A 144179-nucleotide genomic window follows, 5' to 3' on the forward strand; every position below is an offset into this window, starting at 1 on the left:
AGATTTGATATGAGTGACCTGGGACTTTTGTCACACTACCTGGGCATCGAGGTAAAGCAGAACAAAGGTCACATCGAGTTGAAGCAGCAGGCATACGCGAAAAAGATACTAGAAAAGGCTGGGTTGGCAGAGTGCAATCCAGTTAAGCATCCAATGGATCCAAAAGAAGTCATCACCAAAGATCAGGGAGGAAAGGAGGTTGATGCAACGTTTTACAAAAGTTTGATTGGTGGTTTACCCTATTTGGTTCACACTAGGCCTGATATCGCCTACTCGGTAGGTATTATGAGTAGATTCATGGAGAAACCTACCTCTATGCATCTGAATGCTGCAAAGCGCGTGTTACGTTACGTAAAAAAACTCTGAACTATGGGCTGGTGTACACGAAGGATAGTGGAAATGACATACTAACGGGATACACAGACAGCGACTTGGTGGGGAATGTTGTGGATCGTAAGAGTACAGGAGGAATGGCTTTCTATCTAAACGATAGTCTGGTAACATGGGTCTCTCAAAAACAGAAATGCGTAGCTCTTAGTTCGTGTGAGGCTGAGTTTATGGCAGTGACTGCTGCAGCGTGTCAGGCTATTTGGTTGAAGAATCTATTATCAAAAATACAGGCGAGCTTCTTGGTCCAGTAACAATCTATATAAATAATAAATCAGCCATTGATCTAGCCAAGATCCGGTTTTTCACGGTAGGAGCAAGCATATAGATATACGCTATCATTTTATTAGAGAGTGTGTTGAGAAGGGAGAAATCGAAGTGAAGCATATCTGTTCAGAGAAGCAACGTGCAGATGTTTTGACAAAGTCTCTTGCAGCGTTCAAATTCGAGAAAATGCGGAACCTTGGTGTGAAGAATCTATCTTAACAAGTTTAGATTACGGGGGAATATGTTGGAACTTTTAATCTAAACTTGTATTTATTTGTTGGTGTTTAGGTTTATTACCGTTTGCAATTTGTTTGTGGACTCAGTCTTGCAACAGTAGCATAAGTTTAGGAGAGGTAGGGGAAATAAATGGTTAGTGGTTCATCTATTTTAGGAGCGTAGTTGTTGAGGAGCCTTGTTTTTAACTCTCACGTTTGTTTGCTTTCTATTTAGTCTGCATTATTCATTTGGCATAATAGAAGTAGTTCCAGCATCTTTTTGATTTTACTCAGTTCACATTACAATATTCATAAGAACACCTTTATTTTGCAACAAAATTGTTATTATTATTATTATTAATAATATTATTATTATTATTGCTATTATTATTAAATTAATACCCATATATGCAAAAACTACAAAGATAAAGAGAGGTTACTTTATATATTTTCATAAGAAAATAATCAATAAGACAAAATAACTTGGCAAGAAATTTAAAAAACAAGATTCGTAATTATTCATCAAAAACAACAGAGGCACGTTAATTATTCCGCTCAACATACTACCTTCTTAATCTCATTGTTTTTCATATACCAAGAGGGCAAAATCCTGTCAAATCACAGGGTTAAAATTATTTTTACTATGTTTTTGTAATATTATATATTTACATGACAGTTAAACTTTTGGAGCCATTTAATTGTATTTTAAAAATAATCATATAAGTAATATATGTCACTTGTCGACTACATGCTCAAACCATATTAACTTGTTCCTTTTAAATATTTTACCATATATATTCTATATAGATCTAGATAAATTTATAAAGAAACATAATTTTGATATTGGTAGCCAAGGGTGGATTAACAATTTTCGTATAGCGCTTACGAACGAAACAAATGCTACCAATTAGGTATTTTTAGATTATAATCAAATTCAGGACTAAACATAAAAAGATTGAAATCAAAAAATTGTATATGTAGAAATTTAGAAACGATCTAGTATTTACATTTTAACGTAATACGCTGTTGACGGAATTCGAACCCTCAACCTATCAGAGCAATTTAAATATTAATATAATATTATTTTATTATTATATTCAACTGTTCCCATCTATATGTCTTTATGTCTTTAGATCTGACGGTTGTTATTTACCGTACCAAACAACTGTACCAAACAACCAACCAACTACAAAATAGAGGGTGTTCTGCCTATAATACGAGTATAGTATAGATAGATATATATATATTGGTGAATACATGTGGCAGAGCTAGATATCTACTTAGAAGGCCTAGGAACCTATTTGGAAGCAATATAAAAGGTTCTTAAAATCCAACATTTACATTATTTACTTTATTAGGATAACATATAATTAATGGAGTCAACAAGTTATTATTGTCTATTTATACTAAAGTTATATTATTTGAGTTGTGTGAGATTGTTTTTTGGAAATATTGTTCAGAACCCTAGCAAGTAGCACTCATCTAAGTGGTATCAATCAAACAAATGTGTTAAATCGATCACCAATCAAAAACACATCCCAATCAAACCTTATATCTAACACTTTATTGGCACAAGAAAAATAAACTAGGGTAATTCTACACAAGTGTTTGTTCTAAAACTGAGAAAAACAAAATGCATTCAGATGATAACTCTTACAGAATGGAAATACAACGTTTAATACTCAAACTAACTACCAGGGACATGGCAAGAAAATAGCAACTACTACTTCTAATAACCACCCACTACTACTACTTCAAACAGACTCCTAAAACTACTCTACTGCTGCATGACTGGGTCATGTATTTAATTAAAAGAAAACTACATAAATACTTTATTTAAATAAATATGTTTAGATTAATATCCAACATATTCCCTCTTAATCTAAACATTCTTCTGTAGATTCTTCACACCCAACAAAGTCCGCATCTTCTCAAACTTAATTACTGGAAATGCCTTTGTAAGTATATCAGCTCTCTGCTCCTCTGATGCTACATGTCGAATAACAATCTCACCACGTTCAATACATTCGCGAATAAAGTGATAGCGTATATCTATATGCTTGCTTCTACCATGAAAGACATGATTTTTAGCTAAGTCGATAGCTGACTTATTGTCCACATAGATTACTACTGGTCCAGGCTTCTTATCAGTTATCTCCCCAAGCAAATTACGCAGCCATATGCCTTGACAAGCAGCCCCGGTAGCTTCCATGAACTCAGCTTCGCATGATAAGAGAGCAACACATCTTTGTTTCTGTGATACCCAAGTAATCAAGCTTTGATTTAAATAGAAAACAACCCCTCCTGTGCTCTTTCGATCATCTTAGTTACCATTTAGGTCGTTATCCGAGTATCCTGCAAGCAAATAATTCCCAGTCCCTCGACAATATTCAATCCCATAATCCAACGTACCTTGCACATAACGGAGTATTCTCTTCACAGCTCCTTGATGCATAACAGTTGGCATTTCCATGTAGCGACTCACCACTCCAACAGCAAATGAGATGTCTGGTCGGGTGTGTATCAGGTATCTCAATCCTCCTATCACGCTTCTGTATGCTGCAGACTCTACAGCCCTCCCTTTTGCATCTTTATCAATCTGGATTCTGGGCTCCACAGGGTATTTGACAGGGTTGCAATCCCTCATACCAGCCTTCTCCAACAATCGTTTTACATATGTTGTCTGTCATAGCTCGATACAATCACCTTCTTGCTTAACTTCGATCCCCAAGTAATGTGACAGCTTTCCCAAGTCTATCATGTCAAAGATTCTGCTCATCTCCTTTGACTTGCTAGTTCCAGTGATAAGCAAATCGTCAACATAAACTCCAACTATCAACGACTCACTTTATCCACGCCTTACGTAAACTGCATGTTCATAAGGGCATTTCAAAAAATCCAGGCTAGTAAGACACTTATTCAAGCGTGAGTACCAAGCTCGAGGTGCTTGACGAAGGCCATACAATGCCTTACACAGTTTATACACTTCATGTTCCTCACCTTTATTTTCGAACCCCTGTGGCTGTGTGACGTACACCTCCTCCTGAATTTCTCCATTGAGAAATGCCGATTTCACGTCTAAATGGTGTACTCCCCAACCATTCTTTGCAGCAAGAGCAAGGAGCAACCGTACTGTCTCTAAACATGTAACCGGAGTGAATACTTCTTCAAAATCAACCCCATATTTCTGCACATAGCCCTTTGCTACAAGTCGTGCCTTATGCTTCAAGATTTCCCCATTTGTATCTTTCTTTAAAGTTGACATATCCCAAACGGGAGTGCCAAAGCCAAGAATCTTCCTCCACCTTAGCGCTCAAACACACACGTGCATTGTCCTCTGGCAACACCTTGTATAAACGATTTGCAGACCTTTGTAGTATCATCAACAATCTTTCTTTCACATCATACACCCATAAATATTCACCGTTGAGAACCACCTTATTTCCCTCCTCTGAGAGTTGTGCCAAGCTTATAATATTGCTGCAAAGTGACGGAATGTAGTAAACTTCGCGTAATATATGTTTCTCTCCGTTCTTGCACTTAAAAGCCATTGAGCCCTTCCCTTTTATGTGTACAACTGACTCATCTCCAAATTTTACACGTCTTGTCACTGCTTCATCCAACTCATAGAACTTGGAGCGTAACCCCGTCATGTGGTTACTTGCTCCATTATCCAGATACCAGAGGCTGGATTCTGCTTTCTTCTAAGTTTCTGGCTTGAGCTGTGGCGTTATACTCCCTTCATTAAGCAACACTACATTATTCTCTTCCTCTCTTCCTCTCTACATTCAGTTAAGAGTAATGCAGGTTCATCTCCCTCATATTGCGTCAAGTTTGCCTCTGATTTCTGTTCATTTTTCTGCTCCTTGTCACGGCGAGGTTTTCGACACTCATATGCAAAGTGTCCAAGTATATTGCAATTGAAAGACCTCATTTTACTACGATCGCGTCCCCCACGAATGCCACCACTTGACTCTCGTCTGAATCTCTGATCACTACCTCCCCTATTTGCTCGCTTCACCCATTCTTCACGGGTTAACAACAACTTTCCATCAGGTGACTCACTCCTTAGCCACTCGTCTTCCGTCATCAACAATTTGCCCCCTTTGTCTTCAACTACTCCTGTTGTTCTCTCATCGTGAGCCTTCAATCGAGCTACGATGTCTTCCACCATCATCTCTTCCATATTTCCAAACTGTTCAATTGTGCTTGCAATTGTCACATACTTCGAATGGACGGCTCTCAACAATTTCTTGACCACACTTGTCTCATCCACGGTTTCTCCCAACACTCGAATGTTGGTTACCAATCCATACAACTTCATACAAAAGTCATTTAATAATTTTGTCTCCCCCATAGATAACAGATCCAACTCAGCTCTCAAATTTTGCACTTTGGCTTGCTTCACTCGGTCAGCACCAATGCTCATAGTTTTGATGGCTTCTCATGCCTCCTTGGCGATCCTTTTTTCGGCCACCGTCAACAGCATATCCTCAGGTATTCCCTGATATATGGCTGCAAGTGCTATCTTGTCCAGGCATGGTTCTAATTTTTCACCTTTCTCCTTCACATCATCTGCTTCAATGGCCCCCCATACTCCTTGTGCTTCCATAAAGGCTTTCATTTTTACCGACCAGGCAGTGTAGTTGGTCCGTGTCAACATTGGATAACTGAGTCCTAGTGATCCTTCTTTCAATTTGGGTGTGTCCATGCTTGTGTGTTCTATAGGTTTTGAGGTCGCAGACTTGGACATGTACTTGGTCATGTACTGGTGATATCGCTCTGATACCAAATGTTGGCACAAGAAAAATAAACTAGGGTAATTCTACACAAGTGTTTGTTCTAAAACTGAGAAAAACAAAATGCATTCAGATGATAACTCTTACAGAATGGAAATACAACGTTTAATACTCAAACTAATTGCCAGGGACATGGCAAGAAAATAGCAACTACTACTTCTAATAATGGTTGTCGCAGTATCCAAAATGTTTATTCGATCCAGTCCACTGGTCAAGGATGTGTACAAAATAATTTTTCTTTATTAGAATCTGAATATTTGACAAAAATAAGAAAAATGAAAAAGCTTATTGTTCAAAAAATGAGAAGCAAACAATAAAGAAAAAAAAAGGAAGTGGTTATGTTGGATATTATTATTAATTTTTATTATAAGATTAAATGTAATACTTATTATTAATCAATAAAATGATGGGAATAATAAAATGCAAAGAGAAGAAATTTGTTCTCTAGAATTTCTTAATATGATTGAGTAATTGTATATTACAATTTATAGGATTACATAGATATAGATTCACCGAACTAGTACATAGAACACTTAATTATCTAGGAATATGTAAACTAAGGTTCATGCACCAGAATCATGTATCTGTGACTTCACATTCATGTAAGGAATTAAATAATTTTTCTGGAATGTTCTAGCTTATATTCCAACATAAAATACAATGTTTTCATTTTCCTTGTTCAAAACTAAAGTAAAAAACAATCCTCTGCATCTGGTTTTTAAAATTGTGAATCCCAAAACTAGTAATGTCCAACACTTGTATTTGCTAAGGGTCCATTTGTTTACTGAAGAATGATTCCTCCTGAACTGGACGAATTAATATTTTACTATTCTGATTGTTTGGTTAAATTTTCATGTAGCTGGACGATTCTCATTAATCTGAACAATCACTGGACCAGTCACTGAAAAAAATTTAGCTGAACCATTCCCACGCTTCTTTCACTGATAACAATGTCTCCTCTCTCTTATGTTTAGCAGTTAACGCCCTCGGAAAAAAAAAGTGATAATATGCGCAATCAAAATTCATTGTAGCCTCCTTATGTGGTTATTACTTTACTAAGTTTCTGATGTGAATTCCTAGGGGTTTCCCCACCGACCCAGTGACACACCGACCACGCAACTCTTATTCTATAGCCGAAAGGGAGCTAGGAGCATAAATAAGCTACTTAGAGCATACAAGACTCTGACAACCACTTTGCAATAAATAGGTAGGGCACCTAGGTTCTTCGGATAGATAGCGAATTAAAGTATTTATCTGTCCAGGTTCTACTGCACTAGATTCCGATCCTCTAAAGAATGAAAGGCGCCACCAAATCAAAAATGCTTTAATGAGATTTGGGAATTCAGTACCGCCATGTCTGGAGAAACATCAGAATCCCACTCGGTAAACAATGTGTGGTAATGCTTACAAGGAAGAGTAAAAAGTACGTGTGGGTTCTTCTAGCACATCTCTGTCTAGCCTTCTTTCACACGAGAGAACTGAACTCCTGAATCTAGGAGTAAAACGGAGAATTTAAAAAAACACCACATACTGATGAATATGAATGCCTAACCATTTTTTAGCTTTTGCGTGGTAAAAATTTTCTATAAATTAATCGTTCCTTTCGAAATTGACGAAATTTATTGTGAGAACACATGTTTACATGAAATGATGATAACATGAATGATTTTTAAATGTTCCCTTCGCTGACTTAATTAAGTGCTTAATTAAGTGTTTCCATCCCCTTCTTTATTTTTTGAGCTGCTTTTCCAATTCAGAATAACAAACACGCCGATGTTGCAAAAAACATGTCATCGTTCTATTGGCACCGCCTATATATATCCCCTTAGCTACTGAATATATCCGTGGAAAAGTACAACGAAAGAAATTTGTAGGAAAGCACAAACCAAAGAACGAGCGTCAAAATGCATATAAGCAAAGAACAGGCTTCAATATGCATACCAAAATGTGCAGCACAGCAGAACACAGCCACAGAACATATTATAAGTGAACTCAGAACCTTCAGCTTCATTTATATCACTTTTGGTGCTAGTAGTTTTTGAAATATTATGCTTAGCTAGGTCATGATTAGTAGCAGCATGATGTAAAAAGGATTAAAATTAAATCACAAAAACAGGCAAGCTATATGATGCAAAAATACAAACCACTGTAACCACAAAAAACAAATACCGTCTTAATATTGAACCTCCAGCTGAACAGAAGATGCTTTCACATAGGAATAGGGGAACAGGGAAAAAACTATTAAAAAGTACTTTGATGTTTTTTAACATAAACACCAAGTCAAATTGCTGAGTATGATGGAATCCGAGATGAAGAACATGCACAAGTTATGCCCCGATTCGGTGCTAAATTTACGGTTATCTTCTAGAATGCACCAGTAGGCTACTCCACTCTGTGTGCATATTAGGCCTCCCCATCTTCACTGCTCGAACTACCATACCAAGTATGGCCGGACTAGCTGAAACACAAGAACAGATGTGAAAGTCATTGACCAAAAACAGGGTGAAGTAACAAGATGCCTTCTCCTTTTTACTTCTCTTTTCATTTTGCGCCTACCAGTATAGCTACCGATCATAACATTTATCCAATATTTATCAATTTTTATTTGAAATAACCCTCTTATAATCTGATTATTATTTGTTTTCCTTTTCATTACTTAGGTAATATAATATTCTTATTATTATGATTCAAATGCAACTTCAGAGCACCTATTGAAATTAATACAAAAATCATTAGGGTTGCTAGGAAGTACACAACAAACCTACATGCCTCAAGTATAGAGAATTCGAGCTAGAACTCCAAAATACATTAGAATTTTTTTTCCAAACTTATTTTTACTTTAATATTTAATAAGAGCATATTTCATGGAATTTAAACTTTGAAAAGTCCAACTTGACATATATCTAAAATAATTCTATTAATATCTCTGATATCTAATTAATATCTAGCATAACTACATATGTACATATTTATTTGTGAAAAAAGTTCCTCAGACAATGTTTCTAAAGGGAAATTAATATGGTCTGTAACGGAAATCTAAATAATAGTTGAGGAAACCTGTTACCGCATATAGTTTCTAGGAAGGCATATCAATAGCCAGCATCGGCTAAAAATGATTTCTCGAAAACTTGTCTAATAAACTGTATCAGTGAACTGAATATGAAAAAAGAGGTATAAATTCATATTACAATTTTCAAACTTTTACAAATAAAAAAATAAGCATATATCCATCAAGCCTGACAAACACGTAACTTTAATTTTTTCAGATATGGGCCAGTAGTTTATCAAAATGTAGTAGGTTATATAATACCGTTTTTCCGTGGTGTGCCCATGAGCATATAATAAGCCTAAATGTCATCAAGCCTTGTTCCATAATTCTTTTATAAGGTTTTTTCTTTCCTATGTAAGCACAAGGGTATATTATATAAGACTTGATTACTCGAATATCTTTGAATCCTAAATTGGGTCTCTTCTCCATTTTGTTTTTCGGAAACCCTTGGGATAACGACTATTATGCTGTTCATCCGCCTAAATTGTATCATCGTTATCATTTTTAGTTTATTAATCCATCATGACTAGAGTTGTCCTACATCATTTTATTAAAAAAATTAAATCAACAAGTTTAGCTCTATTTGTGAAAACTTGAAACATCTTTCATATACATATCACTGATTAAAATATTATTCGTACGTCATTTGTTTAAAGTTGTTACAGATTATGTTAAATGTTGGTTGTGAGCATGTGACCATGTGTGCGTCGTACACAAATAGCTTCAGAAAAAATTTGCAAGCAGGACAGACCATCGTAGATGAATGCTTAGTTTCTTCACTTAATATTATATATTAATTCCCAAGGAATGGCTGTAATAAACAACCTGCCTTGATTATTTTTTGAATATTATTAAAACCTTAACCAATAAACCTCTAAGGATTCGTCCATCTACAGATCCATACACATGTGCATCCCAGTCAACTATGTCAATACTCAATAGGCACAAATATAGAACAACGGACTTGCAACAGTTATCGTCTAGCTACTGAATCAGATTAAGGAATTAGTTTGGTTCCGTGATAAATATGTCCAGTTTTTCATTATAAATAGAATTTGAAGGTTTAAAACAAAACCTGAAGAAGAAAGCTCAAAAGCAAGGTAACAAAAGATAAAGAAAAATAAATAATGAATTAAACTTACTTCTTGAATTTATCCCTGCTGCACAATTGTGATCAATCAAGTCCCACCTTAAGTTGACCACTTCTGACATCTATACAATGGAGAAAGATAACAAGGATTAACAATTATGTAAATACATTCCTCCAATTCACCATCAACATGTTTGCAACAATTTAGCAATACATACTAAGAAGACCTTGCCAGTTGTTTCTTAGTTTAATCTTTAGCCTACGGAGGTATTTTTTTGTATTTATTTGATAATACCACAATAACATTTAGGTACCCACTATGTTATAAACACACAAGTTATAACGTATAAAACTTTTTTAATGCAAAGTGCTTGCATAAAAATTAACATGATTTCAAAAGTGAAGTATTGCAAACAAACTGAAATAGATTATATATTTTAAAGTAAACTGAATATAGTACTTCAAAGCATCACCAGTTTTGCAGTCTGTTCATTTGATGCATTTATAAATTCAGATAAAGAGCCGAGATTGATTTGATCAGATAAATAATTGAGGGTTTTCAGAGAAACAAATATAAAGACTATTTGTACAAAAAAAAGTATTTTTGTTAAATAAGCTGCAAAAAGAAAAAGTTCTTGTAAAAACTTAATTATCCCAAATATCATAATACCTCCATATATCGCACGTATCTTCTTGTAAAGCCTACATCAGTAACTTGAGGCAAGTTCAAGGCGCTTTCAAATTTGTAAGCTTCTTCTGCTAACCTGAAAATTTGAGGGCAGATAAAGTGTTTGGTGTGAAATTCTTCTATACATGCAAATGGATTTCATCAACTGTTCCTGTATTTAAATACATGACACCTGTGATGGACTTTAGTTAGCATGAAAGAATAGAGCTTTGTACTTCTCGGTGAAACCAAAGATTACAGAAAAGAACATTTGGTTGGACAAAGTAGTCAGAGATTGTAAGGTCCTGCTCTCATGATGATGGAGTCCCTTTCTTACAAGCCATCATCCATATAAAACACACTTGTTAGAATTATGATACGTCATTTAATTCAAATATATATTTTAATAATTGATTGTTGTTGACCAAATCTTTAGAAAATTTTTGGATTACAGTTGTAGTGCTTTTAGGAGAAAAGATATGTATGTTATGTATTGGCTTATATAAAGGCCACACTATTACACTAATTCGCAAGTCCGGTCACTTTGTGAAAAAATTGCACTAAACATTTATAGCACGATCTTATTGACTACATATCAACCTTAGAATGGAGCTAAGGATGTAATCCATCTAATTCCAGGTGACATAATGATACTGTGTTCTTTGCTCAAAGGTGGATCTTCTTTTTTCCTTTGGGGGGGGGAGGCGGGGGCTGGGGGGAGTTTCCATGCCCGCCAGAAATAAACGATTTATATATCTTGAGGTGTTTCTTTGTTTAGGTTGAGTACTTCAGGTGTTCAACTAAAGTTAAGGTGGTTAATAGTCACATCATAGCTCTATGTTATTACTAATTTAATAGAATCGGACTCGACATATTTTGAAAAATATACATTTTTTATTTTAAAATAAGTGTCCTAATCCGAGTGTCCGTGTCCGAGTGTCGAGTGTCCGACACGGGTACTTGAAGGTAAGATGAAGAGTCCGAGTAACATACACAATCCTGTTGGCTGTAATTACAGAGATTGAAATACAAGATTCGAACAAGTTCAGATCGTAAAGAAAAAATTATTCATTCCTACACTGCGGTTCATAAACATTAGGACACATTATATATAAGCCATCTAGGAATATTAATCTGGAGTTTTGGATCTGAGTGTTCATCCCTGTACTCCGATTCATAAATGTTAAGACACAACTTATAAGAACCAGCTGGGAAGATCATATTATAATGATCAGGAGTTTTGGGATGGTGAATGTAACTAGTGATTCATACATTACGTTGACTTGGAAAGTAACACTGCCTCACATGAAACTATACAAACAGAAAAAAAAAAAATCAATTGTAACAGAATAAAAAAGCTCGGTGCATAGACCAAATTTCTGCTTTATTTGGATTGTGTACCTAAATTCACATCCAATTATATATGTATATATAACAATTATTGATAATTAACATAGAAGACCAAGATGGCTGAATGGCCACTATAAAGTAGATTGAGCTAACTATACAATGATGACTGTAGGAAATATGAAGAATACTTACGCATCAGAATATCTTTTCAATGTACTAGATTGCAAGTAGGATGAATCATTTTCAGCAGCATGCTTATATTCGCAGGACAAAAACCGAAGCTTGTCAACCTGGAAAGGATAAAATAGAGTTTCCTTTTTTATTATATAAAAATATATTGTGCACTCATAAAACAATATACTTTGAGGCACGATGTTATTAAGTACGGTCAGTATAGTATATTACCTGAGGTAGCAAGGTATTTCCAGATATAAATTGCTCAATATTGCGAATACAAAAGTCCCACGACGAGATCTAGCCCATTAAATTGTAAAAGTTTTAGCCTGACTGCAGCAAAATCTTGCCACAAATTATATTACCATCAGATTTGTAAGCCTAACCTTAAGATCTGGAGTAAAAACAACGCAAAGCTGACCATCGTGAACTACACGCAAATTTTGATACACAGCCTCCACCGTTGCATTGTAGGAATGAACAACAATTTCACCAGACAATGTCTGGTGTTCGCTAGGCATGTCAAAGCTGAAAAACTCTTTCAGGATACCAGTTTCAAAACCAATTTTGGATAGTGCAGGCAGCGTTTCAGCTGTAACTTCTGAAAGTACACAAATAAAAAAATTACGTAGCTGGAAAAAAATGAGCTAAGGTTTATAATAATTTGTAAACAAGAAATGAAATACAAATGGAAAACAGGCTATTCATAAAACTGATAGCATCTAATAATCTGTTATAAACTTCTAGATACACTAATATATCATAGAATAATATAACAAAATATAGGTAGAATCTTCCAATTTAACATCTCAAAGAATAAAAAGTCGAAACACAGGACAAAAGAAAAAAGATCTGAAACAACAGAGAAATAAATTAGATGACATACCATAACCACAACCTGGCTTGTGCTTGCATACTTGACACTGCCACGCCCTCTGTTAATGAAGTAAAAACAATGTATTAAGACAAAAGACATAAACAACACAGGATCGCCTAGTTAGAACTGTAGTGAGACTCATTACATGTCGTATTCTAGCTATTTTAAGAGTCCAGGATTGTAAACATTTGAACTCCACTCCAACAATCATGGTAAAATATAATTAGCAATATAGATTTTCCAGAGGCTTTTTTAAGAATAACTAGTCAATAAATATATATGCCAGAGAGTGCCTTTTTAAGATGAACTAGTCACACAAGAAGAATATTGAAAAATATACTTGCAACAAAATTTATCAAATAATCTAAAATGTTGTCCAGTCAACATCGAATGTTATGTATAACAATTCTTAATTTCTTTTACCATTTTTACTTTAATTAATATACAGGTAAAATTTAATAGCACCAACCTGAGCAAAAGGAGCAGCCTGTTTAGGGCGATTCTTGCATCGTGAGAAGCACCATCTCCTTTTGGCACTGGGTGCAAAAAAATCTGAAACAACTTCCCTCTGGGACGCTATGCTAGCCTGTAATAAATAAAATCATGAATACAATGAGTAAATATGACCTATGCTGATGAAGACCAACTCAAAAAAAAGAAGTTTTACATTAGCACTAAGATGCAACTGGTGATACTGGATCAACCGCTTCGCACAATTTCCTGGAACAAAATTGAGGGGTCCATTGTTTAAACCTTTTCCCATCAAATTCTGGCATCCAGAACACAGGGCGCTTGATGTGCTGAAAAGAAAACATACACAAATTAATCTTCCAGCCTGGAGTTTCAGATTAGCAATACTGATTTGGTACTCCAAAACATGTATATGCTTACAAAACATTCATACTGCTCAGAATCTTTCTCCAAGTAAATACCAGATACCTTAATAATGTTAGTATCCAACTCTGAACATTAAAAAGGGAATTCTCCGATCAAGCTTGAAAGAACAAGCTAAACCTTATATTTTGAGTTAGATTTTTGCAGTTACTGATATTTTGGTAGTTCGTATTAAATGTCTATAAAAATATACATGATAAACTAGTAACTAGTAAGGAGGTTGTCACTACTATATATTGAATTCTAGCCCTAACAACCACGAAATGATTCTTGCATCACACCTGTAGCAGTAAATATTAATATTAATATAATAATACAAATAAATTAAAATTGTTATTATTATTATTATTATTGCTATTATTATTAAATTAATACACATATATGCAAAAACTACAAAGATAAAGAGAGGTTACTTTATATATTTTCGTAAGAAAATAATCAATAAGACAAAATAATTCGGCAAGAAATTCGAAAAACAAGATTCGTAATTATTCATCAAAAACAACATAGGCACGTTAATTATTTCCCTCAACGTACTACCTTCTTAATCTCATTGTTTTTCATATATCAAGAGGGCAAAATCCTGTCAAATCACAGGGTTAAAATTATTTTTGCTATGTTTTTGTAATATTATATATTTACATGACAGTTAAACTTTTGGAGCAATTTAATTGTATTTTAACAATAATCATATAAGTAATATATGTCAATTGTCGACTACATGCTCAAACCATATTAACTTGTTCCTTTTAAACATTTTACCATATATATTCTATATAGATCTAGATAAATTTATAAAGAAACATAATTTGGATATTGGTAGCCAAGGGTGGATTAACAATTTTCGTACAGCGCTTATGAACGAAACAAATGCTACCAATTAGGTATTTTTAGATTATAATCAATTCAGGACTAAACATAAAAAGATTGAAATCAAAAAATTGTATATGTAGAAATTTAGAAACGATCTAGTCTTTACATTTCAACGTAATTCTATGGTGTCACATAAACAAACAGGCACCATTCAGAGAAATAAGTCATCGAATATCAAAAAGAACATAAAACAAAGTGAAACATTACTCACCAAAGACATTTTGAAGACATGGCCACAGAAAAATCGACTCACTTTGTTGTGCGGAAGAGTAGAAATGAAGGGAATGAAGAAAGGAACACTAACTTTTGTGCAATTGAGGATGCAGTATTATTAGGTATTATTTTGAGGTCATCTTGCTTTGTCAATTTATTATTTAAAAGTTGGTGAGAGGTAAAAGATATAACTGTATCCTAAACAGTATTAGAATTTTATGTAGTTATGTTTTGAAAGTCTATGCTATTAAATGCCAAAAAAGGATTAAAAATTGAACATGGAAAAAATAACAAAAAAGAAGGTTCGCGTGAAAACAGGTGCTGAACAACTAAACCAAGGATTTTCCTAATGCACAACGAACATTGTTTGGATAACAATTCATTTTAGCGAAAAATTTAATTTAAAGAGTTGATCAAAGTCTAAAAATTATTAAGATTACATTTCATTTTATATATGAAATCCTTGATTCTAATCATAATTATTAAAAAAAATACTTTTAATCAATTTATAGTTCTTGATACTAACAAGCTACCACAATTAAATGATAAAAATCTTCAATATTAAACAACTACCAGAGTTAACACATTCTCAATCACCCACTAACTTTATTCGCAAAAAAGGTAAAAAGTAAAACTTTTAATATTTTCATCCACAACATTGTCGTTTTCTATAAAAAACAGTTGTCAACAAGTTTCATATAAAATTAAGAATCAACAAAAAGGTGATTTACAAATATAAGTTGAGTAGAGCTGCCAGTGAACATCTCTGAACATCTCGGGACCGGTTGGCAGGGGTGCTACTTATCATCTTGTGATTTTAAAAATCATCTTTTGAAGTAAAAGTTAAATTAATTTATTCAAATTCAATTTGGAGCTTTTTATTATTGTAATTCTTTAAAATTTTATTTTTATGAAAAAATATTGATTTAAATGGAAAAAAACCTTGCGAAAGTTTTAATATCATAAATCATATTTTCTATAAATCAGCATCCCCGTCAATTGGTATCAGAGCCACTATTTTTGCTACATAATCAATGGTGAATCCATTACTTCGCTGAGAGTTACCTCACCTTTATTCCCATGTAACTACCTCTCCCGAAAAAGTTGTTACCTTCACAAAATATATTTTCCAACCCTGCCAAAAACCTTATTGTTAGCCGAAATTAAGTTATTCGAAAATTTTTCAAGCACTTATCAAGCATCCTATAATTTATTTTTATTTTTTTATCTTAGGTAACCCGCAGTCGCTACCCTTCGGGTGCGCACTGGATAAACCCTACGGGTTCACGTAATAGCCTGCAAACCACGTGAACCAAGGTAACCGCATTTAAGCGACAGGCTCGGGTTTAGGAGGGATAATCATAAATTCTTCTCCCGTGGATTTATTTTTGCTAAGCAAGAATCCTATACTTAGACCTCAACAAATAAGAAGTTAAGGATTGGGGATTGAGACCACAAGAAAACTAAAAATAAAAGTAGATGTTTCTTATAAAGTATTTTATCCATATTGCACATATAGTTAAGCATGATATGAAGAGGATAAATATTAAAGTAATCAGTTCAAGGAATGAAGTGTTTTTTGTACCATGTACAAAACAATCAAGTACTCACAATATTATTGTTAGACATAATATTTAATTGTCATGTTCCTCAACCAAAGTATTCTTTCAAAGAGACCTATAGTGGTAGAAACTATGTATATCCACCATGGATGATTGAAGATAAATTATCTTGGGGTTATGCAATAAACAAGTTAAGCTACATGTATTTCATATGTCCTATACCAATAAAGTCAATGATATTGCTAAAAAATGGTTTATTGATAAATTTCTCCTTGGTTGCATTTTTTAGTTCGAAAGATTACTAACATGGTCATATATGATATTCACCCCATAAAACTTGGTCGTATCATTTTGGGGAGTCCATAGCTTTTCCATCAAGATGCGCCTCATTTTGTAAGTGTCGACACATTTATTCGTCAAAATATGTAATAAATATACTCCTACTAGTACTAGACATATGTGTAAAGTCTCGAAGAAACTATTTGGAAGCAAAACAATAGACTCGTATACTCCTACTAGTACTAGACATATTTCTAAAATTCTTGAAACTATTTGGAAGCAAAACAAAAGCATCTGTATACTCCTACTAATACTAGACATATTTCTAAAATTCTTGAAACTATTTGGAAGCAAAACAAAAGACTCTGCGAGCCTAATATTTAGAAGTTTTCTAAAACAAATTATCTATTTTATTATAATATTACCAGATTACGATATTAGAAAAAATTTGTATTATTTGATAAGGAAGTGCTAATATTATTATATATAGGATCCAAAAGATTATAATTATTGATATAGAAATTACATTATATGTTCTGTGTGAGGTTATTACACGCACGTGTGATATTCACTCCAAAAAAACTTGGTCGTATCATTTTAGGGAGTTCATGGGTTACCAATCGGAAATCAGTGTTATTTTATAAGTGTAAGCACACACATATATATAATAGGCAAATGATCAATTAGAAGCTAAACTTAAAATAGAAATTAGAAACTAATCTAAGCCATTAGATCAATCTAACCTAATGGCCCCCTAAAAGCACCACACCCAACTAATCTACACCCTGCCACACACAATCTCAGCCTTTTTTCTCCATTTTTAATTTGATTTTTCACGTCAAACGGTAATTTGTTTTAAAATCCGACTTCACTGTATTTTTCTTCATCTCTCAATGATCGATTTGCATACCATTTGTGATATATTTCAAAATAATTTAAAATAAAATATTATTTGATTTCTAGTTTCTATTCCAAAATTGGTTTCTATTAGAGTAACTCTTATATATATACTAGTCTCTAACCCGTGCGATACACAGATTGCTTTTAACACTCGAGTAATTTTTAATAATATGTTTTATCTTAAAATTATTGATATATTAATATAAATTTTCAATAGTTGAAAAATAAATTGAAGAACATAATACGTTATAATAATATATGTTTTATGATAATTTGAGACTTGACTAAAAATAAATAATATAATATATAATATGTTATTTACGGGACTCGAACCTTGAACCTTGAACCTGTAGAAATTGTTAAAAATAAAGATATAAAGCTTAAATTTAATACGCTGTTGACGGAATTCGAACCCTATGAGAACAGTTTAAATATTAATATAATATTATTTTATTATTATATCCAACGGTTCCCATCTATATGTCTTTAGATCTGACGGTTGTTATTTATCGTACCAAACAACTGTACCAAACAACCAACCAACTACCAAATAGAGGGTGTCCTGCCTATAATTGTATAGTATAGATAGATATATTGGTGAATACATGTAGCAGACCTAGATATCTACTTAGAAGGCCTAGGAACCTATTTGGAAGCAATATAAAAGGTTGTGAAAACCCAACATTTACATTATTTATTTTATTAGGATAACATATAATTATATTATCTTCTTCAAGTTTTGTTTAATTTTATTATATAATGGAGTCAACAAGTTATTACGGTCTATTTATACTAAAGTTATATCATTTGAGTTGTGTGAGATTGTTTTTTGAAGATATTGTTCAGAACCCTAGCAAATAGTACTCATCTGAGTGGTATCAATCAAACAAATGTGTTAAATCGGTCACTAATCAAAAACCCATCTCAATCAAACCTTATATCTAACACTTAACATGTTTAAAAAAAATCAAACCCTTGATTATGGCATTTGAGCCACATCACTAATATATAAACAAGTAATCCTAAATGACAATCATAGAAAAGATATACATACAGATCAGGGGAGAAGCCGAGTTGTTATGCTTCGGTGCGACAAGTGATAAGCCTCCTCCCATAATTTCCTCATTGTTATCATCCATCTCTTCAAAACCTTTAGGCCCTGTCACCCTGATATAACATGATATATATAGAGGTTCATGATCATGGGTTGAGCAGACATGGAAGACAGAAGAGTAGCTGTATTACCTGGTTTTCGCCGTATCCAAAATGTTTTTACTAGGTTTACTAGGTCCACGATGTGTGTAAAATAATTTGATACCGAATTTTTCTTTAATAGAATCTGAATATTTGACAAAAATAAGAAAAATGAAAAAGCTTATTGTTCAAACAAAGAGAAGCAAACAATACAGAAAAAAAAGGAAGTGGTTATGTTGGATATTATTGTTAATTTTGACTATAAGATTAAATGTAATACTAATTATTAATCAATAAAATACATGTTTTCATTTGCCTTGTTCAAAAATAAAAAAGTAAAAAACAATCCTCTGCATCTGGTTTTTAAAATTGTGAATCCAGCAACTAGTAGTGTCCAATACTTGTATTTGCTAAGTTTCTGATGTGGATTTGGCGGGTGGTCCCCCCTTCTAGGGGTTTCCCCACCGACCCAGTGACACACCAACCACCCAACTCTCATTCTGTAGCCGAAATAAATAGGTAGGGCACCTAGGTTCTTCGGATAGATAGCGACTTAAAGTGTTTATCTGTCCAGGTTGAAGTGATTACGGGGGTTCTTTTGGGGGCCATATGGTTCACCCGGTAATTGACTTTCTTCTTTTATAGCACATTTTATCTTTTAGCCTTAGGCTGAGCAGTCTACAAGATACAAGAAAGAAGGCAATGTCAATGCAGACAAGGTAAACCGGACTCGGCCACCTCATCTCGAGATCATTGGGATTAGAAAATCTCATAGGAGAGGGCGATCCAGGACCTAAAAAGGGGAGAGTTAGCCACTAAGGAAGAGTTATGAATCCATATCTGCTATCTACCCACTGCCTTGGACTTCGTCGAGCTACAGCTTAATCCCAGCAATAACTTGATTACATTTGTTCAGAATGAATAATCTCACCTAATGCTCTCTCCTGCACCTGCAGATGATACATATTATATTGATTATAAACATTCAAAGTACACATAATCAAAAGAAAATCAACCCTTCTTCTAAGTTGTCCTGCTTCCAAAGAAATGATGTGTCGGCTCAGAGATATTTTAACCGGGTAAAACTTCAACATATCTACTAATCTCTCTTTAACTTCTATGGTAGGTTCCAGATTGATATCAAATAAACTACATTGTAATATTACACACTGAACTAGAATTAGAAAATCACCACAACCATCACCTGGACTCAACTGCACTAGATTCCGATCCTCTAAAGAATGAAAGGCGCCACCAAATCCAAAATGCTTTACTGAGATTTGGGAATTCAGTACCGCCATGTCTGGAGAAACATCAGAATCCCACTCCGTAAACAATGTGTGGTAATGCTTACAAGGAAGAGTAAGGAGTACGTGTGGGTTCTTCTAGCACATCTGTGTCTAGCCTTCTTTCACACTTTCGTAGCCACGAGAGAACTGAACTCCTGAATCTAGGAGTAAAACCGAGAATTTAAAAAAACACCACATACTGATGAAATATAAATGCCTAACAATTTTTTAGCTTTTGCGTGGTAAAAATTTTTTATAAATTACCCGTTCCTTTCGAAATGGACGAAATTTATTGTGAGAACACATGTTTACGTTAAATAATGATAACATGAATGATTTTGAAATATTCCCTTCGCTGACTTAATTAAGTGTTTCCATCCCCTTCTTTATTTTTTGAGCTGCTTTCTGAGTTCCAATTCAGAATAACAAACACGCCGGAAATGCCATGATGGCGCAAAAAAACATGTCATCGTTCTATTGGCACCGCCTACATATATCCCCTTAGCTAGTGTATATATCCGTGGAAAAGTACAACAAAAGAAATTTGTAGGAAAGCACAAACCAAAGAACGAGCGTCAAAATGCATATAAGCAAAGAACAAGCTTTAATATGCATACCAAAATGTGCAGCACAGCAGCCAGCAGCCACAGAACATATTATAAGTGAACTCGGAACCTTCGGCTTCATTTATTTCACTTTTGGTGCTAGTAGTTTTTGAAATATTATGCTTAGCTAGGTCATGATTAGTAGCAGCATGATGTAAAAAGGATTAAAATTAAATCACAAAAACAGGCAAGCTATATGATGCAAAAATACAAACCACTGTAACCACAAAAAACAAATATCCTCTTTATATTGAACCTCCAGCTGAACAGAAGATGCTTTCACATAGGAATAGGGGAACAGGGGAAAAAACTATTAAAAAGTACTTTGATATTTTTTAACATAAACACCAAGTCAAATTGCTGAGTATGATGGAATCCGAGATGAAGAACATGCACAAGTTATGCCCTAATTTGGTGCTAAATTTACGGTTATCTTCTAGACCAGTGCGCTACTCCACTCTGTGTGCATATTAGGCCTCCCCATCTTCACTGCTCGAACTACCAAGTATGGCCGGACTAGCTGAAACACAAGAACAGATGTGAAAGTCATTGACCAAAAACTGGGTGAAGTAACAAGATGCCTTCTCCTTTTTACTTCTCTTTTCATTGTACGCCTACCAGTATAGCTACCGATCATAACATTTCTCCAATATTTATCAATTTTTATTTGAAATAACCCTCTGATAATCTGATTATTATTTATTTTCCTTTTCATTACTTAAGTAATATAATATTCTTATTATTATGATTCAAATGCAACTTCAGAGCACCTATTGAAATTAATACAAAAATCATTAGGGTTGCTAGGAAGTACACAACAAACCAACATGCCTCAAGTATAGAGAATTCGAGCTAGAACTCCAAAATACATTAGAAATCTTTTTCCACACTTATTTTTACTTTAATATTTAATAAGAGCATATTTCATGGAATTTAAACTTTGAAAAGTCCAACTTGACATATATCCAAAATAATCCTATTAATATCTCCGATATCTAATTAATATCTAGCATAACTACATATGTACATATTTATTTGTGAAAAAAAATCCTTAGACAATGTTTCTAAAGGAAAATCAATATGGTCTGTAACGGAAGTCTAAATAATAGTTGAGGAAACCTGTTACCGCATATAGTTTCTAGGAAGGCATATCAATAGCCAGCATTGGCTAAAAATGACTTCTCGGAAACTTGTCTAATAAACTGTATCAGTGAACTGAGCATGAAAAAAGAGGTATAAATTCATATTACAATTTTCAAACTTTTACAAATAAAAAAATAAGCATATATCCATCAAGCCTGACAAACACGTAACTTTAATTTTTATCAGCATAAAGTTTGATAATATATAGTAAAGAAATAAGTGTATTTATTTATTTGTTTCAGATGTGGGCCACTAGTTTATCAAAATGTAGTAGGTTATATAATACGGTTTTTCCGCGGTGTGCCCATGGGCATATAATAAGCCTAAATGTCATGAAGCCTTGTTCCATAATTCTTTTATTAGGTTTTTTCTTCCCTATTTAAGCACAAGGGTATATTATATAAGACTTGATTACTCGAATATCTTTGAATCCTAAATTGGGTCTCTTCTCCATTTTGTTGTTCGGAAACCCTTGCGATAACGGCTGTTATGATGTTCATCCGCCTAAATTGTATCATCGTTTTCATTTTTAGTTTATAAATCCATCATAACTAGAGTTGTCCTACATCATTTTTATAAAAAAATTAAATCAATAAGTTTAGCTCTATTTGTGAAAACTTGACACATCTTTCATATACATATCACTGATTAAAATATTATTCGTACGTCATTTGTTTAAAGTAGTTACAGATTATGGTAAATGTTGGTTGTGAGCATGTGACCATGTGTGTGTCGTACACAAATAGCTTCAGAAAAAATTTGCAAGCAGGACAGACCTTCGTAGATGAATGCTTAGTTTCTTCACTTAATATAATATATTAATTCCTAAGGAATGGTTGTGATAAACAACCTGCCTTGATTATTTTTTGAATATTATTAAAACCTTAACCAATAAACCTCTAAGGATTAGTCCATCTACAGATCCATACACATGTGCATCCCAGTCAACTATGTCAATACTCAATAGGCACAAATATAGAACAACGGACTTGCAACAGTTATCGTCTAGCTACCGAATCAGATTAAGGAATTAGTTTGGTTCCGTGATAAATATGTCCAGTTTTTCATTATAAATAGAATTTGAAGGCTTAAAACAAAACCTGAAGAAGAAAGCTCAAAAGCAAGGTAACAAAAGATAAAGAAAAATAAATAATGAATTAAACTTACTTCTTGAATTTATCCCTGCTGCACGATTGTGATCAATCAAGTCCCACCTTAAGTTGACCACTTCTGACATCTATACAATGGAGAAAGATAACAAGGATTAACAATTATGTAAATACATTCCTCCAATTCACCATCAACATGTTTGCAACAATTTAGCAATACATACTAAGAAGACCTTGCCAGTTGTTTCTTAGTTTAATCTTTAGCCTACGGAGGTATTTTTTTGTATTTATTTGATAATACCACAATAACATTTAGGTACCCACTATGTTATAAACACACAAGTTATAACGTATAAAACTTTTTTAATGCAAAGTGCTGCAGAAAAATTAACATGATTTCAAAAGTGAAGTATTGCAAACAAACTGGAATAGATTATATATTTTAAAGTAAACTGAACATAGTACTTCAAAGCATCACCAGTTTTGCAGTCTGTTCATTTGATGCATTTATAAATTCAGATAAAGAGCCGAGATTGATTTGATCAGATAAATAATTGAGGGTTTTCAGAAAACAAATATAAAGACTATTTGTACAAAAAAAGTATTTTTGTTAAATAAGCTGCAAAAAGAAAAAGTTCTTGTAAAAACTTAATTATCCCAAAAATCATAATACCTCCATATATCGCACGTATCTTCTTGTAAAGCCTACATCAGTAACTTGAGGCAAGTTCAAGGCGCTTTCAAATTTGTAAGCTTCTTCTGCTAACCTGAAAATTTGAGGGCAGATAAAGTGTTTGGTGTGAAATTCTTCTATACATGCAAATGGATTTCATCAACTGTTCCTGTATTTAAATACATGACACCTGTGATGGACTTTAGTTAGCATGAAAGAATAGAGCTTTGTACTTCTCGGTGAAACCAAAAATTACAGAAAAGAACATTTGGTTGGACAAAGTAGTCAGGATAATTATGATTTAACAAAATTTTGATCTGGCCACAGTGAAGGTGCTGCTCATGATGATGGAGTCCCTTTCTTACAAGCCATCAAGCCATCATCCATATAAAACACACTTGTTAGAATTATGATACGTCATTTAATTCAAATATATATTTTAATAATTGATTGTTGTTGACCAAATCTTTAGAAAATTTTTGGATTACAGTTGTAGTGCTTTTAGGAGAAAAGATATGTCTGTTATGTATTGGCTTATTTAAAGGCCACATTATTACACTAATTCGCAAGTCCAGCCACTTTGTGAAAAAATTGCACTAAACATTTATAGCACGATCTTATTGACTACATATCAACCTTAGAATGGAGCTAAGGATGTAATCCATCTAATTCCAGGTGACATAATGATACTGTGTTCTTTGCTCAAAGGTGGATCTTTTTTCCTTTGGGGGGGGGGGAGGCGGGGGCCGGGGGGAGTTTCCAAGCCCGCCAGAAATAAACGATTTATATATCTTGAGGTGTTTCTTTGTTTAGGTTGAGTACTTCAGGTGTTCAACTAAAGTTAAGGTGGTTAATAGGCACATCATAGCTCTATGTTATTACTAATTTAATAGAAGTGTCCGACCTGGATACGTGTCCAAGTATCGGACTCGACATATTTTGAAAAATATACATTTTTTTATTCTAAAATAAGTGTCCAAATCCGAGTGTCCATGTCCGAGTGTCGAGTGTCCGACACGGGTACTTGAAGGTAAGATGAAGAGTCCGAGTAACATACACAATCCTGTTGGCTGTAATTACAGAGATTGAAATACAAGATTCGAACAAGTTCAGATCGTAAAGAAAAAATTATTCATTCCTACACTGCTGTTCATAAACGTTAGGACACATTATATATAAGCCATCTAGGAATATTAATCTGGAGTTTTGGATCTGAGTGTTCATCCCTGTACTCCGATTCATAAATGTTAAGACACAACTTATAAAAACCAGCTGGGAAGATCATATTATAATGATCAGGAGTTTTGGGATGGTGAATGTAACTAGTGATTCATACATTACGTTGACTTGGAAAGTAACACTGCCTCACATGAAATTATACAAACAGAAAAAAAAAACAATTCAATTGTAACAGAATAAAAAAGCTCGGTGCACAGACCAAATTTCTGCTTTATTTGGATTGTGTACCTAAATTCACATCCAATTATATATGTATATATAACAATTATTGATAATTAACATAGAAGACCAAGATGGCTGAATGGCCACTATAAAGTAGATTGAGCTAACTATACAATGATGACTGTAGGAAATATGAAGAATACTTACGCATCAGAATATCTTTTCAATGTACTAGATTGCAAGTAGGATGAATCATTTTCAGCAGCATGCTTATATTCGCAGGACAAAAACCGAAGCTTGTCAACCTGGAAAGGATAAAATAGAGTTTCCTTTTTTATTATATATAAATATATTGTGCACTCATAAAACAATATACTTTGAGGCATGATGTTATTAAGTACGGTCAGTATATCACCTGAGGTAGCAAGGTATTTCCAGATATAAATTGCTCAATATTGCGAATACAAAAGTCCCACGACGAGATCTAGCCCATTAAATTGTAAAAGTTTTAGCCTGACTGCAGCAAAATCTTGCCACAAATTATATTACCATCAGATTTGTAAGCCTAACCTTAAGATCTGGAGTAAAAACAACGCAAAGCTGACCATCGTGAACTACACGCAAATTTTGATACACAGCCTCCACCGGTGCATTGTAGGAATGAACAACAATTTCACCAGACAATGTCTGGTGTTCGCTAGGCATGTCAAAGCTGAAAAACTCTTTCAGGATACCAGTTTCAAAACCAATTTTGGATAATGCAGGCAGCGTTTCAGCTGTAACTTCTGAAAGTACACAAATAAAAAAATTACGTAGCTGGAAAAAAATGAGCTAAGGTTTATAGTAATTTGTAAACAAGAAATGAAATACAAATGGAAAACAGGCTATTCATAAAACTGATAGCATCTAATAATCTGTTATAAACTTCTAGATACACTAATATATCATAGAATAATATAACAAAATATAGGTAGAATCTTCCAATTTAACATCTCAAAGAATAAAAAGTCGAAACACAGGACAAAAGAAAAAAGATCTGAAACGGCAGAGGAATAAATTAGATGACATACCATAACCACAACCTGGCTTGTGCTTACATACTTGACACTGCCACGCCCTCTGTTAATGAAGTAAAAACAATGTATTAAGACAAAAGACATAAACAACACAGGATCGCCTAGTTAGAACTGTAGTGAGACTCATTACATGCCGTATTCCAGCTATTTTAAGAGTCCAGGATTGTAAACATTTGAACTCCACTTCCAACAATCATGGTAAATATAATTAGCAATATAGATTTTCCAGAGGCTTTTTTAAGAATAACTAGTCAATAAATATATATGCCAGAGTGCCTTTTTAAGATGAACTAGTCACACAAGAAGAATATTGCAAAATATACTTGCAACAAAATTTATCAAATAATCTAAAATGTTGTCCAGTCAACATCGAATGTTATGTATAACAATTCTTAATTTCTTTTACCATTTTTACTTTAATCAATATACAGGTAAAATTTAATAGCACCAACCTGAGCAAAAGGAGCAGCCTGTTTAGGGTGATTCTTGCATTGTGAGAAGCACCATCTCCTTTTGGCACTGGGTGCAAAAAAATCTGAAACAAGTTCCCTCTGGGACGCTATGCTAGCCTGTAATAAATAAAATCATGAATACAATGAGTAAATATGACCTATGCTGATGAAGACCAACTCAAAAAAAAGAAGTTTTACATTAGCACTAAGATGCAACTGGTGATACTGGATCAACCGCTTCGCACAATTTCCTGGAACAAAATTCAGGGGTCCATTGTTTAAACCTTTTCCCATCAAATTCTGGCATCCAGAACACAGGGCGCTTGACGTGCTGAAAAGAAAACACATACAAATTAATCTTCCAGCCTGGACTTTCAAATTAGCAATACTGATTTGGTACTCCAAAACATGTATATGCTTACAAAACATTCATACTGCTCAGAATCTTTCTCCAAGTAATTACCAGATACCTTAATAATGTTAGTATCCAACTCTGAACATTAAAAAGGGAATTCTCCGATCAAACTTGAAAGAACAAGCTAAACCTTATATTTTGAGTTAGATTTTTGCAGTTACTGATATTTCTACCGAGAAAATCTATAAAAGAGTTTTAGCTTATACACCAGTCCATACCGAGGAACATAAATTACCAACAAAACCAAAACCAATAAACCATTCTCCTACATAAAAACAGTTAACAATATAATAACTATATACAATAAGAGCTGAGAGGGTTTCTTTATAAGATAATTAGCAAATATAGACGACGGTTTTTTGGTTGTTTGCATTAAATGTCTAGAAAAATATACATGATAACCTAGTAACTAGTAAGGAGATTGTCACTACTATATATTGAATTCTAGCCCTAACAACTACGAAATGATCCTTGCATCACACCTGTAGCAATAAATATTAATATTAATATAATAATGCAAATAAATTAAAATTAAAATTATTATTATTATTAAAGTAACACTAATATATGCAAAAACTACATAGATAAAGAGAGGTTACTTTATATATCTTCGTAAGAAAATAATCCATAAGACAAAATAACTTGGCAAGAAATTTAAAAAACAAAATCCGTAATTATTCATCAAAAACAACAGAGGCACGTAATTTATTTCCCTCAACGCTACCTTCTTAATCTCATTGTTTTTCATATACCAAGAGGGCAAAATCCTGTCAAATCACAAGGTTAAAATAATTTTTGCTTTGTTTTTGTAATATTATATATTTACATGACAGTTAAACTTTTGGAGCCATTTAAATTGCATTTTAACAATAATTATAGAAGTAATATATGACAATTGTCGACTACATGCTCAAACCATATTAGCTTGTTCCTCTTAACATTTTACCATATATATTCTATATAGATCTGGATAAATTTATAAAAAACATAGATTGGGTATTAATAACCAAGGGTGGATTAACAATTTTTATACAGCGCTTACGAACGAAACAAATGCTACCAATTAGGTATTTTTAGATTATAATCACTTCAGGACTAAACATAAAATGATTGAAATTAAAAAATTGTATATGTAGAACTTTAGAAACAATCTAGTCTTTACATTTCAACGTAATTCCATGGTGTCACATAAACAAACAAGCACCATTCAGAGAAATAAGTCATCGAATATCAAAAAGAACATAAAAAAAGGTGAAACATTACTCACCAAAGACATTTTGAAGACATGGCCACAGAAAAATCGACTCACTTTGTTATGCGGAAGAGTAGAAATGAAGAGAATGAAAAAAGGAATACTAATTTTTGTGCAATGGAGGATGCAGTATTATAGGTATTATTTTGAGGTCATCTTGTTTTGTCAATTTATTATTTAAAAGTTGGTGAGACGTAAAAGATATAACTTTATCCCAAAAAGTATTTGGATTTTTATGTAGTTATGTTTTGAAAGTCTACGCTATTAAATGCCAAAAAAGAATTAAAAAATTAAACAAGGAAAAAATAACAAAAAAGAATGTTCGGGTGAAAACAGGTGCTGAACAGCTAAACCAAGGATTTCCCAAATGCACGCCAAACATTGTTTAGATAACAATTCATTTTTGCGAAAAACTTAATTTAAATATTTATAAAAAGTCTAAAATTTATTAAGAATACATTTCATTTTATATATGAAATCCTTAATACTAATCCTAATTATTAAAAAAATACTTTTAATCAATTTGTAGTTCTTGATACTAACACGCTACCACAATTTAATACAAAAAAAACTCGTATATTAAACTACTACTATAATTAACACATTCTCAATCATCCGTTATCTTTATTCGCAAAAAAATGTATAAAGTAAAACTTTTAATATTTTCATCCACAACATTTTCCTTTTTCTAAAAAAAAGTTTTCAGCAAGTTTCATATAAAATTAAGAATCAATAAAAACGTTATGTACAAATATCAGTTGAGTAGAGCTGCCCGTGAATATCTCGGGACCTAATTGCAAGGATGCTACTTATCATCTTGTGATTTTAAAAATCATCTTTTAAAGTATAAGTTAAATTACTTAATTCAAATTGTATTAGGAGCTTTTTATTATTATAATTCTTTAAAATTGTATTTTTAAGAAAAAATATTGATTTAAATCGAAAACAAACTTGCGAGAGTTTTAATATCATAAATCCTAGTTTCTCTAAATCGGCATCCCCGTCAATTGGTATCAGGGCGACTATTTTTGCTACATAATCAACGGTGAATCAACTACTTCGCTGATAGTTACCTTACCTTTATTCCCCTGTAACTACCTCCCGAAAAAGTTACCTTCACAAAAAATATTTTCCAACGCACTAATAATTATTCGAAACTTTTTCGAGGCACTAATCAAGCATCCTATAATTGGACCTCAACAAATAAAAAGTTAAGGATCGGTGATCGAGACCACAAGAAAACTAAAAATAAAAATATATGTTTCGTATGAAGTATTTTATCCATATTACACATATAATTAAACATGATATGCAGAGGATAAATATTAGAGTAATTAGTTCAAGGAGTGAAGTGTTTTTGTACCATGTTCAAGGCCAACAATCAAGTACTAACAATATTGTCATTCTCCAGTTTCCTCTACTTTAAATGTCAAGATATTAGACATAATATTTAATTGTCATGTTCCTCAACCACAATATTCTTTAAAAGAGTCACATAGTGGTAGAAAATAATAAGTAGTTGAAAGAGGTAATTTATTAGTTATTGGTGGTTATAATATTATTATTATATTTTATTAAATACACGTGTCTGTCATATTTAGAGAAGTTACTTTAATTGAGAGAAATAAAAAGGTAAAGTTTTATAGTTGGTAACGACTTTTATTTATTTTTCTATTATAACTCGATTACTAAGGGTGTGATATTTAAAAAAATTGTTTTAATTTAGAAAAATAAAAAAGGTAACGTGTTATAACTGAAAACGATTTTTATTTCTTTTTCTATTATAATTCGATTCCTAAGGCTAATAAAACTTTTAAGTAAAATAAGGATAATTCAGTAAATTCAGCGTGTACCAAAAAACATGCACCGTAACGTACAAAAATTTTCAATGTTTCGTCTTTTATATAATAGTTAATTTTGTTAAATAAACTTGTATGTGATATTTAGAGAAGTTGTTTTAATTGACAGAAATAAAAAGGTAACGTTTTATAGTTGGTAACGACTTTTATTTCTTTTTCTATTATAATTCGATTACTAAGGGTGTGATATTTAAAAAAATTGTTTTAATTTAGAAAAATAAAAAAGGTAACGTGTTATAATTGAAAACAATTTTATTTTTTTTCTATTATAATTCGATTCCCAAGGCTAATAAAAATTTTAAGTAAAATAAGGATAATTCAGTAAATTCAGCGTGTACCAAAAAACAGGTACCGTACCGTACCAAAACTTTCAATATTTCGTCTTTTATATAATAGTAATAGATATAAAAGACGAAATATTAAAAATTTTGGTACGATACCTGTTTTTTTGGTACACGCTTTCTAATTTAAAAGTTTTATTCACACTTATTAAAATCAATTTTTCATCTGAAATATCAAATATAGGCAATTTAATTCTTTCCTACTATAGCGTTTTTCACCTAGCACCCCGACACAACGACACCCTAATTCTCTTGCCTCTCTGTTTTATATCTGACCCAGTCTCGTAACTCCTTTTTTCACCATTTTTTTTATTAAGTCTGACTATTATCGCTTAATTATGTCATTATCTTATTTAATTATGTTTGTTTGGTACTCTCCGGAGTATCTTAATCTATTTTAAATTTTTATACTTACTATATTAAATATTAAAATATAATTAATTATATTCGTATCTATACTTACTATATTATAATAGACGAAATTTTAAAAGTTTGATTGGTCAGTTGGTCATCCTAATTCTAATTGATATTGAGTTAACTTTTTCTACTAATATAAAGTCAAATTCGTATTAAATTATGTATTATAATATTTGATATTAAAGTCAAGTATTCTACAAATTTAAATAATAATTCATATTCATGGTTATATTATTCTAGTTGATAAAGTCTATTTATTCTACTAATTTAATTTAATTTAATTAATTTCTATAACAATCTTTACTATAACTAACAATTTAATTATTATATAGATATTGTAGACAACTATATCTATACTATCAAAAGTTAAGTTATCAAAATATATTGCGATTAGCTAAAATACAATCATATATACTATTTATCTGATTTAAAATAAAATTATTATATTGAATCGGGTTTAAAAATGTAAAGTCAAACTAAAAATAAGCAGTTGAATTTTGTTGGTATAATTAGCCTTCGGTTAAAACACAATAATATAAATTATTGATTCGGGATAAAATCATTTTAATTTCAGACTAATCATAATACATATATTATTGATCCAAACTAAAATTTAACTTTTAATTAGAATATACTATTTTTTTGTAAAAACACGTATGTTTATATCATTTAAAATTTTAAATGACCAAATTTAAGATTTCAATTCAATTTATTTTTTTTGAAAACTTATATAATATTAAGAAAAATATTCGTGCATCGCACAGGTTTTAAGTTAATTTAGAGTAATTTGCACATCGGACAAACTATGCCCAACTTACGTATTTGATTATTTCTCTCTAGAATTATGGGTCCGTTTGGGTTCCTTACAAGATGTAACTTAGGAATTAAAATTGAAAAGTGTAAATTGAAAAGTGTTATAAGTGATATGAATATCGTATTTATAAGTTATTTAGTTGTTGGGATATTTTTACGTTTTAGATACTTATAATTTGATAATGTGTTTGGTAAATCATAAATTATAAGTTATAATTTTTTTTGAAAGAAAATAAAGTGTAAATTACAAATTACACCAATTAATAATTTTGATACAAGAATATGAAGATAAAATGAAATTTAAAAATAAGGATTTATGATCGGAATAAAACTATATAATATACAGTATTCAACCTGATGAAAATAAAATTATAATATTGATCCGGGTTAAAAAACAAAACTAAACATAATTAGATATATTTAGCTTAACTAGTATAATATTGTTCTCGAGTTAAAACAAAATGATATATACTATAACACCCCAGTTCTATATCGATAAAATTTGGGAATTCTGTTCACTTTATAAGTTAAAGTACCACTATTATGTAGACCAACATATCATGATATTTTGGGTGGCTTATTTTTTAGGGATTTTTTCATAAATATACTAAACAATGAAAAGGTTTGCAAAATTAATTAAGGATTTTAAAAATATATGCAATTGTACCTTATAGTTGCATTTTAGTTGCAAAACTACGCATCAAAAAAAGAAGAAACAGAGAAATAGCCTTGTTTAAGGTTTTGTACACTTCGTTGCGTTGCCCAGTTTCTTCTCCATCAACAATCTGCAACTATTTTTCCTTTCTTATCAGCAAATATCATTGTTCCCTTCAATACATACAGATTTATTAAAGACAAATATAAAATTCAATTGACAATTGATTCGTGCTTATCATCGAAATCGAAAGTCAAACTACTTCTACATTTTTTATTTAAATCGCAGAAAAGGTAATTTCTAATCACTGATTTTATATAGAACTTGTAGATCTGCTTCTTTTGTATTACGAAACTTTGATTATGAAGTTTATGATTAAGTTTGAGCAATTTTTAATTTAAGTTTTATAACAGGTTGCAGAATTTCATATGATTGAGTTATTATGTTGCATAACTTTGAAAATATGTAAAATTCTTATTCGATTAGATTATGTTTTCAAACGTGGAAGGCACACGAGGTTTCATATTAACTTTTCTGGTTGCGATTGATGTGTCGAAGCTATGTCATAATAGTAGATTAATTATGATTTCTAAAGTTAAAGTTAGTTTTGGTTTCATTTAAGGCTTTGGCAGCTGTTGATGTATCGAAACATGTTGTGATTTAGTTGTTAAGTTACATAATTTTTAAAGTTATGTCAAAATGAGGGATTAAGTATGATTGCGAAAGTATAAGTTATGTGTGTTTTCATCTTAGACATTTCTCATTACAATTGATGTGTCTAAGGATGTTGCCATTTAGATGTTAGATTGCATAAATTTGTAAAGTTTTATCAAAGTAAAAGATTGATAACATATTTTTTGCATGCATGAATTCAATTTTAAACTCATTGCACATTAGAAGGCTTAATTTGCAATTCAAAGCATTTGTGTAATCAGTCATTAGGTTGTACAATTTCAAAAACTGACTAATAAAAGGGCATTAGTTATGTTTGTAAAAGTAACATGAAAATTCAGTTTATGGTTTCCCTACTGTAATTAAGTTCAGCAAAAATGTTATGCATTAAGTTGCATATATTTTTTTAATAGTGTACTAGTTACTCTGTTCTGCATTTTAGAAAATTGGGATTGATATTGATATTTATAACTGTGTCATGTAGGATATTAGAAAATCCTCAAGACTGTGTCACATTGCATGTTCTTTAATTTCAACCATAATCAACTTTAGTAATAATTCAATATCAAGGAAATAGACACATTCAACCATATAAACTTGATATTTTGACCTGCTTTTATTTTACTACTTTCAAGTTGCAATAAAAATATCCAGCAATGTAATACTTGCAAGGTTGCACATAATTTAAAAGTGATGTAGAAGTCATATATTTGTTTATGTTTCTAAAATGTATACATAATCCTGTCTTGTAGTTTACAACTTCCCTGATGCAATTGAGTTCTGGAACCATGTTGTATTTCGATTGCTAGGTTGCATAATTGAGTTCTGGAAGCATGTTATAGGTTTGTCAATATTTCTCTATTTCGTAACTGGTTTAATTGATCTAGATATCATGTTAAGCATAAATCTGGATTTTCAGGTTTCAATTGGATCAAATTCCATGTGCTCATGCAATTGTTATTTTCCAAATATTAAATCTAGATCCTTATAATTATTGTTCAGAATATTACCAAACAGAAACAATGATGGCTGCTTAGAAGGTAATTATTTTGTTTTTTGTAAATAAATATACTTGGGAAATACCAGAACACATTAAAAATGTGATAGTATACCCACAACAAGGAAGAATCAGAGTTGGGAGACTGAAGATGATGTAAAGCTTCTTGGGAGAGAAATAAAAAATCATTTAAACAAAACAAATGTGGAAAATGTGGCAAAAATGGACATAATTGGAGAACTTGTAGAAACTCAAAGAAATATATTTACTTGTTTATACGTAATGAATTTTTTATAATCGCTAAATTTGAGTTTAATTGTGTATGGAGATTAAACAAATAAGGTTGTAGTTAAAATAAATAACAAAATTATCAGAAAGTAAGAATGTGCAAAAAAGTATAATTAAAAGAAACTAGAACTGCAACTCAAAGAAACCCAAAATGCAACTGTAGGTGTAACTCAAATAAATTCTAAACTCTAAATCTTATGAGCAACTATAAGCAACTGCATGTGCAACGTAAATAACTCTCAAATTCAACTAGAAACGGTAACTGCAACTATATTTGCAACTCAAAGAAACCCAAAATACAACTACCGGTGCAACTCAAATAAATACCAAACTATAAACTCAATATTCAACTGCAAATGCAACTCAAAAAAACTCTACTAAAATTATACTCAATTACATTTTCAACTCAAAGAAATCCAAAATGCTACAATGGGTGCAACTCAAATAAATCCAAATTGAAAATTTAAACCTCAAAAACCTTTCAAATGCTTATGATACATATTCATATTATGATGTCATAAAAACCAATATGCAATGTTGTTTGTAACTTTTTATGAAATTACTTAGGCAATTCTAAATGTAACATGTATAATGCAACTTTATATATATGTTTTAAACCTAGAATGAAACCACATATGCAACTATAAAAATTACAAAATAATTAATATTTAATACAACCGTTATGTAACTCTAAATGTAACCACACCACAAATCAAAAACAACTTTATATAAATCATTTAAACCTAGATTGCAACATATTTAACTATAAAAAAATATCTAATATATTTATTATGAAACTTATAATGTAACCTCAAATGTTACAGTCTTACTCAAGCTTCCAAAATCCAAATACAGAATTTGTGAAGAAACAAATTTAAGGTAATTTACCAAAAATACTAATTTTTATGAAAATATTTGCAAAAATACGGACGCAAGTTGCATATGTGGTTGCATATGAGGTTGAAACGGTTGCATATGTGGTTGCATATGAGGTTGATCTGTATTTTTACAAATATTTTCTGCAACTTGGGTATTTATACAAAAATCCTTAAATTTAATTCTCGGTAATCAATAATATAACCTCTTATGCGATATCTATCACCTAAACCTAAAGAAAAAAATACAAAATCCTTAAAAACCTACACAACTCCTTATTCAACCATTTTTTTGTCACAAATGGAAACATTTTATTAAACTTTCAGATCATCCAACAATACATGTAAAAAATCAGGGTGTGTATCCCCCTGCTCCAAATACAATCAACTATAGAACTAGAATGCCTCGATAAATATGCTCTTATTAAATATTAAAGTAAAAATAAGTTTGGAAAAAAATTTCTAATGTATTTTGGAGTTCTAGCTCGAATTCTCTATACTTGAGACATGTTGGTTTGTTGTGTACTTCCTAGCAACCCTAATGATTTTTGTATTAATTTCAATAGGTGCTCTGAAGTTGCATTTGAATCATAATAATAAGAATATTATATTACTTAAGTAATGAAAAGGAAAATAAATAATAATCAGATTATCAGAGGGTTATTTCAAATAAAAATTGATAAATATTGGAGAAATGTTATGATCGGTAGCTATACTGGTAGGCGCACAATGAAAAGAGAAGTAAAAAGGAGAAGGCATCTTGTTACTTCACCCTGTTTTTGGTCAATGACTTTCACATCTGTTCTTGTGTTTCAGCTAGTCCGGCCATACTTGGTAGTTCGAGCAGTGAAGATGGGGAGGCCTAATATGCACACAGAGGGGAGTAGCCCACTGGTCTAGAAGATAACCGTAAATTTAGCACCAAATTGGGGCATAACTTGTGCATGCTCTTCATCTCGGATTCCATCATACTCAGCAATTTGACTTGGTGTTTATGTTAAAAAACATCAAAGTACTTTTTAATAGTTTTTTCCCCTGTTCCCCTATTCCTATGTGTAAGCATCTTCTGTTCAGCTGGAGGTTCAATATAAAGACGATATTTGTTTTTTGTGGTTACAGTGGTTTGTATTTTTGCATCATATAGCTTGCATGTTTTTGTGATTTAATTTTAATCCTTTTTACATCATGCTGCTACTAATCATGACCTAGCTAAGCATAATATTTCAAAAACTACTAGCACCAAAAGTGATATAAATGAAGCTGAAGGTTCTGAGTTCACTTATAATATGTTCTGTGGCTGTGTTCTGCTGTGCTGCACATTTTGGTATGCATATTAAAGCCTGTTCTTTGCTTATATGCATTTTGACGCTCGTTCTTTGGTTTGTGCTTTCCTACAAATTTCTTTTGTTGTACTTTTCCACGGATATATACACTAGCTAAGGGGATATATGTAGGCGGTGCCAATAGAACGATGACATGTTTTTTTGCGCCATCATGGCATTTCCGGCGTGTTTGTTATTCTGAATTGGAACTCAGAAAGCAGCTCAAAAAATAAGGGGATGGAAACACTTAATTAAGTCAGCGAAGGGAATATTTCAAAATCATTCATGTTATCATTATTTAACGTAAACATGTGTTCTCACAATAAATTTCGTCCATTTCGAAAGGAACGGGTAATTTATAAAAAAATTTTACCACGCAAAAGCTAAAAAATTGTTAGGCATTTATATTTCATCAGTATTTGGTGTTTTTTTGAATTCTCGGTTTTACTCCTAGATTCAGGAGTTCAGTTCTCTCGTGGCTACGAACGTGTGAAAGAAGGCTAGACACAGATGTGCTAGAAGAACCCACACGTACTCCTTACTCTTCCTTGTAAGCATTACCACACATTGTTTACGGAGTGGGATTCTGATGTTTCTCCAGACATGGCGGTACTGAATTCCCAAATCTCAGTAAAGCATTTTGGATTTGGTGGCGCCTTTCATTCTTTAGAGGATCGGAATCTAGTGCAGTTGAGTCCAGGTGATGGTTGTGGTGATTTTCTAATTTTAGTTCAGTGTGTAATATTACAATGTAGTTTATTTGATATCAATCTGGAACCTCCCATAGAAGTTAAAGAGAGATTAGTAGATATGTTGAAGTTTTACCCGGTTAAAATATCTCTGAGCCGACACATCATTTCTTTGGAAGCAGGACAACTTAGAAGAAGGGTTGAATTTCTTTTGATTATGAGTACTTTGAATGTTTAAAATCAATATAATATGTATCATCTGCAGGTGCAGGAGAGAGCATTAGGTGAGATTATTCATTCTGAACAAATGTAATCAAGTTATTGCTGGGATTAAGCTGTAGCTCGACGAAGTCCAAGGCAGTGGGTAGATAGCAGATATAGATTCATAACTCTTCCTTAGTGGCTAACTCTCCCCTTTTTAGGTCCTGGATCGCCCTCTCCTATGAGATTTTCTAATCCCAATGATCTCGAGATGAGGTGGCCGAGTCCGGTTTACCTTGTCTGCATTGACATTGCCTTCTTTCTTGTATCTTGTAGACTGCTCAGCCTAAGGCTAAAAGATAAAATGTGTTATAAAAGAAGAAAGTCAATTACCGGGTGAACCATATGGCCCCCAAAAGAACCGCCGTAATCGCTTCAACCTGGACAGATAAATACTTTAAGTCGCTATCTATCAGAAGAACCTAGGTGCCCTACCTATTTATTGCAAAGTAGCTGTCAGAGTCTTGTATGCTCTAAGTAGCTTATTTATGCTCCTAGCTCCCTTTCGGCTACAGAATAAGAGTTGCGTGGTCGGTGTGTCACTGGGTCGGTGGGGAAACCCCTAGGAATTCACATCAGAAACTTAGTAAAGTAATAACCACACAAGGAGGCTACAATGAATTTTGATTGCACATATTATCACTTTTTTTTGCGAGGGTGTTAAGTGCTAAAAATAAGAGAGAGGAGACATTGTTATCGGTGAAAGAAGCGTGGGAATGGTTCAGCTAATTTTTTTTCAGTGACTGGTCCAGTGATTGTTCAGATAAATAAGAATCGTCCAGCTACATGAAAATTTAACCAAACAATCAGAATAGTAAAATCTTAATTCGTCCAGTTCAGGAGGAATCATTCTTCATAAACAAATGGACCCTTAGCAAATACAAGTGTTGGACACTACTAGTTGCGGGATTCACAATTTTAAAAACCGGATGCAGAGGATTGTTTTTTACTTTAGTTTTGAACAAGGAAAATGAAAACATTGTATTTTATTGATTAATAATAAGTATTACATTTAATCTTATAATAAAAATTAACAATAATATCCAAAATAATTACTTCCTTTTTCTTTCTTTATTGTTTGCTTCTCATTTTTTGAACAATAAGCTTTTTCATTTTTCTTATTTTTGTCAAATATTCAGATTCTAATAAAGAAAAATTATTTTGTACACATCCTTGACCAGTGGACTGGATCGAATAAACATTTTGGATATCGCGACAACCAGGTAATACACAGAATGCGCTATTCTTCTGTCTTCTATGTCTGCTCAACCCATGATCATGAACCTATATATATCATGTTATATCAGGGTGACGGGGCCTAAAGGTTTTGAAGAGAAGGATGATAACAATGAGGAAATTATGGGAGGAGGCTTATCACTTGTCGCATGCAAGCATAACAACTCGGCTTCTCCCCTGATCTGTATGTATATCTTTTCTATGATTGTCATTTAGGATTACTTGTTTATATATTAGTGATGTGGCTCAAATGCCATATTCAGGGTTTGATTTTTTTTTTTACGTATGTTAAGTGTGTTGGATATTAATCTAAACATTTTGGATACTGCGACAACCATTATTAGAAGTAGTAGTTGCTATTTTCTTGCCATGTCCCTGGCAATTAGTTTGAGTATTAAATGTTGTATTTCCATTCTGTAAGAGTTATCATCTGAATGCATTTTGTTTTTCTCAGTTTTAGAACAAACACTTGTGTAGAATTACCCTAGTTTATTTTGAAGAGATGGATGATAACAATGAGGAAATTATGGGAGGAGGCTTATCACTTGTCGCACGCAAGCATAACAACTCGGCTTCTCCCCTGATCTGTATGTGTATCTTTTCAATGATTGTCATTTAGGTTACTTGTTTATATATTAGTGATGTGGCTCAAATGCCATAATCAAGGGTTTGATTTTTTTTTAAGCATGTTAAGTGTTAGATATAAGGTTTGATTGAGATGGGTTTTTGATTAGTGATCGATTTAACACATTTGTTTGATTGATACCACTCAGATGAGTACTATTTGCTAGGCTTCTGAACAATATCTTCAAAAAACAATCTCACACAACTCAAATGATATAACTTTAGTATAAATAGACCGTAATAACTTGTTGACTCCATTATAGTCCATCTACAGATCCATACACATGTGCATCCCAGTCAACTATGTCAATACTCAATAGGCACAAATATAGAACAACGGACTTGCAACAGTTATCGTCTAGCTACTGAATCAGATTAAGGAATTAGTTTAGTTCCGTGATAAATATGTCCAGTTTTTCATTATAAATAGAATTTGAAGGCTTAAAACAAAACCTGAAGAAGAAACCTCAAAAGCAAGGTAACAAAAGATAAAGAAAAATAAATAATGAATTAAACTTACTTCTTGAATTTATCCCTGCTCCACGATTGTGATCAATCAAGTCCCACCTTAAGTTGACCACTTCTGACATCTATACAATGGAGAAAGATAACAAGGATTAACAATTATGTAAATACATTCCTCCAATTCACCATCAACATGTTTGCAACAATTTTAGCAATACATACTAAGAAGACCTTGCCAGTTGTTTCTTAGTTTAATCTTTAGCCTACGGAGGTATTTTTTTGTATTTATTTGATAATACCACAATAACATTTAGGTACCCACTATGTTATAAACACACAAGTTATAACGTATAAAACTTTTTTTAATGCAAAGTGCTGCAGAAAAATTAACATGATTTCAAAAGTGAAGTATTGCAAACAAACTGGAATAGATTATATATTTTAAAGTAAACTGAACATAGTACTTCAAAGCATCACAAGTTTTGCAGTCTGTTCATTTGATGCATTTATAAATTCAGATAAAGAGCCGAGATTGATTTGATCAGATAAATAATTGAGGGTTTTCAGAAAACAAATATAAAGACTATTTGTACAAAAAAAGTATTTTTGTTAAATAAGCTGCAAAAAGAAAAAGTTCTTGTAAAAACTTAATTATCCCAAAAATCATAATACCTCCATATATCGCACGTATCTTCTTGTAAAGCCTACATCAGTAACTTGAGGCAAGTTCAAGGCGCTTTCAAATTTGTAAGCTTCTTCTGCTAACCTGAAAATTTGAGGGCAGATAAAGTGTTTGGTGTGAAATTCTTCTATACATGCAAATGGATTTCATCAACTGTTCCTGTATTTAAATACATGACACCTGTGATGGACTTTAGTTAGCATGAAAGAATAGAGCTTTGTACTTCTCGGTGAAACCAAAAATTACAGAAAAGAACATTTGGTTGGACAAAGTAGTCAGAGATTGTAAGGTCCTGCTCTCATGATGATGGAGTCCCTTTCTTACAAGCCATCATCCATATAAAATACACTTGTTAGAATTATGATACGTCATTTAATTCAAATATATATTTTAATAATTGATTGCTGTTGACCAAATCTTTAGAAAATTTTTGGATTACAGTTGTAGTGCTTTTAGGAGAAAAGATATGTCTGTTATGTATTGGCTTATATAAAGGCCACATTATTACACTAATTCGCAAGTTCGGTCACTTTGTGAAAAAATTGCACTAAACATTTATAGCACGATCTTATTGACTACATATCAACCTTAGAATGGAGCTAAGGATGTAATCCATCTAATTCCAGGTGACATAATGATACTGTGTTCTTTGCTCAAAGGTGGATCTTCTTTTTTCCTTTGGGGGGGGAGGCGGGGGCTGGGGGAGTTTCCAAGCCCGCCAGAAATAAACGATTTATATATCTTGAGGTGTTTCTTTGTTTAGGTTGAGTACTTCAGGTGTTCAACTAAAGTTAAGGTGGTTAATAGGCACATCATAGCTCTATGTTATTACTAATTTAATAGAAGTGTCTGACCTGGATACGTGTCCAAGTATCGGACTCGACATATTTTGAAAAAATCAATTGTAACAGAATAAAAAAGCTCGGTGCATAGACCAAATTTCTGCTTTATTTGGATTGTGTACCTAAATTCACATCCAATTATATATGTATATATAACAATTATTGATAATTAACATAGAAGACCAAGATGGCTGAATGACCACTATAAAGTAGATTGAGCTAACTATACAATGATGACTGTAGGAAATATGAAGAATACTTACGCATCAGAATATCTTTATAATGTACTAGATTGCAAGTAGGATGAATCATTTTCAGCAGCATGCTTATATTTGCAGGACAAAAACCGAAGCTTGTCAACCTGGAAAGGATAAAATAGAGTTTCCTTTTTTATTATATAAAAATATATTGTGCACTCATAAAACAATATACTTTGAGGCACGATGTTATTAAGTACGGTCAGTATAGTATATCACCTGAGGTAGCAAGGTATTTCCAGATATAAATTGCTCAATATTGCGAATACAAAAGTCTCACGACGAGATCTAGCCCATTAAATTGTAAAAGTTTTAGCCTGACTGCAGCAAAATCTTGCCACAAATTATATTACCATCAGATTTGTAAGCCTAACCTTAAGATCTGGAGTAAAAACAACGCAAAGCTGACCATCGTGAACTACACGCAAATTTTGATACACAGCCTCCACCGTTGCATTGTAGGAATGAACAACAATTTCACCAGACAATGTCTGGTGTTCGCTAGGCATGTCAAAGCTGAAAAACTCTTTCAGGATACGAGTTTCAAAACCAATTTTGGATAGTGCAGGCAGCGTTTCAGCTGTAACTTCTGAAAGTACACAAATAAAAAAATTACGTAGCTGGAAAAAAATGAGCTAAGGTTTATAATAATTTGTAAACAAGAAATGAAATACAAATGGAAAACAGGCTATTCATAAAACTGATAGCATCTAATAATCTGTTATAAACTTCTAGATACACTAATATATCATAGAATAATATAACAAAATATAGGTAGAATCTTCCAATTTAACATCTCAAAGAATAAAAAGTCGAAACACAGGACAAAAGAAAAAAGATCTGAAACAGCAGAGAAATAAATTAGATGACATATCATAACCACAACCTGGCTTGTGCTTACATACTTGACACTGCCACGCCCTCTGTTAATGAAGTAAAAATAATGTATTAAGACAAAAGACATAAACAACACAGGATCGCCTAGTTAGAACTGTAGTGAGACTCATTACATGTCGTATTACAGCTATTTTAAGAGTCCGGGATTGTAAACATTTGAACTTCACTTCCAACAATCATGGTAAAATATAATTAGCAATATAGATTTTCCAGAGGCTTTTTTAAGAATAACTAGTCAATAAATATATATGCCAGAGAGTGCCTTTTTAAGATGAACTAGTCACACAAGAAGAATATTGCAAAATATACTTGCAACAAAATTTATCAAATAATCTAAAATGTTGTCCAGTCAACATCGAATGTTATGTATAACAATTCTTAATTTCTTTTACCATTTTTACTTTAATCGATATACAGGTAAAATTTAATAGCACCAACCTGAGCAAAAGGAGCAGCCTGTTTAGGGCGATTCTTGCATCGTAAGAAGCACCATCTCCTTTTGGCACTGGGTGCAAAAAAATCTGAAACAAGTTCCCTCTGGGACGCTATGCTAGCCTGTAATAAATAAAATCATGAATACAATGAGTAAATATGACCTATGCTGATGAAGACCAACTCAAAAAAAAGAAGTTTTACATTAGCACTAAGATGCAACTGGTGATACTGGATCAACCGCTTCGCACAATTTCCTGGAACAAAATTTAGGGGTCCATTGTTTAAACCTTTTCCCATCAAATTCTGGCATCCAGAACACAGGGCGCTTGATGTGCTGAAAAGAAGAAAAGAAAACATACACAAATTAATCTTCCAGCCTGGAGTTTCAGATTAGCAATACTGATTTGGTACTCCAAAACATGTATATGCTTACAAAACATTCATACTGCTCAGAATCTTTCTCCAAGTAAATACCAGATACCTTAATAATGTTAGTATCCAACTCTGAACATTAAAAAGGAAATTCTCCGATCAAGCTTGAAAGAACAAGCTAAACCTTATATTTTGAGTTAGATTTTTGCAGTTACTGATATTTTGGTAGTTCGTATTAAATGTCTATAAAAATATACATGATAAACTAGTAACTAGTAAGGAGGTTGTCACTACTATATATTGAATTCTAGCCCTAACAACCACGAAATGATTCTTGCATCACACCTGTAGCAGTAAATATTAATATTAATATAATAATACAAATAAATTAAAATTGTTATTATTATTATTATTATTGCTATTATTATTAAATTAATACACATATATGCAAAAACTACAAAGATAAAGAGAGGTTACTTTATATATTTTTGTAAGAAAATAATCAATAAGACAAAATAATTCGGCAAGAAATTCGAAAAACAAGATTCGTAATTATTCATCAAAAACAACATAGGCACGTTAATTATTTCCCTCAACGTACTACCTTCTTAATCTCATTGTTTTTCATATATCAAGAGGGCAAAATCCTGTCAAATCACAGGGTTAAAATTATTTTTGCTATGTTTTTGTAATATTATATATTTACATGACAGTTAAACTTTTGGAGCAATTTAATTGCATTTTAACAATAATCATATAAGTAATATATGTCAATTGTCGACTACATGCTCAAACCATATTAACTTGTTCCTTTTAAACATTTTACCATATATATTCTATATAGATCTAGATAAATTTATAAAGAAACATAATTTGGATATTGGTAGCCAAGGTTGGATTAACAATTTTCGTACAGCGCTTACGAACGAAACAAATGCTACCAATTAGGTATTTTTAGATTATAATCAATTCAGGACTAAACATAAAAAGATTGAAATCAAAAAATTGTATATGTAGAAATTTAGAAACGATCTAGTCTTTACATTTCAACGTAATTCTATGGTGTCACATAAACAAACAGGCACCATTCACAGAAATAAGTCATCGAATATCAAAAAGAACATAAAACAAAGTGAAACATTACTCACCAAAGACATTTTGAAGACATGGCCACAAAAAAATCGACTCACTTTGTTGTGCGGAAGAGTAGAAATGAAGGGAATGAAAAAAGGAACACTAACTTTTGTGCAATTGAGGATGCAGTATTATTAGGTATTATTTTGAGGTCATCTTGCTTTGTCAATTTATTATTTAAAAGTTCGTGAGAGGTAAAAGATATAACTGTATCCTAAACAGTATTAGAATTTTATGTAGTTATGTTTTGAAAGTCTATGCTATTAAATGCCAAAAAAGGATTAAAAATTGAACATGGAAAAAATAACAAAAAAGAAGGTTCGCGTGAAAACAGGTGCTGAACAACTAAACCAAGGATTTTCCTAATGCACGACGAACATTGTTTGGATAACAATTCATTTTAGCGAAAAATTTAATTTAAAGAGTTGATCAAAGTCTAAAAATTATTAAGATTACATTTCATTTTATATATGAAATCCTTGATTCTAATCATAATTATTAAAAAAAAATACTTTAAATCAATTTGTAGTTCTTGATACTAACAAGCTACCACAATTAAATGATAAAAATCTTCAATATTAAACAACTATCAGAGTTAACACATTCTCAATCACCCGCTAACTTTATTCGCAAAAAAGGTAAAAAGTAAAACTTTTAATATTTTCATCCACAACATTGTCGTTTTCCTTAAAAAAAAGTTGTCAACAAGTTTCATATAAAATTAAGAATCAACAAAAAGGTGATTTACAAATATAAGTTGAGTAGAGCTGCCAGTGAACATCTCGGGACCGGTTGGCAAGGGTGCTACTTATCATCTTGTGATTTTAAAAATCATCTTTTGAAGTAAAAGTTAAATTAATTTATTCAAATTCAATTTGGAGCTTTTTATTATTGTAATTCTATAAAATTTTATTTTTAAGAAAAAATATTGATTTAAATGGAAAAAAACCTTGCGAAAGTTTTAATATCATAAATCATATTTTCTATAAATCAGCATCCCCGTCAATTGGTATCAGAGCCACTATTTTTGCTACATAATCAATGGTGAATCCATTACTTCGCTGACAGTTACCTCACCTTTATTCCCATGTAACTACCTCTCCCGAAAAAGTTGTTACCTTCCCAAAATATATTTTCCAACCCTGCCAAAAACCTTATTGTCAGCCGAAATTAAGTTATTCGAAAATTTTTCAAGCACTTATCAAGCATCCTATAATTTATTTTTATTTTTTATCTTAGGTAACCCGCAGTCGCTACCCTTCGGGTGCGCACTGGATAAACCCTACGGGTTCACGTAATAGCCTGCAAACCACGTGAACCAAGGTAACCGCATTTAAGCGACAGGCTCGGGTTTAGGAGGGATAATCATAAATTCTTCTCCCGTGGATTTATTTTTGCTAAGCAAGAATCCTATACTTAGACCTCAACAAATAAGAAGTTAAGAATTGGGGATTGAGACCACAAGAAAACTAAAAATAAAAGTAGATGTTTCTTATAAAGTATTTTATCCATATTGCACATATAGTTAAGCATGATATGAAGAGGATAAATATTAAAGTAATCAGTTCAAGGAATGAAGTGTTTTTTGTACCATGTACAAAACAATCAAGTACTCACAATATTATTGTTAGACATAATATTTAATTGTCATGTTCCTCAACCAAAATATTCTTTCAAAGAGACATATAGTGGTAGAAACTATGTATATCCACCATGGATGATTGAAGATAAATTATCTTGGGGTTATGCAATAAACAAGTTAAGCTACATGTATTTCATATGTCCTATACCAATAAAGTCAATGATATTGCTAAAAAATGGTTTATTGATAAATTTCTCCTTGGTTGCATTTTTTAGTTCGAAAGATTACTAACATGGTCATATATGATATTCACCCCATAAAACTTGGTCGTATCATTTTGGGGAGTCCATAGCTTTTCCATCAAGATGCGCCTCATTTTGTAAGTGTCGACACATTTATTCGTCAAAATATGTAATAAATATACTCCTACTAGTACTAGACATATATGTAAAGTCTCGAAGAAACTATTTGGAAGCAAAACAATAGACTCGTATACTCCTACTAGTACTAGACATATTTCTAAAATTCTTGAAACTATTTGGAAGCAAAACAAAAGCATCTGTATACTCCTACTAATACTAGACATATTTCTAAAATTCTTGAAACTATTTGGAAGCAAAACAAAAGACTCTGCGAGCCTAATATTTAGAAGTTTTCTAAAACAAATTATCTATTTTATTATAATATTACCAGATTACGATATTAGAAAAAATTTGTATTATTTGATAAGGAAGTGCTAATATTATTATATATAGGATCCAAAAGATTATAATTATTGATATAGAAATTACATTATATGTTCTGTGTGAGGTTATTACACGCACGTGTGATATTCACTCCAAAAAAACTTGGTCGTATCATTTTAGGGAGTTCATGGGTTACCAATCGGAAATCAGTGTTATTTTATAAGTGTAAGCACACACATATATATAATAGGCAAATGATCAATTAGAAGCTAAACTTAAAATAGAAATTAGAAACTAATCTAAGCCATTAGATCAATCTAACCTAATGGCCCCCTAAAAGCACCACACCCAACTAATCTACACCCTGCCACACACAATCTCAGCCTTTTTTCTCCATTTTTAATTTGATTTTTCACGTCAAACGGTAATTTGTTTTAAAATCCGACTTCACTGTATTTTTCTTCATCTCTCAATGATCGATTTGCATACCATTTGTGATATATTTCAAAATAATTTAAAATAAAATATTATTTGATTTCTAGTTTCTATTCCAAAATTGGTTTCTATTAGAGTAACTCTTATATATATACTAGTCTCTAACCCGTGCGATGCACAGATTGCTTTTAACACTCGAGTAATTTTTAATAATATGTTTTATCTTAAAATTATTGATATATTAATATAAATTTTCAATAGTTGAAAAATAAATTGAAGAACATAATACGTTATAATAATATATGTTTTATGATAATTTGAGACTTGACTAAAAATAAATAATATAATATATAATATGTTATTTACGGGACTCGAACCTTGAACCTTGAACCTGTAGAAATTGTTAAAAATAAAGATATAAAGCTTAAATTTAATACGCTGTTGACGGAATTCGAACCCTATGAGAACAGTTTAAATATTAATATAATATTATTTTATTATTATATCCAACGGTTCCCATCTATATGTCTTTAGATCTGACGGTTGTTATTTACCGTACCAAACAACTATACCAAACAACCAACCAACTACCAAATAGAGGGTGTCCTGCCTATAATTGTATAGTATAGATAGATATATTGGTGAATACATGTAGCAGAGCTAGATATCTACTTAGAAGGCCTAGGAACCTATTTGGAAGCAATATAAAAGGTTGTGAAAACCCAACATTTACATTATTTATTTTATTAGGATAACATATAATTATATTATCTTCTTCAAGTTTTGTTTAATTTTATTATATAATGGAGTCAACAAGTTATTACGGTCTATTTATACTAAAGTTATATCATTTGAGTTGTGTGAGATTGTTTTTTGAAGATATTGTTCAGAACCCTAGCAAATAGTACTCATCTGAGTGGTATCAATCAAACAAATGTGTTAAATCGGTCACTAATCAAAAACCCATCTCAATCAAACCTTATATCTAACACTTAACATGCTTAAAAAAAACTCAAACCCTTGATTATGGCATTTGAGCCACATCACTAATATATAAACAAGTAATCCTAAATGACAATCATAGAAAAGATATACATACAGATCAGGGGAGAAGCCGAGTTGTTATGCTTCGGTGCGACAAGTGATAAGCCTCCTCCCATAATTTCCTCATTGTTATCATCCATCTCTTCAAAACCTTTAGGCCCTGTCACCCTGATATAACATGATATATATAGAGGTTCATGATCATGGGTTGAGCAGACATGGAAGACAGAAGAGTAGCTGTATTACGTGGTTTTCGCCGTATCCAAAATGTTTTTACTAGGTTTACTAGGTCCACGATGTGTGTAAAATAATTTGATACCGAATTTTTCTTTAATAGAATCTGAATATTTGACAAAAATAAGAAAAATGAACAAGCTTATTGTTCAAACAAAGAGAAGCAAACAATACAGAAAAAAAAGGAAGTGGTTATGTTGGATATTATTGTTAATTTTGACTATAAGATTAAATGTAATACTAATTATTAATCAATAAAATACATGTTTTCATTTGCTTTGTTCAAAAATAAAAAAGTAAAAAACAATCCTCTGCATCTGGTTTTTAAAATTGTGAATCCAGCAACTAGTAGTGTCCAATACTTGTATTTGCTAAGTTTCTGATGTGGATTTGGCGGGTGGTCCCCCCTTCTAGGGGTTTCCCCACCGACCCAGTGACACACCAACCACCCAACTCTCATTCTGTAGCCGAAATAAATAGGTAGGGCACCTAGGTTCTTCGGATAGATAGCGACTTAAAGTGTTTATCTGTCCAGGTTGAAGTGATTACGGGGGTTCTTTTGGGGGCCATATGGTTCACCCGGTAATTGACTTTCTTCTTTTATAGCACATTTTATCTTTTAGCCTTAGGCTGAGCAGTCTACAAGATACAAGAAAGAAGGCAATGTCAATGCAGACAAGGTAAACCGGACTCGGCCACCTCATCTCGAGATCATTGGGATTAGAAAATCTCATAGGAGAGGGCGATCCAGGACCTAAAAAGGGGAGAGTTAGCCACTAAGGAAGAGTTATGAATCCATATCTGCTATCTACCCACTGCCTTGGACTTCGTCGAGCTACAGCTTAATCCCAGCAATAACTTGATTACATTTGTTCAGAATGAATAATCTCACCTAATGCTCTCTCCTGCACCTGCAGATGATACATATTATATTGATTATAAACATTCAAAGTACACATAATCAAAAGAAAATCAACCCTTCTTCTAAGTTGTCCTGCTTCCAAAGAAATGATGTGTCGGCTCAGAGATATTTTAACCGGGTAAAACTTCAACATATCTACTAATCTCTCTTTAACTTCTATGGTAGGTTCCAGATTGATATCAAATAAACTACATTGTAATATTACACACTGAACTAGAATTAGAAAATCACCACAACCATCACCTGGACTCAACTGCACTAGATTCCGATCCTCTAAAGAATGAAAGGCGCCACCAAATCCAAAATGCTTTACTGAGATTTGGGAATTCAGTACCGCCATGTCTGGAGAAACATGAGAATCCCACTCCGTAAACAATGTGTGGTAATGCTTACAAGGAAGAGTAAGGAGTACGTGTGGGTTCTTCTAGCACATCTGTGTCTAGCCTTCTTTCACACGTTCGTAGCCACGAGAGAACTGAACTCCTGAATCTAGGAGTAAAACCGAGAATTTAAAAAAACACCACATACTGATGAAATATAAATGCCTAACAATTTTTTAGCTTTTGCGTGGTAAAAATTTTTTATAAATTACCCGTTCCTTTCGAAATGGACGAAATTTATTGTGAGAACACATGTTTACGTTAAATAATGATAACATGAATGATTTTGAAATATTCCCTTCGCTGACTTAATTAAGTGTTTCCATCCCCTTCTTTATTTTTTGAGCTGCTTTCTGAGTTCCAATTCAGAATAACAAACACGCCGGAAATGCCATGATGGCGCAAAAAAACATGTCATCGTTCTATTGGCACCGCCTACATATATCCCCTTAGCTACTGTATATATCCGTGGAAAAGTACAACAAAAGAAATTTGTAGGAAAGCACAAACCAAAGAACGAGCGTCAAAATGCATATAAGCAAAGAACAGGCTTTAATATGCATACCAAAATGTGCAGCACAGCAGCCACAGAACATATTATAAGTGAACTCAGAACCTTCGGCTTCATTTATATCACTTTTGGTGCTAGTAGTTTTTGAAATATTATGCTTAGCTAGGTCATGATTAGTAGCAGCATGATGTAAAAAGGATTAAAATTAAATCACAAAAACAGGCAAGCTATATGATGCAAAAATACAAACCACTGTAACCACAAAAAACAAATATCGTCTTTATATTGAACCTCCAGCTAAACAGAAGATGCTTTCACATAGGAATAGGGGAACAGGGGAAAAACTATTAAAAAGTACTTTGATGTTTTTTAACATAAACACCAAGTCAAATTGCTGAGTATGATGGAATCCGAGATGAAGAACATGCACAAGTTATGCCCCAATTTGGTGCTAAATTTACGGTTATCTTCTAGACCAGTGGGCTACTCCACTCTGTGTGCATATTAGGCCTCCCCATCTTCACTGCTCGAACTACCAAGTATGGCCGGACTAGCTGAAACACAAGAACAGATGTGAAAGTCATTGACCAAAAACAGGGTGAAGTAACAAGATGCCTTCTCCTTTTTACTTCTCTTTTCATTGTGCGCCTACCAGTATAGCTACCGATCATAACATTTCTCCAATATTTATCAATTTTTATTTGAAATAACCCTCTGATAATCTGATTATTATTTATTTTCCTTTTCATTACTTAAGTAATATAATATTCTTATTATTATGATTCAAATGCAACTTCAGAGCACCTATTGAAATTAATACAAAAATCATTAGGGTTGCTAGGAAGTACACAACAAACCAACATGCCTCAAGTATAGAGAATTCGAGCTAGAACTCCAAAATACATTAGAAATCTTTTTCCACACTTATTTTTACTTTAATATTTAATAAGAGCATATTTCATGGAATTTAAACTTTGAAAAGTCCAACTTGACATATATCCAAAATAATCCTATTAATATCTCCGATATCTAATTAATATCTAGCATAACTACATATGTACATATTTATTTGTGAAAAAAAATCCTTAGACAATGTTTCTAAAGGAAAATCAATATGGTCTGTAACGGAAGTCTAAATAATAGTTGAGGAAACCTGTTACCGCATATAGTTTCTAGGAAGGCATATCAATAGCCAGCATTGGCTAAAAATGACTTCTCGGAAACTTGTCTAATAAACTGTATCAGTGAACTGAGCATGAAAAAAGAGGTATAACTTCATATTACAATTTTCAAACTTTTACAAATAAAAAAATAAGCATATATCCATCAAGCCTGACAAACACGTAACTTTAATTTTTATCAGCATAAAGTTTGATAATATATAGTAAAGAAATAAGTGTATTTATTTATTTGTTTCAGATGTGGGCCAGTAGTTTATCAAAATGTAGTAGGTTATATAATACGGTTTTTCCGCGGTTTGCCCATGAGCATATAATAAGCCTAAATGTCATGAAGCCTTGTTCCATAATTCTTTTATTAGGTTTTTTCTTCCCTATGTAAGCACAAGGGTATATTATATAAGACTTGATTACTCGAATATCTTTGAATCCTAAATTGGGTCTCTTCTCCATTTTGTTGTTCGGAAACCCTTGCGATAACGGCTGTTATGCTGTTCATCCGCCTAAATTTTATCATCGTTATCATTTTTAGTTTATAAATCCATCATAACTAGAGTTGTCCTACATCATTTTATTAAAAAAATTAAATCAACAAGTTTAGCTCTATTTGTGAAAACTTGACACATCTTTCATATACATATCACTGATTAAAATATTATCCGTACGTCATTTGTTTAAAGTAGTTACAGATTATGTTAAATGTTGGTTCTGAGCATGTGACCATGTGTGCGTCGTACACAAATAGCTTCAGAAAAAATTTGCAAGCAGGACAGACCTTCGTAGATGAATGCTTAGTTTCTTCACTTAATATAATATATTAATTCCTAAGGAATGGTTGTGATAAACAACCTGCTTTGATTATTTTTTGAATATTATTAAAACCTTAACCAATAAACCTCTAAGGATTAGTCCATCTACAGATCCATACACATGTGCATCCCAGTCAACTATGTCAATACTCAATAGGCACAAATATAGAACAACGGACTTGCAACAGTTATCGTCTAGCTACTGAATCAGATTAAGGAATTAGTTTGGTTCCGTGATAAATATGTCTAGTTTTTCATTATAAATAGAATTTGAAGGCTTAAAACAAAACCTGAAGAAGAAAGCTCAAAAGCAAGGTAACAAAAGATAAAGAAAAATAAATAATGAATTAAACTTACTTCTTGAATTTATCCCTGCTGCACGATTGTTATCAATCAAGTCCCACCTTAAGTTGACCACTTCTGACATCTATACAATGGAGAAAGATAACAAGGATTAACAATTATGTAAATACATTCCTCCAATTCACCATCAACATGTTTGCAACAATTTAGCAATACATACTAAGAAGACCTTGCCAGTTGTTTCTTAGTTTAATCTTTAGCCTACGGAGGTATTTTTTTGTATTTATTTGATAATACCACAATAACATTTAGGTACCCACTATGTTATAAACACACAAGTTATAACGTATAAAACTTTTTTAATGCAAAGTGCTGCAGAAAAATTAACATGATTTCAAAAGTGAAGTATTGCAAACAAACTGGAATAGATTATATATTTTAAAGTAAACTGAACACAGTACTTCAAAGCATCACCAGTTTTGCAGTCTGTTCATTTGATGCATTTATAAATTCAGATAAAGAGCCGAGATTGATTTGATCAGATAAATAATTGAGGGTTTTCAGAAAACAAATATAAAGACTATTTGTACAAAAAAAAGTATTTTTGTTAAATAAGCTGCAAAAAGAAAAAGTTCTTGTAAAAACTTAATTATCCCAAAAATCATAATACCTCCATATATCGCACGTATCTTCTTGTAAAGCCTACATCAGTAACTTGAGGCAAGTTCAAGGCGCTTTCAAATTTGTAAGCTTCTTCTGCTAACCTGAAAATTTGAGGGCAGATAAAGTGTTTGGTGTGAAATTCTTCTATACATGCAAATGGATTTCATCAACTGTTCCTGTATTTAAATACATGACACCTGTGATGGACTTTAGTTAGCATGAAAGAATAGAGCTTTGTACTTCTCGGTGAAACCAAAGATTACAGAAAAGAATATTTGGTTGGACAAAGTAGTCAGAGATTGTAAGGTCCTGCTCTCATGATGATGGAGTCCCTTTCTTACAAGCCATCATCCATATAAAACACACTTGTTAGAATTATGATACGTCATTTAATTCAAATATATATTTTAATAATTGATTGCTGTTGACCAAATCTTTAGAAAATTTTTGGATTACAGTTGTAGTGCTTTTAGGAGAAAAGATATGTATGTTATGTATTGGCTTATATAAAGGCCACATTATTACACTAATTCGCAAGTCCGGTCACTTTGTGAAAAAATTGCACTAAACATTTATAGCACGATCTTATTGACTACATATCAACCTTAGAATGGAGCTAAGGATGTAATCCATCTAATTCCAGGTGACATAATGATACTGTGTTCTTTGCTCAAAGGTGGATCTTCTTTTTTCCTTTGGGGGGGGAGGCGGGGGCTGGGGGGAGTTTCCATGCCCGCCAGAAATAAACGATTTATATATCTTGAGGTGTTTCTTTGTTTAGGTTGAGTACTTCAGGTGTTCAACTAAAGTTAAGGTGGTTAATAGTCACATCATAGCTCTATGTTATTACTAATTTAATAGAATCGGACTCGACATATTTTGAAAAATATACATTTTTTTATTTTAAAATAAGTGTCCTAATCCGAGTGTCCGTGTCCGAGTGTCGAGTGTCCGACACGGGTACTTGAAGGTAAGATGAAGAGTCCGAGTAACATACACAATCCTGTTGGCTGTAATTGAAATACAAGATTCGAACAAGTTCAGATCGTAAAGAAAAAATTATTCATTCCTACACTGCGGTTCATAAACATTAGGACACATTATATATAAGCCATCTAGGAATATTAATCTGGAGTTTTGGATCTGAGTGTTCATCCCTGTACTCCGATTCATAAATGTTAAGACACAACTTATAAGAACCAGCTGGGAAGATCATATTATAATGATCAGGAGTTTTGGGATGGTGAATGTAACTAGTGATTCATACATTACGTTGACTTGGAAAGTAACACTGCCTCACATGAAACTATACAAACAGAAAAAAAAAAAATCAATTGTAACAGAATAAAAAAGCTCGGTGCATAGACCAAATTTCTGCTTTATTTGGATTGTGTACCTAAATTCACATCCAATTATATATGTATATATAACAATTATTGATAATTAACATAGAAGACCAAGATGGCTGAATGGCCACTATAAAGTAGATTGAGCTAACTATACAATGATGACTGTAGGAAATATGAAGAATACTTACGCATCAGAATATCTTTTCAATGTACTAGATTGCAAGTAGGATGAATCATTTTCAGCAGCATGCTTATATTCGCAGGACAAAAACCGAAGCTTGTCAACCTGGAAAGGATAAAATAGAGTTTCCTTTTTTATTATATAAAAATATATTGTGCACTCATAAAACAATATACTTTGAGGCACGATGTTATTAAGTACGGTCAGTATAGTATATTACCTGAGGTAGCAAGGTATTTCCAGATATAAATTGCTCAATATTGCGAATACAAAAGTCCCACGACGAGATCTAGCCCATTAAATTGTAAAAGTTTTAGCCTGACTGCAGCAAAATCTTGCCACAAATTATATTACCATCAGATTTGTAAGCCTAACCTTAAGATCTGGAGTAAAAACAACGCAAAGCTGACCATCGTGAACTACACGCAAATTTTGATACACAGCCTCCACCGTTGCATTGTAGGAATGAACAACAATTTCACCAGACAATGTCTGGTGTTCGCTAGGCATGTCAAAGCTGAAAAACTCTTTCAGGATACCAGTTTCAAAACCAATTTTGGATAGTGCAGGCAGCGTTTCAGCTGTAACTTCTGAAAGTACACAAATAAAAAAATTACGTAGCTGGAAAAAAATGAGCTAAGGTTTATAATAATTTGTAAACAAGAAATGAAATACAAATGGAAAACAGGCTATTCATAAAACTGATAGCATCTAATAATCTGTTATAAACTTCTAGATACACTAATATATCATAGAATAATATAACAAAATATAGGTAGAATCTTCCAATTTAACATCTCAAAGAATAAAAAGTCGAAACACAGGACAAAAGAAAAAAGATCTGAAACAGCAGAGAAATAAATTAGATGACATACCATAACCACAACCTGGCTTGTGCTTGCATACTTGACACTGCCACGCCCTCTGTTAATGAAGTAAAAACAATGTATTAAGACAAAAGACATAAACAACACAGGATCGCCTAGTTAGAACTGTAGTGAGACTCATTACATGTCGTATTCTAGCTATTTTAAGAGTCCAGGATTGTAAACATTTGAACTCCACTCCAACAATCATGGTAAAATATAATTAGCAATATAGATTTTCCAGAGGCTTTTTTAAGAATAACTAGTCAATAAATATATATGCCAGAGAGTGCCTTTTTAAGATGAACTAGTCACACAAGAAGAATATTGAAAAATATACTTGCAACAAAATTTATCAAATAATCTAAAATGTTGTCCAGTCAACATCGAATGTTATGTATAACAATTCTTAATTTCTTTTACCATTTTTACTTTAATTAATATACAGGTAAAATTTAATAGCACCAACCTGAGCAAAAGGAGCAGCCTGTTTAGGGCGATTCTTGCATCGTGAGAAGCACCATCTCCTTTTGGCACTGGGTGCAAAAAAATCTGAAACAACTTCCCTCTGGGACGCTATGCTAGCCTGTAATAAATAAAATCATGAATACAATGAGTAAATATGACCTATGCTGATGAAGACCAACTCAAAAAAAAGAAGTTTTACATTAGCACTAAGATGCAACTGGTGATACTGGATCAACCGCTTCGCACAATTTCCTGGAACAAAATTGAGGGGTCCATTGTTTAAACCTTTTCCCATCAAATTCTGGCATCCAGAACACAGGGCGCTTGATGTGCTGAAAAGAAAACATACACAAATTAATCTTCCAGCCTGGAGTTTCAGATTAGCAATACTGATTTGGTACTCCAAAACATGTATATGCTTACAAAACATTCATACTGCTCAGAATCTTTCTCCAAGTAAATACCAGATACCTTAATAATGTTAGTATCCAACTCTGAACATTAAAAAGGGAATTCTCCGATCAAGCTTGAAAGAACAAGCTAAACCTTATATTTTGAGTTAGATTTTTGCAGTTACTGATATTTTGGTAGTTCGTATTAAATGTCTATAAAAATATACATGATAAACTAGTAACTAGTAAGGAGGTTGTCACTACTATATATTGAATTCTAGCCCTAATAACCACGAAATGATTCTTGCATCACACCTGTAGCAGTAAATATTAATATTAATATAATAATACAAATAAATTAAAATTGTTATTATTATTATTATTATTGCTATTATTATTAAATTAATACACATATATGCAAAAACTACAAAGATAAAGAGAGGTTACTTTATATATTTTCGTAAGAAAATAATCAATAAGACAAAATAATTCGGCAAGAAATTCGAAAAACAAGATTCGTAATTATTCATCAAAAACAACATAGGCACGTTAATTATTTCCCTCAACGTACTACCTTCTTAATCTCATTGTTTTTCATATATCAAGAGGGCAAAATCCTGTCAAATCACAGGGTTAAAATTATTTTTGCTATGTTTTTGTAATATTATATATTTACATGACAGTTAAATTTTTGGAGCAATTTAATTGCATTTTAACAATAATCATATAAGTAATATATGTCAATTGTCGACTACATGCTCAAACCATATTAACTTGTTCCTTTTAAACATTTTACCATATATATTCTATATAGATCTAGATAAATTTATAAAGAAACATAATTTGGATATTGGTAGCCAAGGGTGGATTAACAATTTTCGTACAGCGCTTATGAACGAAACAAATGCTACCAATTAGGTATTTTTAGATTATAATCAATTCAGGACTAAACATAAAAAGATTGAAATCAAAAAATTGTATATGTAGAAATTTAGAAACGATCTAGTCTTTACATTTCAACGTAATTCTATGGTGTCACATAAACAAACAGGCACCATTCAGAGAAATAAGTCATCGAATATCAAAAAGAACATAAAACAAAGTGAAACATTACTCACCAAAGACATTTTGAAGACATGGCCACAGAAAAATCGACTCACTTTGTTGTGCGGAAGAGTAGAAATGAAGGGAATAAAAAAAGGAACACTAACTTTTGTGCAATTGAGGATGCAGTATTATTAGGTATTATTTTGAGGTCATCTTGCTTTGTCAATTTATTATTTAAAAGTTGGTGAGAGGTAAAAGATATAACTGTATCCTAAACAGTATTAGAATTTTATGTAGTTATGTTTTCAAAGTCTATGCTATTAAATGCCAAAAAAGGATTAAAAATTGAACATGGAAAAAATAACAAAAAAGAAGGTTCGCGTGAAAACAGGTGCTGAACAACTAAACCAAGGATTTTTCTAATGCACAACGAACATTGTTTGGATAACAATTCATTTTAGCGAAAAATTTAATTTAAAGAGTTGATCAAAGTCTAAAAATTATTAAGATTACATTTCATTTTATATATGAAATCCTTGATTCTAATCATAATTATTAAAAAAAATACTTTTAATCAATTTATAGTTCTTGATACTAACAAGCTACCACAATTAAATGATAAAAATCTTCAATATTAAACAACTACCAGAGTTAACACATTCTCAATCACCCGCTAACTTTATTCGCAAAAAAGGTAAAATGTAAAACTTTTAATATTTTCATCCACAACATTGTCGTTTTCTATAAAAAACAGTTGTCAACAAGTTTCATATAAAATTAAGAATCAACAAAAAGGTGATTTACAAATATAAGTTGAGTAGAGCTGCCAGTGAACATCTCGGGACCGGTTGGCAGGGGTGCTACTTATCATCTTGTGATTTTAAAAATCATCTTTTGAAGTAAAAGTTAAATTAATTTATTCAAATTCAATTTGGAGCTTTTTATTATTGTAATTCTTTAAAATTTTATTTTTAAGAAAAAATATTGATTTAAATGGAAAAAAACCTTGCGAAAGTTTTAATATCATAAATCATATTTTCTATAAATCAGCATCCCCGTCAATTGGTATCAGAGCCACTATTTTTGCTACATAATCAATGGTGAATCCATTACTTCGCTGACAGTTACCTCACCTTTATTCCCATGTAACTACCTCTCCCGAAAAAGTTGTTACCTTCACAAAATATATTTTCCAACCCTGCCAAAAACCTTATTGTTAGCCGAAATTAAGTTATTCGAAAATTTTTCAAGCACTTATCAAGCATCCTATAATTTATTTTTATTTTTTTATCTTAGGTAACCCGCAGTCGCTACCCTTCGGGTGCGCACTGGATAAACCCTACGGGTTCACGTAATAGCCTGCAAACCACGTGAACCAAGGTAACCGCATTTAAGCGACAGGCTCGGGTTTAGGAGGGATAATCATAAATTCTTCTCCCGTGGATTTAATTTTGCTAAGCAAGAATCCTATACTTAGACCTCAACAAATAAGAAGTTAAGGATTGGGGATTGAGACCACAAGAAAACTAAAAATAAAAGTAGATGTTTCTTATAAAGTATTTTATCCATATTGCACATATAGTTAAGCATGATATGAAGAGGATAAATATTAAAGTAATCAGTTCAAGGAATGAAGTGTTTTTTGTACCATGTACAAAACAATCAAGTACTCACAATATTATTGTTAGACATAATATTTAATTGTCATGTTCCTCAACCAAAGTATTCTTTCAAAGAGACATATAGTGGTAGAAACTATGTATATCCACCATGGATGATTGAAGATAAATTATCTTGGGGTTATGCAATAAACAAGTTAAGCTACATGTATTTCATATGTCCTATACCAATAAAGTCAATGATATTGCTAAAAAATGGTTTATTGATAAATTTCTCCTTGGTTGCATTTTTTAGTTCGAAAGATTACTAACATGGTCATATATGATATTCACCCCATAAAACTTGGTCGTATCATTTTGGGGAGTCCATAGCTTTTCCATCAAGATGCGCCTCATTTTGTAAGTGTCGACACATTTATTCGTCAAAATATGTAATAAATATACTCCTACTAGTACTAGACATATGTGTAAAGTCTCGAAGAAACTATTTGGAAGCAAAACAATAGACTCGTATACTCCTACTAGTACTAGACATATTTCTAAAATTCTTGAAACTATTTGGAAGCAAAACAAAAGCATCTGTATACTCCTACTAATACTAGACATATTTCTAAAATTCTTGAAACTATTTGGAAGCAAAACAAAAGACTCTGCGAGCCTAATATTTAGAAGTTTTCTAAAACAAATTATCTATTTTATTATAATATTACCAGATTACGATATTAGAAAAAATTTGTATTATTTGATAAGGAAGTGCTAATATTATTATATATAGGATCCAAAAGATTATAATTATTGATATAGAAATTACATTATATGTTCTGTGTGAGGTTATTACACGCACGTGTGATATTCACTCCAAAAAAACTTGGTCGTATCATTTTAGGGAGTTCATGGGTTACCAATCGGAAATCAGTGTTATTTTATAAGTGTAAGCACACACATATATATAATAGGCAAATGATCAATTAGAAGCTAAACTTAAAATAGAAATTAGAAACTAATCTAAGCCATTAGATCAATCTAACCTAATGGCCCCCTAAAAGCACCACACCCAACTAATCTACACCCTGCCACACACAATCTCAGCCTTTTTTCTCCATTTTTAATTTGATTTTTCACGTCAAACGGTAATTTGTTTTAAAATCCGACTTCACTGTATTTTTCTTCATCTCTCAATGATCGATTTGCATACCATTTGTGATATATTTCAAAATAATTTAAAATAAAATATTATTTGATTTCTAGTTTCTATTCCAAAATTGGTTTCTATTAGAGTAACTCTTATATATATACTAGTCTCTAACCCGTGCGATGCACAGATTGCTTTTAACACTAGAGTAATTTTTAATAATATGTTTTATCTTAAAATTATTGATATATTAATATAAATTTTCAATAGTTGAAATATAAATTGAAGAACATAATACGTTATAATAATATATGTTTTATGATAATTTGAGACTTGACTAAAAATAAATAATATAATATATAATATGTTATTTACGGGACTCGAACCTTGAACCTTGAACCTGTAGAAATTGTTAAAAATAAAGATATAAAGCTTAAATTTAATACGCTGTTGACGGAATTCGAACCCTATGAGAACAGTTTAAATATTAATATAATATTATTTTATTATTATATCCAACGGTTCCCATCTATATGTCTTTAGATCTGACGGTTGTTATTTACCGTACCAAACAACTATACCAAACAACCAACCAACTACCAAATAGAGGGTGTCATGCCTATAATTGTATAGTATAGATAGATATATTGGTGAATACATGTAGCAGACCTAGATATCTACTTAGAAGGCCTAGGAACCTATTTGGAAGCAATATAAAAGGTTGTGAAAACCCAACATTTACATTATTTATTTTATTAGGATAACATATAATTATATTATCTTCTTCAAGTTTTGTTTAATTTTATTATATAATGGAGTCAACAAGTTATTACGGTCTATTTATACTAAAGTTATATCATTTGAGTTGTGTGAGATTGTTTTTTGAAGATATTGTTCAGAACCCTAGCAAATAGTACTCATCTGAGTGGTATCAATCAAACAAATGTGTTAAATCGGTCACTAATCAAAAACCCATCTCAATCAAACCTTATATCTAACACTTAACATGTTTAAAAAAAATCAAACCCTTGATTATGGCATTTGAGCCACATCACTAATATATAAACAAGTAATCCTAAATGACAATCATAGAAAAGATATACATACAGATCAGGGGAGAAGCCGAGTTGTTATGCTTCGGTGCGACAAGTGATAAGCCTCCTCCCATAATTTCCTCATTGTTATCATCCATCTCTTCAAAACCTTTAGGCCCTGTCACCCTGATATAACATGATATATATAGAGGTTCATGATCATGGGTTGAGCAGACATGGAAGACAGAAGAGTAGCTGTATTACCTGGTTTTCGCCGTATCCAAAATGTTTTTACTAGGTTTACTAGGTCCACGATGTGTGTAAAATAATTTGATACCGAATTTTTCTTTAATAGAATCTGAATATTTGACAAAAATAAGAAAAATGAAAAAGCTTATTGTTCAAACAAAGAGAAGCAAACAATACAGAAAAAAAAGGAAGTGGTTATGTTGGATATTATTGTTAATTTTGACTATAAGATTAAATGTAATACTAATTATTAATCAATAAAATACATGTTTTCATTTGCCTTGTTCAAAAATAAAAAAGTAAAAAACAATCCTCTGCATCTGGTTTTTAAAATTGTGAATCCAGCAACTAGTAGTGTCCAATACTTGTATTTGCTAAGTTTCTGATGTGGATTTGGCGGGTGGTCCCCCCTTCTAGGGGTTTCCCCACCGACCCAGTGACACACCAACCACCCAACTCTCATTCTGTAGCCGAAATAAATAGGTAGGGCACCTAGGTTCTTCGGATAGATAGCGACTTAAAGTGTTTATCTGTCCAGGTTGAAGTGATTACGGGGGTTCTTTTGGGGGCCATATGGTTCACCCGGTAATTGACTTTCTTCTTTTATAGCACATTTTATCTTTTAGCCTTAGGCTGAGCAGTCTACAAGATACAAGAAAGAAGGCAATGTCAATGCAGACAAGGTAAACCGGACTCGGCCACCTCATCTCGAGATCATTGGGATTAGAAAATCTCATAGGAGAGGGCGATCCAGGACCTAAAAAGGGGAGAGTTAGCCACTAAGGAAGAGTTATGAATCCATATCTGCTATCTACCCACTGCCTTGGACTTCGTCGAGCTACAGCTTAATCCCAGCAATAACTTGATTACATTTGTTCAGAATGAATAATCTCACCTAATGCTCTCTCCTGCACCTGCAGATGATACATATTATATTGATTATAAACATTCAAAGTACACATAATCAAAAGAAAATCAACCCTTCTTCTAAGTTGTCCTGCTTCCAAAGAAATGATGTGTCGGCTCAGAGATATTTTAACCGGGTAAAACTTCAACATATCTACTAATCTCTCTTTAACTTCTATGGTAGGTTCCAGATTGATATCAAATAAACTACATTGTAATATTACACACTGAACTAGAATTAGAAAATCACCACAACCATCACCTGGACTCAACTGCACTAGATTCCGATCCTCTAAAGAATGAAAGGCGCCACCAAATCCAAAATGCTTTACTGAGATTTGGGAATTCAGTACCGCCATGTCTGGAGAAACATCAGAATCCCACTCCGTAAACAATGTGTGGTAATGCTTACAAGGAAGAGTAAGGAGTACGTGTGGGTTCTTCTAGCACATCTGTGTCTAGCCTTCTTTCACACTTTCGTAGCCACGAGAGAACTGAACTCCTGAATCTAGGAGTAAAACCGAGAATTTAAAAAAACACCACATACTGATGAAATATAAATGCCTAACAATTTTTTAGCTTTTGCGTGGTAAAAATTTTTTATAAATTACCCGTTCCTTTCGAAATGGACGAAATTTATTGTGAGAACACATGTTTACGTTAAATAATGATAACATGAATGATTTTGAAATATTCCCTTCGCTGACTTAATTAAGTGTTTCCATCCCCTTCTTTATTTTTTGAGCTGCTTTCTGAGTTCCAATTCAGAATAACAAACACGCCGGAAATGCCATGATGGCGCAAAAAAACATGTCATCGTTCTATTGGCACCGCCTACATATATCCCCTTAGCTACTGTATATATCCGTGGAAAAGTACAACAAAAGAAATTTGTAGGAAAGCACAAACCAAAGAACGAGCGTTAAAATGCATATAAGCAAAGAACATGCTTTAATATGCATACCAAAATGTGCAGCACAGCAGCCACAGAACATATTATAAGTGAACTCAGAACCTTCGGCTTCATTTATATCACTTTTGGTGCTAGTAGTTTTTGAAATATTATGCTTAGCTAGGTCATGATTAGTAGCAGCATGATGTAAAAAGGATTAAAATTAAATCACAAAAACAGGCAAGCTATATGATGCAAAAATACAAACCACTGTAACCACAAAAAACAAATATCGTCTTTATATTGAACCTCCAGCTGAACAGAAGATGCTTTCACATAGGAATAGGGGAACAGGGGAAAAAACTATTAAAAAGTACTTTGATGTTTTTTAACATAAACACCAAGTCAAATTGCTGAGTATGATGGAATCCGAGATGAAGAACATGCACAAGTTATGCCCCAATTTGGTGCTAAATTTACGGTTATCTTCTAGACCAGTGGGCTACTCCACTCTGTGTGCATATTAGGCCTCCCCATCTTCACTGCTCGAACTACCAAGTATGGCCGGACTAGCTGAAACACAAGAACAGATGTGAAAGTCATTGACCAAAAACAGGGTGAAGTAACAAGATGCCTTCTCCTTTTTACTTCTCTTTTCATTGTGCGCCTACCAGTATAGCTACCGATCATAACATTTCTCCAATATTTATCAATTTTTATTTGAAATAACCCTCTGATAATCTGATTATTATTTATTTTCCTTTTCATTACTTAAGTAATATAATATTCTTATTATTATGATTCAAATGCAACTTCAGAGCACCTATTGAAATTAATACAAAAATCATTAGGGTTGCTAGGAAGTACACAACAAACCAACATGCCTCAAGTATAGAGAATTCGAGCTAGAACTCCAAAATATATTAGAAATCTTTTTCCACACTTATTTTTACTTTAATATTTAATAAGAGCATATTTCATGGAATTTAAACTTTGAAAAGTCCAACTTGACATATATCCAAAATAATCCTATTAATATCTCCGATATCTAATTAATATCTAGCATAACTACATATGTACATATTTATTTGTGAAAAAAAATCCTTAGACAATGTTTCTAAAGGAAAATCAATATGGTCTGTAACGGAAGTCTAAATAATAGTTGAGGAAACCTGTTACCGCATATAGTTTCTAGGAAGGCATATCAATAGCCAGCATTGGCTAAAAATGACTTCTCGGAAACTTGTCTAATAAACTGTATCAGTGAACTGAGCATGAAAAAAGAGGTATAAATTCATATTACAATTTTCAAACTTTTACAAATAAAAAAATAAGCATATATCCATCAAGCCTGACAAACACGTAACTTTAATTTTTATCAGCATAAAGTTTGATAATATATAGTAAAGAAATAAGTGTATTTATTTATTTGTTTCAGATGTGGGCCAGTAGTTTATCAAAATGTAGTAGGTTATATAATACGGTTTTTCCGCGGTGTGCCCATGGGCATATAATAAGCCTAAATGTCATGAAGCCTTGTTCCATAATTCTTTTATTAGGTTTTTTCTTCCCTATTTAAGCACAAGGGTATATTATATAAGACTTGATTACTCGAATATCTTTGAATCCTAAATTGGGTCTCTTCTCCATTTTGTTGTTCGGAAACCCTTGCAATAACGGCTGTTATGATGTTCATCCGCCTAAATTGTATCATCGTTATCATTTTTAGTTTATAAATCCATCATAACTAGAGTTGTCCTACATCATTTTTATAAAAAAATTAAATCAATAAGTTTAGCTCTATTTGTGAAAACTTGACACATCTTTCATATACATATCACTGATTAAAATATTATTCGTACGTCATTTGTTTAAAGTAGTTACAGATTATGGTAAATGTTGGTTGTGAGCATGTGACCATGTGTGTGTCGTACACAAATAGCTTCAGAAAAAATTTGCAAGCAAGACAGACCTTCGTAGATGAATGCTTAGTTTCTTCACTTAATATAATATATTAATTCCTAAGGAATGGTTGTGATAAACAACCTGCCTTGATTATTTTTTGAATATTATTAAAACCTTAACCAATAAACCTCTAAGGATTAGTCCATCTACAGATCCATACACATGTGCATCCCAGTCAACTATGTCAATACTCAATAGGCACAAATATAGAACAACGGACTTGCAACAGTTATCGTCTAGCTACTGAATCAGATTAAGGAATTAGTTTGGTTCCGTGATAAATATGTCCAGTTTTTCATTATAAATAGAATTTGAAGGCTTAAAACAAAACCTGAAGAAGAAAGCTCAAAAGCAAGGTAACAAAAGATAAAGAAAAATAAATAATGAATTAAACTTACTTCTTGAATTTATCCCTGCTGCACGATTGTGATCAATCAAGTCCCACCTTAAGTTGACCACTTCTGACATCTATACAATGGAGAAAGATAACAAGGATTAACAATTATGTAAATACATTCCTCCAATTCACCATCAACATGTTTGCAACAATTTAGCAATACATACTAAGAAGACCTTGCCAGTTGTTTCTTAGTTTAATCTTTAGCCTACGGAGGTATTTTTTTGTATTTATTTGATAATATCACAATAACATTTAGGTACCCACTATGTTATAAACACACAAGTTATAACGTATAAAACTTTTTTAATGCAAAGTGCTGCAGAAAAATTAACATGATTTCAAAAGTGAAGTATTGCAAACAAACTGGAATAGATTATATATTTTAAAGTAAACTGAACATAGTACTTCAAAGCATCACCAGTTTTGCAGTCTGTTCATTTGATGCATTTATAAATTCAGATAAAGAGCCGAGATTGATTTGATCAGATAAATAATTGAGGGTTTTCAGAAAACAAATATAAAGACTATTTGTACAAAAAAAAGTATTTTTGTTAAATAAGCTGCAAAAAGAAAAAGTTCTTGTAAAAACTTAATTATCCCAAAAATCATAATACCTCCATATATCGCACGTATCTTCTTGTAAAGCCTACATCAGTAACTTGAGGCAAGTTCAAGGCGCTTTCAAATTTGTAAGCTTCTTCTGCTAACCTGAAAATTTGAGGGCAGATAAAGTGTTTGGTGTGAAATTCTTCTATACATGCAAATGGATTTCATCAACTGTTCCTGTATTTAAATACATGACACCTGTGATGGACTTTAGTTAGCATGAAAGAATAGAGCTTTGTACTTCTCGGTGAAACCAAAGATTACAGAAAAGAACATTTGGTTGGACAAAGTAGTCAGAGATTGTAAGGTCCTGCTCTCATGATGATGGAGTCCCTTTCTTACAAGCCATCATCCATATAAAACACACTTGTTAGAATTATGATACGTCATTTAATTCAAATATATATTTTAATAATTGATTGTTGTTGACCAAATCTTTAGAAAATTTTTGGATTACAGTTGTAGTGCTTTTAGGAGAAAAGATATGTATGTTATGTATTGGCTTATATAAAGGCCACACTATTACACTAATTCGCAAGTCCGGTCACTTTGTGAAAAAATTGCACTAAACATTTATAGCACGATCTTATTGACTACATATCAACCTTAGAATGGAGCTAAGGATGTAATCCATCTAATTCCAGGTGACATAATGATACTGTGTTCTTTGCTCAAAGGTGGATCTTCTTTTTTCCTTTGGGGGGGGGAGGCGGGGGCTGGGGGGAGTTTCCATGCCCGCCAGAAATAAACGATTTATATATCTTGAGGTGTTTCTTTGTTTAGGTTGAGTACTTCAGGTGTTCAACTAAAGTTAAGGTGGTTAATAGTCACATCATAGCTCTATGTTATTACTAATTTAATAGAATCGGACTCGACATATTTTGAAAAATATACATTTTTTTATTTTAAAATAAGTGTCCTAATCCGAGTGTCCGTGTCCGAGTGTCGAGTGTCCGACACGGGTACTTGAAGGTAAGATGAAGAGTCCGAGTAACATACACAATCCTGTTGGCTGTAATTACAGAGATTGAAATACAAGATTCGAACAAGTTCAGATCGTAAAGAAAAAATTATTCATTCCTACACTGCGGTTCATAAACATTAGGACACATTATATATAAGCCATCTAGGAATATTAATCTGGAGTTTTGGATCTGAGTGTTCATCCCTGTACTCCGATTCATAAATGTTAAGACACAACTTATAAGAACCAGCTGGGAAGATCATATTATAATGATCAGGAGTTTTGGGATGGTGAATGTAACTAGTGATTCATACATTACGTTGACTTGGAAAGTAACACTGCCTCACATGAAACTATACAAACAGAAAAAAAAAAATCAATTGTAACAGAATAAAAAAGCTCGGTGCATAGACCAAATTTCTGCTTTATTTGGATTGTGTACCTAAATTCACATCCAATTATATATGTATATATAACAATTATTGATAATTAACATAGAAGACCAAGATGGCTGAATGGCCACTATAAAGTAGATTGAGCTAACTATACAATGATGACTGTAGGAAATATGAAGAATACTTACGCATCAGAATATCTTTTCAATGTACTAGATTGCAAGTAGGATGAATCATTTTCAGCAGCATGCTTATATTCGCAGGACAAAAACCGAAGCTTGTCAACCTGGAAAGGATAAAATAGAGTTTCCTTTTTTATTATATAAAAATATATTGTGCACTCATAAAACAATATACTTTGAGGCACGATGTTATTAAGTACGGTCAGTATAGTATATTACCTGAGGTAGCAAGGTATTTCCAGATATAAATTGCTCAATATTGCGAATACAAAAGTCCCACGACGAGATCTAGCCCATTAAATTGTAAAAGTTTTAGCCTGACTGCAGCAAAATCTTGCCACAAATTATATTACCATCAGATTTGTAAGCCTAACCTTAAGATCTGGAGTAAAAACAACGCAAAGCTGACCATCGTGAACTACACGCAAATTTTGATACACAGCCTCCACCGTTGCATTGTAGGAATGAACAACAATTTCACCAGACAATGTCTGGTGTTCGCTAGGCATGTCAAAGCTGAAAAACTCTTTCAGGATACCAGTTTCAAAACCAATTTTGGATAGTGCAGGCAGCGTTTCAGCTGTAACTTCTGAAAGTACACAAATAAAAAAATTACGTAGCTGGAAAAAAATGAGCTAAGGTTTATAATAATTTGTAAACAAGAAATGAAATACAAATGGAAAACAGGCTATTCATAAAACTGATAGCATCTAATAATCTGTTATAAACTTCTAGATACACTAATATATCATAGAATAATATAACAAAATATAGGTAGAATCTTCCAATTTAACATCTCAAAGAATAAAAAGTCGAAACACAGGACAAAAGAAAAAAGATCTGAAACAACAGAGAAATAAATTAGATGACATACCATAACCACAACCTGGCTTGTGCTTGCATACTTGACACTGCCACGCCCTCTGTTAATGAAGTAAAAACAATGTATTAAGACAAAAGACATAAACAACACAGGATCGCCTAGTTAGAACTGTAGTGAGACTCATTACATGTCGTATTCTAGCTATTTTAAGAGTCCAGGATTGTAAACATTTGAACTCCACTCCAACAATCATGGTAAAATATAATTAGCAATATAGATTTTCCAGAGGCTTTTTTAAGAATAACTAGTCAATAAATATATATGCCAGAGAGTGCCTTTTTAAGATGAACTAGTCACACAAGAAGAATATTGAAAAATATACTTGCAACAAAATTTATCAAATAATCTAAAATGTTGTCCAGTCAACATCGAATGTTATGTATAACAATTCTTAATTTCTTTTACCATTTTTACTTTAATTAATATACAGGTAAAATTTAATAGCACCAACCTGAGCAAAAGGAGCAGCCTGTTTAGGGCGATTCTTGCATCGTGAGAAGCACCATCTCCTTTTGGCACTGGGTGCAAAAAAATCTGAAACAACTTCCCTCTGGGACGCTATGCTAGCCTGTAATAAATAAAATCATGAATACAATGAGTAAATATGACCTATGCTGATGAAGACCAACTCAAAAAAAAGAAGTTTTACATTAGCACTAAGATGCAACTGGTGATACTGGATCAACCGCTTCGCACAATTTCCTGGAACAAAATTGAGGGGTCCATTGTTTAAACCTTTTCCCATCAAATTCTGGCATCCAGAACACAGGGCGCTTGATGTGCTGAAAAGAAAACATACACAAATTAATCTTCCAGCCTGGAGTTTCAGATTAGCAATACTGATTTGGTACTCCAAAACATGTATATGCTTACAAAACATTCATACTGCTCAGAATCTTTCTCCAAGTAAATACCAGATACCTTAATAATGTTAGTATCCAACTCTGAACATTAAAAAGGGAATTCTCCGATCAAGCTTGAAAGAACAAGCTAAACCTTATATTTTGAGTTAGATTTTTGCAGTTACTGATATTTTGGTAGTTCGTATTAAATGTCTATAAAAATATACATGATAAACTAGTAACTAGTAAGGAGGTTGTCACTACTATATATTGAATTCTAGCCCTAACAACCACGAAATGATTCTTGCATCACACCTGTAGCAGTAAATATTAATATTAATATAATAATACAAATAAATTAAAATTGTTATTATTATTATTATTATTGCTATTATTATTAAATTAATACACATATATGCAAAAACTACAAAGATAAAGAGAGGTTACTTTATATATTTTCGTAAGAAAATAATCAATAAGACAAAATAATTCGGCAAGAAATTCGAAAAACAAGATTCGTAATTATTCATCAAAAACAACATAGGCACGTTAATTATTTCCCTCAACGTACTACCTTCTTAATCTCATTGTTTTTCATATATCAAGAGGGCAAAATCCTGTCAAATCACAGGGTTAAAATTATTTTTGCTATGTTTTTGTAATATTATATATTTACATGACAGTTAAACTTTTGGAGCAATTTAATTGCATTTTAACAATAATCATATAAGTAATATATGTCAATTGTCGACTACATGCTCAAACCATATTAACTTGTTCCTTTTAAACATTTTACCATATATATTCTATATAGATCTAGATAAATTTATAAAGAAACATAATTTGGATATTGGTAGCCAAGGGTGGATTAACAATTTTCGTACAGCGCTTATGAACGAAACAAATGCTACCAATTAGGTATTTTTAGATTATAATCAATTCAGGACTAAACATAAAAAGATTGAAATCAAAAAATTGTATATGTAGAAATTTAGAAACGATCTAGTCTTTACATTTCAACGTAATTCTATGGTGTCACATAAACAAACAGGCACCATTCAGAGAAATAAGTCATCGAATATCAAAAAGAACATAAAACAAAGTGAAACATTACTCACCAAAGACATTTTGAAGACATGGCCACAGAAAAATCGACTCACTTTGTTGTGCGGAAGAGTAGAAATGAAGGGAATGAAGAAAGGAACACTAACTTTTGTGCAATTGAGGATGCAGTATTATTAGGTATTATTTTGAGGTCATCTTGCTTTGTCAATTTATTATTTAAAAGTTGGTGAGAGGTAAAAGATATAACTGTATCCTAAACAGTATTAGAATTTTATGTAGTTATGTTTTGAAAGTCTATGCTATTAAATGCCAAAAAAGGATTAAAAATTGAACATGGAAAAAATAACAAAAAAGAAGGTTCGCGTGAAAACAGGTGCTGAACAACTAAACCAAGGATTTTCCTAATGCACAACGAACATTGTTTGGATAACAATTCATTTTAGCGAAAAATTTAATTTAAAGAGTTGATCAAAGTCTAAAAATTATTAAGATTACATTTCATTTTATATATGAAATCCTTGATTCTAATCATAATTATTAAAAAAAATACTTTTAATCAATTTATAGTTCTTGATACTAACAAGCTACCACAATTAAATGATAAAAATCTTCAATATTAAACAACTACCAGAGTTAACACATTCTCAATCACCCGCTAACTTTATTCGCAAAAAAGGTAAAAAGTAAAACTTTTAATATTTTCATCCACAACATTGTCGTTTTCTATAAAAAACAGTTGTCAACAAGTTTCATATAAAATTAAGAATCAACAAAAAGGTGATTTACAAATATAAGTTGAGTAGAGCTGCCAGTGAACATCTCTGAACATCTCGGGACCGGTTGGCAGGGGTGCTACTTATCATCTTGTGATTTTAAAAATCATCTTTTGAAGTAAAAGTTAAATTAATTTATTCAAATTCAATTTGGAGCTTTTTATTATTGTAATTCTTTAAAATTTTATTTTTATGAAAAAATATTGATTTAAATGGAAAAAAACCTTGCGAAAGTTTTAATATCATAAATCATATTTTCTATAAATCAGCATCCCCGTCAATTGGTATCAGAGCCACTATTTTTGCTACATAATCAATGGTGAATCCATTACTTCGCTGAGAGTTACCTCACCTTTATTCCCATGTAACTACCTCTCCCGAAAAAGTTGTTACCTTCACAAAATATATTTTCCAACCCTGCCAAAAACTTTATTGTTAGCCGAAATTAAGTTATTCGAAAATTTTTCAAGCACTTATCAAGCATCCTATAATTTATTTTTATTTTTTTATCTTAGGTAACCCGCAGTCGCTACCCTTCGGGTGCGCACTGGATAAACCCTACGGGTTCACGTAATAGCCTGCAAACCACGTGAACCAAGGTAACCGCATTTAAGCGACAGGCTCGGGTTTAGGAGGGATAATCATAAATTCTTCTCCCGTGGATTTATTTTTGCTAAGCAAGAATCCTATACTTAGACCTCAACAAATAAGAAGTTAAGGATTGGGGATTGAGACCACAAGAAAACTAAAAATAAAAGTAGATGTTTCTTATAAAGTATTTTATCCATATTGCACATATAGTTAAGCATGATATGAAGAGGATAAATATTAAAGTAATCAGTTCAAGGAATGAAGTGTTTTTTGTACCATGTACAAAACAATCAAGTACTCACAATATTATTGTTAGACATAATATTTAATTGTCATGTTCCTCAACCAAAGTATTCTTTCAAAGAGACCTATAGTGGTAGAAACTATGTATATCCACCATGGATGATTGAAGATAAATTATCTTGGGGTTATGCAATAAACAAGTTAAGCTACATGTATTTCATATGTCCTATACCAATAAAGTCAATGATATTGCTAAAAAATGGTTTATTGATAAATTTCTCCTTGGTTGCATTTTTTAGTTCGAAAGATTACTAACATGGTCATATATGATATTCACCCCATAAAACTTGGTCGTATCATTTTGGGGAGTCCATAGCTTTTCCATCAAGATGCGCCTCATTTTGTAAGTGTCGACACATTTATTCGTCAAAATATGTAATAAATATACTCCTACTAGTACTAGACATATGTGTAAAGTCTCGAAGAAACTATTTGGAAGCAAAACAATAGACTCGTATACTCCTACTAGTACTAGACATATTTCTAAAATTCTTGAAACTATTTGGAAGCAAAACAAAAGCATCTGTATACTCCTACTAATACTAGACATATTTCTAAAATTCTTGAAACTATTTGGAAGCAAAACAAAAGACTCTGCGAGCCTAATATTTAGAAGTTTTCTAAAACAAATTATCTATTTTATTATAATATTACCAGATTACGATATTAGAAAAAATTTGTATTATTTGATAAGGAAGTGCTAATATTATTATATATAGGATCCAAAAGATTATAATTATTGATATAGAAATTACATTATATGTTCTGTGTGAGGTTATTACACGCACGTGTGATATTCACTCCAAAAAAACTTGGTCGTATCATTTTAGGGAGTTCATGGGTTACCAATCGGAAATCAGTGTTATTTTATAAGTGTAAGCACACACATATATATAATAGGCAAATGATCAATTAGAAGCTAAACTTAAAATAGAAATTAGAAACTAATCTAAGCCATTAGATCAATCTAACCTAATGGCCCCCTAAAAGCACCACACCCAACTAATCTACACCCTGCCACACACAATCTCAGTCTTTTTTCTCCATTTTTAATTTGATTTTTCACGTCAAACGGTAATTTGTTTTAAAATCCGACTTCACTGTATTTTTCTTCATCTCTCAATGATCGATTTGCATACCATTTGTGATATATTTCAAAATAATTTAAAATAAAATATTATTTGATTTCTAGTTTCTATTCCAAAATTGGTTTCTATTAGAGTAACTCTTATATATATACTAGTCTCTAACCCGTGCGATGCACAGATTGCTTTTAACACTCGAGTAATTTTTAATAATATGTTTTATCTTAAAATTATTGATATATTAATATAAATTTTCAATAGTTGAAAAATAAATTGAAGAACATAATACGTTATAATAATATATGTTTTATGATAATTTGAGACTTGACTAAAAATAAATAATATAATATATAATATGTTATTTACGGGACTCGAACCTTGAACCTTGAACCTGTAGAAATTGTTAAAAATAAAGATATAAAGCTTAAATTTAATACGCTGTTGACGGAATTCGAACCCTATGAGAACAGTTTAAATATTAATATAATATTATTTTATTATTATATCCAACGGTTCCCATCTATATGTCTTTAGATCTGACGGTTGTTATTTACCGTACCAAACAACTGTACCAAACAACCAACCAACTACCAAATAGAGGGTGTCCTGCCTATAATTGTATAGTATAGATAGATATATTGGTGAATACATGTAGCAGACCTAGATATCTACTTAGAAAATAGCAACTACTACTTCTAATAACCACCCACTACTACTACTTCAAACAGACTCCTAAAACTGCTCTACTGCTGCATGACTGAGTCATGTATTTAATTAAAAGAAAACTACATAAATACTTTATTTAAATAAATATGTTTAGATTAATATCCAACACACTTAACATACGTAAAAACAAAAATCAAACCCTGAATATGGCATTTGAGCCACATCACTAATATATAAACAAGTAATCCCAAATGACAATCATAGAAAAGATATACATACAGATCAGGGGAGAAGCCGAGTTGTTATGCTTGCATGCGACAAGTGATAAGCCTCCTCCCATAATTTCCTCATTGTTATCATCCTTCTCTTCAAAACCTTTAGGCCCCGTCACCCTGATATAACATGATATATATAGGTTCATGATCATGGGTTGAGCAGACATGGAAGACAGAAGAGTGGCTGTATTACCTGGTTTTCGCCGTATCCAAAATGTTTTTACTAGGTTTACTAGGTCCACGATGTGTGTAAAATAATTTGATACCGAATTTTTCTTTAATAGAATCTGAATATTTGACAAAAATAAGAAAAATGAAAAAGCTTATTGTTCAAACAAAGAGAAGCAAACAATACAGAAAAAAAAGGAAGTGGTTATGTTGGATATTATTGTTAATTTTGACTATAAGATTAAATGTAATACTAATTATTAATCAATAAAATACATGTTTTCATTTGCCTTGTTCAAAAATAAAAAAGTAAAAAACAATCCTCTGCATCTGGTTTTTAAAATTGTGAATCCAGCAACTAGTAGTGTCCAATACTTGTATTTGCTAAGTTTCTGATGTGGATTTGGCGGGTGGTCCCCCCTTCTAGGGGTTTCCCCACCGACCCAGTGACACACCAACCACCCAACTCTCATTCTGTAGCCGAAATAAATAGGTAGGGCACCTAGGTTCTTCGGATAGATAGCGACTTAAAGTGTTTATCTGTCCAGGTTGAAGTGATTACGGGGGTTCTTTTGGGGGCCATATGGTTCACCCGGTAATTGACTTTCTTCTTTTATAGCACATTTTATCTTTTAGCCTTAGGCTGAGCAGTCTACAAGATACAAGAAAGAAGGCAATGTCAATGCAGACAAGGTAAACCGGACTCGGCCACCTCATCTCGAGATCATTGGGATTAGAAAATCTCATAGGAGAGGGCGATCCAGGACCTAAAAAGGGGAGAGTTAGCCACTAAGGAAGAGTTATGAATCCATATCTGCTATCTACCCACTGCCTTGGACTTCGTCGAGCTACAGCTTAATCCCAGCAATAACTTGATTACATTTGTTCAGAATGAATAATCTCACCTAATGCTCTCTCCTGCACCTGCAGATGATACATATTATATTGATTATAAACATTCAAAGTACACATAATCAAAAGAAAATCAACCCTTCTTCTAAGTTGTCCTGCTTCCAAAGAAATGATGTGTCGGCTCAGAGATATTTTAACCGGGTAAAACTTCAACATATCTACTAATCTCTCTTTAACTTCTATGGTAGGTTCCAGATTGATATCAAATAAACTACATTGTAATATTACACACTGAACTAGAATTAGAAAATCACCACAACCATCACCTGGACTCAACTGCACTAGATTCCGATCCTCTAAAGAATGAAAGGCGCCACCAAATCCAAAATGCTTTACTGAGATTTGGGAATTCAGTACCGCCATGTCTGGAGAAACATCAGAATCCCACTCCGTAAACAATGTGTGGTAATGCTTACAAGGAAGAGTAAGGAGTACGTGTGGGTTCTTCTAGCACATCTGTGTCTAGCCTTCTTTCACACGTTCGTAGCCACGAGAGAACTGAACTCCTGAATCTAGGAGTAAAACCGAGAATTTAAAAAAACACCACATACTGATGAAATATAAATGCCTAACAATTTTTTAGCTTTTGCGTGGTAAAAATTTTTTATAAATTACCCGTTCCTTTCGAAATGGACGAAATTTATTGTGAGAACACATGTTTACGTTAAATAATGATAACATGAATGATTTTGAAATATTCCCTTCGCTGACTTAATTAAGTGTTTCCATCCCCTTCTTTATTTTTTGAGCTGCTTTCTGAGTTCCAATTCAGAATAACAAACACGCCGGAAATGCCATGATGGCGCAAAAAAACATGTCATCGTTCTATTGGCACCGCCTACATATATCCCCTTAGCTACTGTATATATCCGTGGAAAAGTACAACAAAAGAAATTTGTAGGAAAGCACAAACCAAAGAACGAGCGTCAAAATGCATATAAGCAAAGAACAGGCTTTAATATGCATACCAAAATGTGCAGCACAGCAGCCACAGAACATATTATAAGTGAACTCAGAACCTTCGGCTTCATTTATATCACTTTTGGTGCTAGTAGTTTTTGAAATATTATGCTTAGCTAGGTCATGATTAGTAGCAGCATGATGTAAAAAGGATTAAAATTAAATCACAAAAACAGGCAAGCTATATGATGCAAAAATACAAACCACTGTAACCACAAAAAACAAATATCGTCTTTATATTGAACCTCCAGCTAAACAGAAGATGCTTTCACATAGGAATAGGGGAACAGGGGAAAAAACTATTAAAAAGTACTTTGATGTTTTTTAACATAAACACCAAGTCAAATTGCTGAGTATGATGGAATCCGAGATGAAGAACATGCACAAGTTATGCCCCAATTTGGTGCTAAATTTACGGTTATCTTCTAGACCAGTGGGCTACTCCACTCTGTGTGCATATTAGGCCTCCCCATCTTCACTGCTCGAACTACCAAGTATGGCCGGACTAGCTGAAACACAAGAACAGATGTGAAAGTCATTGACCAAAAACAGGGTGAAGTAACAAGATGCCTTCTCCTTTTTACTTCTCTTTTCATTGTGCGCCTACCAGTATAGCTACCGATCATAACATTTCTCCAATATTTATCAATTTTTATTTGAAATAACCCTCTGATAATCTGATTATTATTTATTTTCCTTTTCATTACTTAAGTAATATAATATTCTTATTATTATGATTCAAATGCAACTTCAGAGCACCTATTGAAATTAATACAAAAATCATTAGGGTTGCTAGGAAGTACACAACAAACCAACATGCCTCAAGTATAGAGAATTCGAGCTAGAACTCCAAAATACATTAGAAATCTTTTTCCACACTTATTTTTACTTTAATATTTAATAAGAGCATATTTCATGGAATTTAAACTTTGAAAAGTCCAACTTGACATATATCCAAAATAATCCTATTAATATCTCCGATATCTAATTAATATCTAGCATAACTACATATGTACATATTTATTTGTGAAAAAAAATCCTTAGACAATGTTTCTAAAGGAAAATCAATATGGTCTGTAACGGAAGTCTAAATAATAGTTGAGGAAACCTGTTACCGCATATAGTTTCTAGGAAGGCATATCAATAGCCAGCATTGGCTAAAAATGACTTCTCGGAAACTTGTCTAATAAACTGTATCAGTGAACTGAGCATGAAAAAAGAGGTATAACTTCATATTACAATTTTCAAACTTTTACAAATAAAAAAATAAGCATATATCCATCAAGCCTGACAAACACGTAACTTTAATTTTTATCAGCATAAAGTTTGATAATATATAGTAAAGAAATAAGTGTATTTATTTATTTGTTTCAGATGTGGGCCAGTAGTTTATCAAAATGTAGTAGGTTATATAATACGGTTTTTTCGCGGTTTGCCCATGAGCATATAATAAGCCTAAATGTCATGAAGCCTTGTTCCATAATTCTTTTATTAGGTTTTTTCTTCCCTATGTAAGCACAAGGGTATATTATATAAGACTTGATTACTCGAATATCTTTGAATCCTAAATTGGGTCTCTTCTCCATTTTGTTGTTCGGAAACCCTTGCGATAACGGCTGTTATGTTGTTCATCCGCCTAAATTTTATCATCGTTATCATTTTTAGTTTATAAATCCATCATAACTAGAGTTGTCCTACATCATTTTATTAAAAAAATTAAATCAACAAGTTTAGCTCTATTTGTGAAAACTTGACACATCTTTCATATACATATCACTGATTAAAATATTATCCGTACGTCATTTGTTTAAAGTAGTTACAGATTATGTTAAATGTTGGTTCTGAGCATGTGACCATGTGTGCGTCGTACACAAATAGCTTCAGAAAAAATTTGCAAGCAGGACAGACCTTCGTAGATGAATGCTTAGTTTCTTCACTTAATATAATATATTAATTCCTAAGGAATGGTTGTGATAAACAACCTGCTTTGATTATTTTTTGAATATTATTAAAACCTTAACCAATAAACCTCTAAGGATTAGTCCATCTACAGATCCATACACATGTGCATCCCAGTCAACTATGTCAATACTCAATAGGCACAAATATAGAACAACGGACTTGCAACAGTTATCGTCTAGCTACTGAATCAGATTAAGGAATTAGTTTGGTTCCGTGATAAATATGTCTAGTTTTTCATTATAAATAGAATTTGAAGGCTTAAAACAAAACCTGAAGAAGAAAGCTCAAAAGCAAGGTAACAAAAGATAAAGAAAAATAAATAATGAATTAAACTTACTTCTTGAATTTATCCCTGCTGCACGATTGTTATCAATCAAGTCCCACCTTAAGTTGACCACTTCTGACATCTATACAATGGAGAAAGATAACAAGGATTAACAATTATGTAAATACATTCCTCCAATTCACCATCAACATGTTTGCAACAATTTAGCAATACATACTAAGAAGACCTTGCCAGTTGTTTCTTAGTTTAATCTTTAGCCTACGGAGGTATTTTTTTGTATTTATTTGATAATACCACAATAACATTTAGGTACCCACTATGTTATAAACACACAAGTTATAACGTATAAAACTTTTTTAATGCAAAGTGCTGCAGAAAAATTAACATGATTTCAAAAGTGAAGTATTGCAAACAAACTGGAATAGATTATATATTTTAAAGTAAACTGAACACAGTACTTCAAAGCATCACCAGTTTTGCAGTCTGTTCATTTGATGCATTTATAAATTCAGATAAAGAGCCGAGATTGATTTGATCAGATAAATAATTGAGGGTTTTCAGAAAACAAATATAAAGACTATTTGTACAAAAAAAAGTATTTTTGTTAAATAAGCTGCAAAAAGAAAAAGTTCTTGTAAAAACTTAATTATCCCAAAAATCATAATACCTCCATATATCGCACGTATCTTCTTGTAAAGCCTACATCAGTAACTTGAGGCAAGTTCAAGGCGCTTTCAAATTTGTAAGCTTCTTCTGCTAACCTGAAAATTTGAGGGCAGATAAAGTGTTTGGTGTGAAATTCTTCTATACATGCAAATGGATTTCATCAACTGTTCCTGTATTTAAATACATGACACCTGTGATGGACTTTAGTTAGCATGAAAGAATAGAGCTTTGTACTTCTCGGTGAAACCAAAGATTACAGAAAAGAATATTTGGTTGGACAAAGTAGTCAGAGATTGTAAGGTCCTGCTCTCATGATGATGGAGTCCCTTTCTTACAAGCCATCATCCATATAAAACACACTTGTTAGAATTATGATACGTCATTTAATTCAAATATATATTTTAATAATTGATTGCTGTTGACCAAATCTTTAGAAAATTTTTGGATTACAGTTGTAGTGCTTTTAGGAGAAAAGATATGTATGTTATGTATTGGCTTATATAAAGGCCACATTATTACACTAATTCGCAAGTCCGGTCACTTTGTGAAAAAATTGCACTAAACATTTATAGCACGATCTTATTGACTACATATCAACCTTAGAATGGAGCTAAGGATGTAATCCATCTAATTCCAGGTGACATAATGATACTGTGTTCTTTGCTCAAAGGTGGATCTTCTTTTTTCCTTTGGGGGGGGAGGCGGGGGCTGGGGGGAGTTTCCATGCCCGCCAGAAATAAACGATTTATATATCTTGAGGTGTTTCTTTGTTTAGGTTGAGTACTTCAGGTGTTCAACTAAAGTTAAGGTGGTTAATAGTCACATCATAGCTCTATGTTATTACTAATTTAATAGAATCGGACTCGACATATTTTGAAAAATATACATTTTTTTATTTTAAAATAAGTGTCCTAATCCGAGTGTCCGTGTCCGAGTGTCGAGTGTCCGACACGGGTACTTGAAGGTAAGATGAAGAGTCCGAGTAACATACACAATCCTGTTGGCTGTAATTGAAATACAAGATTCGAACAAGTTCAGATCGTAAAGAAAAAATTATTCATTCCTACACTGCGGTTCATAAACATTAGGACACATTATATATAAGCCATCTAGGAATATTAATCTGGAGTTTTGGATCTGAGTGTTCATCCCTGTACTCCGATTCATAAATGTTAAGACACAACTTATAAGAACCAGCTGGGAAGATCATATTATAATGATCAGGAGTTTTGGGATGGTGAATGTAACTAGTGATTCATACATTACGTTGACTTGGAAAGTAACACTGCCTCACATGAAACTATACAAACAGAAAAAAAAAAAAATCAATTGTAACAGAATAAAAAAGCTCGGTGCATAGACCAAATTTCTGCTTTATTTGGATTGTGTACCTAAATTCACATCCAATTATATATGTATATATAACAATTATTGATAATTAACATAGAAGACCAAGATGGCTGAATGGCCACTATAAAGTAGATTGAGCTAACTATACAATGATGACTGTAGGAAATATGAAGAATACTTACGCATCAGAATATCTTTTCAATGTACTAGATTGCAAGTAGGATGAATCATTTTCAGCAGCATGCTTATATTCGCAGGACAAAAACCGAAGCTTGTCAACCTGGAAAGGATAAAATAGAGTTTCCTTTTTTATTATATAAAAATATATTGTGCACTCATAAAACAATATACTTTGAGGCACGATGTTATTAAGTACGGTCAGTATAGTATATTACCTGAGGTAGCAAGGTATTTTCCAGATATAAATTGCTCAATATTGCGAATACAAAAGTCCCACGACGAGATCTAGCCCATTAAATTGTAAAAGTTTTAGCCTGACTGCAGCAAAATCTTGCCACAAATTATATTACCATCAGATTTGTAAGCCTAACCTTAAGATCTGGAGTAAAAACAACGCAAAGCTGACCATCGTGAACTACACGCAAATTTTGATACACAGCCTCCACCGTTGCATTGTAGGAATGAACAACAATTTCACCAGACAATGTCTGGTGTTCGCTAGGCATGTCAAAGCTGAAAAACTCTTTCAGGATACCAGTTTCAAAACCAATTTTGGATAGTGCAGGCAGCGTTTCAGCTGTAACTTCTGAAAGTACACAAATAAAAAAATTACGTAGCTGGAAAAAAATGAGCTAAGGTTTATAATAATTTGTAAACAAGAAATGAAATACAAATGGAAAACAGGCTATTCATAAAACTGATAGCATCTAATAATCTGTTATAAACTTCTAGATACACTAATATATCATAGAATAATATAACAAAATATAGGTAGAATCTTCCAATTTAACATCTCAAAGAATAAAAAGTCGAAACACAGGACAAAAGAAAAAAGATCTGAAACAGCAGAGAAATAAATTAGATGACATACCATAACCACAACCTGGCTTGTGCTTGCATACTTGACACTGCCACGCCCTCTGTTAATGAAGTAAAAACAATGTATTAAGACAAAAGACATAAACAACACAGGATCGCCTAGTTAGAACTGTAGTGAGACTCATTACATGTCGTATTCTAGCTATTTTAAGAGTCCAGGATTGTAAACATTTGAACTCCACTCCAACAATCATGGTAAAATATAATTAGCAATATAGATTTTCCAGAGGCTTTTTTAAGAATAACTAGTCAATAAATATATATGCCAGAGAGTGCCTTTTTAAGATGAACTAGTCACACAAGAAGAATATTGAAAAATATACTTGCAACAAAATTTATCAAATAATCTAAAATGTTGTCCAGTCAACATCGAATGTTATGTATAACAATTCTTAATTTCTTTTACCATTTTTACTTTAATTAATATACAGGTAAAATTTAATAGCACCAACCTGAGCAAAAGGAGCAGCCTGTTTAGGGCGATTCTTGCATCGTGAGAAGCACCATCTCCTTTTGGCACTGGGTGCAAAAAAATCTGAAACAACTTCCCTCTGGGACGCTATGCTAGCCTGTAATAAATAAAATCATGAATACAATGAGTAAATATGACCTATGCTGATGAAGACCAACTCAAAAAAAAGAAGTTTTACATTAGCACTAAGATGCAACTGGTGATACTGGATCAACCGCTTCGCACAATTTCCTGGAACAAAATTGAGGGGTCCATTGTTTAAACCTTTTCCCATCAAATTCTGGCATCCAGAACACAGGGCGCTTGATGTGCTGAAAAGAAAACATACACAAATTAATCTTCCAGCCTGGAGTTTCAGATTAGCAATACTGATTTGGTACTCCAAAACATGTATATGCTTACAAAACATTCATACTGCTCAGAATCTTTCTCCAAGTAAATACCAGATACCTTAATAATGTTAGTATCCAACTCTGAACATTAAAAAGGGAATTCTCCGATCAAGCTTGAAAGAACAAGCTAAACCTTATATTTTGAGTTAGATTTTTGCAGTTACTGATATTTTGGTAGTTCGTATTAAATGTCTATAAAAATATACATGATAAACTAGTAACTAGTAAGGAGGTTGTCACTACTATATATTGAATTCTAGCCCTAACAACCACGAAATGATTCTTGCATCACACCTGTAGCAGTAAATATTAATATTAATATAATAATACAAATAAATTAAAATTGTTATTATTATTATTATTATTGCTATTATTATTAAATTAATACACATATATGCAAAAACTACAAAGATAAAGAGAGGTTACTTTATATATTTTCGTAAGAAAATAATCAATAAGACAAAATAATTCGGCAAGAAATTCGAAAAACAAGATTCGTAATTATTCATCAAAAACAACATAGGCACGTTAATTATTTCCCTCAACGTACTACCTTCTTAATCTCATTGTTTTTCATATATCAAGAGGGCAAAATCCTGTCAAATCACAGGGTTAAAATTATTTTTGCTATGTTTTTGTAATATTATATATTTACATGACAGTTAAACTTTTGGAGCAATTTAATTGCATTTTAACAATAATCATATAAGTAATATATGTCAATTGTCGACTACATGCTCAAACCATATTAACTTGTTCCTTTTAAACATTTTACCATATATATTCTATATAGATCTAGATAAATTTATAAAGAAACATAATTTGGATATTGGTAGCCAAGGGTGGATTAACAATTTTCGTACAGCGCTTATGAACGAAACAAATGCTACCAATTAGGTATTTTTAGATTATAATCAATTCAGGACTAAACATAAAAAGATTGAAATCAAAAAATTGTATATGTAGAAATTTAGAAACGATCTAGTCTTTACATTTCAACGTAATTCTATGGTGTCACATAAACAAACAGGCACCATTCAGAGAAATAAGTCATCGAATATCAAAAAGAACATAAAACAAAGTGAAACATTACTCACCAAAGACATTTTGAAGACATGGCCACAGAAAAATCGACTCACTTTGTTGTGCGGAAGAGTAGAAATGAAGGGAATAAAAAAGGAACACTAACTTTTGTGCAATTGAGGATGCAGTATTATTAGGTATTATTTTGAGGTCATCTTGCTTTGTCAATTTATTATTTAAAAGTTGGTGAGAGGTAAAAGATATAACTGTATCCTAAACAGTATTAGAATTTTATGTAGTTATGTTTTCAAAGTCTATGCTATTAAATGCCAAAAAAGGATTAAAAATTGAACATGGAAAAAATAACAAAAAAGAAGGTTCGCGTGAAAACAGGTGCTGAACAACTAAACCAAGGATTTTTCTAATGCACAACGAACATTGTTTGGATAACAATTCATTTTAGCGAAAAATTTAATTTAAAGAGTTGATCAAAGTCTAAAAATTATTAAGATTACATTTCATTTTATATATGAAATCCTTGATTCTAATCATAATTATTAAAAAAAATACTTTTAATCAATTTATAGTTCTTGATACTAACAAGCTACCACAATTAAATGATAAAAATCTTCAATATTAAACAACTACCAGAGTTAACACATTCTCAATCACCCGCTAACTTTATTCGCAAAAAAGGTAAAATGTAAAACTTTTAATATTTTCATCCACAACATTGTCGTTTTCTATAAAAAACAGTTGTCAACAAGTTTCATATAAAATTAAGAATCAACAAAAAGGTGATTTACAAATATAAGTTGAGTAGAGCTGCCAGTGAACATCTCGGGACCGGTTGGCAGGGGTGCTACTTATCATCTTGTGATTTTAAAAATCATCTTTTGAAGTAAAAGTTAAATTAATTTATTCAAATTCAATTTGGAGCTTTTTATTATTGTAATTCTTTAAAATTTTATTTTTAAGAAAAAATATTGATTTAAATGGAAAAAAACCTTGCGAAAGTTTTAATATCATAAATCATATTTTCTATAAATCAGCATCCCCGTCAATTGGTATCAGAGCCACTATTTTTGCTACATAATCAATGGTGAATCCATTACTTCGCTGACAGTTACCTCACCTTTATTCCCATGTAACTACCTCTCCCGAAAAAGTTGTTACCTTCACAAAATATATTTTCCAACCCTGCCAAAAACCTTATTGTTAGCCGAAATTAAGTTATTCGAAAATTTTTCAAGCACTTATCAAGCATCCTATAATTTATTTTTATTTTTTTATCTTAGGTAACCCGCAGTCGCTACCCTTCGGGTGCGCACTGGATAAACCCTACGGGTTCACGTAATAGCCTGCAAACCACGTGAACCAAGGTAACCGCATTTAAGCGACAGGCTCGGGTTTAGGAGGGATAATCATAAATTCTTCTCCCGTGGATTTAATTTTGCTAAGCAAGAATCCTATACTTAGACCTCAACAAATAAGAAGTTAAGGATTGGGGATTGAGACCACAAGAAAACTAAAAATAAAAGTAGATGTTTCTTATAAAGTATTTTATCCATATTGCACATATAGTTAAGCATGATATGAAGAGGATAAATATTAAAGTAATCAGTTCAAGGAATGAAGTGTTTTTTGTACCATGTACAAAACAATCAAGTACTCACAATATTATTGTTAGACATAATATTTAATTGTCATGTTCCTCAACCAAAGTATTCTTTCAAAGAGACATATAGTGGTAGAAACTATGTATATCCACCATGGATGATTGAAGATAAATTATCTTGGGGTTATGCAATAAACAAGTTAAGCTACATGTATTTCATATGTCCTATACCAATAAAGTCAATGATATTGCTAAAAAATGGTTTATTGATAAATTTCTCCTTGGTTGCATTTTTTAGTTCGAAAGATTACTAACATGGTCATATATGATATTCACCCCATAAAACTTGGTCGTATCATTTTGGGGAGTCCATAGCTTTTCCATCAAGATGCGCCTCATTTTGTAAGTGTCGACACATTTATTCGTCAAAATATGTAATAAATATACTCCTACTAGTACTAGACATATGTGTAAAGTCTCGAAGAAACTATTTGGAAGCAAAACAATAGACTCGTATACTCCTACTAGTACTAGACATATTTCTAAAATTCTTGAAACTATTTGGAAGCAAAACAAAAGCATCTGTATACTCCTACTAATACTAGACATATTTCTAAAATTCTTGAAACTATTTGGAAGCAAAACAAAAGACTCTGCGAGCCTAATATTTAGAAGTTTTCTAAAACAAATTATCTATTTTATTATAATATTACCAGATTACGATATTAGAAAAAATTTGTATTATTTGATAAGGAAGTGCTAATATTATTATATATAGGATCCAAAAGATTATAATTATTGATATAGAAATTACATTATATGTTCTGTGTGAGGTTATTACACGCACGTGTGATATTCACTCCAAAAAAACTTGGTCGTATCATTTTAGGGAGTTCATGGGTTACCAATCGGAAATCAGTGTTATTTTATAAGTGTAAGCACACACATATATAATAGGCAAATGATCAATTAGAAGCTAAACTTAAAATAGAAATTAGAAACTAATCTAAGCCATTAGATCAATCTAACCTAATGGCCCCCTAAAAGCACCACACCCAACTAATCTACACCCTGCCACACACAATCTCAGCCTTTTTTCTCCATTTTTAATTTGATTTTTCACGTCAAACGGTAATTTGTTTTAAAATCCGACTTCACTGTATTTTTCTTCATCTCTCAATGATCGATTTGCATACCATTTGTGATATATTTCAAAATAATTTAAAATAAAATATTATTTGATTTCTAGTTTCTATTCCAAAATTGGTTTCTATTAGAGTAACTCTTATATATATACTAGTCTCTAACCCGTGCGATGCACAGATTGCTTTTAACACTCGAGTAATTTTTAATAATATGTTTTATCTTAAAATTATTGATATATTAATATAAATTTTCAATAGTTGAAATATAAATTGAAGAACATAATACGTTATAATAATATATGTTTTATGATAATTTGAGACTTGACTAAAAATAAATAATATAATATATAATATGTTATTTACGGGACTCGAACCTTGAACCTTGAACCTGTAGAAATTGTTAAAAATAAAGATATAAAGCTTAAATTTAATACGCTGTTGACGGAATTCGAACCCTATGAGAACAGTTTAAATATTAATATAATATTATTTTATTATTATATCCAACGGTTCCCATCTATATGTCTTTAGATCTGACGGTTGTTATTTACCGTACCAAACAACTGTACCAAACAACCAACCAACTACCAAATAGAGGGTGTCCTGCCTATAATTGTATAGTATAGATAGATATATTGGTGAATACATGTAGCAGACCTAGATATCTACTTAGAAGGCCTAGGAACCTATTTGGAAGCAATATAAAAGGTTGTGAAAACCCAACATTTACATTATTTATTTTATTAGGATAACATATAATTATATTATCTTCTTCAAGTTTTGTTTAATTTTATTATATAATGGAGTCAACAAGTTATTACGGTCTATTTATACTAAAGTTATATCATTTGAGTTGTGTGAGATTGTTTTTTGAAGATATTGTTCAGAACCCTAGCAAATAGTACTCATCTGAGTGGTATCAATCAAACAAATGTGTTAAATCGGTCACTAATCAAAAACCCATCTCAATCAAACCTTATATCTAACACTTAACATGTTTAAAAAAAATCAAACCCTTGATTATGGCATTTGAGCCACATCACTAATATATAAACAAGTAATCCTAAATGACAATCATAGAAAAGATATACATACAGATCAGGGGAGAAGCCGAGTTGTTATGCTTCGGTGCGACAAGTGATAAGCCTCCTCCCATAATTTCCTCATTGTTATCATCCATCTCTTCAAAACCTTTAGGCCCTGTCACCCTGATATAACATGATATATATAGAGGTTCATGATCATGGGTTGAGCAGACATGGAAGACAGAAGAGTAGCTGTATTACCTGGTTTTCGCCGTATCCAAAATGTTTTTACTAGGTTTACTAGGTCCACGATGTGTGTAAAATAATTTGATACCGAATTTTTCTTTAATAGAATCTGAATATTTGACAAAAATAAGAAAAATGAAAAAGCTTATTGTTCAAACAAAGAGAAGCAAACAATACAGAAAAAAAAGGAAGTGGTTATGTTGGATATTATTGTTAATTTTGACTATAAGATTAAATGTAATACTAATTATTAATCAATAAAATACATGTTTTCATTTGCCTTGTTCAAAAATAAAAAAGTAAAAACAATCCTCTGCATCTGGTTTTTAAAATTGTGAATCCAGCAACTAGTAGTGTCCAATACTTGTATTTGCTAAGTTTCTGATGTGGATTTGGCGGGTGGTCCCCCCTTCTAGGGGTTTCCCCACCGACCCAGTGACACACCAACCACCCAACTCTCATTCTGTAGCCGAAATAAATAGGTAGGGCACCTAGGTTCTTCGGATAGATAGCGACTTAAAGTGTTTATCTGTCCAGGTTGAAGTGATTACGGGGGTTCTTTTGGGGGCCATATGGTTCACCCGGTAATTGACTTTCTTCTTTTATAGCACATTTTATCTTTTAGCCTTAGGCTGAGCAGTCTACAAGATACAAGAAAGAAGGCAATGTCAATGCAGACAAGGTAAACCGGACTCGGCCACCTCATCTCGAGATCATTGGGATTAGAAAATCTCATAGGAGAGGGCGATCCAGGACCTAAAAAGGGGAGAGTTAGCCACTAAGGAAGAGTTATGAATCCATATCTGCTATCTACCCACTGCCTTGGACTTCGTCGAGCTACAGCTTAATCCCAGCAATAACTTGATTACATTTGTTCAGAATGAATAATCTCACCTAATGCTCTCTCCTGCACCTGCAGATGATACATATTATATTGATTATAAACATTCAAAGTACACATAATCAAAAGAAAATCAACCCTTCTTCTAAGTTGTCCTGCTTCCAAAGAAATGATGTGTCGGCTCAGAGATATTTTAACCGGGTAAAACTTCAACATATCTACTAATCTCTCTTTAACTTCTATGGTAGGTTCCAGATTGATATCAAATAAACTACATTGTAATATTACACACTGAACTAGAATTAGAAAATCACCACAACCATCACCTGGACTCAACTGCACTAGATTCCGATCCTCTAAAGAATGAAAGGCGCCACCAAATCCAAAATGCTTTACTGAGATTTGGGAATTCAGTACCGCCATGTCTGGAGAAACATCAGAATCCCACTCCGTAAACAATGTGTGGTAATGCTTACAAGGAAGAGTAAGGAGTACGTGTGGGTTCTTCTAGCACATCTGTGTCTAGCCTTCTTTCACACTTTCGTAGCCACGAGAGAACTGAACTCCTGAATCTAGGAGTAAAACCGAGAATTTAAAAAAACACCACATACTGATGAAATATAAATGCCTAACAATTTTTTAGCTTTTGCGTGGTAAAAATTTTTTATAAATTACCCGTTCCTTTCGAAATGGACGAAATTTATTGTGAGAACACATGTTTACGTTAAATAATGATAACATGAATGATTTTGAAATATTCCCTTCGCTGACTTAATTAAGTGTTTCCATCCCCTTCTTTATTTTTTGAGCTGCTTTCTGAGTTCCAATTCAGAATAACAAACACGCCGGAAATGCCATGATGGCGCAAAAAAACATGTCATCGTTCTATTGGCACCGCCTACATATATCCCCTTAGCTAGTGTATATATCCGTGGAAAAGTACAACAAAAGAAATTTGTAGGAAAGCACAAACCAAAGAACGAGCGTCAAAATGCATATAAGCAAAGAACAAGCTTTAATATGCATACCAAAATGTGCAGCACAGCAGCCAGCAGCCACAGAACATATTATAAGTGAACTCGGAACCTTCGGCTTCATTTATTTCACTTTTGGTCCTAGTAGTTTTTGAAATATTATGCTTAGCTAGGTCATGATTAGTAGCAGCATGATGTAAAAAGGATTAAAATTAAATCACAAAAACAGGCAAGCTATATGATGCAAAAATACAAACCACTGTAACCACAAAAAACAAATATCGTCTTTATATTGAACCTCCAGCTGAACAGAAGATGCTTTCACATAGGAATAGGGGAACAGGGGAAAAAACTATTAAAAAGTACTTTGATATTTTTTAACATAAACACCAAGTCAAATTGCTGAGTATGATGGAATCCGAGATGAAGAACATGCACAAGTTATGCCCTAATTTGGTGCTAAATTTACGGTTATCTTCTAGACCAGTGCGCTACTCCACTCTGTGTGCATATTAGGCCTCCCCATCTTCACTGCTCGAACTACCAAGTATGGCCGGACTAGCTGAAACACAAGAACAGATGTGAAAGTCATTGACCAAAAACTGGGTGAAGTAACAAGATGCCTTCTCCTTTTTACTTCTCTTTTCATTGTGCGCCTACCAGTATAGCTACCGATCATAACATTTCTCCAATATTTATCAATTTTTATTTGAAATAACCCTCTGATAATCTGATTATTATTTATTTTCCTTTTCATTACTTAAGTAATATAATATTCTTATTATTATGATTCAAATGCAACTTCAGAGCACCTATTGAAATTAATACAAAAATCATTAGGGTTGCTAGGAAGTACACAACAAACCAACATGCCTCAAGTATAGAGAATTCGAGCTAGAACTCCAAAATACATTAGAAATCTTTTTCCACACTTATTTTTACTTTAATATTTAATAAGAGCATATTTCATGGAATTTAAACTTTGAAAAGTCCAACTTGACATATATCCAAAATAATCCTATTAATATCTCCGATATCTAATTAATATCTAGCATAACTACATATGTACATATTTATTTGTGAAAAAAAATCCTTAGACAATGTTTCTAAAGGAAAATCAATATGGTCTGTAACGGAAGTCTAAATAATAGTTGAGGAAACCTGTTACCGCATATAGTTTCTAGGAAGGCATATCAATAGCCAGCATTGGCTAAAAATGACTTCTCGGAAACTTGTCTAATAAACTGTATCAGTGAACTGAGCATGAAAAAAGAGGTATAAATTCATATTACAATTTTCAAACTTTTACAAATAAAAAAATAAGCATATATCCATCAAGCCTGACAAACACGTAACTTTAATTTTTATCAGCATAAAGTTTGATAATATATAGTAAAGAAATAAGTGTATTTATTTATTTGTTTCAGATGTGGGCCACTAGTTTATCAAAATGTAGTAGGTTATATAATACGGTTTTTCCGCGGTGTGCCCATGGGCATATAATAAGCCTAAATGTCATGAAGCCTTGTTCCATAATTCTTTTATTAGGTTTTTTCTTCCCTATTTAAGCACAAGGGTATATTATATAAGACTTGATTACTCGAATATCTTTGAATCCTAAATTGGGTCTCTTCTCCATTTTGTTGTTCGGAAACCCTTGCGATAACGGCTGTTATGATGTTCATCCGCCTAAATTGTATCATCGTTATCATTTTTAGTTTATAAATCCATCATAACTAGAGTTGTCCTACATCATTTTTATAAAAAAATTAAATCAATAAGTTTAGCTCTATTTGTGAAAACTTGACACATCTTTCATATACATATCACTGATTAAAATATTATTCGTACGTCATTTGTTTAAAGTAGTTACAGATTATGGTAAATGTTGGTTGTGAGCATGTGACCATGTGTGTGTCGTACACAAATAGCTTCAGAAAAAATTTGCAAGCAGGACAGACCTTCGTAGATGAATGCTTAGTTTCTTCACTTAATATAATATATTAATTCCTAAGGAATGGTTGTGATAAACAACCTGCCTTGATTATTTTTTGAATATTATTAAAACCTTAACCAATAAACCTCTAAGGATTAGTCCATCTACAGATCCATACACATGTGCATCCCAGTCAACTATGTCAATACTCAATAGGCACAAATATAGAACAACGGACTTGCAACAGTTATCGTCTAGCTACCGAATCAGATTAAGGAATTAGTTTGGTTCCGTGATAAATATGTCCAGTTTTTCATTATAAATAGAATTTGAAGGCTTAAAACAAAACCTGAAGAAGAAAGCTCAAAAGCAAGGTAACAAAAGATAAAGAAAAATAAATAATGAATTAAACTTACTTCTTGAATTTATCCCTGCTGCACGATTGTGATCAATCAAGTCCCACCTTAAGTTGACCACTTCTGACATCTATACAATGGAGAAAGATAACAAGGATTAACAATTATGTAAATACATTCCTCCAATTCACCATCAACATGTTTGCAACAATTTAGCAATACATACTAAGAAGACCTTGCCAGTTGTTTCTTAGTTTAATCTTTAGCCTACGGAGGTATTTTTTTGTATTTATTTGATAATACCACAATAACATTTAGGTACCCACTATGTTATAAACACACAAGTTATAACGTATAAAACTTTTTTAATGCAAAGTGCTGCAGAAAAATTAACATGATTTCAAAAGTGAAGTATTGCAAACAAACTGGAATAGATTATATATTTTAAAGTAAACTGAACATAGTACTTCAAAGCATCACCAGTTTTGCAGTCTGTTCATTTGATGCATTTATAAATTCAGATAAAGAGCCGAGATTGATTTGATCAGATAAATAATTGAGGGTTTTCAGAAAACAAATATAAAGACTATTTGTACAAAAAAAGTATTTTTGTTAAATAAGCTGCAAAAAGAAAAAGTTCTTGTAAAAACTTAATTATCCCAAAAATCATAATACCTCCATATATCGCACGTATCTTCTTGTAAAGCCTACATCAGTAACTTGAGGCAAGTTCAAGGCGCTTTCAAATTTGTAAGCTTCTTCTGCTAACCTGAAAATTTGAGGGCAGATAAAGTGTTTGGTGTGAAATTCTTCTATACATGCAAATGGATTTCATCAACTGTTCCTGTATTTAAATACATGACACCTGTGATGGACTTTAGTTAGCATGAAAGAATAGAGCTTTGTACTTCTCGGTGAAACCAAAAATTACAGAAAAGAACATTTGGTTGGACAAAGTAGTCAGGATAATTATGATTTAACAAAATTTTGATCTGGCCACAGTGAAGGTGCTGCTCATGATGATGGAGTCCCTTTCTTACAAGCCATCAAGCCATCATCCATATAAAACACACTTGTTAGAATTATGATACGTCATTTAATTCAAATATATATTTTAATAATTGATTGTTGTTGACCAAATCTTTAGAAAATTTTTGGATTACAGTTGTAGTGCTTTTAGGAGAAAAGATATGTCTGTTATGTATTGGCTTATTTAAAGGCCACATTATTACACTAATTCGCAAGTCCAGCCACTTTGTGAAAAAATTGCACTAAACATTTATAGCACGATCTTATTGACTACATATCAACCTTAGAATGGAGCTAAGGATGTAATCCATCTAATTCCAGGTGACATAATGATACTGTGTTCTTTGCTCAAAGGTGGATCTTTTTTCCTTTGGGGGGGGGGGAGGCGGGGGCCGGGGGAGTTTCCAAGCCCGCCAGAAATAAACGATTTATATATCTTGAGGTGTTTCTTTGTTTAGGTTGAGTACTTCAGGTGTTCAACTAAAGTTAAGGTGGTTAATAGGCACATCATAGCTCTATGTTATTACTAATTTAATAGAAGTGTCCGACCTGGATACGTGTCCAAGTATCGGACTCGACATATTTTGAAAAATATACATTTTTTTATTCTAAAATAAGTGTCCAAATCCGAGTGTCCATGTCCGAGTGTCGAGTGTCCGACACGGGTACTTGAAGGTAAGATGAAGAGTCCGAGTAACATACACAATCCTGTTGGCTGTAATTACAGAGATTGAAATACAAGATTCGAACAAGTTCAGATCGTAAAGAAAAAATTATTCATTCCTACACTGCGGTTCATAAACGTTAGGACACATTATATATAAGCCATCTAGGAATATTAATCTGGAGTTTTGGATCTGAGTGTTCATCCCTGTACTCCGATTCATAAATGTTAAGACACAACTTATAAAAACCAGCTGGGAAGATCATATTATAATGATCAGGAGTTTTGGGATGGTGAATGTAACTAGTGATTCATACATTACGTTGACTTGGAAAGTAACACTGCCTCACATGAAATTATACAAACAGAAAAAAAAAAACAATTCAATTGTAACAGAATAAAAAAGCTCGGTGCACAGACCAAATTTCTGCTTTATTTGGATTGTGTACCTAAATTCACATCCAATTATATATGTATATATAACAATTATTGATAATTAACATAGAAGACCAAGATGGCTGAATGGCCACTATAAAGTAGATTGAGCTAACTATACAATGATGACTGTAGGAAATATGAAGAATACTTACGCATCAGAATATCTTTTCAATGTACTAGATTGCAAGTAGGATGAATCATTTTCAGCAGCATGCTTATATTCGCAGGACAAAAACCGAAGCTTGTCAACCTGGAAAGGATAAAATAGAGTTTCCTTTTTTATTATATATAAATATATTGTGCACTCATAAAACAATATACTTTGAGGCATGATGTTATTAAGTACGGTCAGTATATCACCTGAGGTAGCAAGGTATTTCCAGATATAAATTGCTCAATATTGCGAATACAAAAGTCCCACGACGAGATCTAGCCCATTAAATTGTAAAAGTTTTAGCCTGACTGCAGCAAAATCTTGCCACAAATTATATTACCATCAGATTTGTAAGCCTAACCTTAAGATCTGGAGTAAAAACAACGCAAAGCTGACCATCGTGAACTACACGCAAATTTTGATACACAGCCTCCACCGTTGCATTGTAGGAATGAACAACAATTTCACCAGACAATGTCTGGTGTTCGCTAGGCATGTCAAAGCTGAAAAACTCTTTCAGGATACCAGTTTCAAAACCAATTTTGGATAATGCAGGCAGCGTTTCAGCTGTAACTTCTGAAAGTACACAAATAAAAAAATTACGTAGCTGGAAAAAAATGAGCTAAGGTTTATAGTAATTTGTAAACAAGAAATGAAATACAAATGGAAAACAGGCTATTCATAAAACTGATAGCATCTAATAATCTGTTATAAACTTCTAGATACACTAATATATCATAGAATAATATAACAAAATATAGGTAGAATCTTCCAATTTAACATCTCAAAGAATAAAAAGTCGAAACACAGGACAAAAGAAAAAAGATCTGAAACGGCAGAGGAATAAATTAGATGACATACCATAACCACAACCTGGCTTGTGCTTACATACTTGACACTGCCACGCCCTCTGTTAATGAAGTAAAAACAATGTATTAAGACAAAAGACATAAACAACACAGGATCGCCTAGTTAGAACTGTAGTGAGACTCATTACATGCCGTATTCCAGCTATTTTAAGAGTCCAGGATTGTAAACATTTGAACTCCACTTCCAACAATCATGGTAAATATAATTAGCAATATAGATTTTCCAGAGGCTTTTTTAAGAATAACTAGTCAATAAATATATATGCCAGAGTGCCTTTTTAAGATGAACTAGTCACACAAGAAGAATATTGCAAAATATACTTGCAACAAAATTTATCAAATAATCTAAAATGTTGTCCAGTCAACATCGAATGTTATGTATAACAATTCTTAATTTCTTTTACCATTTTTACTTTAATCAATATACAGGTAAAATTTAATAGCACCAACCTGAGCAAAAGGAGCAGCCTGTTTAGGGTGATTCTTGCATTGTGAGAAGCACCATCTCCTTTTGGCACTGGGTGCAAAAAAATCTGAAACAAGTTCCCTCTGGGACGCTATGCTAGCCTGTAATAAATAAAATCATGAATACAATGAGTAAATATGACCTATGCTGATGAAGACCAACTCAAAAAAAAGAAGTTTTACATTAGCACTAAGATGCAACTGGTGATACTGGATCAACCGCTTCGCACAATTTCCTGGAACAAAATTCAGGGGTCCATTGTTTAAACCTTTTCCCATCAAATTCTGGCATCCAGAACACAGGGCGCTTGACGTGCTGAAAAGAAAACACATACAAATTAATCTTCCAGCCTGGACTTTCAAATTAGCAATACTGATTTGGTACTCCAAAACATGTATATGCTTACAAAACATTCATACTGCTCAGAATCTTTCTCCAAGTAATTACCAGATACCTTAATAATGTTAGTATCCAACTCTGAACATTAAAAAGGGAATTCTCCGATCAAACTTGAAAGAACAAGCTAAACCTTATATTTTGAGTTAGATTTTTGCAGTTACTGATATTTCTACCGAGAAAATCTATAAAAGAGTTTTAGCTTATACACCAGTCCATACCGAGGAACATAAATTACCAACAAAACCAAAACCAATAAACCATTCTCCTACATAAAAACAGTTAACAATATAATAACTATATACAATAAGAGCTGAGAGGGTTTCTTTATAAGATAATTAGCAAATATAGACGACGGTTTTTTGGTTGTTTGCATTAAATGTCTAGAAAAATATACATGATAACCTAGTAACTAGTAAGGAGATTGTCACTACTATATATTGAATTCTAGCCCTAACAACTACGAAATGATCCTTGCATCACACCTGTAGCAATAAATATTAATATTAATATAATAATGCAAATAAATTAAAATTAAAATTATTATTATTATTAAAGTAACACTAATATATGCAAAAACTACATAGATAAAGAGAGGTTACTTTATATATCTTCGTAAGAAAATAATCCATAAGACAAAATAACTTGGCAAGAAATTTAAAAAACAAAATCCGTAATTATTCATCAAAAACAACAGAGGCACGTAATTTATTTCCCTCAACGCTACCTTCTTAATCTCATTGTTTTTCATATACCAAGAGGGCAAAATCCTGTCAAATCACAAGGTTAAAATAATTTTTGCTTTGTTTTTGTAATATTATATATTTACATGACAGTTAAACTTTTGGAGCCATTTAAATTGCATTTTAACAATAATTATAGAAGTAATATATGACAATTGTCGACTACATGCTCAAACCATATTAGCTTGTTCCTCTTAACATTTTACCATATATATTCTATATAGATCTGGATAAATTTATAAAAAACATAGATTGGGTATTAATAACCAAGGGTGGATTAACAATTTTTATACAGCGCTTACGAACGAAACAAATGCTACCAATTAGGTATTTTTAGATTATAATCACTTCAGGACTAAACATAAAATGATTGAAATTAAAAAATTGTATATGTAGAACTTTAGAAACAATCTAGTCTTTACATCTCAACGTAATTCCATGGTGTCACATAAACAAACAAGCACCATTCAGAGAAATAAGTCATCGAATATCAAAAAGAACATAAAAAAAGGTGAAACATTACTCACCAAAGACATTTTGAAGACATGGCCACAGAAAAATCGACTCACTTTGTTATGCGGAAGAGTAGAAATGAAGAGAATGAAAAAAGGAATACTAATTTTTGTGCAATGGAGGATGCAGTATTATAGGTATTATTTTGAGGTCATCTTGTTTTGTCAATTTATTATTTAAAAGTTGGTGAGACGTAAAAGATATAACTTTATCCCAAAAAGTATTTGGATTTTTATGTAGTTATGTTTTGAAAGTCTACGCTATTAAATGCCAAAAAAGAATTAAAAAATTAAACAAGGAAAAAATAACAAAAAAGAATGTTCGGGTGAAAACAGGTGCTGAACAGCTAAACCAAGGATTTCCCAAATGCACGCCAAACATTGTTTAGATAACAATTCATTTTTGCGAAAAAATTAATTTAAATATTTATAAAAAGTCTAAAATTTATTAAGAATACATTTCATTTTATATATGAAATCCTTAATACTAATCCTAATTATTAAAAAAATACTTTTAATCAATTTGTAGTTCTTGATACTAACACGCTACCACAATTTAATACAAAAAAAACTCGTATATTAAACTACTACTATAATTAACACATTCTCAATCATCCGTTATCTTTATTCGCAAAAAAATGTATAAAGTAAAACTTTTAATATTTTCATCCACAACATTTTCCTTTTTCTAAAAAAAAGTTTTCAGCAAGTTTCATATAAAATTAAGAATCAATAAAAACGTTATGTACAAATATCAGTTGAGTAGAGCTGCCCGTGAATATCTCGGGACCTAATTGCAAGGATGCTACTTATCATCTTGTGATTTTAAAAATCATCTTTTAAAGTATAAGTTAAATTACTTAATTCAAATTGTATTAGGAGCTTTTTATTATTATAATTCTTTAAAATTGTATTTTTAAGAAAAAATATTGATTTAAATCGAAAACAAACTTGCGAGAGTTTTAATATCATAAATCCTAGTTTCTCTAAATCGGCATCCCCGTCAATTGGTATCAGGGCGACTATTTTTGCTACATAATCAACGGTGAATCAACTACTTCGCTGATAGTTACCTTACCTTTATTCCCCTGTAACTACCTCCCGAAAAAGTTACCTTCACAAAAAATATTTTCCAACGCTGCCAAAAATTATTGTCAGCCGAAAATAATTATTCGAAACTTTTTCGAGGCACTAATCAAGCATCCTATAATTGGACCTCAACAAATAAAAAGTTAAGGATCGGTGATCGAGACCACAAGAAAACTAAAAATAAAAATATATGTTTCGTATGAAGTATTTTATCCATATTACACATATAATTAAACATGATATGCAGAGGATAAATATTAGAGTAATTAGTTCAAGGAGTGAAGTGTTTTTGTACCATGTTCAAGGCCAACAATCAAGTACTAACAATATTGTCATTCTCCAGTTTCCTCTACTTTAAATGTCAAGATATTAGACATAATATTTAATTGTCATGTTCCTCAACCACAATATTCTTTAAAAGAGTCACATAGTGGTAGAAAATATGTATACAGTTTAACCCCATTCACCATGGATGATTGAAGACAAATTAAAAGCAGAAGATGATCTTGAGTGTGGGGTTATGCAATAAACAAGTTAAGCTACCTGTTTTTCATATGTCCTATGCCAATAAGATTTTAGACTATAGATACATGTACATGCACCGATGTTAAAGTCAATGATAATGCTAAAAAATGGTTTATTGATAAATTTCCCTTGGGTTGCATTTTTTAGTTGGAAAGATTACTAACATGGTCACATATGATATTCACCCCATGAAACTTGGTCATTTCATTTTGGGGGGTCCATAGCTTTTCGATCAAGATGCGCCTCATTTTGTAAGTGTCGACATATCTATTCGTCAAAATAGGTAATAAATATACTCCTACAAGTACTAAACATATTTGTAAAAGTCTCGAAGAAACTATTTGGAAGCAAAACAAAAGACTCATATACTCCTACTAGTACTAGACATATGTCTAAAATTCTCGAAGAAACTATTTGGAAGCAAAACAAAAGACTATGCAAGCCTAATATTTAGAAATTTCTAAAATAAATCATCTATTTTATTAGGATATTACCTGATTGTGATATTAGAAAAATATTGTATTATTTGATAAGGAAGTGCTAAGATTATTATATATAGGATCCAAGAGATTATTATTATTGATACAGAAATTACATTATATGTTTTGTGTGAGATTATTAAGAAACTTGGTCGTATTATTTTAGGGAGTTCATGGGTTACCAATCCAAATGAGTGCTATTTGGTAAGTGTCAGCACACACACATATATACATATATATATATATTGTCAACACACGTAGCAGAGCTAGATATCTACTTTGAAGGCCTAGGAAACCTATTTGGAAGCAATATAAAAGGTTATGAAAACCCAACATTTACAAGACTTTGAAATAAGTTATTTACTTTATTAGGTAACATAATTATATTGTCTTCTTCAAGTTTTGTTTAATTTAATTATATAATGGAGTCAACATATTATTATTGTCTATTTATACTAAAATTATATTATTTAAGTTGTGGAGATTGTTTTTTGGAAACATTGTTCAGAACCCTAACAAGTATAGCACCCATCTAAGTGGTATCAATCACAAATAAGTGTTAAATCGATCACCAATCAAAAACCTATCCCAATCAAACCTTATATCTAACACTCAACATACGTAAAAAAAATCAAACCCTGAATATGGCATATGAATTAGCCACATCACTAATATATAAACAAGTAATCCTAAATGACAGTCATAGAAAGGATATACATACAGATCAGGGGAGAAGCCGAGTTGTTATGCTCCGGTGTGACAAGTGATAAGCCTCCTCCCATCATTTCCTCATTGTTATCATCCATCTCTTCAAAACCTTTATAACATGATAAAGCTTCCTGAATAGCGCACTACTAGGTTTATTCCATCCAGTCCACTCCACTAGTCCAGGATGTGTGTAACTGAATTTTTCTTTAATAAAATCTGAATATTTGACAAAAATAAGAAAAATGAAAAAGCTTACCGTTCAAAAAATGAGAAGCAGACAACAAAGAAAAAAAGGAAGTTGTTATGTTAGGACATTATTATTGTTACAGAATTCGTCTATAAATGAATCAAAAATATTTGTCTAATTTGACCGATTCCCAATAAATTGCCGATAATTATCCGATTTTTTTAAAAATAAAAATAAAATCACTCAGCTAAATCATAAATCGATACCTCAACTGAATAATTTTAATTTCTGAAATCTGTAACCATTGTTATTATTGCTAATTTTGACTATAAGATTAAATGTAATACTTATTATTAATCAATAAAATACAATGTTTTCATTTGCCTTCTTCAAAAATAAAGAAGTAAAAAAAAAACAACCCTCTGCACCTGGTTTTCAAGTTTTGAATCCAACAATTAAATGTGTACAACACTTATATTTGTTAAATTTTGGACTTCGTTAGGCTACAGCTTAGCCCCAGCTATATCAGGGTGGATAATTTCATCTAATGCTCTCCATTGCACCTGCAGATGATATTCGGGATCTTCTACAATGTCCGGGCAATGATTGGAGTCAATAACAAAGGACAAATCAGAAAACAACCCCCCCCCTCCTTCCTACAATACATATTATATTTATATATAACAAAGTACACATAATCCAAGAAAATCAACACTTCTGCTAAGTTGTCCTGCTTCCAAAGAAATGATTTCATGCTGGCCCAGATGATGCTTTCACAGGTAAAACTTCATAATATATCTACTTAATCTCTTTTTAACTTCTATTATAGGTTCCAGATTGATATCAAACAGACTACACTGCAAATTACACACTGAACTAGAATTAGAAAACCGCCACATCCATCACCTGGACTCAACAGCATTAGATTCCGACCCTCTCAAGAATGAACGGCGCCACCAAATCTGAAATGATTTACTGAGATTTGGGCATTCAGTACCATGCCTGGAGAAACATCGAAACCATTCCATGAACAGTGTGTACTGATGCTTAAGAGGAAGAGTAAGGAGCAGGTGCCCCATTGCTTCTTCCAGCACCTTTATGTCTAACCCTTTTTTGCACCTCTGTAACCAACCAAAGTCTAAGAGCATTGGACCAAACCATGCATCGAGAAGCCCCAATCTTGCTTCTGAAGCACATTGCAATTTTCTAGTTCCCATAACGATGAACAGCATTGCTGAGACCCGACTAAGCTCGTACCTCACCATTGGTGATGTTCGCTCATGCATGCAAAGCAATTCTCCCTGATTCACCCATATGGTCACAAAATCCTCTGCCATTTGCCAGTCAAGCAGGATTTCAAGCAACCAATTAATATTATCCACCTGCATTGAGATGCACTCGATCAACGTCTTCCCTCCTTCATTTTTTCCCGATCTTCCGCACTGATCACTACCAGATGCATCTTCAAACAGATTAACCAGTGCATCTATGCAAGAACGGCAAACAGCATAGACTTCTTCTTTGTTGACATCAGGATAGCCCTTCTCATAGACTGAGCTTTTACAGAGAAGACCCTTAACAAGGGATTTAAGCTCATTTCTGGAATTAGCATCAATGCAGGTCGTGATAGACCAAATAAGCTGATTGGCTAGAGTTTGTTGAGAATCTGCTGAGTCGAGGGGGTAGAGTCTGGCCAATATATCTTTGCTGATACTGTTATTAAGCTTAAATTTACTAAATAGAGTTTTGAGTTTTTCTTCTTCATCTTCACTCCAGGGCACAGCCTCAAGGTATTCTAAACAGGAGGTAATCCCTTTCTTGAATGAAATCCCTGCCGATACCTAACATAGTGAAAGAAATGAGTTTGGGAAGTCTATGCTAAAACCTGAACACAAACTAATAAATATCTTTGAGCTAAGATTAATAGAAAACTAACAGAAAACCTTATCCTTGGTTACGGTGTAATCTATCTATAGGGTACTGCTTGTCTTAATGTATACAACCAGCTATGTTGCAGAACTAGCAGATAGCATAATATTCAATCAACAATTGATATAAACACTTGGTTCTCTCTCCTCACTTTTAGTTTTATCTTAAGCCTCCTGTTTTTAAAAGTTAAGATCTATGATATACAAGCACATAAAGCTCTACTTCAAAGCAAACGTCCACCACCTTAGCACACTAGCAGAAAATATCAATCCACGTTACTACAAGAACTTGGATCCATACTCCATCACATTCTCTTACTAAAATTTTAAATGATGACTGATTGACATGGAATAAGATACCAAAGTTGATCATAGATGCACTTATACAGGTTTGAATCCCAAAGTAGGTTGACATGGAATAACATGTTAAAATGAAAGAGAGAAACTATACGACAGCTTTTTCGTACACGTTCACTTGGTAAGTATTGTGCATAACTTTTTTCCCTTTCCCTTTCATTCTTGATGTGAATGAAACTGAATCAGAGAAGCCCATATTTATTATACCTAAAGATATCTGAACAAATTTAGCACAACATAGTCAAACTGACTACTTTATTCAGTAAACAAGTAGCAGCAAACTGACTACATCCTTCATGGTTAACTTAAAAAACTTACTTTGTCTATCTCAAACAGTCATTGAAAGGTCCGCAGCTCAATTAATCTAGCAACAAGCTATGGAGTCTGTAGCTATTAGTACATAAATGAAGCTACTAATTTACATCTGTTTACAGTTAATTTAATTTTATACCAAGTAATAATCTTGTATTCTTTCTTCTATGCGTTTTAGCTTATAGTTTGAAATGCTCATATTGAGCTTCATGGTATTTTTTATATATTACTACACTTTCATCATATAATATACTCGTACACCTCTAGAAGCATGATTATGATTAGAAATTCTTACAAACTTTAGTAAGCTCCAAGAACGTAATCATCTTCCGACAACATCTATTCAATTTCCTTCTAGATTTGCTTTAAAAACTTACTTATAAATCACATGCCATACTGGTCAATGTGATGATGTACGCAATAGTGTGCAGAAAAATCAGATTTTGAACCTACATGTGAACATTCATGCATAACATTAATTAGCTCATTACTTAAAATGAATGCTCATTGTTGATCCCATTCATATCCTCCAAACTTTTAGCACACTAGCTTACCTTTCACCCTCATATATCAATATCATGTCCTTGACTTTTTTCTATTTTCAAATTCAATCTCTAATCGTATTCCCATGTTTCATTCATACCCAAATCAATTCTATCTCAACCAACTAAACACAACCTTCTGCTTGAATTTATTGCTCATTAACTTTTAAAGGATTTATCCTACTTAACTTCAATACAACATCGTAAATTTGCCCTTTCTACATATCAAAAAAAATAATAACATGACACATGCCTTATTTTTTAAGGCCAGCACAACCAATCACAATAAACACAAGCAAATTCAAATTCAATACTATCTAATACAATGAATACATTATACCTCAAGTACATCAATGGCCCGATAAACACCGATCTTCATCAACCTTTTTATCAAATCTTCCTCAAACATAAGCTCAATAGTCATTTGAAACACACTCAAATTCTCCACCTCCGGAACCTCAATCCTACAAAAACTCCCACCACCACCCTCACACCCCGCCCGATACTTCGCAATCAAATCAGCAAAAACACAACTACTCCCACTCAAAACCTCAGAACTCAACTCCAAAACAACAGACCCTCCATTCCTCCCCTTCAAACTCAACCTCACATCGAAAACCCCGAAACCATCCTCACCACCCTTACACACACTAACAGGCTCTAACGGCAATCTGGGCATCTCTAACTCCACAGGCATGACATGGGTCTTGGGTTGTTGCCCAACCGGGTCAACGGGCGAAACCCGACCCGGAGACAAGATCCGGTTCCTCAAACTAGGTGGTTTGGGGGAATTAGGGTAAGATGAAATGGGTTGCTTTGAAATGGGTTTCGGGTTTTCAGGGCTCCGGGTCGGGTCGGAAAAAGAGCAGCACCAAGAAATGTGGCGCCGAGAAATGGGGTCTTTACGGTGGTGCTTTTGAGTTGGGTTGTGCATTTTGGAGTGTGTATTGAATTGGGTTTTCGTGAATTGGGGGATTAGGGTTTGAAATTGATAGATCCGAGAATTGTAAGTGTGTGTTGTGTGTGTGTGTGTTTTGTTACATTGGGAACTGTGAGGGATCTGAAATATGATTGGTGGAGATAAAAACGGAGGAGGAGCTGAGAAGTGTTGGTCCGTGTGCGTGTGATGATATTGATGGGGATGTAGTTCGGTACAAGGAAAGGATTGTGATTTGTAATAACAAAATAATAGTTTGTACCTCCCAAATGTTAGTTGCACACATAATTTAACAAAAATGATAAAATAGTGGTGCAAAGTTAAAAAGATGAGTAAAGTAGTGTGATCGAATAATATTATATATATAATTGGGTATAGTGCAGAGAAGTAGTGGATATAATTATTTTAAAAATTATAATATATTTACTATTTTCAGAAAATTTTAAAATATATATAATTGAAAGGAACATTATAAAAAGGAAATATAAACAAATACGAGGAACGGAGCATGTTACAAGTGTTGTTCTGTTGGTGTGAGGTGTCATTACCTCATCTCATGTCATATGAAATTGTTGCTTTGCGGTAATTTCATAGCTATATCTGTATTGTGAGTAAGAAAAGATTAAAATGATAAAATTACCCCTCCTGTATTTATTATAAAAGTCCTAAAATATATGAATACAAAATTAATTTGATTTTTTTACGGTAAAACAGAAATTTTGAAAATAATATTTCGCTTTGTTTTTCGTTTGATTATTTGCATATTTTACATGCTTGAGCATTTAACAGTAGACCTAAAAATGATCGTGTATGTGTACATTTTTTTCCGTAATCTTTCATGTTTTATGTCAATATCTTAAAATTAAACCCGACCCGGATTTGTATTGATGTATCTTTTGGTTCACACTAATTCACAACAAAAATATTCGTGTTTATCCATTTGGTACACGAAAGTATATTAATATACAAAAAATCAATAGGTAGAAAATACGCTAGATAATTAAATGTCCTGGATATTAAACAACTAAATTCCAAATACACTATTTATAGAAAAAGAATATTATATTTGATATTTGGTATTAGAATAAGATATACAAATTATATTATAAATATTATTTATTTTTAAATATTATTTATTTATTCCATGTACTTTCGTTTTGTGTCATGTACTTATTTTAGAAAACCAAAACCGACAATAATTATATTCAAGTTTTTTCATGATCGTCTATTTTTGTGTTCATGTACCAAATTTTAAATCCAAATACTAGTTATTCTTGTCGTTTCGTACCGTGTTCACGTGTTGTGTGCCAAAATTAGCGGGCTATCCAACAGATGCAGGGGTTGTCAAATTTAATGCGCTAAGGTAGTTTTTGAGTTGGGGGTTGTCAGTCGATCCCAACTTTTGGCAACTTTTTTAGATAGTTAAAACACACGTGTGCGTGTAGACTCTAATATAAACCAATTTTAGAATAGAAATTAAAAATCAAATAATTTTTTTTAAATTATTTCGAAATATATCATATATGTTATGTAAATCATTTGTTGAGAGAAGGAGAAAAATACAGTGAAGTCGGATTTAAAAAAAACTTATCGTTTAATGGTAAAATTCAAATTAAAAACGAAGGGGAAAATATGAAATTGTGCGTGGGAGAGTGCAGATTAGTTGGGTGTGGTACTTTTACGTTGTGCTCCCGAGATTTTTTGGGAGAGAAGAGAGAAGAGAAGAGAAGAGAAGAGAAGAGATGAGAGGAGAGGAGAAAAGAAGAGAAGAGAAATAATACAAAAAAATAAATCTGTCATGTGCTCCTGAGTTTGTGTAAAAAAGAAGAGAAAGTGACCAAAAAAAGTAGATAATGTGAGAGAATCTTTCTCAATCTTCCCATTTTTTGGAACAAAGTTTTGGGGAAAAGTTATAGGAAATTTTCTCTCCCAATCATTTCTCTTCTCTCGCCAAAAAACTCGGGAGCACGCCTCGGAATGAAAATTTTAAAATTTTCCTTTCTCTTCTCTTCTCTCCATTTTTAAACTCTGGAGCAGAGCGTTACGGGGACCATTATATTAGATTAATTTAATAGCTTAGATTAGTTTATAGTTTCCATTTTAATTTTAGTTTCTATTTGATAATGTGCCTATATAATATATATATATATATATTAATTTATTTATTTATTTATTTATATATTTATATATAAGGCTAATTTAATAAAAACTAATTTTAAAATACAAACTAAAAATTAATTTTTTTTAAATTACTTTGAAATATAACACATACGATATGCAAATCGATCGTTAAGAGATGTAGAAAAATATATTGAAATCGGATTTTAAAAAAAACTTACGGCCTGACGGGAAAAATCAAATTAAAAATGGAGGGGGAAAGCTGAAATTGGGTGTGTAAGAGCATATGCACCCATCGGGGGCATCAATTCATCAATTCATCAATTGAATCAATGGAGTTGGTTACTATTCATGCTAAATTCACTTTTTTCCTTAATTTTTATATACCCACATAACTCCATCAATTCATCAATTACTATTCATTAAATAAATAATTATACTATATATCATAAATTTAATTTCATCTCTATTATTTAATGGTCCCACAAATAATATCCAATAACATATTGTTGGATAATTTTAGATTTTTGATAAGATTGTGGATAAATTTAAATTTTTGATAAGATTTTCGTTGAATCACATTATGACACGTGTCTTGATCCAGATTTATAGATTGAAAATTGTCTATAAATAATATCATGATCTTCATATTATAGTCATCTCAAATGAATATGTATATGTATATGTATTTATATAAAACAGAAAATATATAAAAAAATATAAGTGTGTAAAAATTTATGTCACAAATGAATCTAAAATTTTGTAATTTATAGGCTACAAAATATGACCGTTAAATGAAAAAATAGAGCTGTTGGAAATTTATAACCGTTGTATAGCCGTTAGAACACCAGAAAGCTATGTACAAAGCAAGTAAAAAAGAAGGAAAAGAGAAAAGTAGTTGTGGAGCCCACTAATCAATGGCATCAGCTGGTCCATCAAATATTGATGGTGGGGGTGATGGATTGATGCTCCATCAATAATTGATGGAGGGAAAAAAGAGGCGCTGCATTATATATTTACACTGAAGCATTGATACATCTGCTGAATTGATTTTCTGATGGCTCCCGTGCATATGCTCTAAGGATGCAGAGTAGTCGGGTGGGGTGCTTTTTGGGGGAGCCATTAGATTAGGATTATCTAATAATTGAGATTAGTTCTGAGTTTCTATTTTAAATTTGGTTTGTATTTGATTATGCTTCTATATATATATATATATATACCAAAAAGGATGTAATAGAACCAACAGATATTAATAGAAACAGTAGGGAGAGTAATATAGTAAGACTAAGACATGGTATGCATATTAACACAAAATATTAAAACATGAATATTAAAACATGATATGAACAAGAATAGGTTTTGAAATTACTTGGAAACGCTTTTGATTATATAACTGAAAGCAATCGGCCAGTCTTTGTGTTACAATATGAGAAAACTTGAGAATAAACTTCGGAAATATGAACTGCTATCACTGGTACAAGATGTGTATATTATCTGCTCTCTAATTTCAAGTGTGTTTATTACTCTCTTCTTCTTCCTATTTATAGAAGGATGAGAAGTCTAATTTCTTGAAACAGCATCATTCTTTTTCTTGTAGTGGAGTTCTGCTTTCCTGAGTGGACAGCTTGACTTGAGTGGGAGGTCCTCTTTTTCTTAGTGGAGGGGTTGTTTTCCTGAGTGGAAGGCTGCTTTCTTCACAGGATTTTGAGTATGATTCCTTTTCCACCGAAAGTTGCTTTGTTCGGAGAATATTGCTGAGTTGGTCTCAGTGGGAATCTTCTTTTGTGTCTTCTTTGTCTTCTTTTGAATAATGCTGAGTTAGTCTCAGTGGGAAGTGTCTTCTTTTGTGGTCTCGGGAGAAATGCTGATATAATAAAAACTAGATACAAAATTTAAATGATGTACAATACCTTTTTTTTAGTACTTTTTACCGTTTTACCCCTAATAATTTGGAGTAAAAAAGTATCTATACAAACTGATTACAATAATTAAATAAAGGAAAACTAAACAATATGAAATGATGAAAATTTGGATGAAATTTTTGGGGGTATTTTGGACCTTTTTCTTTTTCTTTTCTTTTTTTTAATCAGTGGAAACTACAGGGGAAAATATCCCGTGACAGTCAACTTCGTTGTCATTTCCTAAATGAACCGGACTGCTGTCGTCATCGGAATCATAAATTGAATTTGCGAGTTGAAGTAAGGATTCTTTGTATTGGCTTCTGGTTTTTGCTTGGGCTAATAATGCCTGGGTATTTGACTTTTGGGCAAAAAAAGTGGTAACTTCTTTGTTGGTAATAAAATTTTGACTTGATAACCATTTTTGAATGATCTCTTTGGAAATCTTTTGGTCTTCTTTGAAATTACTCCACCATTTGACTTTAAAGGACCGAACAATACAGGACTGTATTTGGTTGAAATGAATTTTAAACTCCCAAGAACAGACCCATGGAAGGAAGAATTTTGAACATAACATTAAGAGAGGAGGAAAATGTCTTTCGTATTCCGTGGGTTTGAAGTGTGTTTTGAACAGTTTTATACATTCGGATGCATTTGGAGTAAAAATGTCTTCAATTGCTCCGAAGAAATCCCACCATTGAAGGAACCAAATAGGGAGTTCCTGGACTTGAATTTTGGTATTGAAATAAAATAACCAGGAATGACTATTTTTCTGATTTTGGATAAAGAATGAATTATGTCATGCTTGCTGGTAATCCCAGTAAGAATATGAGGAGCAGTGGTTTAGTTGTCTTTTGAAGTTCGAAGGAAAAAATTTTGGACTGTGGAGTTCTTGGCCCCATTGACTTGGGTGGATGACCTTTTGTATTTGACATGTTGTGTATGAAGGCGTTGAGTGTTCTCTATCCTGGCATTGTAAAAATGTTTGAACGTGACTGATTCAGTAGACAAGAGAATGGCTTGATAATAGTCATTATTTTTTGATAGATCCCAGGGTTTGAACAGCCATCATTTAGGGAAAATATTTGAAATTGCTAAGGAGGCATCAGCATTGTTAAATCCTCTTTCGACTGACACTATTTTTTGGTGGTTTCTTTTGGTATAGTAATCAGAATTAGATTTTAAAAAGTTTGACTGGTTGACTACTACCTCCTGGTTTTGCATTTTTGGGGTAACTATATCTAGTTTTGACATGGAACTCTGAGGAACTAAAAGGGTTGGGTTTTGAAAACTGACTGTTTGTGTAGTTTGAAAAGAAGTATTTGTAGGTTGGCTGGAAGAAATGTTTTGTTGGGTAACTTTAGTTGATTTTTCTGAAGAGCTTTGGGAGATTGTTGAGGGATTTTGGATGTTAAGGCCATGGGCTTTGATGGTTTGAAGGGCTAGAAATAAGTTATTGTCTTCTTCATCTGCAATTACCTTATCGATCCAGGATGTGATCGGTTTTCCTGAAGAAGTACTCGCTTTGCTTTGTTGAGTGGCCGGGAGGTATCCGGGAAAGGCTGGGGTTTTTCCCCCACCTCTGCTCTTTCGAGGCATGATACTTATCTGTTTTGTAGAAACTCACGGGTCAGTAAATCAGGGACACAGTTCATATCTCCCTTAATGTGTTCAATATCAAAATCAAAGATGCTTAATAATGCTTGCCAGCTGGCGAAAATTTGTTTTGATGCAATATTTTGGACATCTTTTTGTAAAACTTCTTTTGCCGATTTACAACGATTTACAATCGACTCTAAGGAGAAATTTTTGATTTAATAAATCACTTTGAAATTTTGTAATACATAAAACAATTGAAAGTATTTTCTTTTTTATAGTAGAATAATTTCTTTGACAATCATTCCAATGTGCAGATGTAAATTGGACTATTTGTTCTTTTCCATTGACTACTTGTTTTAGTATACCGCCGTATCCTAACTCAGAAGCATATGTTTCAACTACTTTAGAAGCATTTGGATCAGCAAGGTGTAGACAAGGGATTTCTAGAACCTGAGCTTTGATTTGTCGAACAATTTTGGTATGTTCAGATGACCAAGAGACAAGGTTAGTTTTAAGGCGGTCATGTAAGGGCTTGGCTATCCTATTAATGTTTGGATAGAAGTCTAGGACATAGTTGAGACTTCCTAAAAATCTTTGGAGTTGGGTTTTATCTGTGATTTTATCGGGAAATTTTGTTGCAAAAGTTAGGGCTCTTTCAATTGGTGTAACTGTTCCTTTTGATATGTAGTGACCAAGAAATCTTACACGAGTTTGAAATAGGGAAATTTTGGATTTGGATATGACTAAACCATTTTTTCTAGATACTTGGCAGAAAGTTTTAAGGTGTTTGAAATGTTGTTCAATAGTTTCTGAAAAAACTAGAACATCATCAATATATACTATACAGAATGTAGAATAGTCATTGAATATGTCATTCATAATTCTTTGGAATTCGCTAGGGGCAGTTTTGATTCCAAATGGAAGGACATTCCATTCATATTGTCCGAATGGGACCGTAAAAGCGGTTTTATATCTATCTTTTGGGTGGATTTGAATCTGCCCAAATCCTGATTTTAAATCAAATTTGGAGAATATTATCGAAGATCTTAATTTTTGTAAAAGGTCTTTTTTATTAGGTATAGGGTATCGTACCCATCTTAAGGCTTTATTTAGAGGCTTATAATTGATAACTAGCCTTGGTGTCCCTCTCTCAATTTCAGCATTTTTGTTTACATAGAAAGCTGCACAGGACCACGGGGATCTAGATTTTGATATGATTCTTTTGGATTCGAGATCGGTGATCTCTTTTCTGCAATGTTGTTCTAGGTCGGAGTTCATTTGGAAAGGTCTCGCTTTTGTTGGTATTTCCTTTTCATCAAAATCTTTTTCATAAGATAAATCAATCATATGTTGTTTATATGCCAAAAAGCATTTGGTAAGTCAGAACAGAGTTCTACTTCTATTTGTTTTAGTAATTTTAAGATTTTTTCTTTGATAAAGTGGTCTTGTAATTGCTTCTCAATCTTGTGAGAGGAAAGGTCTTGTTTTAGATGGGATAATTGTATCTGTTTTCCTTGTATTAAGGCATTTATCTCGTTATTATATATAGAATATGCCTTTATTATATTGAGGTTCCTTGTTTTGGGTTTTTCAAGAAATGGGAAGGTAAGTTTGGTGTTATGGGTTTTGAAAGTAATACCTTCGTAGGTGACAGTATAGGGGGTTATTAAATTGAAGAAAGGTGTACCTAATATGACAAGATGATGTATTCCTTTAACTAGGAGAAAAGATGTCTTAATTTGGAAGGTTTTATTATTGATAGAGGCATCAACCTTACTAACTACATTGAGGTTTGAGTTATTAGCGGCGGTTAATCTTTCGTTGGTATGTTGATGGAATCTTCTTGGTATTATTTCTTCTTTAATGCAATTCAAATCTGCTCCTGTATCGAATAAAGCAATGATATCTAAGATGAAGTCATCTGAGAAGACAACTTTGACTTTTATGAGATATTTTCGGTAGGTAACTTGCCTTAATTCATATAAGAAATCTTCATCTTGATCAGGAGTATTGTTTAAACTGCTTAATTGTTTTTGTTCAGTATTTTTCTCTTCTACTTCACGAACTAGAAGGACATTTAAAGCTTCAGAATCTATCTTCTGCTGCTCTTTAAGGATTTTTAATTCTTCTTTGATTTCCTTAATTTCTTTGTGTAGGTCTTGTATTGTTGGAACGGACTTTTGGTTGGGTTTTTGCTTTTTTAATATTGTGGTCAAGTCATATGTAGTTTTTGTTGATGGGAGAATAGAATGTTTTTGTTCTGGTTTGGGTTCAATTGGTCGTTGGAGTAATTTTTCTAAGAGCTCTTTTCTTATTTGGGGATCAGTTATCTTCTCTATGATTTCGAGAGAATGTTCTTCATTTCTGGTTAGGACGTTGATGCGTCTGTCTTCAGAGGAGGAATTATGAGAGGAAGATGAACTTGTTCCAATCTCATCTATTTGAAGAGGTTCATCATTTCCAGACATTTCAGATGTCTCAGAGTCGGAAGATTCAAGGAGTAAAGCCGATATTTTGTTAGATAAGCTTTCTTCTATGTTTAACTCTTGTATTTTCCTATTAAGTCTGCAGAATCTAGATATATGTCCCTTTTTTCCACATTTGTAACAAGTTATATCTTTATTGGTTGGTTTAGTAAATCTATTTTTGTTGAAAGGTTTTTTGTTGTAGGAAGGTTTATTGTTATTATTAGAGGAAGGTTTATTATAGAACGGTTCTGTTGATTCTTTGTAGAAATGTTTAGACTTTATGAAAGACCTTTTCTGATAAGGTCTTTGATATGGCTTGCATTCTCCATCACATTTTAGTTTTGAATAGCTTTTGTTGGGATTATAGTCAAATTGTTGACAGAAAGTCCCTAATTCCTGCTTTGTTCTTTTCATTCCCCATTTGAGATGTCTTTGGAGTTTTAAATCTTGACAAATCTTAAGGCCTTCTCGTTGTGTTTGGCTTATGAGTTGGCCATATGTCAGGTTTTTGTAAGGTATCGGGCTTCCGTGTTCAGTTATTAAAGAGGTTCTAACTCTTTCACCGAGTAAGGTTGGAAGTCCGGCTAAGAATTTTTCTTTCCAATTTGCATGGTTCGAGTCTTCTCTGAGCATGACTCTGGTGAGGAAAGTAGTTTTATATCTTTGGAAATCACTAAGTTTTTTACATTTGAGATTATGTAAAAGCTCAACATTTTTATCTCTCAGGTGAGAAGGGTCACCAATGAAGTGGTGTGTTATGACTAGAATGAGTTGTGCGACTGCTCCTTGGATAGGGTTTCCTTGTTCATCTAAAATGGTTTTTCCCTCTTCATCTTCCCTAATGGAATTTAGGAATTCAAGATGATTTTCAGGGGTAAGGTGATAGTCCCACCAACCTTTTAATTGGCCAGAGAACCCTGCTATGAGTAATTCGGCTATAACTTTGTCTAGGGTTTCTATTTGGGTTGTATAAGCATTGGCTGCCATGGTCATTTGTTGTAAATAATTTAGAATATTATATTCAGACATTCCATCTATATTCCATTCATAAACAGATGATGCATTGAATTTAGACTGGGTTAAACTTTCAGGTCTATTTTCAACTCCAATGTCTGGGGCTGTGAATTTTGGAATCATTTGTCGGAGGTCATGAACCTGGGGTATGAAAGCATCTTCATCTGAGTCATGATGTATGACATTTAGTTGTTTAGATGAAACACTGTCAGCAGCTATTTGGGTTGTGGAAGAGGAAGCCTCAAGTCTGCTAAGATGGTCTTTGATGGCTTTAACGAATTATGGTCTATTTGTTTGAATTTGTTGTTGGCTTTGTCTAGAAACTTGGTATGGCTTAAATATGGGTTCTTGATTATTAATACTTTTGGGTAAATCTATTGTTTTTTGAATCCGGTCCTCTATCCGGTTTAGTTGACTTCCTATGCTATTTAGGTGGGTGTTTGTGTAATTAACAGCAAGGATTGTATTCCTAGTATTTTTTAGTATGTCATCATCTGGTCTTTTGATGGGGTGTGCCTCGATTTTTTCACTATGAACTGTTAGTGTGACATTTCTAAAAGGTGGGTGGTGTGATTCTATAGTTCCGCTGGTTGTTTCCCATTGTTTTTGTTTTTGGCTCATGCTTCGAGTGATGGGGTTTAGGTAATTTGTGAATGGAAAAAATAAGTTTTGTTGGTCCTACTGGTATCAGAGCCAGGTTGGGAGTTGTATTATTGTTGTCTACTGTATCTCTGTTCTCAGTTCTTAAACTTTTGTAGTTAAGCCTTTGCCGAGTCGTTTTGCCTAGTTTATCGGTTATAAGTCCATAGGAGGCAGTAAACCCGTTTTTTCTAGGATTGTAAGCAAAAGCTTAGCCTACGTCTTTTTTGATCTTAGAACATGGATTATGTATTCTGCAGAACTACATCTCTTTCAAACTCTTCCACTAGTACGTTAGATTCAAGAAATATTACACATAGTGTCGAAACCAACTTCGAAAACCTCCAAAAAGAAATAGAGCGTTGGGACATCCCAAAAATCCCCAAAAGCCAAGTTTATGATACCAAATGGTATAGTTCAAGTTCTTCCATCAAAACCGAAGAAAGGGACATACACCTATCAAAATCATTCGAAACAATTCACCTTCTCACCAAAAGTTCCCTAGAAAAACTAGCAAAATCATACAATTACATTCATATAGGTTTAGTCCAAGTCGGAATTAAGCCCTTAACCAAAGAAGGATTAGACACCTCAATACTAGCCATTTTAAGAGATGCTAGATTCCTTGAGTTCAATGACTCTCTGTTAAGTTCCATAGAATCAAGTCTATGCAACGGACCCATCTCTTTTAGTTGTTATCCAAATTTATCCATTTCTCTTAAAGACAGGAATGTTATCCATAGCATGACACTCCAAGTTAAAACTCACAACTATAAAATGTTAGAAGGATCAATTCCAGTGGCTTTAATCTTTCGAATTCATTACAAAGCAATAATGTCCATTGGAGATGATGGGCATAAAATACTTTCGTCAAAGGAGAAACCATCCTTCTCCAAACTGACCTTTCAAGGTCTAACACAGTTATTCCCCGATCCATAAAATGGCAGGACATTTCCCTTCCCACTGAATGGGTTTTAGAAGGAGTAGCTCGCCCTAGATTACCGGAAAGATTAGAACCAAACACACAAATACACCAAGTTCACCAAGATGATAATGGAAGAGTCACTCTTGCATTTGATCGATCATCCCGAACCTCTTTTATTAGTTCTCGATATTTCGATGCTTCCTCAAGAACCTTAGAAAAGATTTCTCAAATCCCTTCTATCATTAACACTACCTCAAAACTAAGATACTCTACATCAAATATACCCAATACCTCTATGAGTGGTGTAGATTATTCTTCCAATATACCTCACCCATTCTATAAACAAAGTCAATTACCACCAAACCAAAACACGGTTTCCCCTTCCTCACCAACATCCCCAACCTTCTCTGCTATAACTGAGAATATGGGAATGCCAAGTGAACTAAATGTAATTGAAATAGAGTTCCAAATCAATAAAACTTTTCTCCGTGAAGAGTTCTACTCTCCCCAAAACACTGAAAAAAGAAATTGGTTTTTTACCAACTTCAAAGAACGAAAGACACAAATTCAAGAAATTTATTATGAATTTCTTAACCAAAACAAAATCCAAATGATATTCTTTGATTGGTTGGAAATTTACTCCTCTGATCAAAACTTATTTTTTCCATTCACAAATTACCTAAACCCCATCACTCGAAGCATGAGCCAAAAATAAAAACAATGGGAAACAACCAGCGGAACTATAGAATCACACCACCCACCTTTTAGAAATGTCACACTAACAGTTCATAGTGAAAAAATTGAGGCACACCCCATCAAAAGACCAGATGATGACATACTAAAAAATACTAGGAATACAATCCTTGCTGTTAATTACACAAACACCCACCTAAATAGCATAGGAAGTCAACTAAACCGGATAGAAGACCGGATTCAAAAAACAATAGATTTACCCAAAAGTATTAATAATCAAGAACCCATATTTAAGCCATACCAAGTTTCTAGACAAAGCCAACAACAAATTCAAACAAATAGACCAGAATTCGTTAAAGCCTTCAAAGACCATCTTAGCAGACTTGAGGCTTCCTCTTCCACAACCCAAATAGCTGCTGACAGTGTTTCATCTAAACAACTAAATGTCATACATCATGACTCAGATGAAGATGCTTTCATACCCCAGGTTCATGACCTCCGACAAATGATTCCAAAATTTACAGCCCCAGACATTGGAGTTGAAAATAGACCTGAAATTTTAACCCAGTCTAAATTCAATGCATCATCTGTTTATGAATGGAATATAGATGGAATGTCTGAATATAATATTCTAAATCATTTATAACAAATGACCATGGCAGCCAATGCTTATACAACCCAAATAGGAACCCCGGACAAAGCTATAGCCGAATTACTCATAGCAGGGTTCTCTGGCCAATTAAAAGGTTGGTGGGACTATCAGATTACCCCTGAAAATCATCTTGAAATCCTAAATTCCATTAGGGAAGATGAAGAGGGAAAACCTATTTTAGATGAACAAGGAAACCCTATCCAAGGAGCAGTCGCACAACTCATTCTAGTCATAACACACCACTTCATTGGTGACCCTTCTCACCTGAGAGATAAAAATGCTGAGCTTTTACATAATCTCAAATGTAAAAAACTTAGTGATTTCCAAAGATATAAAACTACTTTCCTCACCAGAGTCATGCTCAGAGAAGACTCGAACCATGCAAATTGGAAAGAAAAATTCTTAGTCGGACTTCCAACCTTACTCGGTGAAAGAGTTAGAACCTCTTTAATAACTGAACACGGAAGCCCGATACCTTACAAAAACCTGACAGATGGCCAACTCATAAGCCAAACACAACGAGAAGGCCTAAAGATTTGTCAAGATTTAAAACTCCAAAGACATCTCAAATGGGAAATGAAAATAACAAAGCAGGAATTAGGGACTTTCTGTCAACAATTTGACTATAATCCCAACAAAAGCTATTCAAAACTAAAATGTGATGGTGAATGCAAGCCATATCAAAGACCTTATCAGAAAAGGTCTTTCACAAAGTCTAAACATTTCTACAAAAAATCAACAGAACCGTTCTATAATAAACCTTCCTCTAATAATAACAATAAACCTTCCTACAACAAAAAACCTTTTAACAAAAATAGATTTACTAAACCAACCAATAAAGATATAACTTGTTACAAATATGGAAAAAAGGGACATATATCTAGATTCTGCAGACTTAATAGGAAAATACAAGAGTTAAACATAGAAGAAAGCTTATCTAACAAAATCTCGGCTTTACTCCTTGAATCTTCCGACTCTGAGACATCTGAAATGTCTGGAAATGATGAACCTCTTCAAATAGATGAGATTGCAACAAGCTCATCTTCCTCTCATAATTCCTCCTCTGAAGACAGACGCATCAACGTCCTAACCAGAAATGAAGAACATTCTCTTGAAATCATAGAGAAGATAACTGATCCCCAAATAAGAAAAGAGCTCTTAGAAAAATTACTCCAACGACCAATTGAACCCAAACCAGAACAAAAACCTTCTATTCTCCCATCAACAAAAACTACATATGACTTGACCACAATATTAAAAAAGCAAAAACCCAACCAAAAGTTCGTTCCAACAATACAAGACCTACACAAAGAAATTAAGGAAATCAAAGAAGAATTAAAAATCCTTAAAGAGCAGCAGAAGATAGATTCTGAAGCTTTAAATATCCTTCTAGTTCGTGAAGTAGAAGAGAAAAATACTGAACAAAAACAATTAAGCAGTTTAAACAATACTCCTGATCAAGATGAAGATTTCTTATATGAATTAAGGCAAGTTACCTACCGAAAATATCTCATAAAAGTCAAAGTTATCTTCTCAGATGACTTCATCTTAGATACCATTGCTTTATTCGATACAGGAGCAGATTTGAATTGCATTAAAGAAGAAATAATACCAAGAAGATTCCATCAACATACCAACGAAAGATTAACCGCCGCTAATAACTCAAACCTCAATGTAGTTAGTAAGGTTGATGCCTCTATCAATAATAAAACCTTCCAAATTAAGACATCTTTTCTCCTAGTTAAAGGAATACATCATCTTGTCATATTAGGTACACATTTCTTCAATTTAATAACCCCCTATACTGTCACCTACGAAGGTATTACTTTCAAAACCCATAACACCAAACTTACCTTCCCATTTCTTGAAAAACCCAAAACAAGGAACCTCAATACAATAAAGGCATATTCTATATATAATAACGAGATAAATGCCTTAATACAAGGAAAACAGATACAATTATCCCATCTAAAACAAGACCTTTCCTCTCACAAGATTGAGAAGCAATTACAAGGCCACTTTATCAAAGAAAAAATCTTAAAATTACTAAAACAAATAGAAGTAGAACTCTGTTCTGACTTACCAAATGCTTTTTGGCATAGAAAACAACATATGATTGATTTACCTTATGAAAAAGATTTTGATAAAAAGGAAATACCAACAAAAGAGAGACCTATTCAAATGAAGTCCGACCTAGAACAACATTGCAGAAAAGAGATCACCGATCTCGAATCCAAAGGAATCATATCAAAATCTAGATCCCCGTGGTCCTGTGCAGCTTTCTATGTAAACAAAAATGCTGAAATTGAGAGAGGGACACCAAGGTAGTTATCAATTATAAGCCTCTAAATAAAGCCTTAAGATGGGTACGATACCCTATACCTAATAAAAAAGACCTTTTACAAAAATTAAGATCTTCGATAATATTCTCCAAATTTGATTTAAAATCAGGATTTTGGAAGATTCAAATCCACCCAAAAGATAGATATAAAACCGCTTTTACGGTCCCATTCGAACAATATGAATGGAATGTCCTTCCATTTGGAATCAAAACTGCCCCTAGCGAATTCCAAAGAATTATGAATGACATATTCAATGACTATTCTACATTCTTTATAGTATATATTGATGATGTTCTAGTTTTTTCAGAAACTATTGAACAACATTTCAAACACCTTAAAACTTTCTGCCAAGTATCTAGAAAAAATTGTTTAGTCATATCCAAATCCAAAATTTCCCTATTTCAAACTCGTGTAAGATTTCTTGGTCATTACATATCAAAAGGAACAGTTACACCAATTGAAAGAGCCCTAACTTTTGCAACAAAATTTCCCGATAAAATCACAGATAAAACCCAACTCCAAAGATTTTTAGGAAGTCTCAACTATGTCCTAGACTTCTATCCAAACATCAATAGGATAGCCAAGCCCTTACATGACCGCCTTAAAACTAACCCTGTCCCTTGGTCATCTGAACATACCAAAATTGCTCGACAAATCAAAGCTCAGGTTCTAGAAATCCCTTGTCTACACCTTGCTGATCCAAATGCTTCTAAAGTAGTTGAAACAGATGCTTCTGAGTTAGGATACGGCGGTATACTAAAACAAGTACTCAATGGAAAAGAACAAATAGTCCAGTTTACATCTGCACATTGGAATGATTGTCAAAGAAATTATCTACTATAAAAAAGGAAATACTTTCAATTGTTTTATGTATTACAAAATTTCAAAGTGATTTATTAAATCAAAAATTTCTCCTTAGAGTCGATTGTAAATCGGCAAAAGAAGTTTTACAAAAAGATGTCCAAAATATTGCATCAAAACAAATTTTCGCCAGATGGCAAGCATTATTAAGCATCTTTGATTTTGATATTGAACACATTAAGGGAGATATGAATTGTGTCCCTGATTTCCTGACCCGTGAGTTTCTACAAAATAGATAAGTATCATGCCTCGAAAGAGCAGAGGTGGGGGAAAAACCCCAGCCTTTCCCGGACACCTCCCGGCCACTCAACAAAGCAAAGCGAGTACTTCTTCAGGAAAACCGATCACATCCTGGATCGATAAGGTAATTGCAGATGAAGAAGATAATAACTTATTTCTAGCCCTTCAAACCATCAAAGCCCATGGCCTTAACATCCAAAATCCCTCAATAATCTCCCAAAGCTCTTCAGAAAAATCAACTAAAGTTACCCAACAAAACACTTCTTCCAGCCAACCTACAAATACTCCTTTTCAAACTACACAAACAGTCAGTTTTCAAAACCCAACCCTCTTAGTTCCTCAGAGATCCATGTCAAAACTAGATATAGTTACCCCAAAAATGCAAAACCAGGAGGTAGTAGTCAACCAGTCAAACTTTTTAAAATCTAATTCTGATTACTATACCAAAAGAAACCACCAAAAAATAGTGTCAGTCGAAAGAGGATTTAACAATGCTGATGCCTCCTTAGCAATTTCAAATGTTTTCCCTAAAGGATGGTTGTTCAAACCCTGGGATCTATCAAAAAATAATGACTATTATCAAGCCATTCTCTTGTCTACTGAATCAGTCACGTTCAAACATTTTTATAATGCACAGGATAGAGAACACTCAACGCCTTCATACACAACATGTCAAATACAAAAGGTCATCCACCCAAGTCAATGGGGCCAAGAACTCCACAGTCCAAAATTTTTTCCTTCGAACTTCAAAAGACAACTAAACCACTGCTCCTCATATTCTTACTGGGATTACCAGCAAGCATGGAATAATTCATTCTTTATCCAAAATCAGAAAAATAGTCATTCCTGGTTATTTTATTTCAATACCAAAATTCAAGTCCAGGAACTCCCTATTTGGTTCCTTCAATGGTGGGATTTCTTCGGAGCAATTGAAGACATTCTTACTCCAAATGCATCCGAATGTCTAAAACTGTTCAAAACACACTTCAAACCCACAGAATACGAAAGACGTTTTCCTCCTCTCTTAATGTTATGTTCAAAATTCTTCCTTCCATGGGTCTGTTCTTGGGAGTTTAAAATTCATTTCAACCAAATACAGTCATGTATTGTTCGGTCCTTTAAAGTCAAATGGTGGAGCAATTTCAAAGAAGACCAAAAGATTTCCAAAGAGATCATTCAAAAATGGTTATCAAGTCAAAATTTTATTACCAACAAAGAAGTTACCACTTTCTTTGCCCAAAAGTCAAATGCCCAGGCATTATTAGCCCAAGCAAAAACCAGAAGCCAATACAAAGAATCCTTACTTCAACTCGCAAATTCAATTTATGATTTCGATGACGACAGCAGTCCGGTTCATTTAGGAAATGACAACGAAGATGACTGTCACGGGATATTTTCCCCTGTAGTTTCCACTGATTAAAAAAAAAGTCCAAAATACCCCCAAAAATTTCATCTAAATTTTCATCATTTCATATTGTTTAGTTTTCCTTTATTTAATTATTGTAATCAGTTTGTATAGATACTTTTTTACTCCAAATTATTAGGGGTAAAACGGTAAAAAGTACTAAAAAAAGGTATTGTACATCATTTAAATTTTGTATCTAGTTTTTATTATATCAGCATTTCTCCCGAGACCACAAAAGAAGACAAAGAAGACACTTCCCACTGAGACTAACTCAGCATTATTCAAAAGAAGACACAAAAGAAGATTCCCACTGAGACCAACTCAGCAATATTCTTCAAACAAAGCAACTTTTGGTGGAAAAGGAATCATACTCAAAATCCTGTGAAGAAAGCAGCCTCCCACTCAGGAAAACAGCCCCTCCACTAAGAAAAAGAGGACCTCCCACTCAAGTCAAGCTGTCCACTCAGGAAAGCAGAACTCCACTACAAGAAAAAGAATGATGTTGTTTCAATAAATTAGACTCCTCATCCTTCTATAAATAGGAAGAAGAAGAGAGTAATAAACACACTTGAAATTAGAGAGCAGATAATATACACATCTTGTACCAGTGATAGCAGTTCATATTTCCGAAGTTTATTCTCAAGTTTTCTCATATTGTAACACAAAGACTGTCCGATATATATATATATATATAATACTTAATGAAATATATAATGAATACTCGTTTTTATTTGCAATTTAATTTATAGGGATTACATAGGCAATTTTCAAGATTGTTAACTATGGAAATAAAGTTTTGTGACACATGAAATATATTTTAATAAAAATTAATATAAGTGATGATTTGGCACAGATCGACGATTATTTTGACAACTCTTATTGGATATCCTCTTTAAGCAACTTCGATTGTGGGTGCTAGAAGGGGTATCAACGTCATGCATCACGACATGACTTGACACTCTTATTTGCGCTTTTGTTAAAGTTGTTGGGATGTAATTGGGATGTCAAGTGAGGTGATATGGGATATCGTGTCAACTTTAGGTGTTAGAAATTGGCATTTCATAAATTTAGGTGTCTACTTCATTTGTGTTCATAATATTGTAAAAAGTATTAAATTTTTAATAGAACAACTTTATTTGTGATCAAAATTATGAATAAATAAATTGTAACATTTTTAATATATTTATATTTTATAATTTTTTTTTGTTAAGTTAGTAAAATTTACATTTAAAGGTGCCAAGTACCAATTGTTGGAGAATTTTGTAAAAAAATGTAAAAATTAACAAGAAAGAGAGAGAACATTAAAAATAATATTTTTAACTATGTGGTAAATTTGGCAGGTGTCCCCAATCGAAAATACTCGTAACATAAGTGTAATGGAATCGACTTTGGATTTCAAAATTTGAGATATGGAAGTAAATATGTTCAAAAAATTCGAAACCCGAAATTTGATCTGATTTGATTCCGAAAAAGTCTAAAAAGTCTGACCCGAAAAAAATCTAGACCAGCTCAGCCTGACCCGCGGGCCCTAATCAGACCTTCTTTTTTTCTTGAAAATTCGGTACGGTCCGAAATTCAAAAAATTCGGATAAAAGCCCAGATTTAAAAAACCCAGATTTTAAAAGGTCCGGATAAATGCTCAGTTCAGCTTAGATAAAAGCCCGGATTTTTCAAAAATCCGGATAAAAAATTGATTTTTTCTATATAAAATTTAAAAATCGTTATAAAATATATGTATGACTATCTATAAACTTCTTGACTTTTGGATGTCCCAACTCTTGGTCTTTCATATGTTTTAACTTTTGGCTTTTCAGTGATGTAACTTAGCAATTCATTGGCCTATATAAATCTTTGTATGCACATGAATTTGATAAATGAATAAAAAGATGATCTTTTCTCTCTAACTTTCTCTATTTTCTCTATATCTTATATATATATATATATAGTTTATTCTATTATATTACGTTATCAGCACGAAACTCTAAGAAAAATAGAATTGCAAGGTGGTTTAAAGTCCCATGCACAAAAGCAGAGTGGGCTAACAGATAAGTAGTAGCAATTCGTTTACTATCAAATTGTTTAGAAATGTCAAAAGTAGGGGATATCAACTTAGTTAGCGTTGAAAAGAAAAAGGAAGGGTCTTAAACTTCGAAGCACTGTTGAGAACGCAATCCAGTTAAAATCTAAAAGCACTTTTTCTAATTCATCATTACTTCATCAATACCTGCAATGTCAAATCTTACGAAACTTGAGTTCAATGCACTTGATATCACCGACAAGAATTATTTGACATGGATATTAGATGTTAAAATTCATCTTAGCGCTATGGGTCTTGGTGACACCATAAAAGAAGGAAATGTGACATCTAAGAAAGACAAGGCAAAGTCTATGATATTTCTCTGCCACCACCTTGATGAGGGATTGAAAACTAGATACTTAATTGTGAAAGATCCCTCAACTCTTTGGAACAATCTGAAAGAAATATATGACCACTAGAATACTATCATACTTCATAAGGCTCGCTATGATTGGTTACACTTGCGCTTACAAGATTTTAAGTGTAAGCGAGTATAATTCTGCAATATTTAAGATTACTTCATAATTAAAATTATATGGTAAAAATATATCTGATAATGATATATTGGAAAAAACCTACTCCACTTTACATGCCAATAATATGTTCATACAGCAGCAATATCGTGAAAGGGGATACACAAAATATTCTGAACTTATATCAATTTTGCTCCTTGCCGAGAAAAATAATGAACTCTTGATGAAAAATCATCAAGCACGTCCAACTAGTTCAACACCATCCCTGAAGCGAATGTTGTGACTAGTAATAAATATGGACAAAATAAACAATTTGGACGTAGGTGAGGGCATGGACGTGGGCATGGTTTTGGATGTGGTCAAAGTCATGATCACCAAAAATTCTCAAATTTTAAGAAATCTCACCACCATAAGTGGATAAAAAATTAGGAGAAGCCCAATGGAAGTATGATAAATAAAAGGGTTGAAAGCACTTGTCATCGTTGTGGAATGAAAGGTCATTGTAGTCATACATGTCGTACCTCCAAGCACCTTGTTGATCTTTATCAAGCTTCTTTGAAGGGTGTGGAGACTAATTTTAATGAACAAAGTGATCCTTTGGGTATTACCCACCTTAAAGCATACCTTGGAGGGGGAATCAAATCAATCCAATTAGCTCTACTCATATGGAAGTGGCTGACTTCTTTGAAGATGGCAATATGGTAGTGGTCAAATTTGGTAGTGATGATGCCAATATTAATTAAATAAATAGTTATTGTCTTCTTGTTAAGATTTATGTTTGAACCATAAGATTTAATGTTTGAACTTAATATATGTTTCTTATCTTGTCATCAAAAGAAATGATAATTATATTTCTAATTAATATGTTATTTATTTTTGTGAAGAAATATGGCCAGAAGCCTCTCTTCATTCATTATAAATGATGATAAATCACTTTGCTTATATAATATCCGTAATTTTAAAAAATAATAATAATAATAATAATAATAATAATAATAATAACTGAATTAGATAAAAAAATATGTGATTGAAATATATTGATTAAATAAAATAACTTAATGTTAAACATTAATGTAATTATTATAATTCTAATATTTTTAGAATAGTTAGGGAGGATATATATACACCTTAATTGATAGACACGTAATTTGAGCAAAACCCTAGAGCATGCGGGCAAAAATCAGAAGAAGAGAGGGAGGAGACGAAATAGAGTAACATAACCCTAGAGCCTGCGGGCAAAAAGCAGAAGGAGAGAGGGAGGAGACGAAATAGAGTAACAGAATACCAGATCTTATAATAAAACCCTTAAAAAAATGAAGGCAGCGCAGAACCCGGAAATCGATGAAGCGAGAGCTAAGGAATAGAGGAAGCTGAGACGTTAAAGACATGTAACCTGATTGATAGTAAGTTCAATTTATATTACTATTTTAATTTAATAAGTTAGTAATTGTTGAACCTAATAGCATGCATGATACCTTGATATCAAATCAACCTTGTGTCTAACTGGTACATACATACTCTTTTTTTTTTGAATAAAAGATGTAATTGTATTCAAATAATCAAATCCATCTCCAGTACATGAGAAATAAAACGAGGAGGAATATTAAACCACTCCCCTACATCTGACATAGAATATGAGGCTTGTACTAACACGTGAGCCACCGTATTCGCAGATCTGTAAAGAAATTCAACTAGCACCCGATTTATGTGCTTTAACAAATAGAGACAATCACCAACTATAGTGCTAAAAAAACGCTCTCCCTGAGCGACCATTACAAGCCAAAGCAAGAGCATGAGAATCCGTTTCAAACACACATTGTTGATACCCTTGCGCAATAATCCACGAAAGGGCCTCCTTCAATCCTACAGCTTCTGCTTCCCTAGGATTCCATGCACCTTTTATTCTTCTGCACCTAGCTGCCACAAACTCTCCATGAGCATTTCTGATAACTGCTCCAACATCTACACTTCCGTCCTGGAACACGGCTGCATCAGTGTTCACTTTCATCCATCCATCTTCTGGTTTGTTCCATGTACGAGCTCCCATTCCTCCATTGCATACTCGCGCATCAACTCTCATCTGCTCTTCCCTCCATTCTGTAAGTAGATGCCTAGCTGCAGCTCTCACGCCGAAAACTGACCCATTCACTCGATCCCAGACCCACTTATTTCGACGCGACCAAATGCTCCAACACAACATCATAATCTGCACACATTGCTCCTTATTACTTCTGGAAAAAATAGCAGCAATTACCTCCACTACTGAACCAGTCAAGGATTCTTGGATGATGGTGTTTAAACCTGCAGTTACCCAAATAGTCTTTGCAAAACCACATGTGAACAACACATGAATATCACTCTCTACTTGAGAATGGCACCATGGACATATAGCATCGATATTGACATATCTTAACATCAATGCATAACACGTAGGTAGGCAACCCTTACACACATGCCACAAAAAATGAATAACCTTACTTGGTAAATTTAGTTCCCAAATTTTCTTCCAAATGCTACTACCCTCCCCTTGAAACTCTCCCTGCAACCACCGATAACAACTACGAACAGTAAATTCACCCTTGTCATCCAAAAGCCAAAACCATGAATCGTTTCTATCTTCTAACGGCAATGGAATCCGCTGAATCAATTCAATATCTCTGGTTTCAAAGATATCTTGCAGCACCTCGACATCCCATCTCTTTTCTCCAGGGACCAATAAGTTGCTAACTCTGGCCATATGTAGATTACTATGCACACCTGTAGATATAAACCCATTATCTGGGTCTGGTAGCCATGGAACAGCCCATACAAACGTCTGCTCACCATTACCAATCTGTCTCCTCGCTCCTGCTTTCACAGCCTCTACGGCAGCCATCAACCCACGCCACACATAGCTTGGATTGTTCCCAATGTCAGCATCTAAAAAACTTGTCTTCGGGTAGTATCTTGCTTTCATAATTGCAGAAACCAAGGGATTTGCTTCTACAAGTAGTCGCCATCCCTGCTTAGCTAGCATTGCCAAATTAAACTTACGCAGTTCCTTAAGTCTCAACCTACCAACTGTTTTAGGCGCACACATTCGCTTCCAGGTAAACCATCTAACTCCCTTCCCTTGCTTACCATTGCCCCATAAGAACGCATTCATTTTTCTTTCCATTTCCGCACATAACGAATCAGGGATCAAAAACAAACTCATCCAAAAGTTAGGAATGGTTTGTGCAGATGTTTTTAGCAGTGTCAACTTCCCCGACTTTGATAGCTCTTTGTTATACCATCCCTATAATTTACCCTGAAGACGATCACTTATAAAGCTGAAAACTTCACTTTTGTTCCTCCCTACCACCATAGGCATACCAAGATAATGCCCCGGTTTCTCAATCTGTTGAACCCCCAGACAATCACAAACACAGTTTCTATCTGCCTCACAGGTGTTTGAGCTAAACGTAATCGCAGATTTAGTATAATTAATCACCTGGCCAGACAACATTTCATACTTATGCAAAATTCTCTTCATATTATTCGCCTCCACTTGTGATGCTTTAAAAAAGAAATAGCAGTCATCTGCAAAGAACAGATGGGATACCCTAGGAGCACCTGTTGCTATTTTACATCCACTAAGCAAACCACTCTCTTCATAATCTCGAATAATTCCCGCCAATCCCTCAGCACAAATTATATAAATATATGGGAAAATGGGGTCCCCTTGTCGCACCCCTCGTTGAGGCTGTACATCTCCAAACACTGCTCCATCCCTCATAAAACTATAAGTCACAGTTTTCACACACCCCATTACTCGATCCGTCCACTTCTGGGGAAACCCGAGTCTTTGCAACATTGCTTCGATAAAATGCCACTCTAGTCTGTCATATGCATTCGATACATCAACTTTAAGCCCAGCTATACCACCTTTCCCTTGCGTCTTCCTACGCATATAGTGATTAATCTCGAAGGAAACTAAAGCATTATCCGTCAAAAGACGTCCCTCAATAAAAGCGCTCTGCTTTTCAGAAATTATAGTACTCAAGCATGGCTTAAGACGGTTAGCCATGACCTTAGATAGTATACGCATTAGCACATTACATAACGAGATAGGACGTAGATCTGACACCTGCTTCGGATGCTTAACCTTAGGTATCAAACAAACCAAGGTGCTATTAACGTTATTTGGAAGCTCTCCATTCTCAAAAAACTTGGCACAAAATCAACAACATATTTCCCAACTATGTCCCAGTAAGTCTAAAAAAATGCTGGATTCAAACCATCAACTCCTGGTGATTTCTCCGGAGCCATCGAAAAGACTGCCTCATTTACTTCCTTCTCAACTACATGGACCAACAGATTATGACTTTGTTCCTCCGTAATACTTTGAAATTTAATTCGATCTGGTATAAGTTCTCCAGATCGCGATCTCGTAAAAATCTGCTCAAAGTATTTTGATATAATCGCTTGAATCTCCTCATCTGACTCTTGCCAAACCCCATGTTCATCTTTCAGCCTCTTGATTTTATTATGTTCTTTCCTGATGGATGCATACCTATGAAAGAACCGAGTATTTTTGTCGCCATCCTTTAACCAAAATTGTTTTGCACGTTGACTCCAGTACGTTTCTTGCTTTTCCAGTAACTTCAGATATCTCCACCTCACTTCTCCATATCTACCCACCCCTACTGAATCTCTCCTTCCACGTAACACCTGCATTTCCTGTCTACATAGTTTTAACTTCTTTCTCAAGTCCTTAATCAATCCCCCTCCCCACTCTTCCAACCGAATACAACATCGTCCCATTTTATCAAAGATATCAATAGAGACGTCCTCATTCCAACAATCTTTAATAATATTATAGCATTCTTTTTCTTTAATCCACATGTTCTCAAAACGGAACCTCCTTCCTTTCGGCAAATACACTTGCTTATTCAACTGCAGCATAATTGGAACATGATCTGAAGTAGACATCTCATGAACTATAACCTCTGCATTTGGAAAAAACTCACACCAGTCATTATTTGCCATCCCTCGATCCAACCTCTCCTGTACCCACCTATCTGTTCCTCTAAACCTTTCCCATGTAAACTTATCTCCATTATACCCCAAATCTACTTACCCACATTCACTTATTGCTTCAGAAAAGCCATTTAACAAAGCACGAGGATGTCTTACTGGCCCTTTCTTCTCATCCTTTGTCATTAAATCGTTGAAGTCCCCAATAATGCACCATGGTAACTCTGACATACCAGCTAGATGTTTTAACATATCCCATACTTCACGTCGTCTCGATCTTTCCGGAAACCCATAATAACCAGTGTACCTCCATCTTCTTACTTGTTCATGCATAACCTCAGAATCAATGTAATTTCTACAACTACCCATAATTTTCACTCCTCCCTCATGCTTCCACAACAGGGCCACACCACCCCCATGACCTTCCCCATCCACACTGAAACAACACGCAAACCCCAACTGTTTTTGGATTTTTTGTATTTTATTATTCTTAACGAAAGTCTCACATAAAAATATAATACTAGGCCTATAATATTTATTGATTTCTTTTAAAAATCTAACTGCTCGTGGGTTGGCCAGCCCACAACAGTTCCACGATAGTAAACTCATAATCCTAGGCGGGCCTGGGCTACAGGACCCACCATCTGCACGTTTTTTGGCATGACTACTTGATTTTCCAACAATATTTCCCCATCCCTTCCTACATTTTCTCCATCTATATCAGCATTTAACCGTTTCCTTTTTGCATCAATCAACACCATATCTCTATCCGGAATTTCCTCGCCAACTTCCTTAATCCCCCTCAACCGATCCCCAGTTGTTAGAATCATATCATCGTTATTCTGGTTCCTACAATCACGCGATTTGATTTGCATTCCCTCAGGATCACCGTTAATCTCGCGTACCGTTCCAGCTACCTCCATGAATCGTTCATGCATCTGCTTCTCTGCATCCTTAGTGTTTAATGGCGTTTCTGTACTAAAAGATGTTCTTGATCCACTTCCCTCTCCTCGAAGCCACTTTGCACCTGAGTTGTTCTTAACATTTCTAGTTGGAGCTTTCAACCATATTCCATATGCTTTCTCCACATATTTATCTGGATTAGCATACACAACACTACACTCTCTTTCAGAATGTCCCAATATCCCACATACAAAACAAAAAGTTCCCAGCCGTTCATAATTGAAATTCAACCAACTCCAGCTTTCACCCTCTCGCTTAATTCTCAGCCTTCGTTTCAGAGGTTTCTCAATATTCATCGACACCCTGATACGCACAAAAGGCTTCCACGCCCCCTCAAATGTTCTAGACTCTGCTCGTATATACTTCCCCATTGAATCGCCTACACTCCTCAATATGTTCTCAGATAAGAATCCCCTTGGGATATCATAAATATGTACCCAGATGTCCGCATACTGTAACTTCACCTTACTTGGATCTTCTGTAGGCGCTAGTTCATGCAAAACTAACATTGCATGTTCAAAACTCCATGGTCCACCATCCACAATCTTCTGTACATCCATCTTATGATACAACACAAACGAATAACAAGAATCCCCCATATCATGTACCTCCATCCCCTCTTTCGGTCTCCATAAGTTTTCCATGACATTTCGCATTGCACTGAAATTAATATTCTTTTCAGTTAAGAATTTACCGATCAACACAAACATTTGTTTCTGGACCACCACCTCAGAGTTCGATACCACCAGGCCACCTTCATCCTCATCCTCAATAACCAACTTAGCATACATATCTTCTAATGTCTTCTCTGATCTTGTCATTGTTTAGAAGCTTTAAATCAATATACTACCCCAAGAAAACTAATAATATATGATGTGAGACCGTGTTGTTGATGATTTTGTGATTGAAAGAAATGAATACGAATAAGAACGTCGGATTTGAAAATGAAATAATACACCAAAAAAACTCAAACAACTGTCAACAAGGACAGAGAGAAAAAACTGTCATATTGACAGACTTCTTATAAGGTGTACTTCCAAGAAACATTTTAATTCTTAGCCATTTACATGAACTGAATTTGGTGAATGCAGGCTTTTACAACACCTGCAGACCAAGCTCCACGGTACATACATACTCTTTGTTGTGGTGGTTATACCCAATTTCTGTACATATGTTATTTTGGCTATTATATTATTTAAGTGTTATCTAATTAAACACATGATTTACCTTATCTCATCTGATTCTTCAATTTCTATTGTTGCGGGATTGAATAATTAAGTAATACTATCTATGCATGAGCTATTATCTAAACTATTATTTAATTGCATCTAGAATGATTAAAGTACAATAATATGAGACTATTCAACTTTGTCTTGTATAAAATTATAGTTATGTGAGATATTTTCACCATTTTTATACTCTTTTTTATATAATTGTAATTGATTTTATATATGATGTTGTACATTAGTTATTAATTGGTGTGCATGTACAAGCCTGTTTCATTATTAATAAATTATTTAATGATTTAAAACCATAATGCTAGTTGATTTACTGTCTCATTATCACAACTAGTGTATACAATATAAAATTAGCTAAAACTGTGGTACTCGTGTAAATTGGCTTTTTACGAGGTTTATATTTATAAATATAATAATGGTAAAGTTTCAGGTCTTGGTGTTAAGTTTGATATTATGGTCTGTATTTAGGAACTGTGAAATAGCATTATTGTTATAAATTTTATTTTTGATTTATTTTAAATTAATTTAAGAAACAAATATTAATAAATTATAATTTTTAAATTAGATTGCGGGTCGAAGTGTAGCAGATCATTTGCAGATTTTTACTACTAGTGTTAACGATTTTCAAGGTACGGATTATGTCCCCTTTTTATTCCGCGATACTCCTCTTAGAAATTAAATATCCCTTATTCGTTGAATTTCATATTTATTCGCTCCGTCAATATTGTTTGAGAATTGTTTCAAAAATTGATTTGGAAAATTTTAAATATATGTTTATGCGGTTTTCAAAATTTATTTATTACACCTTCTATTTTGAAAAAATCTGTATTGTTTGTCCGAAGTGATTTTATATTTTGCGAGAAATATTATTTTTCGTTTGGACCCTTAGTGTGATTTAGGGTATACCGAGTTAACCAGCTGTAGGGGTACTACAGCCATGTCATTGCGGCACCAGTGACATGACACTTCCGTGACAGTGTGATTGGTCACGGCGTATCCTTCTATTAGCTCTTGGGAGAAGCTTTTGGCCATTTGATATTTGCTTCAGGATATGTGGGTGCACCTAGAGTTTGATTTGTGATTTGATTTATGGTGTCGTTTTATATGCCGTACACGTTATCTATTATGTTGCACACATTAGGTACCATATGATGTGTGTATTTGTATCTGTTCTGATCTCGGTATGAAATATCATAACCCCTCGTTGTTTCAGCCATGCTTGTTTTTTTTTAAATAATTGTTTTATCATAAATTGTGAAATCTTCATTTTTTTACTTTTGTTTTATAAACTGTATTCCAAATCCGTACTGGGCGTTTGGCTCATGCCGTATTCTTCTTCTGGCAGGTGCATAGGGGGATCTGGGATTGTATGATAAAGAGCAACCCAATTTCGTTGATTAAGATTTCAGACTTTATCTTTATCTAGACTTAACTATTATAGATTTCGGCATTTAAATTATTGGTTGAGATAATTTTGAGATTTAATATTATTATTATTGGAGATTTTTAGATTGTTTAATTATTGTATAGAAATATATTAGTGCTCTGTTTGCAGGTTTTGGATTTTAAGTAATATCTCCTTCTATAATTTAAAAGGGGGTGTTACAGCTTAACGGATAGTTGCAACAACACGCATAATACTTAAAAATTAAAAATACTTTTCGCATCTAATTCTAGCTAAACCTAATGTAAACACTATATATGGTGCATCAGATCTTATTGAGGGCTCCAGAAGAGCAAATATAATGTTACCTAATGAAACACGGTTTAGCATCGATAATTCAATATTTTCCACCGAATCACAAAGAAACCTTTTGAGTTTCAAAGATATACATAAAAATGGTTATCACGTTTAGATAATAAATGAAAATGATGAAGAATTTTTTTATATCACGTCAGTTGTTTTAGGGATAAAGAAATTCATGAAAAAGCTCCCTTCATATAAATCTGGATTGTATTATACCTTTATAAATCCAGTTGAGTCAAATATGATGATAAACCAAAAATTAAAGGCCCCGACTAATTTTATCACACGGCATGATCGTTTAGGTCATCCGGTTCAACAATGATGCGAAGGATTATAGAAAACTCAAATGGACATCCCCTCAAGAACAAAATTGTTCCTTTATCTAAAGATTTTTCATATATTGCTTGTTTTCAAGAAAAATTAATAACAAGACCATCTACCGTAAAGGTTGCAATTAAATGTCCAAACTCTTTAGAATGTATTCAGGGAGATACATGTGGACCTATCACCCCATCAAGTGGGCCATTTCAATACTTTATGGTACTTATTGATGCATCAACACGATGGTCGTATGTCAGTGTATTGTCCACTTGAAACATTGCATTTGCATGACTACTTGCTCAAATAATTCGATTGACAGTACAATTCCCTGATCATAATATAAAGAAAATTAGATTGGACAATGCGGGGGAACTTTCATCCCCATGTTTCAATAATTATTGTATGTTGATTGGGATTGAAGTGGAACATTTTGTTGCTCATGTGCACACTCAAAATGGTCTAGCGGAATCTTTTATTAAGAGGCTGCAACTGATTGCCAGACCTTTACTCATGAAAACAAATTTACCAAGTTCTGTATGGGGACATGTGATATTACACGCAGCTTCTTTAATTCGGTTAAGACCGACTTCTTATCATCAATATTTCCCTATGCAACTTGTAAATGGCAAAGAACCAAATATCTTTAAATTAAGAGTTTTTAGTTGTGCAATTTATGTTCCGATATCTCCTCCCCAACGAATAAAAATGGGACCCCAAAGAATATTAGGGGTATATGTTGGATTTAATTCTCCATCAATCATTAAATATTTGGAGCCCATGACTGGTGATTTATTTAAGGCAAGGTTTGCCAACTGCCAATTTGATGAGACAATTTTTCCTGCATTAGGGGGAGATCAGACAAAATATGATAGAAAAACAAGAAATTTTGTGGAATGCAGTCCCTATGTCTCATTATGATCCTCGAACAAATCAAAGTGAACTTGAAGTTCAAAAAATTATCCACCTACAAGAAGTGGCAAATAGACTACCTGAAAAATTCATTGATGTCAAGACAACGACAGTCACATATACCAACAATTAATTTTCCTTGTAAAATTTAACTTCCCGATGAAGAGGATAAAAACATGCTAGCAAATAAGTCTAAAGCACACCAGAAGCGTGGTAGACCTATTGGATCCAAGGATTAAAATCCAAGAAAGATAAGGAAACTAAATAAAGAAGTTGGCACATCAAATGACATTATTGCAAAAGGAATAGAATTGATCAATGAAGAGACGTCTTCAAAAGATGATCAAACACCTGAAATCGTTGACAACGAAGAGATCTCTATAAATTATGTGATTTCAGAGAAGAGGTGGAACGGAAAAGAAATTGTAATGGATGATGTATTTTCATATCCAGTCGCTCTTGATATTATTGAGGAAATAGAGGATTATGAACCTAGATCGATCTATGAATATAAAAGAAGAAATGATTGGCCAAAATGGAAAGATGCAATTAAGACTGAATTCAAAATCTCTTGAAAAACGTCAAGTTTTTGGACCAATTGTCCAAACACCTGCAGGTATAAAACCCGTCGGTTATAGATGGGTATTTGTGCGGAAAAAATGAGAAAAATGAGGTTGTGAGATACAAAGCACGACTTGTTGCACAAGATTTCTTACAAAGATCGATAATTGATTATAAAGAGACTTATTCACCAGTCATGGATGCAACAACATTCAGATTCTTACTAAGTTTATCAATCTTGAAGAGCTCCAAATGAATTTGATGGATGTTGTGACTGCCTATTTATATGAGACACTTGATAATGACATTTATATGAAAATTCCTGATGGTTGAAAGATGCCTGAAGCATGTGGTTCAAGACTTTGAGAGATTTACTCAATCAAATTGCAAAGATCATTGTACGAGTTGAAACAATGGGGTCGCATGTGGTATAATCATGTCATTGAGTATATGTTAAAAGATCGATATATGAATTACGTAATTGGTCTATGTATTTTTATTAAAAGGACAAAACTGGGGTTTACAATCGTTGCAGTTTATGTTGATGATTTAAACATCATTGGGACCCCGATGACTGGATATTTGAAAAAAGAATTTGAAATTAAAGACTTGGGTTGAAGAACTTTGTCTTGGTTTTCAAGTTGAACATTTATCTAAAGGAATCTTTGTCCACTAGTTAGCTTATATCAAAAAGATCCTTCAACGTTTTATAACGGACAAAGCATATCATGTTAGTACATGTTGAGTGGCATTTATGACACTTTATTACGCTCCGTAAAGCTTTGAATTGGTGTAATTGTACTCAAGTTATTGGTGTTTTAATGTATTTTCTAGTATTTTTGCATTTCAGGCATTAATCTTGGTATCAGATGAATTGGCATTGTTTTGGTGCTAATTTGGTGTCAAGGTGGTGTTGGAATAAAAGCTCGTGGAAAGCCGGCTCAAATCTGCAAGAAAAAAAAGCAGTCAAGTTTTGGCAGAAGCCCAGCGCGCCCGCGTTGATCAAGCGCCCGCCCGCGCCCGAACTTTAGAGAGCCAGCGCGCCCGCGCTGATCAAGCGTGCGGTCGCGCCAGGTCGGGATTCAAGAATCCTGTTTTGAATAGAAGACTGATATCTGGACTTCTCTGTTGATCAGGGCTGCTATATAAATAACTTTAGTTCGTTTTTAATAATATATCAAGCTAGAGACATATCAAGGAGAGCCGTAAGATGACCGTGTTAGCACGATTCAACGAAGACGAAGAGGATCTTGTTTTTACTTGTGAATCTTTGTTCTAAGTTGTAACTTGGATGCTAGTTTTCTTATTTGTGAACCTTACTCTTGTTTCGTACTTGGTTTTATTTATTCATTATAAAGACTACGTGTACTATACCATATTTTCATCGGAATCCACGTTGATGATGAGTCCTATTATGGGCTAATCGTTATCGTGGGGTTCTAACGGATTTAATTATGGATTTCTTTAGTTAATTTGTTCGATGCCTTAGTGTGTGGTGATTGTAAGATAACCTAGTATTGGTTGTGCATATTTGTCTTATGAGCGTCGTGAACTTATAGGATAGTGTGTTAATTCTTAATGAATCGAAAGTGAATTTAAGGATTTAGAACTTGTCATGCTAGCATAGGTTCATGTATTTGTTATGCATGATTCGTGGGTAATTTTAACCATCTTACTAGCCCTATGTAATCAAGATAGATAACTTGTGTTTAAACCGTTATGTTGTCAAATTCTATAGACATATTGGGTCTCAATATAATTGGTGTCTATTCAGCTTCTATCTCTTTTGTGGATGTCTGGTAGTATGGTATTCGTGCAACGAAAGTTGGCGTTTATCAGTTTCCTGTTATCTGATTAGTGTCATCACCATTGCATGCTAAGGTGAAGAACAATAAGGCCATTGAATGAAGTATTTAATGAAGTTAGGATCCCATGTTTGTCATATATATTAATTCAGTCAATCTTATTCTCTTAGTTATAATTGTTAGTTTAATTCTTAGTTATAATCAACCTCAATTTGTTATCGTCTTAGCATTGAATAATAGCCATACATTGTTGCTTAAGTGCATAAATTAATTAGTTAACCAAAGCCAGTCTCTGTGGGAACGAACTAGAAAAGATTATATACTACTTGCGAACTCGTATACTTGCGTGTATTATTAGCGCGTGTTTAGCGACTAACAATACACCTATGTTACTGCGTTCACTAGAAAAGTATAAGGATCCATTTCTCCCAAGAGAAAAAGGAGAAGAGCTTCTTGGTTCAGAAGTACCATATCTTAGTGCCATTGGAGCACTAATGTACTTTGCCAATTGTACACGTCATGATATTGCATTTTATGTTAACCTATTGGCAAGACATAGTTCTGCTCCAACTCGAAGATATTGGACTAGTGTGAAATAAAGATTTAGATATCTCTGAGGAACAATGGACATGTGTTTGTTTTATTTTAAAGGCTCAAAAGTGGAATTAGTTGATTATGCATATGCAAGATATCGGTCTGATCCTCACAAAGGAAGATCACAAACAGGTTACATATTCACATATGGAGATACTGTAATATCTTGGCTATCTACAAAACAGACTCTTGCAGCAACTTTTTGGAATCATGTTGAATTACTAGCTCTTCATGAGGCAAGCCGATAATGTGTATGGTTAAGATCTCTTGTCCACCATGTCCGAGAATCATGTGGTCTTGTAGTGAATATACACATTCCAACTATTGTATATGAAGACAATGAAGCTTCTTTAACACAAACTAGAGAGGGCTACATCAAAGGTGACAGGACGAAATATATAGACGCGAAATTCTTTTTTACTCGTGAACTTTAACAAAGAGGAGAGATCAATGTTTCTCAAATTCGTTCTTGCGAATATCCCGTAGATTTATTCACCAAAGCACTTCCAACAAGTTCTTTCGAGAAGTTAGTATATCATATTGGAATGCGCGGATTTCGAGATTTATGCTGACGTCACTTGTCCTATTACAATGAGGGGAAGACTTTTTTTTGCCAAGCTTTTTGCTTATAACTTAGTATCTGTTCTGATAACGTGGTAGGGGAGAATCGAACATTGGTGGTTCGACAAGGCATAGTCCTCATTTACCACATGAGCTACACCATCACCCCCGAGGGGAAGACATTTATTACACACTCTTTTTTAGTACAACCCATGTACTCTTTTTCATTCACTAGGGTTTTTCCACAGTGTTTTTTTAGTAAAGTTTTAACAAGTTATAATGTTTGTACGAGTTATCAAAAGGGAGTGTTATAAAATATATGTATGCCTCTAGAAACTTCTTGATTTTTAGATGTCCCAATTTTTGACCTTTCATATATTTTAACTTTTGTCTTTTAACTTATCAATTCATTGGCCTATAGAAATATTTGTATGCACATGAGTTTGATATGTGAATAAAAAGATGATCTCTTCTCTCTAACTTTCTCTATTCTCTCTATATCTTATATATATAGTTTATTCTATTATATTAAAAATATATTAGTACATTAAAAATTTCTAGGTTTTCTGGTTATATTTACATGCGATCAAGGAAAGTATAGATATCAGATGCTAGTAATTGCTACAAGTCTGTTGTTTTTTTCAAAACTGATAAAATAAAATAGGTTGAAACTGAGAACAAGTTTTTTTACTATAAAAAAGAACCTCCCATGATTCATTCTGTTATGCCATCATTTTCCTATAAACATCTCCATATTAATCAACAGTTGGTCCACGTTCATGAGTTCTCGTTCGATTCGAGGAATATAAATTACTCAAGCTAAAATACGAATTATAAATTAATATAATCTATAAAAAATTCTGGATAAAAGCTCAATTCAACCTGATCTGGCTCGACTCGCGAACCTAAAACGAACCTCATATTTTTGGACAAGCTCGGCCCGTCCCCGCCCAATTTTTAAAAATGCCCAACTCAAATTTTTAAAAAACGGGTTTTTTAAATCTCGGTGGACTTTTTGTAAATTTTTAATGGAAGAACTCCAAAAACTCGAGCATATGTTACATGTACATGTTTACATTAAAATAAGAGTAATACTGGAGTTGCTAAATTGGTTAGCAAAATTTGGTCATACGTGATATTGATATTGGTGACTTTGACAAATTGGGAGAATATTATTGCGGGAATTTATGTAAATGTAGAGAATATACTATTATTAATTAAGTTGTAGTCAATGATTTCATTACACCGAATCCACTATTATTAATTGAATTATAGTTAATTATTATTAATTGAGTTGTATTCAATCAAACCATCATATGATGACACTGTTACACTTGGGAACAATTGTTACCTATAGAATTATTCTTAAAATAATGTATCAATCGCACACTACACAAATCAAAAATAGGTGTCGAACAAATTTCAGAAAAAAATAAAAAATTTATCAAAAAATTGATTTTATAGTTTTTTGAAAAAATTGTAAAAATACAATTTGCAAATATTATAAACTTTTAATTTTATGATAATTAATATTTTAAAAAATTAAAATATTATAAACTTTTACAGTAAAAATGTTTATTTACCCCTGAATATATATTTCTTTTTTGAGAAACTTGAAATCTAACAATCAGTATCAAATCTTTGAACAATGATCGATAAATGATAGGCTCAATACCACTAGTATAGCATCGTGCTCCTAAAGATTACTATATTGATTAAAATTAAAAAGGAATAATATGAAAATCAAACTTAAAAATTGTCACCATTACTTGTGTTGGTTTAACAGGTAAGGTCACATCAATACATGTCAAGCCAAATATTTCCAGGATCACACTCCTAGTCCTAGGAATCATGAGAAGATAGCATACAGGCACAAGTTGAAGATTACCATTTAGCAGTACTATAACAGTAACATGGGCAGTAAACAACAGATAGGAGATGAAATGCAACATAGAAAAAATAACAAAACCAAGATCTCCAATTACAAGTAGCAACACATATACACTATAATAACAAAAATAGTATATGTAGAAACAGTAAGCGTAACACTAAAAATGAGTAACAGACCCCAACAACCAGTCCTGCCAATTTCCCAGGCTAACAAATCTCTCAAACCTCCAGCAATTTTAAAAATATAAGGGTTTGCTTGGAAGGAAGGAATAAAAAAAGACCAGCAAATAGTGAGGACCACTTAAGAGACTGTCACCTTGCAGTTGGATAGTGGCTTTGTATTTTATGTTTTTTTAACCTTTGCAATCAACTTATTTTACACTTCAACTATTGACAAATCACATAAGATGTATACAAGGCTAATATCAGAAGGAAAAAAAGATTGAACATGAAAGTTTATGTAATAGGAAGGTATATCTGAAAAAATAAAAGATGCACTCTACCTCCATAAAAAGATCAGACATATAATCGAGCAGACTGTCAAAAAAGGAAGGCATTGCAGGAATTATCAATATCCAAGATTTAGCTAAAACTATTTCCAAATAGGACAACGCATATATGGCACCAATAGGTCTTCTACTATTTGCATCTAGAATGGACCGATTGCCCCAAGTGATTATTATACAAGCAGACTCCTCCATATTATGTAACAAAGCGTCTTTAGTGCACTCGCCAACCGTCAGTGTCACCTCGGCCTTGAAATGGATGGAGGAGCCAAAAAGGGGGATATTATCAATCAATTGCTCAGCTCTAGTCATATGAGCATATAAGGACTCCAACAAAAGTTGGAAAGTTGGTCGCTTCTTTCCTGGGATAAAAATATAAAGATAACAATGAGGGGAATTCTTGTGAAGTTTCATAATACATAGCGGCAAGCCTGCATAAAGTATTTGCAGCACCTACTGACGATGAACAAAAATTTTAACACAACCACACCACAGATTCAACATAGACTATCCAAGAGAGTCAAAATATAAATAGTAAAACAGATGACCACACAGGAGCACAATGGTCACGGGATTTGACCGTCAATGTAAATTAATAAAGGAACTGTAGAAACCTTATCATCAAAGTACATCCCGTGCCATGCCACCCAGGCACCCACAAATCCAGCATCTCAAGTTCTTGTATGTTATTAATTTGGATGCAGTTGAGCAATAAGTCACCAATAAAATATTAAAAACTACCTCTCCTCTGGATTTCTTTCACAGTGTTGCTACCCTCTGGTTCCATACTTGAAACTGGAGCTTCATTTCCCATAACAGCATCAAATCCGTGACCTTCAAAGTTACCGATGCAATTATCCTACACAGAGACAAAAGCATTAGCTACGTACAAGGGGAAAGGTCTTTCTCGTATGCCACAAGTATCTACAAGAAGCACATAGATGAAAACTACAATATTTCTAGGTACTCACCTTCCACAACTCTTCAGAATTGTTTCCCAAGTGTGGTCCTAGCTGTGTGAGCCGCTCATTCCATCCAGGAATCTTATCCAAGGAACAGACATTAGCACCTCCATAATAATTTTCATCCATTCCGATAATCATGTCACGGTTGTGAGCTGCGTATCCGCTGTCAGTCCATAACCAGTCTGGTTTAACAGCTTGAGAAGGACACCTTAATGGGGTGCTGAGATCATTAAGCTCCAAAAAGGGTGCTACTTCACTCTGAAGCACCGGGTTCAGATTATAAACAGCATCCTGATTTGTCAAAAGATTAAATCCAGTGTCCCTCAATTCTATCCAGTCATCCAGGTCCCCAATGTTATCATATATATCATTTTCATCCAGTCGTGGTAATTGTCCACTTCTGTCAAACTTCTGCAAGTCAAAGCAAATCATAAGATTTACAATTAACACGAAATCACAAGATGCTTTAAAAAGTTCTATAAAGGCATATGAGCACTTCAATGTCTCATGAAAATAAGATTTATATAAGAACTATCTTCAGCTCCTTTCTGCTAGAGGTTTCCAGTATCCTAAGGAACTAAATAATCAGAATTTCCTAAAATGTAATTCTAATTTTTCCTTGTTTTAATCAAGGTTAGAAATCAACATAGGGTAAGGGGACATATGACCCGTAAGATCAAACGGAACCTTAGTATGAAACAATATTGAACAAAATAAGAGAATACAGAATGATAACTAGTAGAAACTGCATGGTTAAATACATACCTCTATTGCTTTGTTGCCAACAGGAGGGCTACTGATATCATCTATGAACATGTCTAATGACTCAAGAATGTCATTTTCAGGATCCAACGAAATATCAGGCATACCCATGTCTAGAGGTACAGGAGCAGAGGGGCCTGATTTAGATGTAGAGCACATATTTGGGTTTCCCGGAGGAGTCGTGCCCATTGCAGGTAAGCTTTCTATGGTACCAGGTGGAACATAACTAGGTACGATGTGGGAATCAACTGCTGATGATCCCACACATACTTCTTTCATGATAGGCTGCAGATCAATGTTCTGAGGTCCTTCTGTAGATGGATCTAATTCGGGTACATAGCTGACCAATGAGTTTACAGGAACAGACAAGTTTACTGCATCGGAATTCCCAATGTTACTGGGTGGCACATTGTCAACGAATGTCTGGTACTGAACTGGTGGAGATTCCAAAAACATTTCTTCTATATCACTCCATTCATCCTCGTTAAATGGTGCTCCATACTGTGCACCATTTTGTGGGCCTAGACCACTTTTCTGGAAAATTTTACACAGCACATATGCTTCCTGCATGTATGAAAGAAAAGGTCATTCTCAGCAAGAAGGCTGGGAAGGCAAGCAATGTATGACTAACAATATAAAAACTGAGACAAGTCTAAATGGCAACTACTGTACTCCTTGCAGGGAGGGGGGGTTTAAATGTTACATAACAACAAAAACATATTGTGTTATACTAAGACTACTTAACCTCAACTAATATGCCAACATAAGGAAACCGCTGCACTTAATACCTAAGTTCAAGTTGATATACTGGCAATCTGCAGTTTACCATTTTTTAACATTCCTAAATGGCATTAAAGAGATTATAAGAGCCACATCCCAAAATTTTATTACGAGAACTATAACTAGAAATTTCGCACTTATTTCATAAGCTTTAGGTTGTCCTCTTCTTTCTCACAACCTCAAACAATCCCAGATCAAACATCATAAAAAACTTTGGTATGTGCAGACAGCTATGTCGTGAAAAACAATTAAAACCATACATCTAAAAATTGCCATGAACGGAACGGTATTATATTGGAAGGACATAAATAAACTGAATCGGAGCATAAAATAGTTAATTTCCTTAACCCTTGTCCTACATCATAAACCCCACAAATATGGTGTATGTCGTATAACTATATATTTCAAATTTAGAACGAAATGATTACCTGATCTACATTAGCCAACTTTTCATCCTTTAGCCTGTATTCATGCATGACCCAATCAGTTCTTTCCCCTTTTGGTGCATGACCTCTATGAAAAATAAGTGTCTTAATCATTCCAACAATCCTCTGATTGTAGGTAACAGGTCTATCTTTACCAGTGGCTTTCCAGAATCCATATTTGGTTGTGCGGTTTGCTCTTGCCCCAGATGTATATTTCTTCTCTCTGGGGCAAAAGAAGTACCACTCAAGATCCTTACTTTTCAGGAGGCATTTATCTGAAAGGCAAAGGTAGACATCATTAGAGACCCATAAGGAACACATCACGGAAGAGGAATAAGTACAAGAGATACTCTATGAAAAAGATGCTATTATCATGTTAATTGATAAATAAAACCAAATTCCTGCTGTGTCGAATATCATCATTGCCTAAGCCAATAACATCACTGAAGATGAATAAGCAAAAGAGATCTTCTATGAAAAGGATGCTATTATCAAGTTAACATTGATATTTAAGACTAGATTCTTGCTGTGTTTGGAATATCAATATTAACAAAGCCAATGCCTAAACTGCATTTGCGAGTAAAAGATTAATATAAATGTAAACAAGTGTTGATAAAGTGTACATTGCAAGAAATTGCTATGAAAAACTGAATAGCGGTTATTTAATTTAACCTAAAAAGAAAATAAGAAACATATAAACACCACAACAAAGGAGATATAATAGTCCAAAGTGAGGCATCAATAAAATTTTCAGAATGCACTGTTTATTTAAGTCTTGAAGTAGCAAAATAAGGACTCTCTTCAATCAAATGCATGATAGCTAATAGTTTAAGGTCATACAAGTTGAGAATATGATAAGATGAAAAATATATAACATTGGAATGGAATAAGCAGTAGCAAACCAGATGTACAATCTAAAAACTAATACCTGGGAGATCCCATGGAGCAAACTTGTAGATGTTGAGCTCGGTAACAGCATCGAAAATAAGTTTCTTTCCCGTCACTTTCCTCTTCAGATAGTACATAGTTACCTCATTATCAGTAGGATGAAAGCGAAAACCAGGAGGAAGGGACATTCTTGCCATCAAAATGTCTTCAAACGCCCCACACTCCAACAACTAACAATCCCAACACTCTAATAGAACCAGGTACTCTTACTAACAGTGACCTACTACTTGTACTCGTAATTTTTTTTTCAAGTTGAACAAAATGAAAAAAGAGCAAAACAAACTAAAAAGAATGCTTCGAACCAGTGGGGACGTCAAGTCCAATGTCGAAATAGAATCCTCCACAACCTCCTAGAGCTCATAAAACAGAACCAACGCCAAAGAAACAAAGGGTTGTTTGTCTCGATGGAATCAAAAGACATTTGTTGCGTAATACGAGCCCTGATTTTTCAACATCATTAGAATCCAAATTCACATCACAAACCATACATACATCTCCTAAACAACATCTCAAAACCCCCAAATCAAACCCAATTACAAACCCTAAACCCTAATTAAAACCAAAAAAACAATTTATAAACCCTAAAACCCCAAATCAAACCCCAAGAATTTCAAATTGGGCAAAAGGGTAATTAGACAATCACTATAATGAGTTGCAAACATGAATTAAACTTCGAATTACAAACAATTAACAAGTCAAATTACAAACCCTAGAGATTGTAAAAAATGAATATTTATTAAAATAGCAAATATATTTAATTTAAAAGTAAAATAAAAAAAAAACATGAAATCTTCTTACCGAGAGGGAACAGAACACAAGTGAAGAGAGGAGAGAAGCACCGAGAGGACACGAAGACTGAAG

At 33.0% G+C, this 144179-nt stretch overlaps 9 protein-coding genes and 4 long non-coding RNA genes across 16 annotated transcripts in view; all 13 read right to left on the reverse strand.

Moving 5' to 3' along the window:
• The window catches only part of LOC141672568 (uncharacterized), a 3354-nt gene extending 2361 nt beyond the window's left edge, over positions 1-993 (reverse strand). The window contains exon 1 of one of the 2 annotated variants that reach the window (XR_012555600.1): positions 1-993. This exon is cut by the window's left edge and continues 821 nt beyond it. This is a non-coding gene — a long non-coding RNA (uncharacterized LOC141672568). The other variant, XR_012555599.1, reaches the window with a different exon arrangement.
• A 3630-nt stretch (positions 994-4623) lies between these two features.
• LOC141674826 (uncharacterized) lies at positions 4624-5298 on the reverse strand. The gene has a single exon (XM_074481529.1). The coding sequence runs from the start codon at positions 5296-5298 to the stop codon at positions 4624-4626; it is 675 nt and encodes a 224-aa protein (XP_074337630.1).
• An 8062-nt stretch (positions 5299-13360) lies between these two features.
• On the reverse strand, positions 13361-14910 carry LOC141671621 (uncharacterized). Its single transcript, XR_012555187.1, has 3 exons — positions 14854-14910; positions 13543-13675; positions 13361-13461 (listed from the first exon to the last, which is right to left on the reverse strand). It is a non-coding gene; the product is annotated as an uncharacterized LOC141671621 (long non-coding RNA).
• Positions 14911-20946: 6036 nt separating this feature from the next.
• On the reverse strand, positions 20947-26863 carry LOC141675186 (transcriptional corepressor SEUSS-like). Its single transcript, XM_074481897.1, has 9 exons — positions 26737-26863; positions 26539-26655; positions 26081-26129; positions 25581-25795; positions 25426-25494; positions 25218-25315; positions 23610-23703; positions 22995-23064; positions 20947-21204 (listed from the first exon to the last, which is right to left on the reverse strand). Exons 1-9 carry the CDS (start codon positions 26830-26832, stop codon positions 21155-21157), a joined length of 858 nt encoding a protein of 285 aa, XP_074337998.1. The 5' UTR covers positions 26833-26863; the 3' UTR covers positions 20947-21154.
• Positions 26864-37531: 10668 nt separating this feature from the next.
• Positions 37532-40624, reverse strand: LOC141670692 (uncharacterized). The gene is made up of 4 exons (XR_012554681.1): positions 40392-40624; positions 39775-39844; positions 37830-37956; positions 37532-37686 (listed from the first exon to the last, which is right to left on the reverse strand). It is a non-coding gene; the product is annotated as an uncharacterized LOC141670692 (long non-coding RNA).
• A 9858-nt stretch (positions 40625-50482) lies between these two features.
• LOC141674827 (transcriptional corepressor SEUSS-like) lies at positions 50483-55692 on the reverse strand. Its single transcript, XM_074481530.1, has 8 exons — positions 55627-55692; positions 55491-55539; positions 54991-55205; positions 54836-54904; positions 54623-54720; positions 53093-53186; positions 52477-52546; positions 50483-50686 (listed from the first exon to the last, which is right to left on the reverse strand). The coding sequence occupies exons 1-8, from the start codon at positions 55690-55692 to the stop codon at positions 50637-50639; spliced, it is 711 nt and encodes a 236-aa protein (XP_074337631.1). The 3' UTR covers positions 50483-50636.
• Positions 55693-63481: 7789 nt separating this feature from the next.
• LOC141674828 (transcriptional corepressor SEUSS-like) lies at positions 63482-68808 on the reverse strand. Its single transcript, XM_074481531.1, has 8 exons — positions 68743-68808; positions 68607-68655; positions 68107-68321; positions 67952-68020; positions 67739-67836; positions 66200-66293; positions 65584-65653; positions 63482-63793 (listed from the first exon to the last, which is right to left on the reverse strand). The coding sequence occupies exons 1-8, from the start codon at positions 68806-68808 to the stop codon at positions 63744-63746; spliced, it is 711 nt and encodes a 236-aa protein (XP_074337632.1). The 3' UTR covers positions 63482-63743.
• A 7732-nt stretch (positions 68809-76540) lies between these two features.
• LOC141674829 (transcriptional corepressor SEUSS-like) lies at positions 76541-80858 on the reverse strand. Its single transcript, XM_074481532.1, has 5 exons — positions 80853-80858; positions 80702-80799; positions 79171-79264; positions 78555-78624; positions 76541-76764 (listed from the first exon to the last, which is right to left on the reverse strand). Exons 1-5 carry the CDS (start codon positions 80856-80858, stop codon positions 76715-76717), a joined length of 318 nt encoding a protein of 105 aa, XP_074337633.1. The 3' UTR covers positions 76541-76714.
• A 1188-nt stretch (positions 80859-82046) lies between these two features.
• Positions 82047-83596, reverse strand: LOC141671620 (uncharacterized). The gene is made up of 3 exons (XR_012555186.1): positions 83540-83596; positions 82229-82361; positions 82047-82147 (listed from the first exon to the last, which is right to left on the reverse strand). It is a non-coding gene; the product is annotated as an uncharacterized LOC141671620 (long non-coding RNA).
• Positions 83597-89593: 5997 nt separating this feature from the next.
• On the reverse strand, positions 89594-99916 carry LOC141672745 (transcriptional corepressor SEUSS-like). Its single transcript, XM_074479402.1, has 10 exons — positions 99692-99916; positions 95409-95541; positions 95211-95327; positions 94753-94801; positions 94253-94467; positions 94098-94166; positions 93890-93987; positions 92282-92375; positions 91667-91736; positions 89594-89876 (listed from the first exon to the last, which is right to left on the reverse strand). Exons 2-10 carry the CDS (start codon positions 95502-95504, stop codon positions 89827-89829), a joined length of 858 nt encoding a protein of 285 aa, XP_074335503.1. The 5' UTR covers positions 95505-95541; positions 99692-99916; the 3' UTR covers positions 89594-89826.
• A 276-nt stretch (positions 99917-100192) lies between these two features.
• LOC141671681 (BTB/POZ domain-containing protein At2g13690) lies at positions 100193-104167 on the reverse strand. The gene is made up of 2 exons (XM_074477983.1): positions 103345-104167; positions 100193-101706 (listed from the first exon to the last, which is right to left on the reverse strand). Exons 1-2 carry the CDS (start codon positions 103936-103938, stop codon positions 100768-100770), a joined length of 1533 nt encoding a protein of 510 aa, XP_074334084.1. The 5' UTR covers positions 103939-104167; the 3' UTR covers positions 100193-100767.
• Positions 104168-127581: 23414 nt separating this feature from the next.
• LOC141674831 (uncharacterized) lies at positions 127582-128355 on the reverse strand. Its single transcript, XM_074481533.1, has one exon. It carries the CDS (start codon positions 128353-128355, stop codon positions 127582-127584), a length of 774 nt encoding a protein of 257 aa, XP_074337634.1.
• Positions 128356-138714: 10359 nt separating this feature from the next.
• Positions 138715-144179, reverse strand: part of LOC141671341 (NAC domain-containing protein 82-like) — a 5547-nt gene continuing 82 nt past the window's right edge. The window contains exons 1-7 of one of the 3 annotated variants that reach the window (XM_074477545.1): positions 144117-144179; positions 143299-143758; positions 142374-142645; positions 141169-141729; positions 140410-140814; positions 140180-140297; positions 138715-139800 (exon numbers count right to left, since the gene is read on the reverse strand). The exon at positions 144117-144179 is cut by the window's right edge and continues 82 nt beyond it. In XM_074477545.1, coding sequence (XP_074333646.1) covers positions 139358-139800; positions 140180-140297; positions 140410-140814; positions 141169-141729; positions 142374-142645; positions 143299-143455 — 1956 coding nt within the window. In that variant the 5' untranslated portion in view covers positions 143456-143758; positions 144117-144179 and the 3' untranslated portion in view covers positions 138715-139357. Of the gene's footprint in view, positions 139801-140051; positions 140298-140409; positions 140815-141168; positions 141730-142373; positions 142646-143298; positions 143759-144116 lie in introns of those variants that run through there. The other 2 variants (XR_012555082.1, XM_074477546.1) reach the window with 2 other exon arrangements.

The sequence above is a fragment of the Apium graveolens genome, chromosome 7 (genome assembly GCF_009905375.1).
Source record: "Apium graveolens cultivar Ventura chromosome 7, ASM990537v1, whole genome shotgun sequence".
Classification (NCBI taxonomy): Eukaryota; Viridiplantae; Streptophyta; class Magnoliopsida; order Apiales; family Apiaceae; genus Apium; species Apium graveolens.

Excerpts from the sequence above, each read along its gene's own strand:
- LOC141674829 (XM_074481532.1), bottom strand. Across the intron at positions 79,265-80,701 it reads TTGAAAAGATATTCTGATGC|GTTAGCAGAAGAAGCTTACA; the intron begins GTAAGTATTCTT and ends TCAAATTTTCAG. Across the intron at positions 78,625-79,170 it reads GATACGTGCGATATATGGAG|ATGTCAGAAGTGGTCAACTT; the intron begins GTATTATGATTT and ends TCCATTGTATAG.
- LOC141675186 (XM_074481897.1), bottom strand. The coding sequence starts at position 26,832 with ATGGGAAAAGGTTTAAACAATGGACCCCTGAATTTTGTTCCAGGAAAT. Across the intron at positions 26,130-26,538 it reads AGGCTGCTCCTTTTGCTCAG|AGGGCGTGGCAGTGTCAAGT; the intron begins GTTGGTGCTATT and ends CTTCATTAACAG. Across the intron at positions 25,495-25,580 it reads TTTTTACTCCAGATCTTAAG|ATCTCGTCGTGGGACTTTTG; the intron begins GTTAGGCTTACA and ends TTAATGGGCTAG.
- LOC141672745 (XM_074479402.1), bottom strand. The coding sequence starts at position 95,504 with ATGGGAAAAGGTTTAAACAATGGACCCCTGAATTTTGTTCCAGGAAAT. Across the intron at positions 94,802-95,210 it reads AGGCTGCTCCTTTTGCTCAG|AGGGCGTGGCAGTGTCAAGT; the intron begins GTTGGTGCTATT and ends CTTCATTAACAG. Across the intron at positions 94,468-94,752 it reads CAAGCCAGGTTGTGGTTATG|AAGTTACAGCTGAAACGCTG; the intron begins GTATGTCATCTA and ends GTGTACTTTCAG.
- LOC141674828 (XM_074481531.1), bottom strand. The coding sequence starts at position 68,808 with ATGATTGTTGGAGTGGAGTTCAAATGTTTACAATCCTGGACTCTTAAA. Across the intron at positions 68,656-68,742 it reads AAATAGCTAGAATACGACAT|AGGGCGTGGCAGTGTCAAGT; the intron begins GTAATGAGTCTC and ends CTTCATTAACAG. Across the intron at positions 68,322-68,606 it reads CAAGCCAGGTTGTGGTTATG|AAGTTACAGCTGAAACGCTG; the intron begins GTATGTCATCTA and ends GTGTACTTTCAG.
- LOC141674827 (XM_074481530.1), bottom strand. The coding sequence starts at position 55,692 with ATGATTGTTGGAGTGGAGTTCAAATGTTTACAATCCTGGACTCTTAAA. Across the intron at positions 55,540-55,626 it reads AAATAGCTAGAATACGACAT|AGGGCGTGGCAGTGTCAAGT; the intron begins GTAATGAGTCTC and ends CTTCATTAACAG. Across the intron at positions 54,905-54,990 it reads TTTTTACTCCAGATCTTAAG|ATCTCGTCGTGGGACTTTTG; the intron begins GTTAGGCTTACA and ends TTAATGGGCTAG.
- LOC141674831 (XM_074481533.1), bottom strand. The coding sequence starts at position 128,355 with ATGGCAAATAATGACTGGTGTGAGTTTTTTCCAAATGCAGAGGTTATA.
- LOC141674826 (XM_074481529.1), bottom strand. The coding sequence starts at position 5,298 with ATGAGCATTGGTGCTGACCGAGTGAAGCAAGCCAAAGTGCAAAATTTG.
- LOC141671681 (XM_074477983.1), bottom strand. The coding sequence starts at position 103,938 with ATGCACAACCCAACTCAAAAGCACCACCGTAAAGACCCCATTTCTCGG. Across the intron at positions 101,707-103,344 it reads GGGCCATTGATGTACTTGAG|GTATCGGCAGGGATTTCATT; the intron begins GTATAATGTATT and ends TCACTATGTTAG.